We start from the raw sequence: 121,896 nt of genomic DNA on the forward strand, positions 1-121,896 counted from the left end.
AGAAAAACACCCATGTGTTTGCATTTTGTGTCGAGAGACTCTTCTTGTCTATTTCATTTGTCGAGTTTGAATTGTACACGGGCGAACTTCAAAGATGACACATGTAACTGTGAGTATGTTTCAGTCAACTATAGCCAACATTCCACGTTCTCTGTATATGAGCACTATTCCAGCTATAGCTTTTGTTGTCAATTTAGAGGTACAATGAAGTATGCTCCTTCTGTGAAGATTGTAAAGAGTCAAACGTTGTTTGATCGGGGTTACAACGTCTAGGCCCAGTAAAGCCTTCAAAACGTTTTATTATAGACATGTGGTTATTCCAAAATTGACACAAATGACGTTTGATTAGAACTATCTGTTCCCGTGCCATTTGTCACCCATGTCACATGGCCTGACCACCCGACCCTCATTTGTTAGCACGGTTAACAATCAACCATGTCACATGACCTGACCACCCGACCCTCATCTGTTAGCACGGTTAACAATCACCCATGTCACATGGCTTGACCACCTGACCCTCATCAGATGAGGATCGGGTGGTCAGGCCTTATAATACTATGCAGAGGCGAAATCAGGATAGAAGGAAGCCTGTTCAAATTCCGTAATCTTAACACTACAGTGTGTGTGTGTGTGCGTGCGTGTGCGTGTGCGTGCGTGTGTTGTTGCGTGCGTGCGTGTGTGTGTGTGTGTGTGTGTGCATTTGTTTGGTTCTGTACATTATAGAGTTCTTCGCTAATATTTAGCCAAGCTCGCATGTGGTTGATATTTACGTGGCTTATCCCTGTTGTCAGCATCACATACAGAGCGATTTGATAATACCATATTAATAACAACAATAATAGAAATAGAGACATGTCAGATTTATAGATAAGTATATTGTATCCTTCACATATTTCTCCACTCATGCTTGCGATCCTGTCAAAGAAAAGTACAGGAAACCTGAGAAATAAGAATTATGGGTTTTCTTTCCTATTGTTCAAAGTGTTTCAAGTGCTACTTGTAGGTGAGTGAGTATATTACATGGCAATTCATCCTTATTTGAGAGAAACCCCTTGCATGTTGTAGGTTCTTGACATTTACTGCTTTGGTGAAACACATGATCACGGGTATTGTGCTGACAAGTAAAGATTCTGGGAGGCGAGTCAACGATCATTGGATTCTGGCCCGACTAAAGAAGGCAACTCAGCGTTGCGAACTGCGTCGTCTTCGCCGTGCCCCATATGCAGTGTTTAACCAAGTGAGAGTATAATATTGATACAATGTGCTATATCTGTTCACTTATTTGTTGTTTTTCAACGCAAGCACCATTCCAGCTACATCACAGTGGCCTGAGAAATGGACCTTTTTGGCCAGATCCCCATTTTACTGATTCAATCATGGACCCGAACCCCGGTATTACTGTATTGTAAACTTGACACGTGTTGAACGTACTTTCCAAATATTTCGGTGTAATGTATTTAATTTTTCATAGTCATGCTTCATACAAACAGGCCTAGTGGTTAAAGCGTTCGCTCGTCACGCCGAAGACCCGGGTTCGATTCCCGACATGGGTACAATGTGTGAAGCCCATTTATTGTGTCCCCCGCCGTGATATTGCTGGAATATTGCTAAAAGCGGCGTAAAACCATACTCACTCACTCACTCACTCATACAAACAGCAGAGTTCTAATGATTATTATAAGGGTGATGCTGCTTTTATTTTAGTGGATTGTCATTGTAACTGCACCAGTGAGAGGAACAAAACTGCCACAAAATGGACCTGTCTTCTTTCCTTTTTGTTCATCCTGAACATACTCACTGGCGTAGTGGTTGCAGTACTCGTCACACGCCGAACTTCGTCATCGAACCTTGAGAGCCAGAAAGAATGGAAGTCATTATTGGATGAGGTAACTTCTTCTTCTACTACTACTACTACTACTACTACTACTACTACTACTACTACTACTACTACTACTACTACTACTACTACTACTACTAATCAAATAAGGACATTTATCCATATCCATCCACGACGGATGTGATGGGTTTGACAGTCTTCATTCACTTCACTGCCTACTTTTACAACATCACGATCACAACCGCAAACCCAAGATAACATTGTTAACTTTAATGTCCTATTACACAAAATATGTTCGTCAGTGACAGATAGTTTGCTTATGTCTGTTGTTGTCTAGGTCTACGAAAGCATGTTGATGAATGGCGTTTCGACTACACACACGGAGCATGGTGAATACAAACTTAACAATATTGCCTAAAAATATCAACATCTGATGTCTAGTTCACGCCCTTTGACAAATTCGATATATATTCCTCCAAGAATTTAACTTTAATAGAGTATCACAAATTAAATTTATCATAAATATTTTAGAAAGGGCCCAATGCCAACCACGCACGGTCCTTCTTTCTGAAACATTTATCATGGCATCAATGAATTTCCAATTTTTCAAAGCAATAGTGAAACGGACAAGGCGTGGTATGTAACTGTATTAAGCAGGAACACTTACTGTCAGAATCTGTCGAAACTGATGTCTTCCCTAAGTGTGATTAAAGCTTATAGTTTCACTGTTATAAAACCCGATGTAGTGATGTACCATCCTTTACTGCTCACACGTTCTATATTTGAGCGTTGCATAAATTTGAGCGTAAAATGTATGAGGAAATAAATATGAGTATGTCGTTAATAGATCATCATTTGGTATCATTCGCCAACTACAATCCTTTAATAACGTACATCTTCCATCAACCTTCAGATGATGGGGATAATGGGGACGGCCATCCAGATCTGCAGTTTCTCAACCTGCTGAAACCAGTGGCACATATCTCTGGTCTTGACTTTGATATAGTGACTACGGGTATGCTATCTTCTACTATACAATTGATATAACCACTGACATTTTGTAATGCACTGTTTGTTATGTTTCGATGACATACGATTATACGTATGTATAATCTCATAAACGACGCATCTCACGGGGGAGCAAAGGCTAGTATTCTACAAAAAAACATTTTGTCTTACAAAAACGAATTTGATTAATTCAGGTCATTCGGCCAACCCTGATGGGTCAGACAGAAAACTCCTGTACAACGGGATGAGTTACGAGAACGGCTCCATCACAGTACCAGCAGCAGGAGTGTGCCACATCACAAGTCACGTAAAGTTCTACGTCGAGGACAACAGGAAGGATGACAAGCCACTCCAAACATTCCAGCAGCAGGTTGTCCGCTATAGCGCCTCCAGCAAGACACAGATCGTGTTGTTTGAGAATGCCGTGACTGAGTGTAAAGATGGCATCAATGACGGAGCTCACATGGAGTACCCGAGTGATGCTAGTGGACTGGCTCAGTTAGATGCTGGAGATAATGTCATAGTGAGGGTGTCTCATTTCGATCTCCTGCAACATGATAGAGACTGGCACTTTGCTGACATGTATCTTGTTTAACATGTTTATAGACCTTACCTGGGAATGGTTTCTGATTATACATGGTATAAGGATCCTGGACTCATTTCCTTTCGGGAAACCTATGATCTCCTTTCGCCCCGATTATTTTTCTACGTTTTCCAGCACTATGACAATGAGCAATGACAAGCCCATGAGTGCTGCAGCTTGAGGCGCTAGCGCTTGCCTAAGATGGTAAAACGTAGCTGTCGCGTAAAGAGGAAAGGAAAATATTGACAGGGCAGGTCACGATGACAGCATCTCAATTTGACAAACATGGATTTAAAACATGCACCTATATTTAGTTAGTTTGATATCATAAGCCATAGTTTAGTGCGCATGTTTCATTCATCGTAGATTATCCATAAATACCCTCAATTGCTCAATTGGTCGTATTGCAAGTGACGTTATCATTTCTTTTGTTCTATTAGTACAAATACGTTTTTGCGCATGAGAGTAATTTGGGTGTACGACAAATTTCAGGAGTGTCATTCTGATCAGTGAGACAAAATAAGACTTAAAACAAAGCTGTGATTCTGAAGTCTAGGGTAGTTATAGACTAGAGACAAAAGACACTGGATATCATAGTATTTTATACATATGTATGACATTAATATAAGATATGTATTTGTCTGTTATAAATCTGTTTTACTACAATATTTGTCATTTATTGTATTTCTCAAACTACATCTGTCTGACACGGGTGTATTTTATGTTGAAGTATGTTATTTGTACACATTGTATTGTAGTACACTTATTTAAGTAAACTTACGCTGTCTTCGCCTAACCAGACTGATATGTTCGGGTGTTATTTGTTGACACTTTCATCTACTTTATCAGATGTAGTTGTTTTACAAGTTTACAGTTAGAATGTGACCCACTTATGGGCCTCTCGTGACCATCAAACTATTTTGTTTAACAATTTGCTCCATACCTTCAACTACCTGTTCACACTGTTTATATTATGCTGCATATATGGACAAAGATAATATCAAATGCTCTTCTGTTCACAGATTGTTTAAAGAGGTATACCATGTAATAACACGATCATTTGAAATATTGTAACGATCAATCAGCAAATTTGTAGGAACATATCACCCGATTTCAACCAAATCAGACACGCTTTTCTGAGAGAGTACTACATGATTGTGACTAAGGGTTGAACCTGTCATTGTGAGTGATCTGCATGTTTATGCGATCCGGAATAACGTTCATTTATATTTTGTTTTAGAACCCCAACAGAAGTTATTTTTCCAAACTGATAAAATATAAACCTTAATCAAATAATAAGATATCAGAAATAAATGATAAACAACTTTTACCATATTATGATTTCAATAGAAATTATAAATTCACAAAAATATCACAGCCATGTATGAAACCTTTTCAATATACGTTCGGCATTTTAATATTTAAAAAATCATATTATTAATGTACTGCCTTCATATTTACCGTAGACAGGACTCAAACCAGGTATCAATAATTCATAATACTTATAATGCTTATCTGAACATCAGCATAGTCAGCCCAGGAAATACCTTGCTGTAACCTTACACATGCAATACAGGGAAGGTGTATTATAAACCACATATTCAGTTTCCTTGTGGGGCTACATACGTCATCTAACCTAGCAGTGAATTATAGAGATTACACACCACTCTAAACAGTGACAGCTTTACTATTTATATTCAAGATCAACACAATCTCTAAATATTCACTTTACAATTTCCCTACACGTAGGTTACGTATATATTACTTTTAATCCTTTATTTGTGAAACTTGAGAGACAGTGTCCTGCAAAAGAATCCCAAAGTCTCACCACTCACCACTCGCTCAGAAAGTACATACTGCACGGGAGACCCCAGGCGTCCGAATCAGTAGACGCCCCTGTCGGGCCTCGGCTCAATTATTTTTAAGGAATGGAGAGTTACTCGGACAATAACGTAGACACAATTCCACTGATATCGTTGTCACACGGACTCCTGATAGTGAACTGTATTTCACCACGTCATCCTCGTAATTCAAAGTATATTTTTAACTCTGACAGTTTATCTCCGGAACAAGGAAGGTAAACATATACTCCATATACTATGACTGGTGTGTCGGTTGTAGTTCAATGTTTAAGTAAATGGGCGTTTCTTACGTTCCGAGGAAAATCGTACGAATTATGAAATGTACCGATTAAATAATAGGATATGGGTGATGTGTGTTAATTTTTTCACAATGCACGAGCGCTTTTACCACAACTACTCCAGTGACGAAGAGTGAGTGTGAGTTAGTGAGTGAGATGGGTGTGACGCCGCCTTTAACAGTATTCCAGTTATATCACGGCGCGTCAGCTTAATGTGGGAGAACTGAGTGAGTGAGTTTGGTTTTACGCCGCTTTTAGCAATATTCCAGCAATATCACGGCGGGGGACACCAGAAATGGGCTTCACACATTGTACCCATGTCGGGATTCGAACCCGGGTCTTCGGCGTGACGAGCGAACGCTTTAACCACTAGGCTACCCGACCGCCCCTAATTCGGGAGAAAAGCCCCACGTGATACAGGTCCCAGACGTTTACCACTTCGGTGAAACCCACGAGCACGGGCATGGTGCTGACAAACCTAGAAACATAATCGGGGCGAACCGGGATCCGAACCCACAATCATAGGTTTCTGGCTTGCCCAAGGGACGCAACCCTGCACAGCGAATAGCGCCGCCTTAGACGACCGTGCCACCTGTGCCCCCCCCCCCTCCCCCCCCCCCCCCCCCCACTCCCCACGACCACCCCCACACACGGACGTTCTCCAAACCGAAAGGGCTTGCAGTGTTATAGAAGTCAATAAGCAGTGACATGCATGTGGTTAGGATTACATAGTTTGCACTCATACACACACACACACACACGCACGCACACTCACACATGAACTGTCGAATATCATCGATAATTTAAATTACAAATGAATACATGTATCCCACAGTGATATTGCTGGAATATTGCTAAAAGCGGCGTAAACCATACTCACTCACTCAGTACATGACCAACAGAAACTATTTCATCTTGCAAGTAAACTTTCAACTAAAAGTTTAAAAGAAATCGATCATAAAACTCCCCCTTAAGGAAATATTAATACATCAAACCCTAATGAAAGATATTTTTGTTTGATGTGTGGAAATCAATAATGAAAAAACATAACCTAGTGCAACATTATTCCCGATCCCTACGTTTCACTTCGGTGAATGCAAATTCCCAACTAGACTTTGGACAAATTAACTGTTAACTGATCAATTCAATAATCTTACTACATGTTTAATAATTAAACCGGTAGTTAGTTACTCGTGAGATAAATAACCACACTTGTGTTTGTGAAACATGGGCGCAGCAATGTGCATTGAGGATCACTAGGATTGTCGGTGTGGGAGGCCCAACTCAATTCCCGGCTCCAGTCACAGTACTGGAGTGACTTGGGCCTAGGCAGAGATAACTCTTATATCTTTTTTTTTGTGGAAAGTTTATAGATACTTTTATTTATATTATGTATCTACATTGAAATGATTTTGTGATATATGGTATGATATATTCCAGATATCAATATTCTGTTATTGCGGTCTATTATGTACATATACTGAACAACAAAAGTTCCAGTGACATTGAATAAGATTTAATGCAAAGTTATGTTTTTTACCAAATCTGAAACATTTTCGGTTTGTAAAAAATAAAAGACTCCTGTAGGTGTTCAAATGATTTAATATGCCATACTGACTTCAGAAAATGCGTGATTTCATATAAAAAAACATGAACATGCCAAAATGTCAATTTACAAATCAGTAGCGTGTGTGTCCAAGTCTGGTTGCGATGCAAGCAACACATCTTCGTCTCATGGAATGGACCAGGCGTCGCACAAAGTCCTGTGGGATATCTGTCCGTATCTGCTGTGTCATTTTCGAAGTTCCTGGAGTGTCTGTGGAACACGTGGTTGACGTCGTAGCCGCCGATCCATCTCATCCCACATGTGCTCGATTAGTGAGAGATCAGGGGAGCGAGCCTGGAAGGGGATGATATTCACGTTGTTTTGTTGAAGAGAAGTCGAGCAATATATGGCCGGGCGTTGTCATGTTGAAAGGTAATGCCTTGGCCATGACGGCGCAAACACGGTAGAGCAACAGCCGATGATCTCGTCGCGGTAGCGCTGTCCATTGAGATTTCCATCTACCACTATCAAAAGGGTCCTCTGTCTTGCTGTAATCCCACTCCATATCATAACGCTGCCGCCCCCGGAACAGATCTTCTTCCATGACACAATGATTGGCGTAACGTTCACCTCGACGTCGGAACTCTCGAATCCGCCAATCGCTGTGGTTGAGGTGAAAACGAGACTCGTCAGTGAATAGAACTTGTCCCTACTGAATGGCCGCCCAGCGTAGACGCTGTCTGCACCACTGTAGACGTGCTTGACGGTGGTTTCCTGTAAAAATGGGACGTCTGGCGGGTCGTCTGGCGACAATTCCAGCACATCTGAGGCGACGACGTACGGTTTGTGAAGATGTTCTTCGAAGGCCAGGGGTGCTTCTTGCAGTCACTGTTTCTGGCTGGAATCGATTTCGTAGGTGTGTTGTTCGAATCCAGTTGTTTTGTCGATTATTGGTTTCGCGTGGCCTGCCACTCCGAGGATGGTCTCTGACTGCATTCGTCTGTTGCCAACGTTGCCATAAACACCAAATGGTGTTTCTGTGGACGTTAAAATGCATCATCACGTTGACTCCATCGTGCTTTAAGCATACCAATGGCTCGTAGACGCTCATTTTCGGACAGGCGTGGCATTTCGTAATGTTGAATAATTGCGTAATTTTGTTGCTGTTGTCAGCACGATGCTCAACAATGGTATTGAAACTTCACTGGGCTTGCATAAAAGTCAACTTTTGCATGGAATGCATACTTTTCTGTAGCAGTTCTGTAGCAGTTTTCTGTGACTTGATTCCATACATGTACTACAATACTGAAAACCAAACTTTAGTTGTTTGAAACATACACTAAAATATTGGTGTCACAGGAACTTTTGTTGTTGAGTATACATTTTTCACATGGGGAATTGGCAAGGTCCCACTTTGCACTCACGAATTCTAAGAGCTTACGATTTGAGCATAACTGTGTCTATTGGTCTGAGGCAAACACCCTATTAACCTACACTTTGTGCCATCACTGATTTTCACTAATCCTTCATATAGTCTTCAGCGCTGAAAAACATTTTTCGTTCCATGGAATCCGTGTTGTTGGGAAATCAAGCCTTGACTTTTTACCTTTCTTCATCAATGGTTGTTTACGACATAGAATTGGTTGATAACACCAAGAGTAAAGGTTTCCTGCCAAACACGTCATAGATCGACTGTTTAATCCACGAGAACAGAGCGTCATGTCTCTCGTTGACAATAACAGTGGACGAAGACAGCAGCACCAGTCTTAGGCAAGTGATCGTGAATATCACCAGCCAAGTTTATCCCAGAGTCCTTGTCAACAGTGTCATACTTGATAGCTTATGCTGTTACATATCTGTTAGGACCGGCTCCGTGGTCTAGTGGTAGAGCGTCCGCCCGGAGGAGAGGAGAAGGTCCTGGGTTCGATTCCCGGTCGCGTCATACCAAAAGACGTTAAAAGATGGTACTTGTTGTCACCCTGTCTGGCGCTCGGCATTAAGGGGCTTTAACAAGCCGGTCGGCTCGGGGTCAGTATACTGTGTCTGAATGGGATATTCACGTTTAACTGCGGCATGGTATCTCAGTGTGCTAGCACTATAAATCGGCTTCAGTCCGGACTAGTACAAGCAACCACATGCATGCACGTCGCTATATAACTGCAATAATCTTGGACGCGACGTTAAACTCCATTTCATCTCATCTCACATATCTGTTAACCCCTATCCATTAAAAATTGCTTTCAATGGCGCTTCCGTTAATTACTCCCTTCCATAACCTTATAGTGGAACTGGTGAGCAAGTCTCTTAAATTATCATATTCTTAAATGATGGTCTTGTAGAGCTCGTTAACTATCACAAGGATCTGTGGAGGAGGGTTGGGTTAGACCGGATCCGTTGTATGTTGATGTGTACCAGCTGATATCCATTTCTTTCCCATCATGACAATCCTGGCTCCAATCCGCTCCATGATGAATTGGGTATTGAAGGCAAGTCGTCACAGGTTCTTCCACGCCCAATAGACATACAACGAGTCAACGAGCCAAGGGGCCAGATCAGCTTCAGCTTTGGCTAGAAAAATGGATGAAAGTTTGTTCTCGAATATATCACGTCCATGCTTCTGATTTCCATCTAGCCGAGGTTTAAAGTTCACGAAGCAGTAGCCCCATTGCCGATGCTGTGGCAACTGCTCATAGTCTGAGAAAATGGGATGTGTAGCTTAGAGAACACAAGCCAATGAAATTGAGAGCTTTGGCTAAAATTGCCTTGAACCGGGCTCTTGCCACAAGTGATAGTATCGGGCAAATATGTGTGTTTTGATGAGCTTTTAATCCACACAAGAATGTTCTGTACAAGAATAGTAAGCTTTCAAAAACGCATAATCCAGTGAAATATCCCCGCTGTGCATGTCACCTGTAGTGGTGACTTTGTTTTATATCAGTTCACGTATCCTCAAATGTCTCAAGAACGATGATGTATACATACTCCTGAGGAGGGTGGCTTCGCGTGCAGATGTGCTGATGAAATCCAGTGCTAAAACCAGATTTATCAGTATGGAAATGGTTATCTGTCGGCGTGTGTCAGGTTTCTAGAGCTCCCGGTTCATACCATAATGAATCAAGATCTTTTTATGACAAATCTATCTGTGGAATCAGGAAGTGTTTTTAATTCTATGCGATGTTGGTTTTGTTTAACACTGCATTTAGCTATAAGACAGCGATCGGTGTATAGACAATACAACCCAATGATTGACATAATAAGCATTGATCTACGTAACTTGAAGACGAAGGCATGCATGAACCAAGTCAGATAGCCTATACCGTTAGTCGCCTTTTAAGACAAGCATGGGTTGCTGAAGACCAATTGTAACCCAAATCTTTACTGGGGTGCTCTACATATTGCAGAAATGAACGCTCAGCCACTGTTGCTGGGATTCGACCCTCTAACGCCATACTATTTGTAGCTAGTACATGTTTCGGAAACGTAAACGTAATTGCATTGATGCTCCATTGATGGCCTTGATGCATTGATGGCCATTCTAGTCTGTAAGTTTCAGCTTCAATTACTCCACAGTATGGTTGGTTATAGTGCGGCGTAACGTCACGTGGCAGCTGCATGATGCCCGCCCTCATGCTGCATGTGTTGTAACAGACATTTTGAGGCAGTATAACCTTGCTGTACTGCCACGGCCAGCTGTTTCCCAAGACCTCTCCCAACAGAACATGTCTGGGATGAGTCAGCCCGACGCCTACGACAGGAACAGAACCGGTTTGTAACGCTAGCTCAGTTGGACCGATCTTTAGCTGATATTTGGAACAACATAACACAGGCTGTTTTCAGTCATCTGGTGTCTTCAATGCCACCTCAGGCGAATGATGAAAATATTATGTTGTTATTTTCAATATCATAACATTTACACCACTTTATATGCAGCCCAGTTACTTGTCTCCGTTGCTATACTTACTGTCGCCATATTGTCCGAGCTAAATAACACAAATTGAATTTGTTTTTGCGGTATCCCAAATGTGTAATGCCGCCAGTATAAGGAACTTGAAGACCGTTGTGGGTGGCGGGTAGCCTAGTGGTTAAAGCGTTCGCTCGTCACGCTTAAGACCCAGGTTCTATTCCTGACATGGGTACAATGTGTGAGGCCCAATCCTGGTGTCCCCCGCCGTGATATTGCTGTTTCTTGGCCCGTCGTCAAGTAATATGAGGGCATTGTCAAGTTACAGTAGCCCGCTTATTTCTGAGAATATGCGGGCGGTTTAATGATAATTATATCCATTTTCGCTATAAATTAAGATAACTCATTCAAAGAGCATGTCGGGAATTTCCTCATCGTGAATTCATTTCCTCATTGGGTAATCAGGAAGGTTGTATTCATACTACACGACAGAAAAACACCCATGTGTTTGCATTTTGTGTCGAGAGACTCTTCTTGTCTATTTCATTTGTCGAGTTTGAATTGTACACGGGCGAACTTCAAAGATGACACATGTAACTGTGAGTATGTTTCAGTCAACTATAGCCAACATTCCACGTTCTCTGTATATGAGCACCATTCAAGCTATAGCCTTTGTTGTCAATTTAGAGGTACAATGAAGTATGCTCCTTCTGTGAAGATTGTAAAGAGTCAAACGCTGTTTGATCGGGGTTACAACGTCTAGGCCCAGTAAAGCCTTCAAAACGTTTTATTATAGACATGTGGTTATTCCAAAATTGTCACAAATGACGTTTGATGAAATCACCTATATTGATTAGAACTATCTGTTCCCGTGCCATTTGTCACCCATGTCACATGGCCGGGTGGTCAGGCCATGTTTCATGGGTGATTGTTAACCGTGCTAACAGATGAGGGACGTGCGTGCGTGCGTGTGTGTGTGCGCATGTGGTTGATATTTACGTGGCTTATCCATGTTGTCAGCATCACATACAGAGCGATTTGATAATACCATATTAATAACAATAATAATAGAAATAGAGACATGTCAGATTTATATATAAGTATATTGTATCCTTCACATATTTCTCCACTCATGCTTGCGAACCTGTCAAAGAAAAGTACAGGAAACCTGAGAAGTAAGAATTATGGATTTTCTTTCCTATTGTTCAAAGTGTTTCAAGTGCTACTTGTAGGTGAGTGAGTATATTACAAGGCAATTCATCCTTATTTGAGAGAAACCCCTTGCGTGTTGTAGGTTCTTGACATTTACTGCTCTGGTGAAACACATGATCACGGGTATTGTGCTGACAAGTAAAGATTCTGGGAGGCGAGTCAACGATCATTGGATTCTGGCCCGACTAAAGAAGGCAACTCAGCGTTGCGAACTGCGTCGTCTTCGCCGTGCCCCATATGCAGTGTTTAACCAAGTGAGAGTATAATATTGATACAATGTGCTATATCTGTTCACTTATTTGTTGTTTTCTAACGCAAGCCCCATTCCAGCTACATCACAGTGGCCTGGCAAATGGACCTTTTTGGCCAGATCCCCATTTTACTGATTCAATCATGGACCCGAACCCCGGTATTATTGTATTGTAAACTTGACACGTGTTGAACGTACTTTCCAAATATTTCGGTGTAATGTATTTAATTCTTCATAGTCATGCTTCATACAAACATTTTGGGTTACTTTTAGCAGAGTTCTTATAAATATTATAAGGGTGCTGTTGCTTTTATTTTAGTGGATTGTAATTGTCAGTGCACCAGTGAGAGGAACAAAACTGCCACAAAATGGACCTGTCTTCTTTCATGTTTGTTCATCCTGAACATACTCACTGGCGTAGTGGTTGCAGCACTCGTCACACACCGAACTTTGTCATCGAACCTTGAGAGCCAGAATCTCACAGGATCAGAATGGAAGTCATTATTGGATGAGGTAACTACTACTACTACTACTACTACTACTACTACTACTACTGCTGCTACTTCTACTACTACTACTACTACTACTACTACTAATTAAATAAGGACATTTATCCATATCCATCCACGACGGATGTGATTGGTTTGACAGTCTTCATTCACTTCACTGCCTACTTTCACAACATCACGATCACAACCGCACACCCAAGATAACATTGTTAACTTTAATGTCCTTTTACACAAAATATGTTCGTCAGTGACAGATAGTTTGCTTATGTCTGTTGTTGTCTAGGTCTACGAAAGCATGTTGATGAATGGTGTTTCGACTACACACACGGAGCATGGTGAATACAAACTTAACAATATTGCCTGGAAATATCAACATCTGATGTCTAGTTCACGCCCTTTGACAAATTCGATATATATTCCTCCAAGAATTTAACTTTAATAGAGTATCACAAATTAAATTTATCATAAATATTTTAGAAAGGGCCCAATGCCAACCACGCACGGTCCTTCTTTCTGAAACATTTATCATGGCATCAATGAATTTCCAATTTTTCAAAGCAACAGTGAAACGGACAAGGCGTGGTATGTAACTGTATTAAGCAGGAACACTTACTGTCAGAATCTGTCGAAACTGATGTCTTCCTTAAGTGTGATTAAAGCTTATAGTTTCACTGTTATAAAACCCGATGTAGTGATGCACCATCCTTTACTGCTCACACGTTCTATATTTGAGCGTTGCATAAATTTGAGCGTAAAATGTATGAGGAAATAAATATGAGTATGTCGTTAATAGGTCATCATTTGGTACCATTCGCCAACTACAATCCTTTAATAACGTACATCTTCCATCAACCTTCAGATGATGGGGATAATGGGGACGACCATCCAGATCTGCAGTTTCTCAACCTGCTGAAACCAGTGGCACATTTCTCTGGTCTTAAATTTGATATAGTGACTACGGGTATGCTATCTTCTGCTATACAATTGATATAACCACTGACATTTTGTAATGCACTGTTTGTTATGTTTCGATGACACACGATTATACGTATGTATAATCTCATAAACAACGCATCTCACGGGGGAGCAAAAGCTAGTATTCTACAAAAACCCATTTTGTCTTACGAAAGCGATTTTGATTAATTCAGGTCATTGGACTCAGTTAAAAACATTAAGGAATTGGGCCAACCCTGATGGGTCATACAGAAAACTCCTGTACAACGGGATGAGTTACGAGAACGGCTCCATCACAGTACCAGCAGCAGGAGTGTACCATATCACAAGTCACGTCAAGTTCTACGTCGAGGACAACAGGAAGGATGACAAGCCACTCCAAACATTCCAGCACCAGGTTGTCCGCTATAGCGCCTCCAGCCAGACACAGGTCGTGTTGTTTGAGAATGCTGTGTCTGAGTGTAAAGATGGTATCAATGACGGAGCTCACCTGGAGTACCCGAGTGATGCTGGTGGACTGGCTCCGTTAGATGCTGGAGATCATGTGATGGTGAAGGTGTCCCACTTGCAGACGCTGAAGCATGATCGCGACTGGCACTATGTTGATATACATATTGTATACAGAGAAGTTTGAATGAAACCACCATCAGATATGCAGTACTGCACTTTTGAGTGTAAAGCCAGCTTTCCCGATCAATAGTGTGGCAGCTGGAATGTGGAATACATTCTTTGGTAAATAAGAGCAATGACAAGCCCATGAGTGCTGCAGCTGGAGGCGCTAGCGCTTGCCTGAGATGGAAAAACGTAGCTGTCGCGTAAAGAGGAAAGGAAAATATTGACCGTGCAGGTCACGATGACAGCATCTCAATTTGACAAACATGGATTCAAAATACATGCACCTACATTTAGTTAGCTTGATATCATAAGCCATAGTTTAGTGCGCATGTTTCATTTATGGTAGATTATCCATAAATACCCTCATTTGCTCAATTGGTCGTATTACAAGTGACGTTATCATTTCTTTTGTTCTATCATTACAAATACGTTTTCGCGCATGAGAGTAATTTGGGTGTCATTCTGATCAGTGAGACAAAATAAGACTTAAAACAAAGCTGTGATTCTGAAGTCTAGGGTAGTTATAGACTAGAGACAAAAGACACTGGATATCATAGTATTTTATACATATGTATGGCATTAATATAAGATATGTATGTGTCTGTTATAAATCTGTTTTACTGCAATATTTGTCATTTATTGTATGTCTCAAACTACATCTGTCTGACACGGGCGTATTTTATGTTGAAGCATGTTATTTGTACACATTGTATTGTAGTACACTTATTTAAGTAAACTTACGCTGTCTTCGCCTAACTAGATTGATATGTTCGGGTTTTATTTGTTGACACTCTCATCTACTTTATCAGATGTAGTTGTTTTACAAGTTTACAGTTAGAATGTGACCCACTTATGGGCCTCTCATGACCATCAAACTATTTTGTTTAACAATTTGCTCCCTACCTTCAACTACCTGTTCACACTGTTTATATTATGCTGCATATATGGACAAAGATAATATCAAATGCTCTTCTGTTCACAGATTGTTTAAAGAGGTATACCATGTAATAACACGATCATTTGAAATATTGTAACGATCAATCAACAAATTTGTAGGAACATATCACCCGATTTCAACCAAATCAGACACGCTTTTCTGAGAAAGTACTACATGACTGTGACTAAGGGTTGAACCTGTCATTGTGAGTGATCTGCATGTTTATGCGATCCGGAATAACGTTCATTTATATTTTGTTTTAGAACCTCAACAGAAGTTATTTTTCCAAACTGATAAAATATAAACCTTAATCAAATAATAAGATATCAGAAATAAATGATAAACATACTCTTTTATTTTTACCATATCATGATAACAGTGTTTAAATAGAAATTATAAATTCACAAAAATATCACAGCCATGTATGAAACCTTTTCAATATACGTTCGGCATTTTAATATTTAAAAAATCATATTATTAATGTACTGCCTTCATATTTACTGTAGACAGGACTCAAACCAGGTTTGAATAATTCATTATACTTATAATGCTTATCTGAGCATCTGCATAGTCAGCGCAGGAAATACCTTGCTGTAACCTTACACATGCAATACAGGGAAGGTGTATTATAAACCACATATTCAGTTTCCTTGTGGTGCGACATACGTTATCTAACCTAGCAGTGAATTATAGAGATTACACACCACGCTAAACAGCGACAGCTTTACCATTTATATTCAAGTCCAATACATTCTCTAAATATTCACTTTACAATTTCCCTACACGTAGGTTACGTATATATTACTTTTAATCCTTCATTTGTGAAACTTGAGAGACAGTGTCCTGCAAAAGAATCCTAATGTCTCACCACTCACCACTCGCTCAGAAAGTACATACAGCAAAGGTGACCCCAGGCGTCCGAATCAGTAGACGCTCCTGTCGGGCCTCGGCTCAATTATTTTTAAGGAATGGAGAGTTACTCGGACAATAACGTAGACACATTTCCACCGATATCGGTGTCACACGGACTCCTGATAGTGAACTGTATTTCACCACGTCATCCTCGTAATTCAAAGTATATTTTTATCTCTGACAGTTTATCTCCGGAACAAGGAAGGTAAACATATACTCCATATACTATGACTGGCGTGTCGGTTGTAGTTCAATGTTTCAGTAAATGGGCGTTTCTTACGTTCCGAGGAAAATCGTACGAATTATGAAATGTACCGATTAAATAATAGGATATGGGTAATGTGTGTTAATTTTTTCACAATGCACGAGCGCTTTAACCACACCTACTCCAGTGACGAAGAGTGAGTGTGAGTTAGTGAGTGAGATGGGTGTGACGCCACCTTTAACAGTATTCCAGTTATATCACGGCGTGTCAGCTTAATGTGGGAGAATTGAGTGAGTGAGTGAGTTTGGTTTTACGCCGCTTTTAGCAATATTCCAGCAATTTCACGGCGGGGGACACCAGAAATGGGCTTCACACATTGTACCCATGTCGGGATTCGAACCCGGGTCTTCGGCGTGACGAGCGAACGCTTTAACCACTAGGCTACCCGACCGCCCCTAATTCGGGAGAAAGGCCCCAAGTGATGCAGGTCCCAGACGTTTACCACTTCGGTGAAACCCACGAACACGGGTATGGTGCTGACAAACCTAGAAACATAATCGGGGCGAAACGGGACTCGAACCAACAATCATAGGTTTCTGGCGTGCCCAAGGGACGCAACCCTGCACAGCGAATCGCGGCGCCTTAGACAACTGGGCCATATATACATACATATATTAATACATCAAACCCTAATGAAAGATATTTTTGTTTGATGTGTGGAAATCAATAATGAAAAAACATAACCTAGTTCAACATTATTCCCGATCCATACGTTTCACTTCGGTGAATGCACATTCCCATCTCGACTTTGGACAAAGTTACCGTTAACTGATCAATTCAATTATCTTACTACATGCTTAATAATTAAACCGGTAGTTAGTTACTCGTGAGATAAATAACCACACTTGTGTTTGTGAAACATGGGCGCAGCAATGTGCATTGAGGATCACTAGGATTGCCTGTGTGGGAGGCCCAACTCAATTCCCGGCTCCAGTCACAGTACTGGAGTGACTTGGGCCTAGGCAGAGATAACTCTTGTGTGTTTTGAGTCTAGGCTCAGAGCACTCAACCCTCGAAGGCCCAAATGACTCCCCCCGGCTCAAATCCCCCTATGAGTTCAAATGTCCACGTTTGATGGTGTGTTCTGGTATGTTTGTGATTGAATTTAAAAATGTGGGTGGTGGTGTAGGTTTCATGTGTTGCATGAATGTCACATGTGCCCACCCCCAATTTATGAACTGCCCTGTAAATGTTTTCACGACTTAAAGGGTCTGTATCGTAATACATATTCATTTGTCTATTCTTTAAAAACTTACGACGAAAAAACCCGAACATTTTTTCATAAGAAATATCTGATGAAACCTATTTGATAGTGATTCAGAGATACATGTTTGTGATACAGTCGGAATGGAAGAATGGACTCTGCATTAAGGTGAGATTTGTTATGATTATGGAAACGATTTTGTTGTTTATATTTAAGAAATGGTATAAAAAGTTGCTGAACCATAAAAATTTTTGCTTTGTTTTTGGAAAGTTTATAGATACTTTTATTTATATTATGTATCTACATTGAAATGATTTTGTGATATATGGTATGATATATTCCAGATATCAATATTCTGTTATTGCGGTCTATTATGTACATATACTGAACAACAAAAGTTCCAGTGACATTGAATAAGATTTAATGCAAAGTTATGTTTTTTACCAAATCTGAAACATTTTCGGTTTGCAAAAGATAAAAGACTCCTGTAAGTGTTCAAATGGTTTTATTTGCCATACTGACTTCAGAAAATGCCTGATTTCATATAAAAAAACATGAACATGCCAAAATGTCAATTTACAAATCAGTAGCGTGTGTGTCCAAGTCTGGTTGCGATGCAAGCAACACATCTTCGTCTCATGGAATGGACCAGGCGTCGCACAAAGTCCTGTGGGATATCTGTCCGTATCTGCTGGAGCATGTTTCGAAGTTCCTGGAGTGTCTGTGGAAGACGTGGTTGACGTCGTAGCCGCCGATCCATCTCATCCCACATGTGCTCGATTAGTGAGAGATCAGGGGAGCGAGCCGGGAAGGGGATGATATTCACGTTGTTTTGTTGAAGAGAATCCTGAACAAGTCGATCAATATATGGCCGGGCGTTGTCATGTTGAAAGGTAATGCCTTGGCCATGACGGCGCAAACACGGTAGAGCAATAGTCGATGATCTCGTCGCGGTAGCGCTGTCCATTGAGATTTCCATCTACCACTATCAAAAGGGTCCTCTGTCTCGCTGTAATCCCACCCCATATCATAACGCTGCCACCCCCGGAACCGATCTTCTTCCATGACACAATGATTGGCGTAACGTTCACCTCGACGTCGGTACTCTCGAATCCGTCCATCGCTGTGGTTGAGGTGAAAACGAGACTCGTCAGTGAATAGAACTTGTCCCTACTGAATGGCCGTCCAGCGTAGACGCTGTCTGCACCACTGTAGATGTGCTTGACGGTGGTTTCCTGTCAAAATGGGTCGTCTGGCGGGTCGTCTGGCGACAATTCCAGCACATCTGAGGCGACGACGTACGGTTTGTGAAGATATTCTTCGAAGGCCTCGTATACTTCTTGCAGTCACTGTTACTGGCTGGAATCGATTTCGTAGGTGTGTTGTTCGAATCCAGTTGTTTTGTCGATTATTGGTTTCGCGTGGCCTGCCACTCCGAGGATGGTCTCTGACTGCATTCGTCTGTTGCCAACGTTGCCATAAACACCAAATGGTGTTTCTGTGGACGTTAAAATGCATCATCACGTTGACTCCATCCTGCTTTAAGCATACCAATGGCTCGCAGACGTTCATTTTCGGACAGGCGTGGCATTTCGTAATGTTGAATAATTGCGTAATTTTGTTGTTTTTTCTGAGTGGTTGTGGTTTAGCACGATGCTAAACAATGCGTATGGAATCCCGTGAACGCACATGTTTTATACCCGTTCTTGGATATTGAAACTTCATGGGGCTTGCATAAAAGTCAACTTTTGCATGGAATGCATACTTTTCTGTAGCAGTTGTGTTTTTGTGACTTGATTCCATACATGTACTACAATACTGAAAACCAAACTTTAGTTGTTTAAAACATACACTAAAATATTGGTGTCACAGGAACTTTTGTTGTTGAGTATACATTTTTCACATGGGGAATTGGCAAGGTCCCACTTTGCACTCACGAATTCTAAGAGCTTACGATTTGAGCATAACTGTGTCTATTGGTCTGAGGTAAACACCCTATTAACCTACACTTTGTGCCATCACTGATTTTCAGGAATCCTTCATATAGTTTTCAGCGCTGAAAAACATTTTTCGTTCCATGGAATCCGTGTTGTTGGGAAATCAAGCCTCGACTTTTTACCTTTCTTCATCAATGGTTGTTTACGACATAGAATTGGTTGATAACACCAAGAGTAAAGGTTTCTTGCCAAACACGTCATAGATCGACTGTTTTATCCATGAGAACAGAGCGTCATGTCTCTCGTTGACAATAACAGTGGACGAAGACAGCAGCACCAATCTTAGACAAGGGATCGTGAATATCACCAGCCCAGTTTATCCCAGAGTCCTTGTCAACAGTGTCATACTTGATAGCTTATGCTGTTACATATCTGTTGGAGGACCGGCTCCGAGGTTTAGTGGTAGAGCGTCCGCCCGGAGGAGAGCAGAAGGTCCTGGGTTCGATTCCCGGTCGCGTCATACCAAAAGACGTTAAAAGATGGTACTTGTTGTCACCCTGTCTGGCGCTCGGCATTAAGGGGCTTTAACAAGCCGGTCGGCTCGGAGTCAGTATACTGTGTCTAAGTGGGGTATTCACGTTTAACTGCGGCATGGTATCTCAGTGTGCTAGCACTCACGTTTAACTGCGGCATGGTATCTCAGTGTGCTAGCACTATAAATCGGCTTCAGTCCGGACTAGTACAAGCGACCACACATGCATGCACGTCGCTATATAAGTGCAATAATATTGGACGCGAAGTTAAACTCCATTTCACCTCACCTCACATATCTGTTAACCCCTATCCATTAAAAATTGCTTTCAATGGCGCTTCCGTTAATTACTCCCTTCCATAACCATATAGTGGAACTGGTGAGCAAGTCTCTTAAATTATCATATTCTTAAATGATGGTCTTGTAGAGCTCGTTAACTATCACAAGGATCTGTGGAGGAGGGTTGGGGTAGACCAGATCCGTTGTTTGTTGATGTGTACCAGCTGATATCCATTTCTTTCCCATCATGACAATCCTGGCTCCAATCTGCTCCATGATGAATTGGGTATTGGAGGCAAGTCGTCACAGGTTCTTCCACGCCCAATAAACATACAACGAGTCAACGAGCCAAGGGGCCAGATCAGCCTTAGCTTTGGCTAGAAAAATGGATGAAAGTTTGTTCTCGAATATATCACGTCCATGCTTCTGACAAATCTATCTGTGGAATCAGGAAGTGTTTTTAATTCTATGCTATGTTGGGTTTTTTTAACACTGCATTTAGCTATAAGACAGCGATCGGTGTACAGACAAGACAACCCAGTGATTGACATAATTAGCATTGATCTACGTAATTGGGAGACAAAGGCATGCATGAACCAAGTCAGCGAGCCTATCCCGTTAGTCGCCTTTTAAGACAAGCATGGGTTGCTGAAGACCAATTGTAACCCAAATCTTCACAGGGATTTATGTGCTGTACATATTGCAGAAAAGAACGCTCAGCCACTGTTGCTGGGATTCGACCCTCCAACACCATACTATTTGTCGCTTGTAGATGTTTCGGAAACGTAAACGTAATTGCATTGATGCTCCATTGGTGGCCATTCTAGTCTGTAAGTTTCAGCTTCAATTTCTCCACAGTATGGTTGGTTTTAGTGCAGCGTAACGTCACGTGGCAGCTGCATGATGCCCGCCCTCATGCTGCACGTGTTGTTACAGACATTTTGAGGCAGTATAACCTTGCTGTACTGCCACGGCCAGCTGTTTCCCAAGACCTCTCCCAACAGAACATGTCTGGGATGAGTCAGCCCGACGCCTACGACAGGATCAGAACCGGTTTGTAACGCTAGCTCAGTTGGGCCGATCTTTAGCTGATATTTGGAACTACATAAAACAGGCTGTTTTCAGTCATCTGGTGTCTTCAATGCCACCTCAGGCGAATGATGAAACTATTATGTTGTTATTTTCAATATCATTACATTTACACCACTATATATGCAGCCAAGTTACTTGTCTCCGTTGCTATACTTACTGTCGCCATATTGTCCGAGCTAAATAACACAAATTGAATTTGTTTTTGCGGTATCCCAAATGTATAATGCCGCCAGTATAAGGAACTTGAAGACCGTTGTGGGTGGCGGGTAGCCTAGTGGTTAGAGCGTTCGCTCGTCACGCTTAAGACCCAGGTTCTATTCCTGACATGGGTACAATGTGTGAGGCCCAATCCTGGTGTCCCCCGCCGTGATATTGCTGTTTCTTGGCCCGTCGTCAAGTAATATGTGGGCATTGTCAAGTTACAGTATGCGGGCGGTTTAATGATAATTATATCCATTTTCGCTATAAATTAAGATAACTCATTCAAAGAGCATGTCGGGAATTTCCTCATCGTGAATTCATTTCCTCATTGGGTAATCAGGAAGGTTGTATTCATACTACATGACAGAAAAACACCCATGTGTTTGCATTTTGTGTCGAGAGACTCTTCTTGTCTATTTCATTTGTCGAGTTTGAATTGCACACGGGCGAACTTCAAAGATGACACATGTAACTGTGAGTATGTTTCAGTCAACTATAGCCAACATTCCACGTTCTCTGTATATGAGCACTATTCCAGCTATAGCCTTTGTTGTCAATTTAGAGGTACAATGAAGTATGCTCCTTCTGTGAAGATTGTAAAGAGTCAAACGTTGTTTGATCGGGGTTACAACGTCTAGGCCCAGTAAAGCCTTCAAAACGTTTTATTATAGACATGTGGTTATTCCAAAATTGACACAAATGACGTTTGATGAGAACTATCTGTTCCCGTGCCATTTGTCACCCATGTCACATGGCCTGACCACCCGACCCTCATTTGTTAGCACGGTTAACAATCAACCATGTCACATGACCTGACCACCCGACCCTCATCTGTTAGCACGGTTAACAATCACCCATGTCACATGGCCTGACCACCTGACCCTCATCAGATGAGGATCGGGTGGTCAGGCCTTATAATACTATGCAGAGGCGAAATCAGGATAGAAGGAAGCCTGTTCAAAGTCCGTAATCTTAACACTACAGTGTGTGTGTGTGTGTGCGTGTGTGCGTGTGTGCGTGCGTGCGTGTGCGTGCGTGTGTTCGTGCGTGCGTGCGTGCGTGCGTGCGTGTGTGTGTGTGTGTGTGTGTGTGTGTGTGTGTGTGTGTGTGTGTGTGTGTGTGTGTGCATTTGTTTGGTTCTGTACATTATAGAGTTCTTCGCTAATATTTAGCCAAGCTCGCATGTGGTTGATATTTACGTGGCTTATCCCTGTTGTCAGCATCACATACAGAGCGATTTGATAATACCATATTAATAACAATAATAATAGAAATAGAGACATGTCAGATTTATAGATAAGTATATTGTATCCTTCACATATTTCTCCACTCATGCTTGCGATCCTGTCAAAGAAAAGTACAGGAAACCTGAGAAATAAGAATTATGGGTTTTCTTTCCTATTGTTCAAAGTGTTTCAAGTGCTACTTGTAGGTGAGTGAGTATATTACATGTCAATGCATCCTTATTTGAGAGAAACCCCTTGCGTGTTGTAGGTTCTTGACATTAACTGCGTTGGTGAAACACATGATCACGGGTATTGTGCTGACAAGTAAAGATTCTGGGAGGCGAGTCAACGATCATTGGATTCTGGCCCGACTAAAGAAGGCAACTCAGCGTTGCGAACTGCGTCGTCTTCGCCGTGCCCCATATGCAGTGTTTAACCAAGTGAGAGTATAATATTGATACAATGTGCTATATCTGTTCACTTATTTGTTGTTTTTCAACGCAAGCACCATTCCAGCTATATCACAGTGGCCTGAGAAATGGACCTTTTTGGCCAGATCCCCATTTTACTGATTCAATCATGGACCCGAACCCCGGTATTACTGTATTGTAAACTTGACACGTGTTGAACGTACTTTCCAAATATTTCGGTGTAATGTATTTAATTCTTCATAGTCATGCTTCATACAAACAGGCCTAGTGGTTAAAGCGTTCGCTCGTCACGCCGAAGACCCGGGTTCGATTCCCGACATGGGTACAATGTGTGAAGCCCATTTCTGGTGTCCCCCGCCGTGATATTGCTGGAATATTGCTAAAAGCGGCGTAAAACCATACTCACTCACTCACTCACCCACACAAACAGCAGAGTTCTAATGATTATTATAAGGGTGATGCTGCTTTTATTTTAGTGGATTGTAATTGTCAGTGCACCAGTGAGAGGAACAAAACTGCCACAAAATGGACCTGTCTTCTTTCCTTTTTGTTCATCCTGAACATACTCACTGGCGTAGTGGTTGCAGTACTCGTCACACGCCGAACTTCGTCATCGAACCTTGAGAGCCAGAAAGAATGGAAGTCATTATTGGATGAGGTAACTTCTTCTTCTACTACTACTACTACTACTACTACTACTACTACTACTACTACTACTACTACTACTACTACTACTACTTCTACTAATCAAATAAGGACATTTATCCATATCCATCCACGACGGATGTGATGGGTTTGACAGTCTTCATTCACTTCACTGCCTACTTTCACAACATCACGATCACAACCGCAAACCCAAGATAACATTGTTAACTTTAATGTCCTTTTACACAAAATATGTTCGTCAGTGACAGATAGTTTGCTTATGTCTGTTGTTGTCTAGGTCTACGAAAGCATGTTGATGAATGGTGTTTCGACTACACACACGGAGCATGGTGAATACAAACTTAACAATATTGCCTGAAAATATCAACATCTGATGTCTAGTTCACGCCCTTTGACAAATTCGATATATATTCCTCCAAGAATTTAACTTTAATAGAGTATCACAAATTAAATTTATCATAAATATTTTAGAAAGGGCCCAATGCCAACCACGCACGGTCCTTCTTTCTGAAACATTTATCATGGCATCAATGAATTTCCAATTTTTCAAAGCAATAGTGAAACGGACAAGGCGTGGTATGTATCTGTATTAAGCAGGAACACTTACTGTCAGAATCTGTCGAAACTGATGTCTTCCTTAAGTGTGATTAAAGCTTATAGTTTCACTGTTATAAAACCTGATGTAGTGATGCACCATCCTTTACTGCTCACACGTTCTATATTTGAGCGTTGCATAAATTTGAGCGTAAAATGTATGAGGAAATAAATATGAGTATGTCGTTAATAGATTCATCATTTGGTATCATTCGCTAACTACAATCCTTTAATAACGTACATCTTCCATCAACCTTCAGATGATGGGGATAATGGGGACGGCCATCCAGATCTGCAGTTTCTCAACCTGCTGAAACCAGTGGCACATTTCTCTGGTCTTGACTTTGATGTAGCCTGACCACCCGATCCCGTTAGTCGCCTTTTACGACAAGCATTGTCACCTTTTACGGCCAGCATGGGTTGCTGAGGACCTATTCTATCCCGGAATCTTCACGGGTCTTTGAAAGCAATAATTAAACGGACTAGGAATGGAATGTAGCCTAGAATTTGTTTATTTTCGGATTATAGTGTATATTTTCACTGTTATGAAACCTAATGAACTCATTTACCATATTTATCTGCTCACACTTTCTATGTTCCACCCTTGCATATACATGTAATTAATCATACTTATGCAATGGATCATCCTTGGGTGTAATTAGAGAGCTACAAATCTTTTAATATCATTTTCCATCAACCTTTAGATAATGAGGATAATGGGGACGTCCATCCAGATCTGCAGTTTCTCAACCTGCTGAAACCAGTGGTACATTTCTCTGGTCTTGACTTTGATGTAGTGACTACGGGTATGCTATCTTCTACTATACAATTGATATAACCACTGACATTTTGTAATGCACTGTTTGTTATGTTTCGATGACACACGATTATACGTATGTATAATCTCATAAACGACGCATCTCACGGGGGAGCAAAAGCTAGTATTCTACAAAAACCCATTTTGTCTTACAAAAACGAATTTGATTAATTCAGGTCATTGGGCCAACCCTGATGGGTCAGACAGAAAACTCCTGTACAACGGGATGAGTTACGAGAACGGCTCCATCACAGTACCAGCAGCAGGAGTGTACCACATCACAAGTCACGTAAAGTTCAACGTCGAGGACAACAGGAAGGATGACAAGCCACTCCAAACATTCCAGCACCAGGTTGTCCGCTATAGCGCCTCCAGCCAGACACATATCGTGTTGTTTGAGAATGCCGTGACTGAGTGTAAAGATGGCATCAATGACGGAGCTCACCTGGAGTACCCGAGTGATGCTGGTGGACTGGCACAGTTAGATGCTGGAGATCATGTGATGGTGAAGGTGTCCAACTTGCAGACGCTGAAGCATGATCGCGACTGGCACTATGTTGATATACATATTGTATAAAGAGAAGTTTGAATGAAACCACCATTAGATATGCAGTATTGCACTATTGAGTATAAAGCCAGCTTTCCCGATCAATAGTGTGGCAGCTGGAATGTGGAATACATTCTTTGGTAAATAAGAGCAATGACAAGCCCGTGAGTGCTGCAGCTTGAGGCGCTAGCGCTTGCCTGAGATGGAAACACGTAGCTGTCGCGTAAAGAGGAAAGGAAAATATTGACAGTGCAGGTCACGATGACAGCATCTCAATTTGACAAACATGGATTCAAAATACATGCACCTACATTTAGTTAGCTTGATATCATAAGCCATAGTTTAGTGCGCATGTTTCATTCATCGTAGATTATCCATAAATACCCTCATTTGCTCAATTGGTCGTACTGCAAGTGACGTTATCATTTCTTTTGTTCTATCATTACAAATACATCTTCGTGCATGAGAGGAATTTGGGTGTACGACAATGTTCAAGCGTGTCATTCTGATCAGTGAGACAAAATAAGACTTAAAACAAAGCTGTGATTCTGAAGTCTAGGGTAGTTATAGACTAGAGACAAAAGACACTGGATATCATAGTATTTTATACATATGTATGGCATTAATATAAGATATGTATGTGTCTGTTATAAATCTGTTTTACTGCAATATTTGTCATTTATTGTATGTCTCAAACTACATCTGTCTGACACGGGCGTATTTTATGTTGAAGTATGTTATTTGTACACATTGTATTGTAGTACACTTATTTAAGTAAACTTACGCTGTCTTCGCCTAACTAGATTGATATGTTCGGGTGTTATTTGTTGACACTTTCATCTACTTAATCATATCTAGTTGTTTTACAAGTTTACAATCAGAATGTGACCCACTTATGGGCCTCTCATGACCATCAAACTATTTTGTTTAACAATTTGCTCCCTACCTTCAACTACCTGTTCACACTGTTTATATTATGCTGCATATATGGACAAAGATAATATCAAATGCTCTTCTGTTCACAGATTGTTTAAAGAGGTATACCATGTAATAACACGATCATTTGAAATATTGTAACGATCAATCAACAAATTTGTAGGAACATATCACCCGATTTCAACCAAATCAGACACGCTTTTCTGAGAAAGTACTACATGACTGTGACTAAGGGTTGAACCTGTCATTGTGAGTGATCTGCATGTTTATGCGATCCAGAATAACGTTCATTTATATTTTGTTTTAGAACCCAAACAGAAGTTCTTTTCCAAACTGATAAAATATAAACCTTAATCAAATAATAAGATATCAGAAATAAATGATAAACATACTCTTTTTTTTACCATATTATGATAACAGTGTTTAAATAGAAATTAGAAAATTCACAAAAATATCACAGCCATGTATGAAACCTTTTCAATATACGTTCGGCATTTTAATATTTAAAAAATCATATTATTAATGTACTGCCTTCATATTTACCGTAGACAGGACTCAAACCAGGTTTGAATAATTCATTATACTTATACTTATAATGCTTATCTGAACATCAGCATAGTCAGCGCAGGAAATACCTTGCTGTAACCTTACACATGCAATACAGGGAAGGTGTATTATAAACCACATATTCAGTTTCCTTGTGGTGCGACATACGTCATCTAACCTAGAAGTGAATTATAGAGATTACACACCACGCCAAACAGTGACAGCTTTTCTATTTATATTCAAGTCCAATACATTCTCTAAATATTCACTTTACAATTTCCCTACACGTAGGTTACGTATATATTACTTTTAATCCTTCATTTGTGAAACTTGAGAGAAAGTGTCCTGCAAAAGAATCCTAATGTCTCACCACTCACCACTCGCTCAGAAAGTACATACTGCACGGGAGACCCCAGGCGTCCGATTCAGTAGACGCTCCTGTCGGGCCTCGGCTCAATTATTTTTAAGGAATGGAGAGTTACTCGGACAATAACGTAGACACAATTCCACTGATATCGTTGTCACACGGACTCCTGATAGTGAACTGTATTTCACCACGTCATCCTCGTATTCAAAGTCTATTTTTATCTCTGACAGTTTATCTCCGGAACAAGGAAGGTAAACATATACTCCATATACTATGACTGGCGTGTCGGTTGTAGTTCAATGTTTAAGTAAATGGGCGTTTCTTACGTTCCGAGGAAAATCGTACGAATTATGAAATTTACCGATTAAATAATAGGATATGGGTGATGTGTGTTAATTTTTTCACAATGCACGAGCGCTTTAACCACAACTACTCCAGTGACGAAGAGTGAGTGTGAGTTAGTGAGTGAGATGGGTGTGACGCCGCCTTTAACAGTATTCCAGTTATATCACGTCGTGTCAGCTTAATGTGGGAGAATTGAGTGAGTGAGTGAGTTTGGTTTTACGCCGCTTTTAGCAATATTCCAGCAATATCACGGCGGGGGACACAAGAAATTGGCTTCACACATTGTACCCATGTTGGGATTCGAACCCGGTTCTTCGGCGTGACGAGCGAACGCTTTAACCACTAGGCTACCCGACAGCTCTTAATTCGGGAGAAAAGCCCCAAGGGATACAGGTCCCAGACGTTTACCACTTCGGTGAAACCCAAGAACACGGGTATGGTGCTGACAAACCTAGAAACATAATCGGGGCGAACCGGGATCCGAACCCACAATCATAGGTTTCTGGCGTGCCCAAGGGACGCAACCCTGCACAGCGAATAGCGGCGCCTTAGACGACAGGGCCACATGTGCCCCCTCCCCCCACGGACGTTCTCCAAATGCATTCTGCACATTGACCGAAAGGGCTTACAGTATTATAGAAGTCATTTAGCAGTGACATGCACGTGGTTAGGATTACATAGTTTGCACTCATACACACACACGCACGCAAGTACGCACGCACACTTACTCATGAACTGTCGAATATCATCGATAATTTAAATAACAAATGAATACATAATGTTCTTTATGAAAGAGTTGGATTTAACGGTTCGTTGAAAAGCGTTTCACTGATGTCATTGCGGGTGAGTTCAATGTCGGGAAAACCCAATGTAATGCAGCATACATATGCATTACATGAGATAGTATGTATTGTGATATTTAAAACCGCACTGTGTCACAACTCGTACTATTAAGTTTCTAACAGAGGATGTTCCTGTTCCCTAGTATTTATACAATGTGGACTGCAAATATCAAATATCAATGGGTGTCATTACGCTTTATTACTAACGTTCCAGTGTTATGGTGAAACCTATAGTTAGTTGTCTGCGCTGAGACAGACAACAACTGTCCTAGTTATTGATACGGGTTGCGTTGTGTTAATCACAACAGAATCCGGGTTCCACTCCCGACATGGGTACACTGTGTGAAGCCCATTTCTGGTGTCCCCCACAGTGATATTGCTGGAATATTGCTAAAAGCGGCGTAAACCATACTCACTCACTCAGTACATGACCAACAGAAACTATTTCATCTTGCAAGTAAACTTTCAACTATAAGTTTAAAAGAAATCGATCATAAAACTCCCCCTTAAGGAAATATTAATACATCAAACCCTAATGAAAGATATTTTTGTTTGATGTGTGGAAATATATAATGAAAAAACATAACCTAGTGCAACATTATTCCCGATCCATACGTTTCACTTCGGTGAATGCACATTCCCAACTAGACTTTGGACAAATTAACTGTTAACTGATCAATTCAATTATGTTACTACATGCTTAATAATTAAACCGGTAGTTAGTTACTCGTGAGATAAATAACCACACTTGTGTTTGTGAAACATGGGCGCAGCAATGTGCATTGAGGATCACTAGGATTGCCTGTGTGGGAGGCCCAACTCAATTCCCGGCTCCAGTCACACTGGAGTGACTTGGGCCTAGGCAGAGATAACTCTTGCGTGTTTTGAGCCTAGGCTCAGAGCACTCAACCCTCGAAGGCCCAAATGACTCCCCTCGGCTCAAATCCCCCTATGAGTTCAAATGTCCACGTTTGATGGTGTGTTCTGGTATGTTTGTGAATGAATTTATAAATGAAATAGATGCGTATGTGGGTGGTGGTGTAGGTTTCATGTGTTGCTTGAATGTCACATGTGCCCACACCCAATTTGTGAACTGCCCTGTCAATGTTTTCACGACTTCAAGGGTTTGTATCATAATACATATTCATTTGTCTATTCTTTAAAAACTTACGACGAAAAAAACCTAACATTTTTGCATAAGAAATATCTGATGAAACCTATTTGATAGTGATTCAGAGATACATGTTTATGATACAGTCGGAATGGAAGAATGGACTCTGCATTAAGGTGAGATTTGTTATGATTATGGAAACGATTTTGTTGTTTATATTTAAGAAATGGTATAAAAAGTTGCTGAACCATAACATTTTTGCTTTGTTTTTGGAAAGTTTATAGATACTTTTATTTATATTATTTATCTACATTGAAATGATTTTGTGATATATTGTATGATATATTCCAGATATCAATATTCTGTTATTGCGGTCTATTATGTACATATACTGAACAACAAAAGTTCCTGTGACATTGAATAAGATTTAATGCAAAGTTGTTTTTTACCAAATCTGAAACATTTTCGGTTTGCAAAAGATAAAAGACTCCTGTAAGTGTTCAAATGGTTTTATTTGCCATACTGACTTCAGAAAATGCGTGATTTCATATAAAAAAAACATGAACATGCCAAAATGTCCATTTACAAATCAGTAGCGTGTGTGTCCACATCTGGTTGCAATGCAAGCAACACATCTTCGTCTCATGGAATGGACCAGGCGTCGCACAAAGTCCTGTGGGATATCTGTCCGTATCTGTCTGCTGGAGCATGTTTCGAAGTTCCTGGAGTGTCTGTGGAAGACGTGGTTGACGTCGTAGCCGCCGATCCATCTCATCCCACATGTGCTAGATTAGTAAGAGATCAGGGGAGCGAGCCGTGAAGGGGATGATATTCAGGTTGTTTTGTTGAAGAGAATCCTGAACAAGTCGATCAATATATGGCCGGGCGTTGTCATGTTGAAAGGTAATGCCTTGGCCATGACGACGCAAACACGGTAGAGCAACAGTCGATGATCTCGTCGCAGTAGCGCTGTCCATTGAGATTTCCATCTACCACTATCAAAAGGGTCCTCTGTCTTGCTGTAATCCCACTCCATATCATAACGCTGCCGCCCCCGGAACCGATCTTCTTCCATGACACAATGATTGGCGTAACGTTCACCTCGACGTCGGTACTCTCGAATCCGTCCATCGCTGTGGCTGAGGTGAAAACGAGACTCGTCAGTGAATAGAACTTGTCCCTACTGAATGGCCGTCCAGCGTAGACGCTGTCTGCACCACTGTAGACGTGCTTGACGGTGCTTTCCTGTCAAAATGGGACGTCTGGCGGGTCGTCTGGCGACAATTCCAGCACATCTGAGGCGACGACGTACGGTTTGTGAAGATATTCTTCGAAGGCCAGGGATGCTTCTCGCAGTCACTGTTACTGGCTGGAATCGATTTCGTAGGTGTGTTGTTCGAATCCAGTTGTTTTGTCGATTATTAGTTTCGCGTGGCCTGCCACTCCGAGGATGGTCTCTGACTGCATTCGTCTGTTGCCAACGTTGCCATAAACACCAAATGGTGTTTCTGTGGACGTTAAAATGCATCATCACGTTGACTCCATCCTGCTTTAAGCATACCAATGGCTCGCAGACGCTCATTTTCGGACAGGCGTGGCATTTCGTAATGTTGAATAATTGCGTAATTTTGTTGCTGTTGTCAGCACGATGCTAAACAATGGTATTGAAACTTCACGGGGCTTGCATAAAAGTCAACTTTTGCATGGAATGCATACTTTTCTGTAGCAGTTCTGTAGCAGTTTTCTGTGACTTGATTCCATACATGTACTACAATACTGAAAACCAAACTTTAGTTGTTTGAAACATACACTAAAATATTGGTGTCACAGGAACTTTTGTTGTTGAGTATACATTTTTCACATGGGGAATTGGCAAGGTCCCACTTTGCACTCACGAATTCTAAGAGCTTACGATTTGAGCATAACTGTGTCTATTGGTCTGAGGCAAACACCCTATTAACCTACACTTTGTGCCATCACTGATTTTCACTAATCCTTCATATAGTCTTCAGCGCTGAAAAACATTTTTCGTTACATGGAATCCGTGTTGTTGGGAAATCAAGCCTTGACTTTTTACCTTTCTTCATCAGTGGTTGTTTACGACATAGAATTGGTTGATAACACCAAGAGTAAAGGTTTCTTGCCAAACACGTCATAGATCGACTGTTTAATCCACGAGAACAGAGCGTCATGTCTCTCGTTGACAATAACAGTGGACGAAGACAGCAGCACCAATCTTAGACAAGTGATCGTGAATATCACCAGCCAAGTTTATCCCAGAGTCCTTGTCAACAGTGTCATACTTGATAGCTTATGCTGTTACATATCTGTTAGGACCGGCTCCGTGGTCTAGTGGTAGAGCGTCCGCCCGGAGGAGAGCAGAAGGTCCTGGGTTCGATTCCCGGTCGCGTCATACCAAAAGACGTTAAAAGATGGTACTTGTTGTCACCCTGTCTGGCGCTCGGCATTAAGGGGCTTTAACAAGCCGGTCGGCTCGGGGTCAGTATACTGTGTCTGAATGGGATATTCACGTTTAACTGCGGCATGGTATCTCAGTGTGCTAGCACTATAAATCGGCTTCAGTCCGGACTAGTACAAGCAACCACATGCATGCACGTCGCTATATAACTGCAATAATCTTGGACGCGACGTTAAACTCCATTTCATCTCATCTCACATATCTGTTAACCCCTATCCATTAAAAATTGCTTTCAATGGCGCTTCCGTTAATTACTCCCTTCCATAACCTTATAGTGGAACTGGTGAGCAAGTCTCTTAAATTATCATATTCTTAAATGATGGCCTTGTAGAGCTCGTTAACTATCACAAGGATCTGTGGAGGAGGGTTGGGTTAGACCGGATCCGTTGTATGTTGATGTGTACCAGCTGATATCCATTTCTTTCCCATCATGACAATCCTGGCTCCAATCCGCTCCATGATGAATTGGGTATTGGAGGCAAGTCGTCACAGGTTCTTCCACGCCCAATAGACATACAACGAGTCAACGAGCCAAGGGGCCAGATCAGCTTCAGCTTTGGCTAGAAAAATGGATGAAAGTTTGTTCTCGAATATATCACGTCCATGCTTCTGATTTCCATCTAGCCGAGGTTTAAAGTTCACGAAGCAGTAGCCCCATTGCCGATACTGTGGCAACTGCTCATAGTCTGAGAAAATGGGATGTGTAGCTTAGAGAACACAAGCCAATTAAATTGAGAGCTTTGGCTAAAATTGCCTTGAACCGGGCTCTTGCCACAAGTGATAGTATCGGCAAATATGTGTGTTTTGATGAGCTTTTAATCCACACAAGAATGTTCTGTACAAGAATAGTAAGCTTTCAAAAACGCATAATCCAGTGAAATATCCCCGCTGTGCATGTCACCTGTAGTGGTGACTTTGTTTTATATCAGTTCACGTATCCTCAAATGTCTCAAGAACGATGATATATACACACTCCTGAGGAGGGTGGCTTCGCGTGCAGATGTGCTGATGAAATCCAGTGCTAAAACCAGATTTATCAGTATGGAAATGGTTATCTGTCGGCGTGTGTCAGGTTTCTAGAGCTCCCGGTTCATACCATAATGAATCAAGATCTTTCTGACAAATCTATCTGTGGAATCAGGAAGTGTTTTGAATTCTATGCTATGTTGGTTTTGTTTAACACTGCATTTAGCTATAAGACAGCGATCGGTGTATAGACAATACAACCCAATGATTGACATAATAAGCATTGATCTACGTAACTTGAAGACGAAGGCATGCATGAACCAAGTCAGATAGCCTATACCGTTAGTCGCCTTTTAAGACAAGCATGGGTTGCTGAAGACCAATTGTAACCCAAATCTTTACTGGGGTGCTCTACATATTGCAGAAATGAACGCTCAGCCACTGTTGCTGGGATTCGACCCTCTAACGCCATACTATTTGTAGCTTGTACATGTTTCGGAAACGTAAACGTAATTGCATTGATGCTCCATTGATGGCCTTGATGCATTGATGGCCATTCTAGTCTGTAAGTTTCAGCTTCAATTACTCCACAGTATGGTTGGTTATAGTGCAGCGTAACGTCACGTGGCAGCTGCATGATGCCCGCCCTCATGCTGCATGTGTTGTAACAGACATTTTGAGGCAGTATAACCTTGCTGTACTGCCACGGCCAGCTGTTTCCCAAGACCTCTCCCAACAGAACATGTCTGGGATGAGTCAGCCCGACGCCTACGACAGGATCAGAACCGGTTTGTAACGCTAGCTCAGTTGGACCGATCTTTAGCTGATATTTGGAACAACATAACACAGGCTGTTTTCAGTCATCTGGTGTCTTCAATGCCACCTCAGGCGAATGATGAAAATATTATGTTGTTATTTTCAATATCATAACATTTACACCACTTTATATGCAGCCCAGTTACTTGTCTCCGTTGCTATACTTACTGTCGCCATATTGTCCGAGCTAAATAACACAAATTGAATTTGTTTTTGCGGTATCCCAAATGTGTAATGCCGCCAGTATAAGGAACTTGAAGACCGTTGTGGGTGGCGGGTAGCCTAGTGGTTAAAGCGTTCGCTCGTCACGCTTAAGACCCAGGTTCTATTCCTGACATGGGTACAATGTGTGAGGCCCAATCCTGGTGTCCCCCGCCGTGATATTGCTGTTTCTTGGCCCGTCGTCAAGTAATATGAGGGCATTGTCAAGTTACAGTAGCCCGCTTATTTCTGAGAATATGCGGGCGGTTTAATGATAATTATATCCATTTTCGCTATAAATTAAGATAACTCATTCAAAGAGCATGTCGGGTATTTCCTCATCGTGAATTCATTTCCTCATTGGGTAATCAGGAAGGTTGTATTCATACTACATGACAGAAAAACACCCATGTGTTTGCATTTTGTGTCGAGAGACTCTTCTTGTCTATTTCATTTGTCGAGTTTGAATTGTACACGGGTGAACTTCAAAGATGACACATGTAGCTGTGAGTATGTTTCAGTCAACTATAGCCAACATTCCACGTTCTCTGTATATGAGCACTATTCCAGCTATATGCTCCTTCTGTGAAGATTGTAAAGAGTCAAACGCTGTTTGATCGGGGTTACAACGTCTAGGCCCAGTAAAGCCTTCAAAACGTTTTATTATAGACATGTGGTTATTCCAAAATTGTCACAAATGACGTTTGATGAAATCACCTATATTGATTAGAACTATCTGTTCCCGTGCCATTTGTCACCCATGTCACATGGCCGGGTGGTCAGGCCATGTTTCATGGGTGATTGTTAACCGTGCTAACAGATGAGGGACGTGCGTGCGTGCGTGTGTGTGTGCGTGCGTGCGTGCATGCGTGCGTGTGTGTGTGTGTGTGTGTGTGTGTGTGTGTGTGTGTGTGTGTGTGTGTGTGTGTGTGTGTGTGTGTGTGTGTGTGTGTGTGTGTGTGCATTTGTTTGGTTCTGTACATTATAGTGTTCTTAGCTAATATTTAGCCAAGCTCGCATGTGGTTGATATTTACGTGGCTTATCCATGTTGTCAGCATCACATACAGAGCGATTTGATAATACCATATTAATAACAATAATAATAGAAATAGAGACATGTCAGATTTATATATAAGTATATTGTATCCTTCACATATTTCTCCACTCATGCTTGCGAACCTGTCAAAGAAAAGTACAGGAAACCTGAGAAGTAAGAATTATGGATTTTCTTTCCTATTGTTCAAAGTGTTTCAAGTGCTACTTGTAGGTGAGTGAGTATATTACATGGCAATTCATCCTTATTTGAGAGAAACCCCTTGCGTGTTGTAGGTTCTTGACATTTACTGCTCTGGTGAAACACATGATCACGGGTATTGTGCTGACAAGTAAAGATTCTGGGAGGCGAGTCAACGATCATTGGATTCTGGCCCGACTAAAGAAGGCAACTCAGCGCTGCGAACTGCGTCGTCTTCGCCGTGCCCCATATGCAGTGTTTAACCAAGTGAGAGTATAATATTGATACAATGTGCTATATCTGTTCACTTATTTGTTGTTTTCTAACGCAAGCACCATTCCAGCTACATCACAGTGGCCTGGCAAATGGACATTTTTGGCCAGATCCCCATTTTACTGATTCAATCATGGACCCGAACCCCGGTATTATTGTATTGTAAACTTGACACGTGTTGAACGTACTTTCCAAATATTTAGGTGTAATGTATTTAATTCTTCATAGTCATGCTTCATACAAACATTTTGGGTTACTTTTAGAAGAGTTCTTATAATTATTATAAGGGTGCTGTTGCTTTTATTTTAGTGGATTGTGATTGTCAGTGCACCAGTGAGAGGAACAAAACTGCCACAAAATGGACCTGTCTTCTTTCCTTTTTGTTCATCCTGAACATACTCACTGGCGTAGTGGTTGCAGCACTCGTCACACACCGAACTTTGTCATCAAACCTTGAGAGCCAGAATCTCACAGGATCAGAATGGAAGTCATTATTGCATGAGGTAACTACTACTACTACTACTACTACTACTACTACTACTACTACTACTACTACTACTACTACTGCTGCTGCTACTTCTACTACTACTACTACTACTACTACTACAACTACTACTTCTACTACTAATTAAATAAGGACATTTATCCATATCCATCCACGACGGATGTGATTGGTTTGACAGTCTTCATTCACTTCACTGCCTACTTTCACAACATCACGATCACAACCGCAAACCCAAGATAACATTGTTAACTTTAATGTCCTTTTACACAAAATATGTTCGTCAGTGACAGATAGTTTGCTTATGTCTGTTGTTGTCTAGGTCTACGAAAGCATGTTGATGAATGGTGTTTCGACTACACACACGGAGCATGGTGAATACAAACTTAACAATATTGCCTGAAAATATCAACATCTGATGTCTTGTTCATGATCACGCCCTTTGACAAATTCGATGTATATTCCTCCAAGAATTTAACTTTAATAGAGTATCACAAATTAAATTTATCATAAATATTTTAGAAAGGGCCCAATGCCAACCACGCACGGTCCTTCTTTCTGAAACATTTATCATGGCATCAATGAATTTCCAATTTTTCAAAGCAATAGTGAAACGGACAAGGCGTGGTATGTAACTGTATTAAGCAGGAACACTTACTGTCAGAATCTGTCGAAACTGATGTCTTCCTTAAGTGTGATTAAAGCTTATAGTTTCACTGTTATAAAACCCGATGTAGTGATGTACCATCCTTTACTGCTCACACGTTCTATATTTGAGCGTTGCATAAATTTGAGCGTAAAATGTATGAGGAAATAAATATGAGTATGTCGTTAATAGATCATCATTTGGTACCATTCGCCAACTACAATCCTTTAATAATGTACATCTTCCATCAACCTTCAGATGATGGGGATAATGGGGACGGCCATCCAGATCTGCAGTTTCTCAACCTGCTGAAACCAGTGGCACATTTCTCTGGTCTTGACTTTGATGTAGTGACTACGGGTATGCTATCTTCTGCTATACAATTGATATAACCACTGACATTTTGTAATGCACTGTTTGTTATGTTTCGATGACACACGATTATACGTATGTATAATCTCATAAACAACGCATCTCACGGGGGAGCAAAAGCTAGTATTCTACAAAAACCCATTTTGTCTTACGAAAGCGATTTTGATTAATTCAGGTCATTGGACTCAGTTAAAAACATTAAGGAATTGGGCCAACCCTGATGGGTCAGACAGAAAACTCCTGTACAACGGGATGAGTTACGAGAACGGCTCCATCACAGTACCAGCAGCAGGAGTGTACCATATCACAAGTCACGTCAAGTTCTACGTCGAGGACAACAGGAAGGATGACAAGCCACTCCAAACATTCCAGCACCAGGTTGTCCGCTATAGCGCCTCCAGCCAGACACAGGTCGTGTTGTTTGAGAATGCTGTGACTGAGTGTAAAGAGGGTATCAACGACGGAGCTCACCTGGAGTACCCGAGTGATGCTGGTGGACTGGCTCAGTTATATGCTGGAGATCATGTGATGGTGAAGGTGTCCAACTTGCAGACGCTGAAGCATGATCGCGACTGGCACTATGTTGATATACATATTGTATAAAGAGAAGTTTGAATGAAACCACCATTAGATATGCAGTACTGCACTATTGAGTGTAAAGCCAGCTTTCCCGATCAATACTGTGGCAGCTGGAATGTGGAATACATTCTTTGGTAAATAAGAGCAATGACAAGCCCATGAGTGCTGCAGCTTGAGGCGCTAGCGCTTGCCTGAGATGGAAACACGTAGCTGTCGCGTAAAGAGGAAAGGAAAATATTGACAGTGCAGGTCACGATGACAGCATCTCAATTTGACAAACATGGATTCAAAATACATGCACCTACATTTAGTTAGCTTGATATCATAAGCCATAGTTTAGTGCGCATGTTTCATTCATCGTAGATTATCCATAAATACCCTCATTTGCTCAATTGGTCGTATTGCAAGTGACGTTATCATTTCTTTTGTTCTATCAGTACAAATACGTTTTCGCGCATGAGAGTAATTTGGGTGTACGACAAATTTCAAGAGTGTCATTCTGATCAGTGAGACAAAATAAGACTTAAAACAAAGCTGTGATTCTGAAGTCTAGGGTAGTTATAGACTAGAGACAAAAGACACTGGATATCATAGTATTTTATACATATGTATGACATTAATATAAGATATGTATTTGTCTGTTATAAATCTGTTTTACTGATAAAACTGATAAAATATAAACCTTAATCAAATAATAAGATATCAGAAATAAATGATATACCATATTATATATTTTACCATATTATGATTTCAATAGAAATGATAAATTCACAAAAATATCACAGCCATGTATGAAACCTTTTCAATATACGTTCGGCATTTTAATATTTAAAAAATCATATTATTAATGTACTGCCTTCATATTTACCGTAGACAGGACTCAAACCAGGTATGAATAATTCATAATACTTATAATGCTTATCTGAGCATCAGCATAGTCAGCGCAGGAAATACCTTGCTGTAACCTTACACATGCAATACAGGGAAGGTGTATTATAGACCACATATTCAGTTTCCTTGTGGGGCTACATACGTCATCTAACCCAGAAGTGAATTATAGAGATTACACACCACGCTAAACATTGACAGCTTTACTATTTATATTCAAGTCCAATACATTCTCTAAATATTCACTTTACAATTTCCCTACACGTAGGTTACGTATATATTACTTCCAAACTTCATTTGTGAAACTTGAGAGAAAGTGTCCTGCAAAAGAATCCTAATGTCTCACCACTCACCACTCGCTCAGAAAGTACATACAGCAAAGGTGACCCCAGGCGTCCGAATCAGTAGACGCTCCTGTCGGGCCTCGGCTCAATTATTTTTAAGGAATGGAGAGTTACTCGGACAATAACGTAGACACAATTCCACTGATATCGTTGTCACACGGACTCCTGATAGTGAACTGTATTTCACCACGTCATCCTCGTAATTCAATGTATATTTTTATCTCTGACAGTTTATCTCCGGAACAAGGAAGGTAAACATATACTCCATATACTATGACTGGCGTGTCGGTTGTAGTTCAATGTTTAAGTAAATGGGCGTTTCTTACGTTCCGAGGAAAATCGTACGAATTATGAAATTTACCGATTAAATAATAGGATATGGGTGATATGTGTTAATTTTTTCACAATGCACGAGCGCTTTAACCACAACTTCTCCAGTGACGAAGAGTGAGTGTGAGTTAGTGAGTGAGATGGGTGTGACGCCGCCTTTAACAGTATTCCAGTTATATCACGGCGTGTCAGCTTAATGTGGGAGAATTGAGTGAGTGAGTGAGTATGGTTTTACGCCGCTTTTAGCAATATTCCAGCAATATCACGGCGGGGGACACCAGAAATGGGCTTCAAAAATTGTACTCATGTCGGGATTCGAACCCGGGTCTTCGGCGTGACGAGCGAACGCTTTAACCACTTACCTACCCGACCGCCCCTAATTCAGGAGAAAAGCCCCAAGTGATGCAGGTCCCAGACGTTTACCACTTCGGTGAAACCCACGAGCACGGGTATGGTGCTGACAAACCTAGAAACATAATCGGGGCGAACCGGGATCCGAACCCACAATCATAGGTTTCTGGCTTGCCCAAGGGACGCAACCCTGCACAGCGAATAGCGGCACCTTAGACGACTGGGCCACCTGTGCCCCCTCCCCCCACGGACGTTTTCCAAAGCATTCTGCACAATGACCGAAAGGGCTTACAGTGTTATAGAAGTCAATAAGCAGTGACATGCATGTGGTTAGGATTACATAGTTTGCACTCATACACACACGCACGCACACGCACACTTACTCATGAACTGTCGAATATCATCGATAATTTAAATTACAAATGAATAATACATGTCCCCCACAGTGATATTGCTGGAATATTGCTAAAAGCGGCGTAAACCATACTCACTCACTCAGTACATGACCAACAGAAACTATTTCATCTTGCAAGCAAGCTTTCAACTAAAAGTTTAAAAGAAATCGATCATAAAACTCCTCCTTAAGGAAATATTAATACATCAAACCCTAATGAAAGATATTTTTGTTTGATGTGTGGAAATCAATAATGAAAAAACATAACCTAGTGCAACATTATTCCCGATCCATACGTTTCACTTCGGTGAATGCACATTCCCAACTAGACTTTGGACAAATTAACTGTTAACTGATCAATTTAATTATGTTACTACATGCTTAATGATTAAACCGGTAGTTAGTTACTCGTGAGATAAATAACCACACTTGTGTTTGTGAACACGGACGCAGTTGTTTTAGCGTAACCGAATAGCGGTACCCCGAAGGCGACAGCAATGTGCATTGAGGAGCTTCATAGGATTGCCGGTGTGGGAGGCCCAACTCAATTCCCGGCTCCAGTCACATTGGGCAGAGATAACTCTTGAGTGTTTTGAGCCTAGGCTCAGGGCACTCAGCCCTCGAAGGCCCAAATGACTCCCCTCGGCTCAAATCCCCTTATGGGTTCAAATGCCCACGTTTGATGGTGTGTTCTGGTATGTTTGTGAATACATTTATAAATGAAATAGATGCGTATGTGGGTGGTGGTGTAGGTTTCATGTGTTGCTTGAATGCCACATGGGCCCACCCCCAATTTATGAACTGCCCTGTCAATGTTTTCACGACTTCAAGGGTCTGTATCATTATACATATTCATTTGTCTATTCTTTAAAAACTTACGACGTAAAAACCCTAACATTTTTGCAAAAGAAATATCTCAATTCGGACTGATGAAACCTATTTGATAGTGATTCAGAGATACATGTTTGTGATACAGTCGGAATGGAAGAATGGACTCTGCATTTAGGAGAGATTTGTTATGATTATGGAAACGATTTTGTTGTTTATATTTAAGAAATGGTATAAAAAATTGCAGAACCATAATATTTTGGGGTTTTTTTTGGAATGTTTATAGATACTTTTATTTATATTATGTATCTACATTGAAATGATTTTGTGATATATGGCTCTGTTCTTATAGCGTATGTCGATAAAAGTTTATGCTGCCTTGAAACAAACACAGGTAAACTTTAAACATGAAACACCTTCGTGTGCATAATTGGAATTCCAAATTTCTGTGTGCAGAAATCATTCCAGATATCAATGTTCTGTTAATGCGTTCTATTATGTACATATACTGAACAACAAAAGTTCCTGTGACATTGAATAAGATTTAATGCAAAGTTATGTTTTTACCAAATCTGAAACAATTTCGGTTTGTAACAGATAAAAGACTCCTGTAAGTGTTCAAATGGTTTAATTTGCCATACTGAGTTCAGAAAATGCGTGATTTCATAAAAAAAAATCATGAACATGCCAAAATGTCAATTTACAAATCAATAGCGTGTGTGTCCACCTCTGGTTGCGATGCAAGCAACACACACGAATTCTAAGAGCTTACGATTTGAGCATAACTGTGTCTATTGGTCTGAGGCAAACACCCTATTAACCTACACTTTGTGCCATCACTGATTTTCAGGAATCCTTTCATATAGTTTTCAGCGCTAAAAACATTTTTCGTTCCATGGAATCCGTGTTGTTAGCAAATCAAGCCTTTCTACATCAATGGTTGTTTACGATAACACCAAGAGTAAAGGTTTCCTGCCAAACACGTCATAGGTCGACTGTTTTATCCATGAGAACAGAGCGTCGTATATCTCGTTGACAATAACAGTGGACGAAGACAGCTGCACCAATCTCAGACAAGTGATCGTGAATATCACCAGCCCAGTATAGCCCAGAGTCCTTGTCAACAGTGTCATACTTGATAGCTTATGCTGTTACATATCTGTTAGGACCGGAATCCCTGGTCTAGTGGTAGAGCGTCCGCCCGGAGAGCGGAAGGTCCTGGGTTCGATTCCCGGCCGTGTCATACCAAAAGACGTTAAAAGATGGTACTTGTTGTTTCCTTGTCTGGCGCTCGGCAGTAAGGGGCTTTAACAAGCTGGTCGGCTCGGAGTCAGTATACTGTGTCTGAGTGGGGTATTCATGTTAAACTGCGGCATGGTATCTCAGTGTGCTAGCACAATAAATTGGCATCAGTCCGGACTAGTACAAGCCAGCACACATGCATGCACGTCGCATTATAAGTGCAATAATTTTGGACGCGACGTTAAACTTTTCACCTCACCTCACCTCACATATCTGTTAACCCCTATCCATAAAAATTGCTTTCAATGGCGGTTCCGTTAATGACTCCCTCCTATACCCATATAGTGGGACCGGTGAGCAAGTCTCTTAAATTATCATATTCTTAAATGATGGTCTTGTAGAGCTCGTTAACTATCACAAGGATCTGTGGAGGAGAGTTGGAGTAGTCCGGATCCGTTGTTTGTTGATGTGTACCAGCTGATATCCATTTCTTTCCTCATGTTCCCATCCTGACAATCCTGGCTCCAATCTGCCCCATGATGAATTGGGTATTGGAGGCAAGTCGTCACAGGTTCTTCCACGCCCAATAGACATACAACGAGTCAACGAGCCAAGGGGCCAGATTAGCTTCAGCTTTGGTTAGAAAAATGGATGAAAGTTTGTTCTCGAATATATCACGTCCATGCTTCTGATTTCCATCTAGCCGAGGTTTAAATTTCACGAAGCAGTAGCCCCATTGCCGATGCTGTGGCAACTGCTCATAGTCTGAGAAAATGGGATGTGTAGCTTAGAGAACACAAGCCAATTAAATTGAGAGCTTTGGCTAAAATTGCCTTGAACCGGGCTCTTGCCACAAGTGATAGTATCGGGCAAATATGTGTGTTTTGATGAGCTTTTAATCCACACAAGAATGTTCTGTACAAGAATAGTAAGCTTTCAAAAACACATAATCCAGTGAAATATCCCCGCTGTGCAAGTCACCTGTTGTGGTGACTTTGTTTCATATCAGTTCACGTATCCTAAAATATCTCAAGAACGATAATGTATACATACTCCTGAGGAGGGTGGCTTCGCGTGCAGATGTGCTGATGAAATCCAGTGCTAAAACCAGATTTATCAGTTTGGGAATGGTTATCGCTCGGCGTGTGTCAGGTTTCTAGAGCTCCCGGTTCATACCATAATGAATCAAGATCTTTCTGACAAATCTATCTGTGGAATCAGGAAGTGTTTTGAATTCTATGGTATGTTGGTTTTGTTTAACACTGCATTTAGCTATAAGACAGCGATCGGTGTATAGACACGACAACCCAATGATTGACATAATAAGCATTGATCTACGTAACTTGAAGACGAAAGCATGCATGAACCATGTCAGCGAGCCTATACAGTTAGTCGCCTATTCAGTCGCAGCTGCATGATGCCCGCCCTCATGCTGCATGTGTTGTAACAGACATTTTGAGGCAGTATAACCTTGCTGTACTGCCACGGCCAGCTGTTTCCCAAGACCTCTCCCAACAGAACATGTCTGGGATGAGTCAGCCCGACGCCTACGACAGGATCAGAACCGGTTTGTAACGCTAGCTCAGTTGGACCGATCTTTAGCTGATATTGGAACAACATAACACAGGCTGTTTTCAGTCATCTGGTGTCTTCAATGCCACCTCAGGCGAATGATGAAACTATTATGTTGTTATTTTCAATATCATAACATTTACACCACTTTATATGCAGCCAAGTTACTTGTCTCCGTTGCTATACTTACTGTCGCCATATTGTCCGAGCTAAATAACACAAATTGAATTTGTTTTTGCGGTATCCCTAATGTGGCTGGTAGCCTAGTGGTTAGAGCGTTCGCTCGTCACGCTTAAGACCCAGGTTCTATTCCCGACATGGGTACAAAAAAACAAGGCCTGACCACCCGACCCTCATCTGGGTGATTGTTAACCGTGCTAACAGATGAGGGACGTGCGTGCGTGCGTGCGTGCGTGTGTGTGTGCGTGCGTGCGTGCGTGCGTGCGCGTGCGTGTGTGTGCGTGTGTGTGTGTGTGTGTGTGTGTGTGTGTGTGTGTGCATTTGTTTGGTTCTGTACATTATAGTGTTCTTCGCTAATATTTAGCCAAGCTCGCATGTGGTTGATATTTACGTGGCTTATCCATGTTGTCAGCATCACATACAGAGCGATTTGATAATACCATATTAATAAGAATAGAAATAGAGACATGTCAGATTTATATATAAGTATATTGTATCCTTCACATATTTCTCCACTCATGCTTGCGAACCTGTCAAAGTACAGGAAACCTGAGAAGTAAGAATTATGGATTTTCTTTCCTATTGTTCAAAGTATTTCAAGTGCTACTTGTAGGTGAGTGAGTATATTACAAGGCAATACATCCTTAATTGAGAGAAACCCCTTGCGTGACATTTACTGCTCTGGTGAAACACACGATCACGGGTATTGTGCTGACAAGTAAAGATTCTGGGAGGCGAGTCAACGATCATTGGATTCTGGCCCGACTAAAGAAGGCAACTCAGCGTTGCGAACTGCGTCGTCTTCGCCGTGCCCCATATGCAGTGTTTAACCAAGTGAGAGTATAATATTGATACAATGTGCTATATCTGTTCACGTATTTGTTGTTTTTTAACGCAAGCACCATTCCAGCTACATCACAGTGGCCTGAGAAATGGACCTTTTTGGCCAGATCCCCATTTTACTGATTCAGTCATGGACCCGAACCCCGGTATTATTGTATTGTAAACTTGACACGTGTTGAACGTACTTTCCAAATATTTCGGTGTAATGTATTTAATTCTTCATAGTCATGCTTCATACAAACATTTTGGGTTACTTTTAGCAGAGTTCTTATAATCATTATAAGGGTGCTGTTGCTTTTATTTTAGTGGATTGTCATTGCAACTGCACCAGTGAGAGGAACAAAACTGCCACACAATGGACCTGTCTTCTCTCATGTTTGTTCATCCTGAACATACTCACTGGCGTAGTGGTTGCAGCACTCGTCACACACCGAACTTCGTCATCGAACCTTGAGAGCCAGAAACTCACAGGATCAGAATGGAAGTCATTATTGGATGAGGTTACTACTACTACTACTACTACTACTACTACTACTACTACTACTACTACTTCTACTACTACTACTACTACTACTACTACTAATTAAATAAGGACATTTATCCATATCCATCCACGACGGATGTGATGGGTTTGACAGTCTTCATTCACTTCACTGACTACTTTCACAACATCACGATCACAGCCGCACACCCAAGATAACATTGTTAACTTTAATGTCCTTTCACACAAAATATGTTCGTCAGTAACAGATAGTTTGCTTATGTCTGTTGTTGTCTAGGTCTACGAAAGCATGTTGATGAATGGTGTTTCGACTACACACACGGAGCATGGTGAATACAAACTTAACAATATTGCCTGGAAATATCAACATCTGATGTCTAGTTCACGCCCTTTGACAAATTCGATATATATTCCTCCAAGAATTTAACTTTAATAGAGTATCACAAATTAAATTTATCATAAATATTTTAGAAAGGGCCCAATGCCAACCACGCACGGTCCTTCTTTCTGAAACATTTATCATGGCATCAATGAATTTCCAATTTTTCAAAGCAATAGTGAAACGGACAAGGCGTGGTATGTAACTGTATTAAGCAGGAACACTTACTGTCAGAATCTGTCGAAACTGATGTCTTCCCTAAGTGTGATTAACGCTTATAGTTTCACTGTTATAAAACCCGATGTACTGATGTACCATCCTTTACTGCTCACACGTTCTATATTTGAGCGTTGCATACATTTGAGCGTAAAATGTATGAGGAAATAAATATGAGTATGTCGTTAATAGATCATCATTTGGTATCATTCGCCAACTACAATCCTTTAATAACGTACATCTTCCATCAACCTTCAGATGATGGGGATAATGGGGACGGCCATCCAGATCTGCAGTTTCTCAACCTGCTGAAACCAGTGGCACATTTCTCTGGTCTTGACTTTGATGTAGTGACTACGGGTATGCTATCTTCTACTATACAATTGATATAACCACTGACATTTTGTAATGCACTGTTTGTTATGTTTCGATGACACACGATTATACGTATGTATAATCTCATAAACGACGCATCTCGCGGGGGAGCAAAAGCTAGTATTCTACAAAAACCCATTTTGTCTTACGAAAGCGATTTTGATTAATTCAGGTCATTGGACTCAGTTAAAAACATTAAGGAATTGGGCCAACCCTGATGGGTCAGACAGAAAACTCCTGTACAACAGGATGAGTTACGAGAACGGCTCCATCACAGTACCAGCAGCAGGAGTGTACCACATCACAAGTCACGTCAAGTTCTACGTCGAGGACAACAGGAAGGATGACAAGCCACTCCAAACATTCCAGCACCAGGTTGTCCGCTATAGCGCATCCAGCCAGACACAGGTCGTGTTGTTTGAGAATGCCGTGACTGAGTGTAAAGAGGGTATTAACGACGGAGCTCACCTGGAGTACCCGAGTGATGCTGGTGGACTGGCTCAGTTAGATGCTGGAGATCAGGTGATGGTGAAGGTGTCCCACTTACAGACGCTGAAGCATGATCGCGACTGGCACTGTTTTGATATACATATTGTATAGATAAATAGATATTGTTATAAGGTTAAAATGCGTCTCCAAATACAATAGAAAATGGTTACAAATATAACCGTTATAGCTGCAATGAGGAGTGGCATTGTTTATAGTTTGTGACAGAGAACTTTTAGTTCGAAAGGAATCAATAGATAAAAGACGTTTCCATTTATCACAAGTGTATTCTTGACATTTCATATTTATCATTGTATTGGTTCCAGGTAATCGTCAATTAGTTAAGCAGAGAATTTCAAGATATATTTCATTGGAGCATCCGGGGAGAGTCACAAAATCAATAGTGAGGTGAGCAATCTGGCACGTAGGCTGCTGTATTTTTCCGATTACGACAAACATGAGTTCATGGTCAGATCGAACTTTTAACGAATCAAAATGAGGTATTGTGACATGTGACAAGGACAGGCCAGGCTCGAACACTATAAAATGATACTTTCAACATTAGGAGAGGAGAGCGCGGTTTGCAATCGATCGAGTCGAATCCCGATCGTTTTCCCCATTTAGTGACGAGTTTGGTCGGTCTGATCATGTCCTGTGTTGTTAGATGGGCTGGGAGTGAGTAAAACTATGTGAGTATAAGGCTGGTGTTGTGTTTCTTTATTATGCGAGTATGACTGCTGATACAGACAACTTGGAGTAAGCGTCGTTAGACCAATCACTCCTTGACGGAGCCGAGCCGATGCGGACAAGGCGAGTGGAAAAGTCATGGCGTAATTGACCATGATGATCAGGAACGGCAATACATTTAGTAACTGTAGTAGGGTCGCACTTAACGCCCGAAAGCAGTCACGACAATATGCAATGCTGTCACTTTTAGCCTTATTCGTGGAACACCAAATACGTTTAAAGTTTATGCACGACGTACTAATACCCTTATACTGAAGAAACAATTTTAATTGGATATGGTGTAATTTGTTGTTTATAACGAAGGGAACACTCAGCGTTGGATTTAATTTCGAGATGTATTTGTCCATATTTCGGATGCATTGTGCCATAAAATATTTATTTTCACAGAGGATTCGTATGACTTGTTTTTTCACCCATGAAGAATTTCAGAAACAATGTCACATAACATGCTTCAGTGGAAACAATGATGACATTCTCAATGTCTCAAGTGGTGACATTAGCATACGCCTTGGATCTGGAAGTTGATATGTACATAGGCATATGGATATATCTGATTCGATTTTATTATGTCTGTACTGGATGTTTGCGGAGACATAACACATTTACAATGAAATAGGTAATGTAGTTTTCATATACACCTGTGGGTAAGAACTCCATTGGTATCATATGTGTGGATTCGAATTCCAGGTCCGTGACTGGCAACTCCATTCTGATGACCTTAGATCAGATTATGACCGAATTCTTTCTTGATTTAATTCGCTGATACGTGTCCTTTGCTTCAGTCGCACTCACCCCCGTCCGTGTGGACATTCGTGGTTTTAGAGTGTTACAGATGTTATTTGATCTTATCTAGTTCCCATTATCATTTCCGCCTTGATAATCCACGATAATTATGTATCGTAACAGTTTAAGCACGGATGTTGTAGATGTATAGCGTTAGGGCGACTATGACCAAACAAGAAGGTCCAATGCGTCCAATAGATCACATAACGTTTGCGAATGATAAAGACAAGTAGATTTACTGAACCAAAGGAATTAAATATAACTACAAATATATGACTTTGTAAACAGGTATTATGTACATTAGCATGTTAGACTAACCTCCCTTGATAATCAGCAGTAAAACGAAACCCTCTTCCACTCGAGCAGTCATTTCCTTTATTAAGAGTGAGTGAGTGAGTGGGTTGGGTTTAACGCCGCTTTTAACAGTATTCCAGTCATATCGCGGCGTCCTTTATTAAGAGACAGAGGGCTCGTCATTCTAACAGTATGAGTTACACCATGCGGTGGTGATCCGCGTATTGACCCGAAACAAAAGAAAGACAGTAACCAAGTAAAGGCAAATAACCATACTTTACGCGGATATTTTTACAAAAAGCTACACTTCCTTGTATGTTTTCGAATACAGATCACAACACTGATACATCCTCCATATCCCAACTCAAACTGCTTCCTCAATTTTCATATTTACAAATAATCGGATTCAGTTAAAGTTAAAATAAATATTAACGTTGTGCGTTATTGGCACCCGACAGTAGGAAGCTCTGTAGCGTCTAACTAAGAGGATCAGATTTCAACACTCATACAATACACGTTGTGTTGATATAGTTATATTTGTCATTCGTCGTGGCAGTTATCGGAGTATAAGGAAAAGTATGGTTTATTTCGGGGTCAAGGCATTGACCTAATGTGTGATACCGCGCACGGGTTTTCCTTATGACGAGGAAAAAGCCTGAACGGATGTAAAATGTACTTCCAAAACCTTTAGATTTTGCGAAAAAGTAAAAGATAACTCGTTGTGTGTCCCATATTTACGCACGTTGACAAGCACTGTTGTGATTGGGTTTTCCGGAGTATTTTACCAATCGTTGATGCATTTGTAAACTTGTTTTTTGGAAAGTAGATATAGGCTTGATTTACTTACTGTTCCATTTAAACTGAGGGGCAAAGAAAGTATACCGAATTTGTTAATTGTAATTGATAAATGAGAGAAGTGTTGTTTAATTTGATTATGTCTATTTAACTGCTGGCGATCCCTAGCCCCGTTTTTATAATGTATTGTTATTTGTCGTGATATCTTTTTATGGTTCCATACTAGTCTTAACTATACATCTGTGAAACTCTAGTTAGTTTACTGTTTTTTGACGACGGGTTTTATAATAACATTGAATGTATTATTACTGTCGAACTTCAGTCACGATATGGCTGAAATATTGCCGATGTGACTATAAATATTCACTCACTCACTCACTATTTAAACATTACTCGTTCCAGCTACAGCGTGTATGTAATCTGTGGCTGGATAAACGTGTATGGAAATAACTGGCATCAACGAATAAAGGAGTAAGAAATGAATTTACAACCACATGACCCTGATCATGTTTGAAATGTAGATTTGTGCCGAAATGATAAAATTTATTGATATTCAAGATAAAAAGGTATCTTAGATACCCATCAGCAGCTGTGTATTTATCAACTTTTTTTTAAATTTAAAAAGTCGTAAATCAAATTATATTTTAATAAACATACAAGCATGTAAAGCTATTCTTTGAGTGCTGCCTATGAGTTCATATTTTGGATATTATATCGCTAACTAGATATTTTCAATTGAAACTCAAACATATGATAAAGCAACTGCGAGGTATAGTTTCTTTTGCTCATCAGTTATTCTGTTAAACCTATCCCGGTGTTGAACATGAACAGCTTTACTAATAACATGTCTGAAGGTGAGTTAGAAGGCATGGGTTTACAAACTTTCAAGCAATATGCCAGAGATAGGAAGGCGGGGGAAAACACACTTCGTACCGACGTGGGAATTCGAAAATGACGAGCGAATGCTTTAATCGCTGTGCTACTTACCAATTAATTATAATAAAGGGCTCTTGTTATGTATATATATTTATCGATATTAAGAGGTGAGGTGAAAGGGAGTTTAACGTCGCATTCAAGATTATTGCACCTGTGATATGTACGTATAATGCGTCCGTGCTTGCGTGCGTGTTAGATTGTACCAATCCGGACTTACGCGGGTTTTATAGTGCTAGCTCACTGAAATACCATGCCGTAGTTTAACATGAATACCCCACAGACTCGGAGCCGACACTCATTGTTATCCCCTTAATGCCGAGCGCCAGGCAAGGTAACAAAAAGCTCCATCTTGTGACGTATTTTGGAATGACGCGGCAGGCATCAAACCACCGATATTCAGCTCTTCGCGCAGACGCTCTATCTACTAAACCACGGAGGCAGTCTGATACTTAAAGTTGATACGCTCACGATGTATAAAAGACAGTCATTTGGCCCCAAATACCTGCGGGTAGTGTCCATCTGTCTGTAACATACTGTTCACCACTTGGTCCCAGTTTTTACTTATGCTCAAACAGACAAGAAATATCTTGGAAAGGAATCACTTTTTTTGATATACAACAAATACGAATGATCATTATATTTAGCAGGGCGATTCAAAGGTACCGTATGATTTGGCAATGTCTTAATGTTTTATGTGCTTCACGGTAAATACAAGCCAAAAAACCCTTTCCATAAGCAATCTGAAAGCTGAGTCGATTGTACCATTTCGACTATATGTGTAAGTATGTGTTTATGAATCAGTATCAAATAGTGATGATACCAAGTGTTACTCTGTGCGAAGCCATGGGCAGAAAGACCCGCGAAGATCCGGGGTAGAACAGGTCTTCAGCAACCATGCTTGTCGTAAAAGGTGACTTTGCTTGTCGTAAGAGGCGACTAACGGGACCGGCTCGCTGCTGCATGTGACCGTTTCCCAATTGCGTAGATCGATGCTCATGATATCAATCACTGATTGTCTGGACTCGATTTTTTACAGACCGCCGTCATATAGCTGGAATATTGCAGAGTGCGGCTTTAAACAACAAACAAACCATGGACAGAACAGATTACTATTATATGATGCTTATATGAGTTAACAAAATGTCTTGTACACTGCTGAGTGTGTCATCGTGCCCGTGAAGGCGTTAGTCGATGCTCATGCTATCACCTGGTTTGTGTAGTCCAGGTTTGTTTACTGACCCAAACCTTGCAAATACATGTTGGGGGTTTGTTGTTAGGATTACAGACAATAAATTCCATTGCTTGAATAAATATACATGGAGTTTATTTGGTAACGAAATAGTCATACATGTCCATATTGAGATAAATCTTCACAAATATATACAGAAAAATGTAATGGGATATTTATTTCTCCTGGAGATTCCTACCAAAAGAAGCTATATCCCAGGTACGAATTTCCAATGGAAAGGTTTTGCCAAGGATATAACTTCCACGGCCAGCTTCTTACAAACAAGGGAATATTGTCCCATATGAATAGTAAATTACTCTTTCCTCCCGAAACGTTTGACCCGGAAACATTGATCGTTTACATAAACACTCCCTTCACTGGTATGGAGGCATATCCAGTCACAGTTTACACTTTGGAATATGACTGCTACTTAATTAAACATCATACATTTTACAACCTGGCAAACAGCTAGACTAGACATTATAGTATACATGTCATACATTATATTACCCAACGTCATTTACAACGTCAATACAACGTCAATTCTACGTCATTTACAACGTCCGTTTTTCATCATAGGGAGCAGAGTTGCAGTATGATTACATATGCGTGTGCATAATATAATGCTGCCTTGCACCTTTGGTAGCACGTGGTTGGAGCACGTTTGTTGATTTCATGGCTCTTTGGTGGTTGTATATCGACGATTGGTTCCAGATTAGTATTGGAAACAGAATGAAGGTGTTTCCCTTACAAATCAAGTCGGTAATATTTCATATACTTTCACTGCAAATATCTCACGTGTTGATCTGTGATTCGAAGTCATTAAGTCGGAGCGTTTAATATGTTAAGTTTTCAAGAAGGGTGCTATGAGAGTTTTGTCAGTCAGTACAATAGTTTGATTAGATAAGTGATGACCGTATGGCAGTAATATTTCCGTATGATTTAGTTTGAAAACAACATTTTGAAGATTGACCATCCATTGCGATCGCTGCTCTATTGTTCCTGAAATACAAAAAACAACAACAGGTAAATACATAAGAAAGATTATTAGTGAGAACAGAATTCATTGAACTTCTTAATTTTCCCTTCAATTAAATTTCCCTTACAAATAATATGTACCTAATGGTAATGATTGCGGCCCAAGATGCTCAGCAAATGCCGACCCGTAAACTTAATTTTACGCCGGATTAGACAATATTTCAGCAACATCCTGGCGGGGGACATCAGAAATAGGCTGTTGTGTTATGGTCACTGATATGTCAGTGTTGGAAATGTACATGTCATGATAGATTGACCATGGCAATATGAAAGAATCAGAGGGTCCTTTTGTTTATAGTAGCATAGTTAACGTGTATATCAGTGATTAAGTGAGGTTTTACGAACTACGCTTTTAGCAATATTCCAGCAATAACACGGCGGGGGACACCAGAAATGGGCTTCACACATTGTATCCATGTCGGGAATCGAACCCGGGTCTTCGGCGTGACGAGCGAACACGATAACCACAAGGCTACCCAAACATCACGAAAACATGTGTTTTATAGCTGTGTTTTTTTGCGATCATATGCTATGTCATTTACTGTACTGAAGATTTTGTTTCTTCGTTGTTTAACGCCGCACTCAGCAATATTCCAGCTATTTGACGGCGGTCTGTAAATAATCAAGTCTGGACCAGACAATCCAGTGATTGACAACATGAGCATCGATCTAAGCAACTGGGATACGATGACATGCATCAACCAAGGCAGCGAGACTGACCACCCGATCCCGTTAGTTGCCTCTTACGACAAGCATAGTGGCCTTTACGGCAAGCATGGGTTGCTGAAGACCTACTGTATCCCGGATCTTCACGGGTTCTGTACTGAAGAGTAAAAAGTAACACCCGTGCATTGCCACGTGAAATGACTACCGTACGGTAAACCTTTAAAACTGATACATAGAATAGCATGTACTTACACCTTTCACACGAAATACGTCATCGACAGACTGGGGTCGCTCAAACAGGTTAGGGAGAGGAGACACTGAAACCAACCACGAAATTGTACAAGAAGGACTGATTCCAACTATGCATTGCGACGTAGCCGTGACGTACAATACTCTCGTTTGCGATGCCTTTGGCTTTATTGTTTAACGCCGCACTCGGCCATATTCTAGCTATTTAACGGCGGTCTGTCAATAATAGGGCTAGGCCAGGCAAGGCAGACATTAATTCATTCAGGACAGATAATTCATTTTTTCTCGTATTTCCCTTTATGTATTAATTAATAACTATGTTTGTTACTTCTACTACTATGGTGATTGAAAACGTGTAAAATATTGAGTGAGTTCGACATTGTATAAGAATCTATACGTACCTGGTTTCCTAATCAGCCTGCAAATAAAAAGACGATGTAATAGATGTACAGTTTACAATTTGGACAAAAGATGTAAAAAGCATGAACTTCAGTGTATCAAAGTCTATTTTAAAAACAGTTAATACTATTTTCGAAATACAGTAAACTACGTTTATAACGAACACGCTTATAACGAAGTGACGGATATGACGAACTGTGTTGTTTTTAGTCCGAGCCTTTTGCGGTATCCTTAAGTTGAAACGCTTATAACGAACTACGGTTATAACGAACAAAATGGATTGGTCCCTTTGAGTTCGTTATAACCGAAGTTTATTGTAGTTGATAACAAGCACGAATTATACAGATAATGTGTCTATGAGTATCCCCGTTTTGGTAAAATGATACTTGCATTGAACTATTTTTATCCTTCGAAGGTCAACTAACTGATTAATTGAATGTTAAACCCGGGTGAAAATATGATCCACCTGAAGCTCTCATAAAATAGCCATCATCATCATCATAATCATCATTATCACCATCGTCATTGTATGGTGTTCTGTTAGTGTGACCAAAATTAACTTCATAAATACTTCGGAAATATTAAGGTAAGTGATATATCCTCCAAATAAACTGAAAATTTTGGACCTAGATCAACACCTTGTGACGACTCATTGTCGATAAAATCAGACATTCAACATAACAGATGTATTGGTGTGTGTCTCCTAACTCCATCATCTTTAAGCCGACAAAAAACATTTCAATAATCATAAAAAAACCTGCTAAAAAACATTGTACGATTTGTTATAAGCATGTGTACATAAATCACTATCATATCGTGATAATACCAGGTGTTTGCGAATAGGTGGCACATGTCACAAACACAGTTGACCTCCTCCGTGGTCTAGTGGTGGAGCGTCCGCCCGGAGAGCGGAAGCTCCGGGGAAGGGGCTAAAACAAGGACTGGTCGGCTCGGAGTCAGTATACTGTGTCTGAGTGGGGTATTCATGTTAAACTGCGGCATGGTATCTCAGTGTGCTAGCACTATAAATCGGCATCAGTCTGGTCTAGTACAAGCAGCCACACACACACACACACACACACACACACACACACACACACACACACGTGCATGCACGTCGCTGTATAAGTGCAATGATCCTTGACGCGACGTTAATTTCACCTCACCTCACCTTACCTCACCTCACCTCACCTCACCTCACAAACACAGTCATGCAAACGCAACTGTTCACATGAACATACACGTAACCATATGCTACTAGTATAGGATAAAGACCGCCTCAGAGCTTTTGATTGAAAATATAAAACCAAGGGCAAGGACTTTTCCCGAGGTCAAGGTTTTACATTTTTAACAAAAACCGAGGAGGCATGCTTTATCCAACTTATCCAACCGTCTAAATGCAAAAAATACAAGAACAAATAAGAAAACATCGACATACCTTGTAGTGAAAACATACAGTGTATCGCGGTATAAAAAGAATTCGCTCAAAGCGTAGAGAGAAAAACAACGTGCAGCATGGATAAGCTGGAGTCATGGCAAGATAAACTGAACAACTTCTCACCACCTGCCCCGGTAGCTCACAATCTAAACTTAACACGCTACGTGAGTTCGATTCACGACACGAATTTTCATGGTAAAAAACTTTTGAGACAAGTGTAAAAAAAACCCTTTAATTGTAACACCTAGGTATTACATGTATCACTCAGGTCCCGGGGCATCCCACCGGAACGACCCGGGCATTGTTGATATTACCGGCCACGGAAGTTCACCAACATTTAGAAGAACCTTCTGTTACTGTAGTGTGACGTCCTCAGAGGTTTATAAGTCAAAATATAGCATAGGACACATGTTTGGTCACTGATCATGACGTCAGTTTTGGAAACGTCCTCCACACTCGTCTTACATGTCTTGAAAGCTAAAACTCTGATCAATCCAAAACTTGTATGTCGTTTTACATATAAGCAGTGTTGGTGTGATGCTTACTTCTTGATAATTATCCTTGCAAACAGCACGGCCAGTACTCCTAGCCCTGCACCCGTTGCCATCAATGCTCCCCGCAGTGCCCATTTCTCTGTGGAATTGGTTCCCGTCGCCGAGGTATCAACAGTAACTACATAGAAACAAGGCGAAGTTAGCTTTAATGCCAAACATTTTTATAGTGTATTGTGTTTTCAGATTTACGTATCCTCTTGAATATTTAGTATCAGAACTTTTCTTGATCGGAGGACATAGAAAATTCAAGATCAACTACTATATAACAAAAATGTGTGAAAAAAAGCCTTTTTGGAAGAATATAGATATTAATTTGCTACGATTTGTCCTGAAGATTTCACAGCCCTCGAATGTCATTTAACCATTTTTCTCACAATTCTCGCGCGCTTTTACATTTGATGTGATTAATATTTCCAACTCTGGGAAATGTTTTAGTAGCAGATATGAAGGATTGTAATTAAAACAATGACACGCGAAATAATGAAATCCATTTTTGTGAAATCGACGGATACTGTGATGATCAAAAAGAATCATAAACATGGGACATCTGGGATTCAAACCCAGACCACATGATTCTGGCACGACTATGCGACACATCGACTTGCATCACCTTTGACTACTAGGTTAAATGTATCCGGGATTAAACAATCTGTTCGTGAATGTACATTGTAGAACAACAGTAAAGTATTGCTACTATTCATGTTGCAATAGGTTTTCAAACATAAAATATATCAATACAAACTGTACCATTAAGATTAGCACCACACACACATATATATAATGAACGATTACAACTTGTGTTAATTTTGGTCATACTTGGATCGTCTTCGTTTGTCAGGGATATGGTGACCGTTCCGGTGACAGTTCTGATTTCGTCACCGAGATCTGAAGCGCCGATGACGACGATGTAGTAGTCAACTCCCCCTGACGCACTGTCTGCATCCAACGCCGACGACACAACTAGCGTACCCACACCATCGGAAGTAATCATTGTGAACTCAGAAGAGAACTCTCGGTCATCACCTTAAAAATAATTCTTTTATTGTAAACATAATAAACTAACTGTTTCGATACTAACACCTAGTGATAAACCACAGTGGCTAGATTGAGGCCATTGCCAAAACGAATTTCGTCCAAAAAGTCTTGGAAACAGATTTTCATACAATAATATTTGTTACATAACCATGTATGACATAATTAACTGATAGTGTTTTACGCCTCAGCGTCCTTTAAATAACTGAATCTGAATCAGACAAAGCACTGATAATACAATGGCACGCCATCAACCAAGTGACCGAGCCTGGGTATCTGATCCATTTAGTTACCCACGGGTTATGGTCGGGTAACCCAGTGGTTAAAGTGTTCGGTCGTCACGACCCGGGTTCGATTCCCGATATGGGTACAATGTGTTCAGCCCATTTCTGGTGACCCCCGCCGTGATATTGCTTGAATATTGCTAAAAACGAAATCACACACTCATTCTAACCGGTGTCCCCACAAGGATGCGTCACATAAATGTTAATATTTAAAAAGATTCCGGGATAGAATTGGTCTTCAGCAACCCATGCTTGTCGTAAGAGGCGACTAACGGAATCGGGTGGTCAGGCTCGCTGATTTGTTTGATGCATGTCATCGTATCCTAATTGTGTAGATCGATGCGCATGATGTCAATCCCTGGTTTGTATGGTCCAGACTCTATTTTGTACAGACCGCCGTCATATAGCTGGGATATTGCTGAGTGCGGCGTTAAACAACAAACAAACAAACCAGCTGAAAGTATTCTTATTTTATGAACATGACTACCAGACACTATTGCTGGTGAAGAGAGATGTACATGTAAGGTTTGGAGCCACCACAAATCGTATCAGTCTCAAATATTCAGCAGTATTTGATACTCTGAGGCGTGGTTGGTTGCACAGCAAATATATTATAGAATGTCAACGCCAGAGAATAGTCTGCCAAAACAGATTCCATTGAGCGAAAAGGCACAATAGCGTTGAAAATTAAATGAATGAAGTAATGAAAAATCAGTGATGACACGAGGTGTTCGCGTAATTGGCAAGCTTGACTTTATTATTATTGTCCTGCCCTACCGTTATCACGTTATTCACACAATTTGCATATATAGTAAGTGTTTGTTGGCTGCCCGATGCCACACAGCAGCAATCCTGCGACAGCATTTATTAACAAGAAAATTTTGACATTCACAATGTGTGTCTTGTTAGGACAAGTTCCATGAAACGGGACATTGTCCAACGCATACCTGTGGGGGAATCGTCACACGTGAGTAGATATCACCTGTAGTTTTAGTTTGACTGGGACACTCACTTCCAGTGATAGATAGCACCTCGTAATCCAGACGTCCATCATCCCCTTCGTCGGCGTCTGTAGCAGTGTAGTTGCCGATGTCGCTGCCTATTGGCAAGGTCTCCGGCAAGGTAATGGCAGGGAAGACGTCACCGAGCTCAAAAGCCGGACTTTCCCATTCCGGGGTAAATTCATTTTTCGATGTTACCTATTAATGGCAGATTAACAGACAGTTATATTCTACTCACAAGAAGTTAAGGACGAACGATTCTTTCATATTACTCTTGTTAATATGTCTTGCCATGGACCTTAACTTCTTTTGAGTAGTCCAAGTCGTCTAAGGCGCCGCGATTCGCTGTGCAGAGTTGCGTCCCTTGGGCACGCCAGAAACCTGTGATTGTGGGTTGGAATCCCGGTTCGCCTCGTTTAGGTTTCTGGGTTTGTCAGCACCATACCCGTGCCCGTGGGTTTCACCGAAGTGGTAAACGTCTGAGACCTGCATCACTTCGGGCTTCCCAACCACATTAAGCTGAAACGCCGTGATATAACTGGAATAATGTTAAAAGCGGCGTTAAACCCAACTCACTCTCTCTTTTGAGTAGTAAAAGCCTCCGTGTCAGTCTCACATAAAGATAAAGATGATCTAGTGGAATATACATATTGTTTTGATGCGTATTGTCTAGGAATTTGATAAAAGATAAAACTGGTATTCGTTAATAATGCTAGCATAAAACTGCAGACCAAAAACATCCATATGACAACAATCAGCTGGATGTCCATTCAACTCCATTCAAACATATCCAAACAACATCTCAACATTATTCAACAAATTAAAAAACCCATAAAATGTCAATGCAAGAGAATAATCAGTCTGGATTATCCGACGAAATTTACATTTTCTAAGTTATCTCTGCACGTGGTAAATAGAATCAACAAGATAACACAACAAGCATGTTTCCAGTTTCTCAACAGACAGAACAACAACAGAACAGAACTGCATACCGTAACGGTAACCATAGTAACCCCAGTCAACGGCTGTCCCTCCACTGGCTTGTCGATGGCCGTCACAGTGAGTGTGTACTTGAAGTTGACGTCAACCATGTCCTCGTAGTTGATGTTGGACGAGTCAACGTAAAGGGTTGTCCCTGTAATGCTGAACTTCGGGTCAATATCGTCGCCTGCATAGACGGCGAGGTCAAAGTCGGCGTTGACACCTATGTCGGCGTCAGTGACCAAGAAATCCATCAAGGATAGGGCTATGAATGAACAGAATTGAGACATAAATAGTTTCAAGAAAAGACATATACTGTGTGAACAACACGCCAGTTGACCCCTAAGACGGTTGACGCGAGTAGAAAGGTTACTGAGTTAATTTGATTTAATCTTCACTGAGTCTGGAGTGAGTGAGTTGGGTTTAACGCCGCTTTTAACAGTATTCCAGTTATATCACAGTGTGTCAGCCTAATGTGGGAGGAAAGCCCGACGTGATGCAGGTCTCAGACGTTTACCACTTCGGTGAAACCCACGAGCACGGATATGGTGCTGACAAACCCAGAAACATAATCGGGGCGAACCGGGATTCGAACCAACAATCATAGGTTTCTGGCGTGCCCAAGGGACGCAACTCTGCACAGCGAATCGCGGCGCCTTAGACGACTGGGCCACCCGTTCCCCCCATTGAGTCTGGAATACGAAAGGGCACTTATATATTTTTTTCTACAGGCCATGAAATGAGTTCTTAAAGCAATACCTTGAGAATGTAGTATACCATTTGTATACTGTTTTACTCCTCCACCACACCGTAGGAATAATAGGAATACATGTTTGACATATCAATGCAACCATACCGTTAGCACCAGCTTCTTGAGCAGTTGCCATGTATGACGCTGTGCTAAATGTCGGTGGGTTGTCGTTGATGTCAAGGATGTTGAAACTCAGCTCAACGCTTGACACCTGTGCCCCGTTATCTGTGACGGTCAAGATCAGCTGATCCAGGGTGTGAATTCCAGCATCATTGTCCACCCGATCCTTCAACGACAGCGTCCCCGTTGTGTCATTGATGGCAAATATATCCGCATTTGCGCCTTCAACGAAAACATGTGCAATTGAGCGATAACATTATATGAGTGATACCGTCAATGCTAAACTGTATTTTAATAATGCATTGCTAGAACGACTGGAACAGAGAAACTGTTGAACATTTAGTGACATGAAGCTGAAAACACACATCTTTGTTCATTTACTTTTGTTTTTGGTTCACCAGTATTCGTACATAACATCCACTAACGGGGGCGGTCGGGTAGCCTAGTGGTTAAAGCGTTCGCTCGTCACGCAGAAGACCCGGGTTCGATTCCCGACATGGGTACAATGTGTGAAGCCCATTTCTGGTGTCCCCCGCCGTGATATTGCTGGAATATTGCTAAAAGCGGCGTAAAACCATACTCACTCACTCATCCACTAACGCATACTTCAGAAAGAGGTAGGTGTACGTTTCCATGCCCTCGTGACGTATCATCTACAGATCAGATACGCATTGTACATCTTTCTGCACTTGCGCTGTACCCGCGACTGATTCTATCCATGTACATGCATCTTAAGGCAACGTTAGTTGAAAACCCGATGGGTACATGCTATCCAATGACAAAGGCAAAACCATTTTTATGAAGATCACCCTAGACTCGTGATAAATAATCTTTACGTCAAATGCATCTTTCTAAACTAAAGCTGTCCCCTGCGGTATTTGAATAAACGAGTGAGTGATTTTTTTTGTAAAAGCTTGAGAAACAATATTTATTTTAACAGATTTGTGAGTGAGTGAGTTGGGTTAAACGCCGCTTTTAACAGTATTCCAGTTATATCACGGCCTGTCAGCTTAATGTGGAGGAAAGTCCGAAGTGATGCAGGTCTCAGACGTTTACCTCGTTGGTGCAAGCAACAAGCATGGGTATGCGACAAACGTAGAAACATAATCTGGGCGAACCGGTATTCGAACCCACAATCATTGGTTTCTAGCTTGTCCAAGGGACGCAACTCAGCCAAGTCACTTGCGGCGCCTTAGACGACTCGGCCGACCGTTATATGAATAACTAAATATTTGTTTTCATGTATATCTAAGCATTCAACAGTCATTAGAAACAGAAGGGAAACACATGCGTTTGATAATCCTGACAATATTTTGACTAAAACTAAAACTAACCAGAGAGTTCATATAGGAACACATCTCCAACGTCGAGGTCAGTTACAGTAAAGACGTTGCCGATGACGGTACCGGACACCTGCTCCTCCGCAATGGAGTAATCCGCTACAATAATTGTAGGAGGTTCATCGATGACGTCCATGACGCTGACGATGAAGGAGACGAAGACTGTGTGCTTGCCATCCGAGGCGCTGATGGTCATAAAGCAGAGATTGTTTGTTAAAGCTACATGCATGGAGGCACGAATAGAAGGGGTGAGATGACGTGAAGTGAGGAGAGGTGCAGTTTAACGTCGCGTTTAACGAGGTGCAGTTTAACGACTACTTCATTTATATAGGGACGTGCGTGCACTGCACTGGGTCTTGACATAACCATTTACGAGATATTGACAAACCTGCCTAATCAAACTGAAAGCTTACTCATCGAGTTGGAAAGCACGACATGGTCCAAAGGAGAAGTCCCAAAAGCATGGAAACATGCTGCAGTTGTCTCGCTTCGAAAGCAAGGGAAAGACGAAGCCCTACCAAAGTCACTTCAAACATGTGCAAAGCTATTGGAGCCATGGTTACTAAAAGGCTCATGTATTACATTAAAACTGGCAACCACTTCAAAACTGATCAAAGCGGCTCCAGGAAGAGACACTCACAGCTACCTGCAAGACAGTTCACTATAAGTTAAAATAGGGAACAATCAATCTGATCTCATGTCACTGGACAACGGCATATATATTTCACAAATCCGAACAAAACTCCAATCTGCCCTTGCCGGAGTTCATCAAAGGTACAATGATTGGGACTTTACCCTTTCAAGTAAGAAAAACTGTGGGAGTTCTGTTCGAACGGAGGGGGAAAGATGCTATGATACCCCGTCTCACCAAAAAGGCAAACCAATCAAATATGAAAATCCGCCAAAAAATTATAGTCGTGATCCTAGGTCAACACCTGACTTGGAGCAAACATGTATAATATGTTGAAAACAGATGCCAAAAAGACCTGAACGTATTGCGGGCGATTCTTGGGGTATCTTGGGGCACCTTTGGGGACTCTCTGCTGCATCTCTACAAAACACTAATCAGATCAACAACAGACTATGGTTGTGCGGCCTTTCAGACTATGGTTGTGCGGCCTTTCACTCAGAATCAAATACTGTTTGAGCCGCCTCGATAAAATACAATACAAAGCCCTAATGCTAGCCAAAGATTCAGCAACATGTCCTTCACTGGAAGAACTACAAGTAGAAACAGGAGAACTCCCATTTAAACTAAGAAGAGTGCAGGCAATAATATCGTTGAAGACGAATATCAAACCCTTTGATATGGATATGGAAAAGGATACAGCAAGACAAAAAACACCCGAGATGAAGCTCTAACTCGGAAAAATCCCCCACTTATATCATTTGGGATATTCGTGAACTCATCCGAAGTCACAATTGTGATGACTTTCAGCCACAAGAAAGCCAATCCAAAAGGGTTACACCCTCCTGGACTTTTAAAACTCCCAAAATTGACACTGCTTTAACTTCTGAAGTCACTAAAAACGGAAAATCCAACCCGACTACGATCAGTACCAATCACTAATATTCAAACTAACTGCGAAAAGCTGGGCCCATATATACACCGACAGATCCAAAAATCCAATCAACACTGCCGGTTACGGGATCCATACCCATAGCTCCAAACTCCAAGCACATTCGGTCCGCCTAACGGTCAGTCAGTATTCACTGCTGAATTGGAAGCAATTCATCATGCACTCAAACTCATACCGGAACTACCGGAAGCAAAGGCGGTCATTCTATCAGACTCGCTAAGTGCACTACAAACGATTAGCGGCATTAATTCAAAATCCAAACCAAACACAGTCAATAATATTCGATACAAATATGCTACGCTATCGGACCAAAGGCAACATGAGGAGCTGTGTTTGATCCCGTCACACAGACATTCATGGAAATGAAAAAGCAGATACAGTGGCGAAGCTATCTCTAGACAAAGCTGAGATACAGTCGATTCCCTTCAGCAAACTAGAGATAAAAAGCAAGTCAAAGCCTCCATAGCTCACAAATGGCAAGCCAAATGGGGCGCAAGTATGATCGGCATATGGCTATACAAAATTCAACCCGTGATCCACAAAAAGCCATGCTCATACTCAAATGATCATGAAAGGAAAGTTGAAGAAGCCATCTCATGCCTTAGACTCGGTCACAAAAAGCACTATGACAAGGTACGTCCATCTTGCAATCAACCTGAAACCATTGCTCACTTGTTACTGGGATGTCAAGACCATGCCCCAACCCGTCTCGGTTAAAATGAGAATTGCAGTTAGATCTTCTTTCTGTCGTAGATCTCCTGAAGCCATGAACTAACTAAATTTCTGAGAGATGGTAAGCTAATCGATACAAAACAGCAGCCAAAGAAATTCTATCAATTTCTAAAACATTAATCAAAATAAGAGAAAAGAAATCTTATCAATACAAAAACAGAAATTGTATCAATACTAAAACTCGGTCGGAGGAAGGGTAGTCTGCCTCATAGTTTATATTTCACCATTGCTCAGCTTGGTGTCAGTCATTAGAAGTGTATACAATTTAATAATGTTAAACGACAAAGCTGGAGAGGTATGTCGTGAATCATTAACCATCTCTGAATGTTTCTCCACATATTGATATAAATACACGTCTTTACATTAGAAAACGGCTAAAATGCATTGTAGTTTGGCCTAATCACTGTATCTTTCAAAACTATATGTTAGTATACCTGACAATAACAGAATGATATCTGCTGGTTTCAAAATCCAGTTTTTTCAGCAACTTTATTTCATCTCCATCACATACGAAAACGTCGCTGCTGTCAGCGTCAACGTTGTATATCACTTCGTCCCCGTCAGGATCGGTCGCCTCAAACGTGAAGATGGCGGAACCAACAGTGACGTTCTCAAATACGTCCGTCTGGTACATTGTCTCGGCAAACACTGGCGGAAGATCGTTGGCGTTGTTGACGAAGACCTTGATGGAAGCAGTGGCTTCACGTGGCGTACTGCCGCCGTCGACAGCGCGGAGGGCAATGTCGTAAAAGCTAATACCACCCTCGGCGTCCAACTCTGACTTCACAAGAAGGTTCCCTGTTCGTGCACCGATAACGAACGTTCCTGCTGCGTCGGTACCGTCGTCTGTGCAAGAAAAATTAATTTAATATAATATTGCATTAAACTAATAGATCACAGAGAGAACAGTCGATTCCTTGTTATGACCATGAGGACGGAGCGAAACGTATTTACTTGTCAATAATTCTTGCCCAACACGGATAATTCCAACTATTTCAACCTAAGCAACATGTCAGTCATTTGCACATAAATATTTCAATGGGGTTAAATGCACCCAAAACACCCTTAATCAACAATTCCTTTATCGTTGTATACTAGTATATATTGTGTACAACAATCAAGCAATTAAGCACTGGAGCAAGTTCTTCCTCCACATCGGAGAACATACCTAATTTAATTGATGTAATTTCATAGGTGATCTTTCCGTCATCGGCCTGGTCGTCATCTGTCGCCGTAACTGTCGTTATTGCCGTCCCGGGTGCAGCGTCTTCGTCCACTGTGACATCATTTAGGTAACCATTGACGTCAGGTACCGGGTCACTCCATACCGGGTCGAATTCGTTCACTGGTAGGACCGTCACCTTTACTATCGCTGTCCCCGTGTTGGCCTCCCCCTGGTCTGGTGTGTCCACTGCTGTGATTATCAGGGTGTACATGTAACCTTCATCCTTCAGCGACTCGTAGTTAAGTGGGTTCGAATTTGTTAGAAGTTCCAAACCTGACATTTTGAATTTAGGACTGGAGGCATCGTCACCGCTCCCAATGCTGACACTGAACAAAGCATTGTTGCCGTCGTCGGCGTCGAGACAGGTGAGGGTGACCAGGCCAAGATCTGGAAAAGGGCAAAAGGTATGTGTAGGCTTCACATATAACACTTTGAGGCAAACATTCGTGGTCTATGTCGTCTGTAGGTTATTCCAAAACCCATTCCATGGCGCTGTTCCTCAACTAGGTGATGCCATTGGGAATATATTCCCTATTTCTATGCCTATGTTTGGGTATTTAAGTGGTATTGTATAATTTCACCTGTGCAAAGTAGAAGACACTTCAGATATTTCATATTTATATCATAAACAATTTATTAGTACTTCAGGTAATCAATCCTCTAGCGACAGATGTGCATATGTTTTAGTTTGTTTGTGTGTGGTTTAACGCCGCACTCAGCAATATGCCAGCAAAATGGCAGCAGTCTGTAAATAATCGAGTCTGAACAAGACAATCCAGTGGTTGACATCATGAGCATCGATCTACGCAATTGGGATACGATGACATGCATGAACCAAGTCAGCGAGCCGGACCACCTGATCCCGTTAGTCGCCTCTTATGACAAGCATTGGTTGCTGAAGACCAATTCTAACCCGGATCTTCACGGGACGTGCATATGTTCTAAGGTGTTATGCATATACGTGCACACATCAGGACATGGTTCCTAAACTAGCTACACGACATTGTACAAACCTTCAATGGAGTTTTCCGTCACTTCAGCGCTGAATACAGCAGGGGAACAGGTGGGTGGGGAATCATTGACGTCCTCGACTGTGATGGTGAAATCGTCGGTGGCCTGGAGTCCAGCCTGGTCAGTGACGGTCAGTGTGAGGGACAGCTGAACAGTCCCTGCCTCCCTGTCAATGTCCTGTGCCACGGACAACTCGCCAGTAACAGAATCTATAGCCAGGTAGCCACTATCAGCTCCTGTAGATAGAAATACTATCTTGACGCCATACTCAGTTAAAACGTACACGAGGCCACTTGATGTCATGATGGCATCTGCAATGTTTCTGACATGTCTGCCACACCAATAACCTAGGATCCTATTATCAACTTTAACCAGATGTGAATTGTAATGGCATTCGTCATCATTCGCCCCTTTCCGTAACCTGCATCGTCCCCTTATCGATGAATGTTATGTGCGAAAATACGACAAACCAATCAGAATGCGCGTATGATTTCAAGTTCTTCATCAAAGAATCCCTCAGAAATAATTTTTGATTTTATATATGTCCTGCATCTAGAAATATACCTAAGACACAGCTAAGTGTGTTCAATCACAGTGTATAATTCCGCACGTCCCGATGTGCTTTAAATTGCATCTGAAATATATATAATATACGGGGAAATATGTGTGAACCATTACGCAACGAGTTGACAATTGTTTAAGGTATCCCCGTTTTCGCTAAGACGGAACCCGGTCGCAAAAAATGGCCAGGAGAGGGGCACGAGTCGCTATTCGGCTTGTCCCGGAATAACACGAGTTGGTCACGAATGTTGTAAAGGCTATGCACTGGGGACAAAGGCCTTTGAGTACCATTGAATGTTCTGGACACAATGATGGTCTCGCGCCAATCACAGTCACCATTGACAGTGATGCACCAGCGGTTCAGTGTCGGCAGTGGCGATACCATGTTAGCATAGTTAGCGTGTGGTGAAAGTGGACACGTATATGCTGTTATATTTCGTCAAACGTCTGAAGCAAATGCAAATGGGTTTATGTACGTTTATATGTATTTATCTTAAAGAGTTTTATGATACTCGACATAATTTCTTATGATATTAACTCGGGTTAAAAATGCTTATTCTAGACATCCTTAAAACATGTGGCTGCCCAAACCTAAAAACAGATTTCTAGTTTCAATCATAATCCACATGACAATCCCTGCTCTTTCAAAGTGTGTGATACGTGTGAGTAAATTTGATTAAATGTTATTTTCTATTTCCTCATGTCAGATAGAAAACCCACTCAAAACATTGTACTCAATTAATAGCGTCGCTGACACCAAAGAATTTACGTTTATTTTTTCAAGGTAAACTGCGCTTGGTTTCAAATTAAGAAAAGAAGTATCTAATCCACAATGAACCTACCTAAAACTTTTTAAAAAGATTGATTTGAATAGTTTAATGAAATAGGCAAACATGTTCATTTCACCTGATAAGCTATAATTGAAAACATCGTGTCCGTCCGCATCTGTAACATGGTAACCTCCGTTTACACCAGTGCCAATAGTTTGGCCCTCAGCCATGGATGCTGTGGTCACCATGGTGATAACTGGTGTTTCATCAATGACGTCAACAATGTTGATTAAAAGTGAGACCTCGGCTTCAAATGTGCCGTCGTTTGCCCTGAAACGAAATATAAGTTATAATATGTTAATGATCACGTCAGAGGCATTGACTGTAACTATTTTTCTCATACTGAAAAGGAAAGGATGTTAAAAAAACCACTTACTTTATCTAAAGGCTTCATTGTTAGTGACGAGATAACGGTTCATCTGTTTGTGCGTATATTTATTATTTCGAGAGGGATATTTTGTGTAACTATTAACAGCAAAGAAGTTGCCATCTGTAAAACTCGGTTCCCGGAAATAATGTGAATCAAAAGTGATAAATTCGTATTTTAGCCAACATAGTTCCTGATCTAAAACTAATACCAGAAATATTATAGAAACAATGTTGGGGACTTATACACCACACACAACACAAATAACTTGTACCCAAGTCCAGCTAAACAAAACTTAGAAAGTTTACTTGATCACGAGAACATGGTGACTGACATCCTCGAAATCTACAGCAGCCTTGACCTTGACGTCATTCCCGTCACAGAGAAATAGATCATCCCGTCCGCTGATGATGGACAGCGTCACAGCATCCCCATCATAATCCTCAGAATTTAGCGTAATGACAACTGTGTCCACAGCACTGTCTTCGCTGAGGTCTGCCTGGTACTCTGTCTGACCAAACACAGGGGCGTTGTCGTTGACGTTGTCCGGAGTGACAGTGATGGTTCCTTCTACAGAGCGTGCCGTGGCTCCGTTGTCCGATGCCTTCACGACAATGGTGTAACTCGCCTCGCCGTTTGTTCCTGAGTCAGCGTCCAGGTCGCTTGCTACTATCAAGTCTCCTGCTGATGCATCAATGGAAAATGTACCCGGAGCTCTCGTCCCAGAAGCTGAAATAATAGTAATAGTAATAATAATAATAATAATAATAATAATAATAATAATAATAATAATGATGATGATGGTTCTGTATTACTGGACGATACAGAAATGAGTGTCAACCAAGCGAAGTGCCATATCAAGTCGGTCCAGAGAGGCTATCTGAACGACCACTGCATCGAATGTATATGCAGTGTGTTTAGCATAACATTTAACTTTGTTCAATGTGAGACAATAACATCTCATAGCGCAGACGCTTTGTTAGCACTGTTCAAACAGTCCTTCCTGGATAAGTTGTTATGTGGCAATATATATATATAATATATATATTATAAACCTATTTCAGATGATTGTTGGCGGCAACAACACTCTAGATCTAGAATGTCGTTACCTGTTTAGTGGCATGCTCAGGGCAGTCTGTAACATAGAGTGACTTCCCTTAGTAATTCATAGTCCAAACTCCATCCCAGCGCTTGACATCTTAAATACCCACCTGGTGTAACGAGGCTCCGCCGTAAGGAGCGCGTTTATTTGTTTGTTTACTGGTATCACTTCTTGGTTGACTACACGGTTTAATATGTGTTAATATAAGGTTGGCTGCTCCTATATGAGAGCGAGACGAGGGCGACTCATGTGTTTCGTCTAAAACCTGGATTGCAACATATGCTTGCCCTACTGCGGACGGGATACATATCGGAAAACATTGATATATTGTCTGCTTCCTGCGGGAACACCGTTCCTGGAATCAAGAACAGTTGTGTGCCTCATTCAGTAGCTACACCCAACTATGAGTGTATAACCTTTGGTGTTTACATTTCACAACTTTTGAGATACAATCGAACATGATCTTTCTTTCAAGATTTCAAAGAGAGTCATACGATTCCTGCTTATAAGTTATTTGATCAAGGTTACAACATTCAAAGCCTCAGTAAAGCTTTCAAAAAGTGGAGGACATTTCTAAATTTGACGCATCAGAGACAAAATGATGTCATATGCAATTCTCTATTTTGACTTGTACCATTTATTCTCGTTTTTTTTTTTTCAGGGGAACAATTGACTTGGCTTTGCGTGTGTTTTTGACGGGTGCCACCGGTGGGACAGCTTACGCTCACCTTATCGCGAACTGGTATCATTACTATTTGATAGTGATTCGTAAACACGATATAGTCGGCATCGTACAATCTACTATGCTTTTTGCAGAGATTTATATTGGATATGGAAAGTGTTTTATCGTTATATATATATAATAATCATCTATTGCTGCTCCTGCATATCTGACCCAATGTATTGATTTCAGGATTGTAAATAAAACTGATCCCGTGTGTTTGGATATACTTTCAACATAGTTATTTATTTATCTTCTGTGGTTATTTACTGATTTACAATTTGGTTTTGTACGTACTCATTTTAGGGTTAGCCTTCACATTTCAACTTTGGAATCGACACGTAACATAGTATTTGAATAAGTGCTTTCAAATACATGTAAGGTTCGGTCGGTGTGACGCGGCCATCAGCAGATTCATGGTCTAACGTTGATTCAGTACCCTGGCGGACCAGCAAGAACGCAGCAAACTTTCATCTTCTGATATAAAATATATAGTTCATGTGAGATGTTGAATAATGGAAAGTCAGAGGTGATTGGAGAACGATGTATATCAAGAACACGGAATTCTTACCCCCTGTGATTGAAACGATACTGAAGGTCACTCTTCCATCCTCTCCAAGGTCGTCATCGGTTGCAGCAAACGTTGTAATCACATGCCCTAGAGACGCGTCTTCGCCAACGCTCTCTCCAGTAAATGTTCCACTTCCATCTGAAGCAGGTCCTGTCCACACAGGGTCGAACTCGTTCTCTGGTTTGACCGTCACCTTCACTATGGCTGTCCCCGTGTTGGCCTCCCCCTGGTCTGGTGTGTCCACTGCTGTGATGACCAGGGTGTACATGTAGCCTGACGCTTCTAAAGTCGCAGCTTCGTAGTCCAAGATGTTGGCGGCAGTTAGAAGCTGAGTTCCTGATACTGTGAATTTGGCATCGGTGTCGTCCCCGCTACTTAGTGCAAGGCTGAAGACGGCATTGTTGCCACTGTCATCGTCCTTACAATTAAAGTCAAGCACAACGGTACCTGTAAGATATTAACGTTATTCAGTTCATTAACAGACATTGCCTTATTACATAAGCTAGTCCAGTACATGCAAGATGGCCTTTTTTGTTCACCTTTTCCAAAGTAGAATGCAAATTACTACGTGCGTTTGCTTATTAAAATTTCAGCGACCTGATTCAACCGAGGTTAATCCAGGGTGGACTAGACTCAAACAGTGTTACAATCAAGGATAACATAGGACAGTACCCGAAATATAGCGCATCAAATGCAACATTACGTGTGGCTATAATACAAAGGGCAGCCAGGAGAGGTTGTATACATGTGTATGGATGTAACATACAACAATGGGAGGTTGACATGTGTCCAATAGCTAGGCAAAGCTGCCATTGTCCCTTTACCATTTAATGCATGTAAAACGACAAGAAACTTCACCATAACGCGTCCAAATGAGTTATCAAGGTTGTATTATTGTTTCTAAAGTAAATATATATATACATGTACATACAGTAAACTACGGTTATAACGAACTCAAAAGTTATGAGATGCGTATCAGAAATAAATACATATTATCAATATCTGGTTAATTATATTAATTTAAATGTTATTATTCATGATTGTATCAATAAATGAAACTAATTGGCTTTAATGATTACGTCAATCGAAGACTGCTAACAAGTACCGCCCTAAAGTGGTTCAAGTGTGACGTAAATCATTGAACAGGTGCTAACATTGGTCAGACCTTGGTCATCCCTGGTTCATCGAGGTGAGGTGAGGTGAGGTGAGGTGAGGTGAGGTGAAATTGGGTTTAACGTCGCGTCCAACATTATTGCGCTCATATAGCGACGTCCTTGTTTTAGCCCTTTAATGCTGAGCGCCAGACAGGGTAACAACAAATGCTATCTTTAAACGTCTTTTGGTATGACGCGGCCGGGGATCGAACCACGGACGTTCCGCTCTCCAGGCGGACGCTCTACCACTAGACCATGGAGGCGGTTCATGGTCGTCCACAGTTTGGAAATTGAACGCAAACATTGAATGAATGTCATGTTTTGCTTATATTTGTACGTCATAAATCAGAAAGTGAGTGATTATTGCTTAATGCCGCATCATCAATCTTGCAGCTATTTGCGGCGAACAAAGCAGAAATGCTGCGTTTATACTAGTATCATGATAGTGTGTACGTCATCCAGTCTGTGTTAACTGGGCAAGTATGTGCTTGATAGCAAGAACATGATGACAAGGTCTACGCTGTCCTGGACAACAGTTATCCAAGCTGTCATAATATGTGCTTCATGTCGACAGCGCGGTGTAGAGGCATTTTACCAGCTCAATGGACTATAGACCACATGGCCTTACACTCCGCTAATGACATTTCTAAATGAAGTATCTATCCTTGAGAGTTCACAGGCTACACAGAAATATTTTATGTGAAATATTTGTGTGTGACGAAAAATCTTTCTTTTGACGACCGTCCAACTCTCGGGATGGTAATATAAAGTGCGGACACAACTGAGACGTAGCAAGCAAGTGACGTCACACATCAAACATGACATCATGATATTCGTACAGTCCGACCAGTCAACTTGTATGTGTTTCAGAAGACGGCAACTGGCTAATCAGATGACCAGAAGTTTTAACGAGTAATAAAAATCAAACATACGTACATGTATGTATTGGTGTTCACATGACTGTGTTTACTTGTACCATGTCTTTCCGTGTTTTTGTCTTGGGTGAACAAGTGACTTGCCTGTGCATGTGTTTGTGAGGGGTGCCCTCACCTTTTAGCGAAAACCTGGTATCATCATTGGTTGAAGGTGATTCAGAAACAGATGCTCATAATAGAGTCGGATTCGTACAATGGACCATTGAATATGGAAAAGGTTTTATTTGTATTTTGAGTGTAAAAATGTGTGACATGGAGTTATATACATGTACTAAGGATTCAACGCAAGGGACAACGCTGAATCCATGTATGTCTCAACGATGTAAGCATTCTTACGCTATATCAATAATATATTAAAAAAGTGAATACCTATAATGTACGTTTCCATGCCTTAATACACGACCGTGGAGATATACACATTTATATATCAATGTGCACTGAAATTACATTCTTAGCTCCCAGGGGAGTATACAACCTAAGCTACCTGACTTGCCAGATGATTTGCATTCATGTAATCATCTTATCCCACGGGTACCATTGGCTCCGACATTGAAGCTAGGCACACACATCAGATACGATGTACAAAACACACACTCACACACACAGGGATGCAGGTTGAATTGCCACTTACCGGCAGCAGCATTTTCTGTTACCTCGGCTGTCATGACATCTGGGGCAAAATTGGGCGTGACGTCATTTATGTCCTTGATTGTGATAGTGAAAGCCTCATTGGCCTGGAGTCCAGCCTGGTCAGTGACAGTCAGTAACAGACCGGTCAACTCGGTGCGGCCACTGGTCCCGTCTCTGTTCACGTTCTCCGCCACTGATAGGTCGCCTGTAGCTGAGTCAATGCTGAGATAGTGACTGTCTGCACCTAGAAGAGTATTTATAGAAAGAAATGAATCTTGGCCTGTTGTCATGTCAGGTCCAACAAACCCCGCTGGCCACAGGTGAGGTGAGGTGAAATGGGGTTAAACGTCGCGACCAAGATTATTGCACTTATATAGCGACGTGCATGTACGTATGTGTGTTTGTGTGGCTGCTTGTACTAGTCCGGACTGATGCCGATTAAAAGTGCTAGCTCACTGAGATACCATGCAGCAGTTTAACATAAATACCCCACTCAGACACAGTATACTGACTCCGAGCCGACCAGTCCTTGTTTTAGCCCCTTATTGCCGAGCGCCAGACAGGATAACAACAAGTACCATCTTTTATCGTCTTTTGGTATGACGCGGCCGGGGATCGAACCCCGGGCCTTCCGCTCTCCGGGTGGACGCTCTACCACTAGACCACCGAGGCGGTCCGCTGGCCACAGAATGACATAATAACCCTTGTTACCGCCAATCCCTGCCGAGGGGAATAATTCGTTCCCAGTAACCAATGCATGTATAAAGAGTTAACAAAAGGGAGACCGTCTCCGTGATGTGGTGGTAGAGCGTCCACCCGGAAAGCGGAAGGTCCGGGCTTCGATCCATGGCCGCGTCATATGAAAAGAACGTTAACAGATGTTACTTCTTGTTACTTTGCTTGGCGCTCGTCATTAAGTGGCAAAGACAAGGACTCATGGTAAACTGCGGCATGGTATCTCAGTGGGCTAGCACTATAAAATGGGCATTAGTCGGGACTAGTTCAAGCACACACACACACACACACACACACGCGCGCGCGCACGCCCGCACGCACGCACGCACACACACTTGCATACACGTCGCCCGCTATATGAGTGCAACAATCCAGCAACAAACGCGACGTTTAACCCCATTTCACCTCACCTAACAAAAGAGAATCGGGTTGTCAGGCTCAATGACTTGGCAGGGGCGCGGATGGTCCAGTCTTCCAAGAGGTCGCAGTTCGCTCTGTAACCTGCGTCCAATGGGCGTGGGTTCGAATCGCCCCGATTGTGTTTCTGTGTTTGTCAGCACCATACCCGTGCTCGTGGGTTTCACCAAAGTCGTAACATTAAACAAACATTACTATAATTATGTAAACAACAATCGTACATCATATTGCTAACTACAAAAGGGTTTAATTACCAGTGAGGGAATATGTCAATGTATCTCCAGCATCAGCTTCAGTGACGACATATCCTCCAAGGACTCCAGTTCCAACGGCTTCTTCTTCTGACATGGAGCTTGTTGACGTCAGCGTGATGACTGGGGCTTCGTCAATGGCGTCCAGCACAGTAACTTGTAGAGTGACGCTCGTGTCATGTTTCCCATCAGTAGCGCTGGAATCGAGGGGTGAGTGGCCTTATTTGGTTATATCGCAACGTAGCCTGGCTCCAGGAAACCGATTCATCTGTCACCCATGTACAAGAATGGTGATTAACCCATCTCAATATTCAGCAAAGAAAACGCAATATGCAATCTGTAGACCCCGTTTGGAATTTTCGAACAGAAATATTTTTTCGAGCAGTGACCTTTTTTTGTCGCAATACATTTGCTATCATTTGGATACTGATAAACACAGATGATGAGGCTGCTTTGTGACCTCAATGATTATGGGTGAGTGATACAGGACATTAAAAAGTGTAGTACTCGGAACTTGTAGCTGTGTAGTGCCCCTTATCAGGAAGAAAAAAATACCTTTAAAAAATAATCGGATTTTCACTCGGATGCTTTGCTTCTAGTGCACATAAAACATGTCTGTGTGCAATCATGTTTTTACATTAAGGTCGACACAGATGATTGTATGTCTTCATAAACCGAACGTGTGGATCGATGGCTTAATGCACTTTCGATTAATTCATCAAAAGGCGGATCGTCAAGCGTTAACATGTCATCACTTACTTGATGATCAACACATGCGAGTTATCGGTCTCAAAGTCTAAAGCCGACTTTATCTTCACATCATTTCCGTCAACTTCAAACAAGTCCACGTTTCCGTTAACTATTGACAACGACACAACATCGTTATCGTCATTATCATGAGTGTTCATCGTAAGAACAACAGCCCCTGTGTCCTTGTCTTCATCAGCGTCAGCCTTGTACTCGGTGAGGTCGAAGGATGGGGCGTTGTCGTTGGCGTCATCCAGGGACACAGTGATTGTTCCTTCCACTGAGCGGGGGGATGTCCCACCATCCGTAGCTCGCACTACAACAACGTAGCTTCCTTCTCCCCCTGTTTCCGAGTCTGTGTCCAGTGTATGGGCTACAGTGAACTCACCAGAGTGTTCGCCAATTGCGAACAGATCGGAAGCAGTTGCGCCAGAGGCTGTTGGATAAAATAAATCATTGATATTATCGCTAATTTACTTGTATTGCACGTAAACTCGACAAAAATCATTCCCATAGTTGTAATAAAAAGAAACTGACAAAAAATAATATTTTTGTTTTAGTCATAACGATTCCGACAATATCAAAACATGAATCACTATCAAATAGTGATGATACCGGTGTCGTCCATCATAAACACATGCAAAGGCAAGTCAATTGTTCGTCTGACAAAACAAAACACGAGACACAAGTCCAAAAACGGAATTGCATCCGACATCACTGATGCGTCAAATTTAGCTTTACTGAAGCCTTGCATGCTGTAACCCTCATTAAACGATCATGACGCTCTCTGAAATCTTCGCATAAACATTCTTTTTTTGTGATTCGAATTTGTGCAAATTGTAGACACTTATGGCTGAATCTGTTGGAAGATATTTCGACACAAAGGGAAAGTTGATTATTGTTAATGAGAATAATGATCATACATTGACCACGCCACTGGCCATCTCCAGTAGAAAACAAATTAGCTTCCAACGAAGGCGGCAAAACCTACCTCTTCCGTTACTGCTCTAGCAATCCTACCACAGTGATATGAATGGAATATTGCTACAACTCACTCACTCTCTCTAGCAAGTATTCTATATTAACCATCTAATTAATATCTGAGACGGGGTATTTCCGGATATTACCAAAGCTGTAAATAATCCTAAAACAATTCGCTCAATTGGCATCATGAGACGTACTTGTTCCACGTTTTATTGACTGACAGAATCAAACCTATTTCAGCAGATGCCTAAGTGTCAGATATGTATTTATGGAATACGTCGAACCTGTAATGCAATATCTGACGATGCCTCATCTTGAATTCAGATTAATAACGGCCCACAACATATATGAAAGAACTCTACGTTGTAACAGCAGGAATAAAATGTGATGGACTCCAGAAACATTATAGATTATTCATGAAGTCATTTGGGAACTATAAGGAAAGAGTCAGGAAGCAAAAACAAAAGATACCACATCTCTAATTGCATATGAATATTACGTTTCAGAATCTCAGTTCCAACAAGACTTGATGTTGGCTTGTCAGCACCTATCCTGGGTTTCGCTTAACTTTACAATATACGTCGCTTTGGAACGTTCTTATTTGAGCCGTGATATCCACGACAGTATGTCCTTTAACGTCAGTCCCACTCCATTTACTCACAAAATTATTAATTCATTATTTTCTTGAATATTCCCAATTGTCATCTTCTACCAGAAAGACAGTATTTCAAGTCAAATACTAGTCAAACCTAGGCATGTAATCATTGTTCATCCATACGCTCTGGATATTACATACCTGCTGTGATGGACACAATGCTGTAGGTAAGCATCCCATCTTCTCCACTGTCATCATCTGTAGCCACAAATGTTGTTGCCACATAACCTGGTGCCTCGGCCTCGCTTATACTCAGTCCAACGAATGTTCCACTTCCATCTGAAGCAGGTCCTGTCCACACAGGGTCGAACTCGTTCTCTGGTTTGACCGTCACCTTCACTATAGCTGTCCCCGTGTTGGCCTCCCCCTGATCTGGTGTGTCCACTGCTGTGATGACCAGGGTGTACATGTAGCCTGATGCCGCTACAGCCTCATAGTCAGCAGGGGTGGAGTCTGTGAGGAGTTGAAGTCCGGACATCTTGAAGATACCTGCTCCACCATCTCCACTGGCAACCGTTACATCAAACAAGGCGTTGTTACCCGTATCTCCATCAGAGCAGGTCAGATCAGCCAGCGATGTATCTAATATCAAAAGAAATAATTCAAATCAACCAAGAAAGAAACACAGAAATAGTTATTGAATGACTGAATGAGTAAACAAACCTGTGGAGTGGTTGACCAGACAGATTGAATTTTGTAAGAGCGTCATCTCCAACTGCGACAGCGACAACAAACACGGCATTGTTGCCGTCGTCATCGTCAGTACATATAAAGTCCAATAAGGAGGTGTCTGCAAGAGTTTATTTGTATTTAGTTTTATCCATGTAATAGATTCGTTTGAACACGAACCCAATTGCAACTATCAATTAATAACAATAATCTAGCGAGGATGCCCAAGTATGTTAAAGACTAATTGTATCGACAAACATTGCCAAGAGATTAAACTGACATGTGTATATGAATCACAGCTAGCCTTTATTCTTTCTACCATTTGCAAGTTTTAGACTTATGGCATGAAAAAACACAGATATAGTGAAAATGCGTGAAAAGACCAATAATACCCATTTTAGCCCAAATCAAATAATCCTTGTTATCTTCCTAATACCATTCATCTTTTACAACTAGATTCTTCGTGGATAACATATTCCGATTTCTGTGAATTCTTGGAGTGAGTGAGTGAGTAAGTGAGTGAGTTGTGTTTAACGCCGCTTTTATCAGTATTCCAGTCATATCACGGCGAGTCAGCTTAATGTGGGAGGAAAGTCCGAATTGATGCGTATATCACTTCGTGAAACCCACGAGCACCGGTATGGTGCTGACAAACCGAGAAACATAATTTAGGCGAATCGGGATTCGATCCACCAATCATAGGTTTCTGGCGTGCCCACGGGACGCGATTCTGCACAGTTAATCGCAGCGCCTTAGACGACCGGGCCACCCGTGCCCCCATGAATTCTTGGAGGAGTGTATCAAAGGAACACCATAGAGACCATACAACTGTTGAAAGCACTCTCAGTCTAGTGAACTCTTCTTATAACCTGCATAATGAATGTCTAAATGTAATGCTTGTTTCTTGCTACTAGTTTATGAGTACTGGTAAATGTCAAAACCTTCTGAAAAAGGAGTATGTTATATTACCAACGACAGTGTTTTCCGTGACCTCTATCTCGTACAGAGATGGGTTGAATACTGGCGGGAGATCGTTGATGTCCTCAACTGTGATGGTGAAGTCCTGGGTGGCCTGGAGTCCAGCCTGGTCAGTGACGGTCAGTGTGAGGGACAGGGCTGACTTAGCACTGGTCCCTTCCCTGTTGATATGCTGGGCTACTGTCAGCTCGCCTGTGGCTGAATCAATGCTGAGATAGGCGCTGTCAGCTCCTGTGGTGAACAGGTTAAAAATCAGATGTTTAGGAGGTACTTGTTGTATCCCCGCCTGGCGTCTCGGCATTAAGGGGATAAACGCCATTTCAGCCCACCTCACTTTCTGTGCTGATAACATATATTTTTACACTTATTGATTGAAAGAACAAACCACTGATGCGTCTCAGAGGACATTTGTGTTTTTTATCCTAATAACACTTATAATGGCTTTAATCAAGGAACACAACAAATTGGATTTTTACAGTACCAATCAGGGACTAGAACCTGGCTTGACGAACGAAAGCGTTAACTACAGGGCTACCCCATCGCCTCCCATTATATGATATATACATTTAGAGTGATTAACTCTTTAAATTCACCAACCAGTAAGAGTGTAGACGAGGACATCTTGTTTATCAGCATCCGTGACGATGTATCCTCCATACACTCCAGTTCCTGTTGTTTGTTCCTCAGCGACCGAACTAGTGGTTGCCATGGTGATAACAGGTGCCTCGTCAATGACGTCAATGAGGTCTATTTGCAATGTAACCTCTGTTTGGAACTTTCCATCCGTTGCACTGCAATGAAGGTACGTGTTGTAAGAGATATACGCCATCAGTCATAATCTGGTCAAAGTTATGCAGCATATAATGAACTGGTCTTAAAAAGTGGATTTTATCAAATCAAAACGATACTGTACCGAAAACAGTCCCCAAAAATATAAACTTAAGGTCCAAAACATAACTATCACCATCGAATTATTATTTCTTGTTTGTTTCATTTTTAGCATCCATCAAACCTGGAGGTACACTTTCTTTCGCCCAGGAGTTTATATAAAAACATTGTGTTTAGATTTTGATTACGTCATATGTACTTCGTATGATGTGCAGGTAAAGTCTCACTGACATGCTGGCAATTGTATTAACCAAAGCGGCATATAAGCTCTGTCTCCATAAAACATTTCACAGAACTTATTTTCTAATTGTGTATCGCCTGATTTATCGTAAAACATGATTCGCTCAAAACGCCCAAAAAGCAGAGCCGATTGTACAATTCCGACTATATCATGAACATGTGTTTATGAATCACTATCAAATGGTAATGATACCAGGAGTTCGCGAAAAGGCCATCCGTCACAAACACATGCAAAGGCAAGTCAATTGTTCACCTGAAAAAACATTGGAACATATGGTACCAGTCAAAATTGAGAATTGCATCGGACATCAGTTTTGTCACTGATGCGTCAAATTTGGAAATGTCCCCACTCAGCCCCTGAGGCTTCCGCAAAAATGAAAGTCCAACATCTGGTTGTCTAGATCACGTACTTTGGTGTACCCCTCTGACCAGCGTAAATTGGCACGGCCCCCATGGCCGAAATCATTGTTTGTTCATACTGTAAATAGCCGTTATTCTTACTTGATAATGACAACAAAGACACCCTCGTCTTCAAAATCCAGACCAGCCTTGACCTTGACGTCATTTCCGTCACACGTGAACAGATCACTCCTTCCATTGACAACAGACAACGTCACAGCGTCACCGTCATGGTCGACGGTGTTGAGCGTTATGACAACTGTGTCAACTGCACTGTCCTCGCTGATATCTGTCTGGTAAGTAGGCTGGTCGAAAACAGGGGGGTTGTCGTTGACATTTGAGAGAGAAATGGCGATAGTGCCGTCAACAGATCGGGGGGTTTGTCCGTTGTCGGACGCTGTTACGACAACCGTGTAGCTGTCTACACCGTTGGTACCGACGTCAACATCCAGAGCTCCGGCGACCATTACGCTCCCTGTCCGGGTGTTTATTGAGAACATGTCGTTCGCCGCTGCCCCCGATGCTAAAATAAAGCGTAGTTTGCAATACAAATTTGCCAATGTAAACCAAAGCAGAATTTCTGCGTTCAAAGGACATGTTAAGTGTAAAGAAATGATTGCGATTTTGTTGCGAATATCAATTGTACTCGGTATATAAAGTCAATCCCCGAGAGACTCAATATCATAATATTCGTAACGTGAAAGTGCTGGAATTATACGCTCCTTTATTGGATTCTAAAACAAAACTATTTGGGGGCGTTGCCTAAAGCTTCCGGCGCAACGGTCCAGCCATGCGTGACAAATGTTTTCATTGGCTGATATATATAGATTTGTGATGATTAGCTAAAAGTGTTGCTATTCTGCTATTCCTACAAAAATAACACTGCACACATTGCTGAGTGTGTTAAAAGACCTTTGATCTTGACATTGTGAAGAATTCAAATAACAATTAATGTCGCTAACGAGCCTTTTACGACTAACATCCTGTTTAGGTTTCCATAAACGGTGACTTCCGTTCTTGTCAAGTGTTTGTTTTAGCAATATACATCCGTACATCCAGCATTCGTTTACTTTAAAATAAAAAAATAAACAGTTGATAAAAAGAATTAACACTTCATAACATATTGTCTTATCTGTCCATTTTCAAACTCAATATTTCCATTTACATCTTATTGAATTTGTACATATTCTACACCACCCCTCGAGATGATATGTGGCGTCCTCCCACTGCTCAGACATATAATTGTGCTTCGTGACAAAGTCATCTTTGGTGTTACTGATGGTTGGGCATCATCTTTGGGAACATTTCCAATGAAAGGAAGTTTGACGACTGGTCTTATTCCTGAACTTGTATCCGGCAAAAACCCACGTGCCGATCCCTCTTAGAATTGGGACATGTAAATCAACCCACGCATTTGTCACAGTGGAATACGGTTTCTTGTTTGTATTTCCTTTTATAGTCCAAATACATATTAATATGTTCACTCACTCAATGAATTTGAGTGTGAATACAGTTCACCAAGTAGTTGTGTCGCTATATTTTTGTGAGATATTCACCAAATATTTGTCTTATGTGAGATGCCCCCTTAATCCCTTATTATTTGTACCCATAACAAAAGATGCTGGACAAGTGGGTAGAACTCACTCAATGAATTTGAGTGTGAATACAGTTCACCAAGTAGTTGTGTCGCTATATTTTTGTGAGATATTCACCAAATATTTGTCTTATGTGAGATGCCCCCTTAATCCCTTATTATTTGTACCAATAACAAAAGATGCTGGACAAGTGGGTAGAACCGTAAGAAACCACCAGGCCAGACTGGGCGCCGGCCCGATCGGTAAAATTGCGCAGCGCATCAAACACCGATAACCTGTTTTAACATCCACGAAGGGGATTCCCCTCAGTGAAGGATTTTTTTGTTTGGAGGACGATTTTGCCTGTCGTTTTTTACCCTCCGTTTTCCGATTTTTCCCTTTTTCAAATTTCATTTTGGTCAATCATTTGTCATTTGGTATCCTCTAAAGTATTTAATTCTGCAAAGTTGCTATGTTGCCCTCTCAGGGGCTTTAAGTGATGTAGTAAAACTCGCTGATCCCTGTCTTCCGAAAGGGTCTTTAGTACGTGATTATAATTCGGAATATTTTTCACCACTACGTATCTCATTTGCATCGGCACCATCCATGGCGTTTCAAGAAGCAGTGACGGGAAGAATTTGCGTATCGCGAAACATTCACTTTTTTAATTTCATCAAATCACGAACGTAGATTGTGATGAACAATTTTATTTTAGGGCTTCATATTGTTGAACTCACGTGCCTATTGTACCAACTATTCCCAACTATTGTAACCACTTAAAGAGGAACAGTTGGAGATGTACCTGCAGTGACATCTGTAATGCTGTAACTGACGTCGCCGTCAGCGCCGCTGTCATCATCTGTTGCAACCACTGATGCCACGACAGTTCCAAGCGCTGTGTCCTCACTGATGGTAATAGCGTCGAAGTTACTACTAGCGTCTATGGCAGGTGACGTCCACACAGGGTCGAACTCGTTCTCTGGTTTGACCGTCACCTTCACTATCGCTGTCCCCGTGTTGGCCTCCCCCTGGTCTGGTGTGTCCACTGCTGTGATGACCAGGGTGTACATGTAGCCTGATGCTTCTAGGCTATCGTAGTCAACGAGGTTAACGTCCGTCTTGAGTTGTTGGCCAGACAGCTTGAATTTTGTTAAAGTGTCATCTCCATCTGCGACAGTGACGATAAATACGGCGTTGTTGCCGTCGTCATCGTCGGAGCATGTAAGATCCAGCAAAGATGTGTCTACAAGGACGAAAATATAAGGTTGGATCTAGAACTTAAATGTGATGTTCTATAAGTGTATTCAATAATGTGTGGGGAGGTCGGGTAGCCTAGTGGTTAAAGCGTTAGCTCGACACCCCGAAGACCCGGGTTCGATTCCCTACATGGGTACAATGTGTGAAGCCCATTTCTGGTGTCTCCCGCCGTGATATTGCTGAAATATTGCTAAAAGCGGCGTAAAACCAAACTCACTCACTCGTTTCATATTAAATAAAGTTCTATCCTTTGATGTATATGTTGAAGCTTAACTTGGTGAAACACTGATGATTCTATTCTGATGTTTCTTAACAACAAGACATTGCGTCTGCCAAAGATGCCGTGTGAGTAACCTAACCATTGTTGCAAGTGAAGAGACAAAACCACCCTGGCCACCAAATTGGAACAGATTGTTTACAATCTTGACTCTTTCAGGAAATTCAAGGGTCGAGTCTTGGTCTGCAACATGCATTTCACAAGCACATTTATGTACACAATGAAGAGGCCCAAACACGATCAGGGTATAAACACCCAGGGATACACAGCCGGCTGGTGTCTACATGTTCTGGACAATCTTTAGTTATCGAGTTACCTACCTGCTGGGGTGTTTTCTGTCACCTCTACAGCATACATAGATGGACTGAATGTTGGAGGAAGATCGTTGATGTCCTCCACTGAGATGGTGAAATCCTGGGTGGCCTGGAGTCCAGCCTGGTCAGTGACGGTCAAGGTCAGGGACAATTGCTGTTTACCAGACGCACCTTCTCTGTTGACATTCTGGGTCACTATTAACTGTCCGGTACTTGGGTCGATGTTTAGGAAGCCACTATCCACACCTACACGTTGAAATCAATTACCTGTCTATCATTTTATCACATGTAGAAAACACATATATTTTAGGGATGACCAGTTTAGCGTGGCGTCTTAACAGGGCAACCAATTTCCATCAAAGGTCTGACGCTTGAAATTACAGCTTATCAAGAGAAAACCGATCACATAAATACGAACAGGAAGTAATTGGAAGACAAGAACGCATGTGAAGGATATGACGTGAATACGTCACGGGTCTGTATACACTATGATCTTCCATCGCCCGTGAATACAACCGGACGCCTTGTAGGCGGGGTGTAGTCGCTATTATATACCAACGAATAAGCCATAGGCTGATATCAGCGATAGGGGGTGGAGGGAGCTTGGGTGGCCCAGTCGTCGAAGGCGCCGCAATTCGCTGTACAGATCTTGGGCTAACCCGAAATCTATTACAGTAGGCTCGAATCCTTAATTGGCATTAATACTGTTTCTAAGTTTGTCAGCACCATGCCCGTGCTCGTGTGTTTCACCAAAGTGGTAAAAGTCTAATACCTGCATCACTTCGGGCTTTTCTCCCACATCCAGCTGATACACTGTCATATGACAGGAATACTGTTCAAAGCGGCGTTAAAGCCAACTTCCTCACTCACTCACTCACTCACTCACCCACTCACTCAACAGTCTACCCTATTCACTGGTGCCTAAGTACCAATTTTAAGAAATTCAGATATGTACCAGAAAGAGCATATGTGAGAACATCCTTCTCATCAGCATCTGTAACGACGTATCCTCCTTCTACAGGAGTCCCAACTGTCTGCTCCTCCGCCATGGAAGTTGTGGATGCCATGGTGATGACGGGATTCTCATCTATAACATCGCTTACGTTCACCTGGAGGGATACATCTGTGTCGAATTTGCCGTCTGATGCTCTGTATTGATATGGATTATATAGTGGAAAATAATGCAACAAACAAGAACCCATACGTGGGCAGCAATATGACAAAATGTAAAATAGAATACAAGTATATGACGTTTCTAATCACATACAATCGGGCGTTCGAGTGACAACTATTCAGAGTATGAAAGTATTAACAGTCCCAATAATACTGAAATCAATGACTGAAAAATTACCTCACTACTAAAACATAAAACTTGTCTGTTTCATAATCCAACGCAGCCTTGACCTTGACGTCATATCCGTCACACGTGAAAAGATCATCGCGTCCACTTGCGATAGACAACGTCACGGCGTCACCGTCATGGTCCTGGACGTTGAAGGTGATGGCAACCGTGTGCACAGCGCTGTCTTCGTTGAAGGCTGTCTGGTACGCCGTCTGGTCAAACACAGGGGCGTTGTCGTTGACGTTGGTGAGTGTCACCACGATCCCAGCGTTTACAGTACGTGGAGTCTGCCCTTTGTCCGTCGCTCGAACGGTAAGGGTGTAACTGCCTTCTCCATTAGTGTTCGTGTCTGCATCTAGTTCTCCTGCCACCCTCACCTCCCCGGTTTGTTCATCAATGGAAAACATGTTGTCTGCTGAGGACCCTGAGGCTGAAATGAAACAATGAGACCCCAAATATTGTGTTACATTCAGTGTCTGAACTGTCAATATAAAACCGGCTAGGCACTGATTGATGTTGGACGATGATTTTCAGCAATAATACGATAACAGCGGACGTTCAAAAAATATTTTTAAATTATTGAAAAATGTTGGACCATAACCAGTAAGCACTTTAACAACTGGCTACCTTATAATCTCTACTCAAGACAATGGATTCAAATGATTGTCAGTATGTTCCTTTTAAACCCACAAAGCATCATCATGAAGGTCACACATTCTGGTGTTCACGAAAACAAACTACACTGAAACCACTTCATCCCGCCATCCGAGCTTCTACATGTATCCATTTCCATATCGGGAACTCGCTAACCCGGCAACTATTTCCACCACGGTGAAATTATTTCCACCGCGGTGATAATATTAATACCACGGTGAAAACTATTTACACCGCGGTGGAAATAGTTTTCTGCATTTTCATTTTAGTTTTCGACATTTTCGCTTGTGTTTTTGACATTTTCGTTTTTGTTTTTGACATTTTCGTTTTATTTTTAACCTTTTCGTTTTTGTTTTTGACATTTACATTTTAGTTTTTGACATTTTCGCTTCATTTTTCAGCGATTCAATAGCTTCTTTATACATGATTTATCACATATTTGTATGACAAATCGTGTTCATTTGCGAAAGGTTACAGTAAGTGAAATATCAAAATATTGAAAAACAGACTCCATGTCCCTAATGGGCCACCGTAGGTTTCACATATTTCTGTCCTTAAGGCTGGTTTTAGAGTAAACCATTTTACAATTAATCATGCAATCCTGTCAATATTTCTGTTTGTTTTTTTCAAACTGAGGAACAGTCTAGATGAGAATATATCTGGCTAAAATGATTAGTTGTGGATCTACCAAATGTATACATGTACCTGCAGTGACTGTCACAATGCTGTAACTGAGATCCCCGTCTGTCCCACCGTCGTCATCTGTTGCCGCTAGCGACACCACGACAGTTCCCGACGTTGTGTCCTCGTCGATAGTTACACCGTCAAAGTTACCACTCCCGTCAATAGCTGGTGAAGACCATGCAGGGTCGAACTCATTCTCTGGCTTGACCGTGACCTTGACAACGGCTGTTCCTGTCAGGGGTGCGCCTTCGTCTGGTGTGTCCACTGCCATGATGGTCAACGTGTACATCTCACCAGACTCGTAATCGATTCCATTGGCATCTGTCTGAAGCTGAAGACCGTCCATCTTGAATTTAGTGACGGTGTCGTCTCCTCCTATAGAGGCAATTGTAAAGATGGCATTGTTCCCACTGTCGCCATCAGAACATGTGAGGTCCAGTAGAGATGTATCTGAAAGCAAACGGTAAAACAGTTAATGAAGTTGGCTTAACGCCGCGTGGAATACAGTAAACTACGGATATAACGAACTAATTTTAGTTTGTTATAACCGTAGTTCGTTATAAGCATATATACAGCATAACTACAGCAAATAGTAAAAAACAAAAAAGTAAGTTCGCTATATCCGTCAGTTCGTTCTAAGCGTGTTCGTTATACACGTAGTTTACTGTAGTATGTCAGTTATATCAGGGCGTGTCAGGTTAATATGGGATGAAAGCCCGAATTGATGCAGGTCCAAGATATTTTAACACATATAGTTATAGTGCTGGTAAACCTAGAAACATATTCAGGGCAAACAGGGATACGTACCCACCGCGAATTGCAGCGACCCACACCACTGGGCCACATGTGCCCCCAAACAGTAACTATAGTAGGACAATATCATAATGTGGTAAGTATAATTATTGAGGAATTAGATTGTTCCTGAATTCTGTTTTGGTCTGTGATACAATTCAGGAACTTTATCAGATAAAGATAACTTGGGTTCATGAAGCCGTTTCTTTTGGTGTATCATGTAATGAGTGAGTTAGTGAGTGAGTGAGTGGGTTGGGTTTAACGCCGCTTTTAACAGTATTCCAGTTATATCGCGACGTGTCAGCTTAATGTGGGAGGAAAGCCCGAAGTGACGCAGGTCTCAGACGTTTACCACTTCGGTGGAACCGACGAGCACGGGTATGGTGCTGACAAACCTAGAAACATAATCGGGGCGAACCGGGATTCGAACCCACAATCATAAGTTTCTGGCGTGCCCAAGGGACGACTGGGCCACCCGGGCCCCCTAATAGGTTAAAGCAATCGTAGGATCATAAAGTACATTAGTCAGTGTTTAACCTACCAACTGCAGTATTTTCAGTTACTTCGACCTCGTATATAGATTGACTAAATGTTGGAGGAAGATCGTTGATGTCCTCAACTACGATGGTGAAGTCCTGGGTGGCCTGGAGTCCAGCCTGGTCAGTGACGGTCACGGTCAAATGCAGTTCCGTTGTCCCTCCATCCCTGTCCACATTCTGACCCACTGTTAGATCCCCCGTGGGAGAGTCGACACTGATATACGCGCTGTCAGCACCTCGGATTGACATGTGAAATCTTTAATCACTGTATCTTGGTAAAACAAGTAATGATAAAATCATTCATCTTTATACAATATGAGACTATGAAATCATTAATCATTGCATCCTAATACAATATGAACACATGACATTATTGATCATTGAGCATTTTCCAATATTAAGTCAACGGAATGAAATAATATTATTAAATTGGAACGTCACACCCTTATGACCATGCAATGCATAGTCCTTGACCTATTCTTGTTCAGATGTGGGGTATGTATTATTACTGTTATATAACAGAAATGCAAGGGTAAAGTGATTGTTATTTCTGGGATAAACAGGCAGCTGTCCATTACTAGTTTCGGTACATTAGTTTTTGTACCTTTTGTGAAATTGAAACTTTGTGAATATCTCACCAGAATGGCTTGTTACTGTTACTTGTTACTGGATCGAACCAAACTGAGTGACCTGAATGTTATTGACCCTAATTGAATTGGTCAGTAGAATTGCAGGGACCTGGCATGTATTCATAGCAGTTTATTGCCTGTGACATATCGAGAAAGTCATGTTCCATGCCGTAAAGTTGGCTTTAAGTTTAATGCATGCCTTATTATGCGCGTCAGTCTTATTTAGGAGGAAGGCACAAAGTGGTTCTGGTTTACAACAAAGGTGCAACCCACGAACACGCAGCCAATTATCACACTCAACGTGAATATGAGGTTCGAACCCACCATAGCGGATCCTTTCACGACAAAGGGACGTAACTGACTCACCACTGACAGTGTATGTGAGATTGTCTGAAGCATCAGCATCAGTGACCACATATCCTCCATACACTCCTGTTCCTATTGCCTGTTCTTCCGCCATCGAGCTGTTGGTTATCTTGGTTATCATTGGAACCTCGTCGATGACGTCGACAACATTTACTTGAAGAGAGACGTCGGTCTCAAACACTCCATCAGTTGCCCTACAAAGATTCCGAAAGTAAAATATTTCAAGTCATCCGCAACAAGATATGCGGGTTTGTTAAGAACTTGCTGCTTTCCCTTCAGTAGGGACCTGTGATAGTACTAAAGGTGTGTTTGGGCCCATTACCAGTCGGTTAAAGTAGTGCATGTGATAAAAAAAGAACTTAATATTCCAACTATTCTCCATTCCACGATAAGGGGAGCCGGGTTAAGGGGTCGAAATCCGCTGTGCCTAGGTTCGTCTCTATGTAGGCCCAAACATTTTAATTCGGTTCGGATCCTTGCATCGCCCTGATTATGTTTCTAGGTTTGTCAGCACCATTACCTGCATCACTTCTGGTATTGCCCCCTCATCAAGTTGACACGCCATTAAAAACCTGAAATACTGTTCAGGGCGGCGTTAAACCAAACTCACTCTCTCACTTCTCTAAAATGAAGGGAACATTTATGGTATAGTTATCAAACGTAGATTGATATTACAACCACAAGAACGTCGCTGGTCGACTGTACATATTGGATGAGTCATGGATGAGAGTAAGTATACTATATTTTCTATACATCACATCCATCTTTTGTTTCACCCATTGTTTATGTAGACATTGGCTATTACATTAAATACTAGATCAATGTTGAAATTTATGGAAACACCCATAGTCCACAATACTCAATTCTCACTCCCAGTTTCGGTGCCTGTGATGCATTCGTTTACCGTTGAATATTGTCTAGATGTCAATATACAGTGAAAACAAGTACATGTTTTACCTTTATGAAGGATTTCTTATGTACACTGCATATATACAAATGCGTCCGTTATAAAGATGCATTAATTAGGTAAATTTTAATTGATAATTGGGGTTTCATTGTAAATGTACACAAGTGATAAAGCCATAACGCTTAAAGTCAACTAACAGTAATGCTTAATGCATACCCACCTCATAATCAGGACATATGTTGTTTCATTCTCATAATTCAGCGTTCCCATCACTTTAATATCATGTCCATCACACCAGAACAGGTCATCGCGGCCACTGACAATAGACAGAGTCACGGCATCGCCGTCATGGTCAACGGGCGTGAAGTGTACCACGACTGTGTCCACGGTACTGTCTTCGTTGACATTGGCCTGGTAATCAGTCTGATCAAACACAGGGGCGTTGTCGTTGACGTTCGTCAGAGATATGACGATTGTTCCGTCAACTGAGCGAGGGGATGTTCCACTGTCTGATGCCCTGATTACAATGGTGTAGCTTGATTCTCCGTTGGTACCAGTATCTCCGTCAAGTCTTGTGGCTATTTTTAATTCCCCTGTCGTGGTGTCTATAGTAAACTTGTCTGACGATGTTGCCCCGGAAACTGACAAAAATAAAAATTGAACACACAAATATGTACCGTGAAGCGGATGAGTGACTTTCATCCCACTACTCTAGCAGCTACATAGAGTTAGTCACCAAGTAGGAATTCACTGATTTTGGGGGATCGAACGTCCTTCGATGTGGCAAGGGAATGTCATAACCACAAGGCTAGTCTGCGCCCCGTTTTGCTTAAAGTAAAATGTATCAACTGAATATATCTGTCACCATACATCCTGGTTGTCCACAGGTGGAAGCACACATTAATGAATTCTTTGCCTTTGCATGTGTTTGTAACGGTTGGGCAGGATACGCTCATCTTTTCGCGAACACTTGGTATCACCACTATTTGATAGTGATTCACAAACATGTATTCGAGACAAATTATACTATGTGACGTTGACATTTGAATACTAGTATATATATCTAGTGTTCATACTATGACGAAATGACGACAATATGAGACCGACAATATAAATTGAAGCAGGATCACGAGGGGTACATGGTATTTATTCTGCCTCTCAGAAATCCACGTGCAGCCTTACTTGCTCGTGGCGGTGTATAAGAGATTTTTCCCCCGCTGAGAAATTCATTCCCCTCCTTGGCGGGATACACAGTATTCTATCAAGATCACGTGGACAAATCAGATCTCATCATTCCGACATGGAGGAAACTGACCAGTCTGAGTGAGTGTAAGTGAGTGAGTATGGTTTTACGCCGCGTTTACCAATATTCCAGCAATATCACGGCGGGGGACACCAGAAATGGGCTTCACACATTGTACTCATGTCGGGAATCGAACCCGGGTCTTCGGCGTGACGAGCGAACGCTTTAACCACCAGGCTACCCAACCGCCCCTGACCAGTTTCAGACAATCGATTGCGTGATGTTCTACTTCTATTAACAATGCACCAGTTTGGCGTCCTATTGCATAAAGAGGCCAATCAGCTTAGGAACTCGTTATAATGTTCATGTGCAAAATGTAGGCAAGTTACTTTACAATTTCTTTTAAACCAAACCTGAAAGGTAATAATCAGACTCACCTCCAGTGACCGAAACGATACTGTATGCAATTGTCCCGTCAATCCCAGTATCATCATCACTTGCACCGAAAGTCGTGATCACAAATCCAGGTTCTCTATCCTCCCCGACACTCACACCAGCAAAGGCTCCACTTCCGCTTCCAGGTGTTGTCCAAACAGGATCGAACTCATTCTCTGGCTTCACGGTCACCTTGACAACAGCTGTCCCCGTGAGAGCCTCTCCCTCATCCGGCGTATCCGCAGCTGTGATGACAAGGGTATATACAAAGCCTGCCGCTTCCATAGCCTCGTAGTCAGCGGTAGTAGCAGCTGTTTGAAGCTGTTGCCCGGACATCTTGAAGATGCCTGCTCCGCCATCTCCACTTGTAACACTCAGGGTGAACGCAGCGTTGTTACCGTCGTCCCCGTCAGACAGCGTCAGATCAAGGAGGGATGTATCTGGACCACAACATCAACAGTGACTATACATCGTTATGGAAACATAACAGCTCTGTCATGATATTCGCTGAGTCAAGAGATTAATAGTGAGTGAGTTGGTAGTGATATCATGGCGGTTCAGTGAATATAAGAGGAGAGTCATTAGTATCATAATCGAGGTGATTCTTGGATTCGAATCTGCATCTATCAAATCGTGTTAGCTATGGATACCATTCTCTTAAGCCCTCTAGGCCATTCTGACCAACATTAAGGATTCAGATTCAGTACACATAACATCCTTGGAACCTTAAATCAATACAGACGAACTGTATATATCCATTAATGTGCCTGCACTCAACATAAAACTAAAATCAAAATGGAGTTATAGTTTAAAGGAGTTTGAAAGTTTATCCATTTTGTCCTTGTTAACGAATCTAAGCTTGATTCACGATGCAAAACTAGATGCTAAGTTCACACAAGCCCGTATTTTAATTTTTTTAAAATATTTTGGCATATCATATGTGTGAATAAGTATGTTTTGAGCCGCTTTTAGCAATATTCCAGCAATTATCCCAGCGGGTGACAACATAAATGGGCTTGTACGCACGTGGGGAATCTAACCCGGCTACCACGCCGTCCCCAAATATTGAAGTAACGAATAAAAGAAATATCCTATGCAATATTTGAGTAGGAAAGTATAAGAATAGCACGTCTCATGACATGCCTGCAGCCATGTTTTCCGTGACCTCTGCTGTATATTCAGAAGGGTTGAACGTTGGCGGGAGATCGTTGATGTCCTCCACTGTGATGGTGAAATCCTGGGTGGCCTGGAGTCCAGCCTGGTCAGTGACGGTCAGTGTGAGGGACAGATGGGGCATCCCAGATTCTCTGTCAACGTTCTGAGCGATGGACAGCTCTCCCGAAGATGAGTCTATCGTCAAGTAGCCGCTATCAACACCTGCAGAGAGAGAGAGAGAGAGTGGGGGCTTTCATTCAGCTTGGTCAGGTGGAGGACACTAGTCTTTACCATGAGTGAGTGAGTGAGTGTGGTTTTACGCCGCGTTTACCAATATTCCAGCAATATCACGGCGGGGGACAATGATATGGGCTTCACACATCCCATCTCGGGAGTTCGGCGTGACGAGCGAACGCTTTAACCACTAGGTTACCCGACCGCCCCGTCTTTACCATGAACCATTTCAGACCAGTTGAACAGAATCATGTAAAGGACAATTATCATTTTGTTTTCTCACCGCTTTACAAGCGAAAACGTGAGTTTAATGTTGTGAAGCAGTATTTCAGCGTTCCAGCTGAGTATTGAGGGAGAACAATTACTGACGGGTCGAAGAAGGAAAACCTAAGAGCACTTGAACGTTGGTAACGCAGCATAATTAAACGTGTTATGTCTGACATTTAGAGGTAGCATACTGAATCAGAATCAAGCATTCTTCATAGTAGAATGCCTCTTAATACATTTATTAATCACCCTTAATAGAAAGCAAAAGAATACCATATACGCCTTCAGAAGACCTAACAATTATATTACATATCTAGATACCTGAAATACAATAATTGAAATGTTATTCTGCGTTTGGTCTTAACGTGTCTTTTACATTTTTTTACATTTGTGTGTCGATATTAGTTCAGGTAAATATATATCTTTTGAACATAAGGCCTTCCTACCACTAACAGAGTACGAGAGGGTGTCTCCATCGTCACCATCAGTAACGACATATCCACCATACACTCCTGTTCCAAATGCCTGTTCTTCTGACATGGTGGCCGCTGTAACCATGGTGATGACGGGAACCTCATCACTGGCGTCTTGGACGTTGACTTGCACGGGAACATCGGTCTCAAAGACGCCATCACTCGCTCTATACAAAAACACATGTTACAAATTGGACATAAAATATGATCCATGAAAGATAATCCGTGATTAATTTCATTCTTAATATTATAAAACTGTCGCAAATGCGACCACAACACTTTTAGCTATTTTATTGTTTGAAAGGATTTGTGGGTATTGCATATATTAGTTACCTGTTAATAATTGTTTCAAACATTCAAAATACATTTCACTGAAAACAGTCACGTGAAGATCTGGGTCTGCAGCAACCCATGCTTGATGTAAAGGGTGACTAACGGGAACAGGTGGTCAGGCTAGCTGACTTGGCTGATGCGTGTCATCGTATCCCAATTGCTTAGATCGCTGCAGATAATGTCTGCACTCGATTGTCTGGTCCAGACTCGATTATTTACAGACCGCAGTCATGTAGCTGGAATATTGCTGAGTGCGGCGTTTAACAACAAACAAACAATCATTGAAAATAATAGTTATATATACACATTCCATTCATGAAGCATTTGTATATTTATATTAATTTCAGAATAAGGCACCTTAGTTCCACATTTATGTACTAACCTTATAATGAGCACATGGAATGTGTTCGACTCATAATCCAATCCATTTTTAATCCTGACCTCATTTCCCACACACTCAAACAGGTCATCCCGTCCGCTGGCTACAGAAAGAGTTACTGCATCCCCATCAAAGTCATCAGTGATGAGGGTGATCACCCCTGTCCCAGCAACAATAGCCTCACTCACACTAGCTGTGTAGTCAGTCTGGTCAAAGGTCGGGGCGTTGTCGTTGACGTTTGTCAATGTAACAACAATGTTACCATCCATGGTCCTGGCTGTTGCTCCGTTGTCTGATGCCCTGACTACAATAGTGTAGCTACTCTCTCCGTTTGTCCCTACGTCCACATCCAACACTCCTGCCACCATCAATTCTCCTGTTGTGGGGGCTATGGAGAATGTGTCTGGTGATGAAGCTCCTGATGCTGTTAGAACACAATATAATGTATTTATACCAGGAAAGGTGTTGGGTACACTGATTACTATATAACCCAACTAGCTTATGATAACTACATTACAATCCAACATTATTCGCAGAATTGATTACATATAGATAATGTTGGATTGTAATGTAATTATCATAAGTTAGTTGGGCGTTCAACTGCTTTAAACAGTATTTATGTTCTATCGCGGCGATATGGAAGTAAGGTCCCGAATTGATGCACATTTTAGACGTTTACCACTTTGGCGAAACCCACCAGCACGGGTATGGTGTTGACATACCTAGAAGCATAATCTGGTGGAACCGGAATTCGAACCAACGAGAAGAACATGCCTTAAACGACTATAGTTCCATAAGTAAAACATTAGTTACTATCCGTATATCTACCACAATGCACATGATTGACTGTAGAAGTTATAGAATGTAAGTTACGCCATTGTAATATGAGAACAAAGGACAAGGAAACTGGTCTCCTATATTTATATAAACAGCTTTTTCGTACATAGACATGCAACTTGCATCAGATCGGTTTGACTGTAGATATCCAATACTAAATACAAATCCCTTTGTGGTATTTGATAGACAGAAATATGTTTGTAGTGTATAGAGACACAGAGAGTATGCTTTTCAACTTCTGCAATCGGTGTATACAACGTTTTGAGTGAGTGAGTTGGGTTTAAAGCCGCTTTTAACAGTATTCCAGTTATATCACGGTGTGTCAGTTTAATGTGGGAGGAAAGCCCGATGTGATGCAGGTCTCAGACGTTTACCGCTTCGATGAAACCCACGAGCACTGATATGGTGCTGACAAACCTGGAAATATAGTCTGGGCGAACCGGGATTCGAACCCACAATCATAGGTTTCTGGCGTGCCCAAGGGAACGCAACACTGCACAGCGGATCTGTGCCACTAGGCCACCGGTGCCCCTACAACGTTTCGAGGGTACTTGTTGATCCTTCCTTGATAACAATGTGTGTGTGCGAAAATTCGTGCATGTATGTTTGAGTACTTATATGCACGACATATGTCATCAGTGGTTGTTTCCCATGTACCTGCAGTCACGGACACAATGGTGTATGTGATCTCCCCATCCACTCCAAGATCAGCATCAGTCGCCTGGAACGTTGTGATCACGTATCCCGGAGCTTCTCCTTCACTGACTGTAGTTCCTGTAAATGTTCCACTTCCATCTGAAGCAGGTCCTGTCCACACAGGGTCGAACTCGTTCTCATGTGTTACTGTTACCCTCACGATTGCTGTTCCTGTGTTAGGTACAGCATCGGCCGGCTTGTCCACTGCTGTGATGACCAGGGTGTACATGTAGCCTGATGCCGCTACAGCCTCGTAGTCAGCAGGGGTGGAGTCCGTGAGGAGCTGAAGTCCGGACATCTTGAAGATACCTGCTCCACCATCTCCACTAGCAACCGTTACGTCATACAGAGCGTTGGTGCCCAAATCTCCATCAGAGCATGTGAGATCCAATAGCGACACATCTGTGATGATGATTAATGGATATGAGGAAGGTATTAGAATCAGACAGGTTACCCCAGAGGGATTATTATCTACAACAGCTGTTAATTAAAGAGGACATGGGGTATTGACCCTATTTCGTTAACCTGCTTGCACAAATCGGAATTATCATTCACTCGAAGTGAAGCTTCGAGGATCACCACATATGTGTTTGATAAATTGTAACCATGTAGGGAATGGAACCCGGGTCGTCGGAGTGACAACGGACGTTTTAACCACTGGGATATCTAAACCCCCTCTTAAAAATGAATAATGTTTTCTGGCTTGTTTGGTATCCTGACTGTATGAAAGGCTGCATACCTGCTGCTGAATTCTCAGTAATTTCAGCAGTGAACTCTGAAGGATTAAAGACCGGTGGCAAATCATTGATGTCCTCTACTGTGATGGAGAAAGCCTGAGTGGCCTGTTGACCGCCCTGGTCAGTGACGGTCAAAGTGAGGTCCAGTTGTGTCTTGCCACTGCTTCCTTCTCGGTTGACATTCTGGGCTACTGACAACGCCCCAGTGGCAGAATTAATACTAAGGTAACCGCTGTCAGCTCCTGTTATAAAGAGTGAAGGATTAAAGTGAGTCCCATTATATCATATTTAGCATACACGTTCCCTCGAGGACCGACAACTATACATTAATCATATGTTCTTGAAAATACTGGACAAGTCTCAGGTTTTACACATACAAAATTGTTCGATGGAATTTCGAATAACAATGTGTTGATGGGTACACATTACACCCTCCAACAAATTGCTTGGTTCTTCCGTTCATAGACGAAACCAACGGTCACCAAAGGTTCCAATTAACATGTATCGGTTTGATACGTTTGTTGTGTGTGTCACTGTACAGTTTATAAATACTGCACGGATATAATGACCATACTAGCTGGCATGTATTGTAGTGCAATAAATGAAAGCGACTAAGTCGTTTCCATAATCATAAGAAATCTCTACTTAAAGCAGAATCCACTGTACAATTCCGATTATATCATGATCATGTGCTCTATGAATCGTTCTTCATACCAGAGAGAACATATGTCAGATTGTCTCCAGCATCAGGGTCAGTGACAAGATATCCACCATACACTCCGGTTCCTGGTGCCTGTTCTTCTGCCATGGTGGCAGTTGTTACCATGGTGATGACAGGATCTTCATCACTGACGTCCTGTACGTTAACTTGGACAGGAACATCCGTCTCAAAGACACCGTCACTGGCTCTGAAGGTGGATGGTATGTTTCAGGTTAAATTTTCAAAAAAATGTCATTATCAAATCCTTTTAGGTCTTGCATATCCAATGACACCAACCAAGATAAAATTAATTGGATTTCAATTTCCAAAAGAACAGGTGGAACCATTATGAACGACTAACCTTATAATTATGGTATGGTACGAGTCAGTTTCGTAGTCTAAAGGGGCCTTGACCTTGACCTCATTTCCCACACACTCAAACAGGTCATCCCGTCCTCTGGCTATAGTCAGAGTCACTGCATCCCCATCATAGTCATCAGTGATGAGGGTGATCACTCCTGTCCCAGCAACACTAGCTTCACTCACACTAGCTGTGTAGTCAGTCTGGTCAAAGGTCGGGGCGTTGTCGTTGACGTTTGTCAATGTAACAACAATGTTACCATCCACGGTCCGGGCTGTTGCTCCGTTGTCTGATGCCCTGATTACAATAGTGTAGCTACTTTCTCCGTTTGTCCCCACGTCCACATCCAACACTCCTGCCACCATCAATTCTCCTGTTGTTGTGGTTATGGCGAATTTGTCTGAGCCTGAAGCTCCCGATGCTGTCAAATTACAAGACATGATTTATCAATATTATTACAAATACCTGATCTAGAACGTGACAACGTGATTCACTCTCATTTTGCACACAATTATTTGATGAAATAACGAGCAACAGAAAAAGGGTACACATTATGTTAATAGTTCATGAGTTTAGTTAATTTTAGTAGATAATTGCGGACGCGTGACACTTTGTCAATGGATGTAGCAAGTGTTTCTCGCTCCACGTTAAGAGTACACCTTTGGATTCTGAGGGCTCTACAAATATATTTCGATGACCTTTTTAAACCGTTCCCAATGATGATGTCGTTATCGAGGTAGTAACGTAATCTCATATTTTGATTAGAAATGTATCACATTCTACTCACCAGCAGTGACAGACACTATGTTGTAGCTGACATCACCGTCATCGCCGAGATCAGCATCAGTTGCAGTGAAGGATGTGACGACAGTCCCTAGAGCATCACCTTCACTGACTGTAGTTCCTGCAAAGTTACCGCCGCTATCAGGAACTGGACTACTCCACACAGGGTCGAACTCGTTCTCTGGTTTGACCGTCACCTTCACTATCGCTGTCCCCGTGTTGGCCTCCCCCTGGTCTGGTGTGTCCACTGCTGTGATGACCAGGGTGTACATGTAGCCTGATGCTGCTACAGCCTCGTAGTCAGCAGGGGTGGAGTCTGTGAGGAGCTGAAGTCCGGACATCTTGAAGATACCTGCTCCACCATCTCCACTGGCAACCGTGACATCAAACAGGGCGTTGTTACCCGTATCTCCATCAGAGCAGGTCAGATCAGCCAGCGATGTATCTAATATTAAAAGGAATAATTCAAATCAGCACACATAGTAACACAGAGGTGAGTGAGTGAGTTGGGTAAACGCCGCTTTTAACAGTATTCCAGTTATATCACGGCGAGTCAGCTTAATGTGGGAGGAAAGCCCGAAGTGATGCAGGTCTCAGACGTTTACCACTTCGGTGAAACCCACGAGCACGGGTATGGTGCTGACAAAACTAGAAACATAATCGGGGCGAACCAGGATTCGAACCAACAATCATAGGTTTCTGGCGTGCCCAAGGGACGCAACTCTGCACAACGAATAGCGGCGCCTTAGACGACTGGGCCATCTGTGCCCCCGTAACACAGAAGTAGTTATTAAATGAGTGAATCTTGTTGCACAGGGCAGTCAGTGGCAGTTCAGCTATACCATGTGTAGCAGGGCGTGGAGTCATCCCACAGATGACATCCTTACCTTGTCAGCTTGCTGACGGGGTTAACCTCTTTGGTCATGTGGACAAGGCGTCCGACCTCCGATCAGAAGGTCCGTGGTTCGAATCCCATCACGGGACTCGGACATTTTATGGCCGCTACATTGGCGCCCAACGTGGGGCTGAGCACGTTCATATCAAATTTGAGCAAAATAAGCCTCAGTACCCTACTATGCGGCCCGGGACGTGCCTTCTGTTGACGGGGGAGTATGTAGCAGGGCGTGGAGTCATCCCACAGATGACATCCTTACCTTGTCAGCTTGCTGACGGGGTTAACCTCTTTGGTCATGTGGACAAGGCGTCCGACCTCCGATCAGAAGGTCCGTGGTTCGAATCCCATCACGGGACTCGGACATTTTATGGCCGCTACACATGGGAAACGATGATACGCAAGTCACCGAGACTGATCACAAGCATCGGATACTGGGGAACTCTTATTTGACGGAATCCCCACGTGGTTGATGAAACATACATCTTCAAACAGTAAAACGATGGTAAAAATGTGTTGTTATTTATCTGCAGTACCGTAAGTATTATAATACATTTAGCGATAACTCACCATAACATGACTTATAAACTTCTTGGGACCTCATCTTATTGTTTTAAGGGCCTTCTGTTAGAAGAATACCATTTCAGCAGGGGCCCAGGTATAATCTACGGTCCTGTTATTGAGTTGTATTTGACCACAAACAATATAACACGCATTACAATTCATTCTTAAGGAAATGTGAGGAATGGTACAAAATCATACGACAAATGGTACTTATATGTCATATGGATCGAACCTGCAACCTTCGTATTTGTAGCTTTGTGGGTGAACTATACTGATACACTTTCAAAACGCATATTCTAATTTTTGTACTATTTGACTAAAAGGCCACAAAATCAAGAAAAGATTGTTCTGGATATTTTGGCATGAGGTAATTAAACGCAACAATGTTCCCTTGCGAATCTCATTTGATGTGTTTTGAGATGGACTTGAGCACAATACACAACATGTCTGATGTTTGAAAAATTATGCATTTCCATTGTGTGTCTGTACATCAGGATACAGAGGCGCTTATAAAACGCAATGCTTTTAAGAATGTATTTCCCCCCAAAGTACATCCAGGGATATTTTACATCCGTTTCCAAAGGTTAATGGAAAGGGTGTTGGAAACATACCATTGTTAATAAACCTTTCAGATTTTTCTTTCGTTTTATAAGTTGGATAAAAAAAACGTCTTCTGTCGTTACTGAGAATGTAAGCATTAGGCCATTCCCTATTTCCAGAATCCCTGGGCTTACATTTTCAGTTAAGACGTCAGAGTCGGTTTTCATCCTCTACAACATGACTGAAGAACCTACGATACCTCCTGCCGTATTTTCTGTAATTTCAACCGAATATAGGGAGGTGCCGAAGACTGGAGGCAGGTCGTTGATGTCCTCAACTGTGATGGAGAAGGCTTGTGTTGCCGAGAGTCCTGATAAATCAGTGACTGTCACAGCCAGGTCAAGTTGAGTCAGTCCACTCTCCAGGTCAATGTTCTTGGAAACTGTTAGTTCACCAGTACCAGAGTCTATACTGATGTACGAGGCATGGGTCCCTGCAAAATATAACCTCAGGAAATATTCAGGTGATATATTAATACGTTACCATTCGTATAATGTGCATGAAAGATTAAACAAATAGAAAGATAAGACATTAAAAACATAGTCATATGCATTATTTTCACGTTTTTCTCTCACTGTAGATACAATGTAGCTATGATGTCTGATTACTGTGTCCATTGTTGGTAATTAAATGTTGTCAGTATCGTAATTACACAGCCTTTGCTGACGCACATAAACTGCCGGTGATAGAAAAAATATGCACTTGAAAATTGGATTTGACCAACATATTACAAACATTATCAATACGTTACAAGGTTGACCTGTTGTGAGTGAGTATGGTTTTACGCCGCTTTTAGCAAAATACCAGCAATAACACATCGGGAGACACCAGAAATGGGCTCCACACATTGTATCCATGTCGGTAATCGCTACCCGATCGCCCCTGAACTGTTGCGAGATACTCATTGGTATGATGCATGTTTTATCGCCTATGGTACCCGCATCGAATACACAACCATCGAATAACCATTTCTTGTATGTTTCCTTATTGGTCACCATGAAACATGGATGTATAATTTCTATCGCTCCTTTGTAAAAATCATTTCACATTGGTTGCATTCAGCGATATCTACAAGTGTATGAATGTTGTTTTACGCAACATTCAGCAATATGAAAGCTATCAGCGCTGTCTTTACATAATTATGTCAGGGCCAGACAAACAAATGACTCGTAGCATGAACAACGCTCCGCACACGATGGCCATCCGATCCTCATTTCAACCATGTGAGAATAGAACCCAGATCCTCGGCGTGACGAGTCAACGCACCAACAATTCAGCTACTATATCCTACATTAAGGCTTACCACTCAGAGCATATGAGAGCGTGTCTCCTTGGTCGGGGTCCGTGACGACATATCCTCCATGCACGGCTGACCGCACAGCCTGTTCCTCTGCCATGGTGCTGCTGGACACAACGGAGATGACCGGAGGCTCGTCCACGACATCCACAACGTTGACCTCAACCGATGCATAGCTTTCATGTGCTCCATCTGCAGCCCTGAGACACGAGAATAATACTCTAAAGGATGTCACTCTTCATCCAATAGGGAGGGTGAGGGTAGAGATAGAGGCTGTTATATTATCTTTATGTTATCGGGGACCCGGAAGTGACAATCACGTTAATTATTCAGGTGATAGTGTATAGTGCAGATAACATGGCAATTGCAATTTAACAGTACTTACAAAAGTCAAGCAGGATTTCTAATTTGGAATGGAATGAATATTTGGAATCTTAAGCTGAAACGATAATACACTGCTCAAAACATATCAAAGAACATCCGATTCTTCCTAAGAACTAAATTTTATTGTTTACCTTATGTCATGACGGATTAACTTTTTGTGAGTAGTATATATCAAATATAAATGTATACTTTTCTAGATACAGGATCACTTGGGGCCCACCGACATTGTGATTTACGGCTTCTGAGCACCGTAAGGTGCTCTTGGTTTCATAAAGGTTGAGAGATACGTCAGAGACCCGCATCATTTCAACATAAGCAGGATGGTAGGGTAGCCTTGTGGTTAAAGCGTTCGCTCGTCAAGCCGAAGTTCAGATTCCATTCCCCATATGGATACAAAGCCCGTTTCTGGTGATCACCGTCGTGGCTTTGCTTGAATATTACTTAAAGGGGCCAAAATCCCCCACCAGTCCAACATAAAGCTGGCATTTTTTCATTTATCTGAAAAACTGCTCATTGATGCTTCAACTTCATTCATGCACTCTTGGTTGTTTTCTAAAATTCAACTGATCATTCACAATACACATATGAGATGACAAAATCGATACTAAGATTGGGAAATTAAATTCGCATTACTTTATTACGAGCAGGTGCGTGTCCTTGGTCTCATAGTCGACGGCCGATGTTAACTTCAAGGCATCCCCATCTATCGTGAAATGACCGTCCCCGCCACTGTCTATAGAAAGTGTGACGGAGTCGCCGTCGTGGTCGTTGACGATGATCTGCGTGACGACGGAGTTCAAGGTACTGTCCTCGGGCAGGGATGCTTGGATGACGGTGTTGTCGAAATGGGGAGCATTGTCGTTGGCCCCCGTCAGCGTCACACTGACGCTACCGTCGACGTATTTTGGACTGGCTCCCTTGTCCCAGGCCCTGACACTGATGGAGAAGCTGCTCACCCCGCCGGTGCCGACGTCCGCGTCAAGCACTCCCCCAACTTTCACGTCACCAGTTGTTGAATCGACCGTAAAAAGACCTGTTCCCGAAGCTGTTTTTAACAAAAGAAAATGAAAACTCAATCTTATTATTTTTTTATCCCTTCAAATCAATTTCAGAAAATTGAATACATTATTTGATTTCGGACCAACAATTAAGATGTCTGGGGGTAGGGTGGGATTTTGTTAGAGAGATGATATGTTCTGGATCACGGCTTCAAAATACGCCAAACAATTAATTGACAACGTAGTTTTATTGAAACCACCAGCATGTAAAAAAATATTTGTGGTAAAAATCCGAGGACAAATTATTTTTTTGCATTTTTTTCTGAAACATTATTCACAAAATCCCAAGCCCACCCATCCCCTGAATATAAAATGTATCGCTCCCTTATTTCTTATATTTATATCCTGCTAAATTTTTGTTTATGACATTATATACATTCTTTACAAAAATCACTATTTGATAGACTTAGGTGATTCATAAACACATGGTTCAGGTACTTTCGGAAGCGTACAGTGAACTCTATTAAAGTTCTTATGAAAATGGAAACGTTTTTATTATTTTATTTACACTCTATTAACTTACAATCATTTACGTACATCACCAAATATGAGATATTACACGCACATGGACTACACTTCTGCTTGTGTATACATTAGCCGATGATACCATAAATAAGGAGTTGCGTCCCTTGGGCACGCCAGAAACCTATGATTGTTGGTTCGAATCCTGGTTCGCCCCGATTATGTTTCTAGGTTTGTCAGCACCATATCCGTGCTCGTGTGTTTCACGGAAGTGGTAAACGTCTGAGACCTGCATGACTTCGTGCTTTCCTCCCACATCAAGCTGACACGCCGTGATGTAACTGGAATACTGTTAAAAGCGGCGTTAAACCCAACTTACTCACTAAATTATGATGATGTATAGTTATTACGTTACCAAAGAACCGTTTTGTATTCTCACCAGTCATGTAAAATGTAAATTATTATATTAAATTATTAATGAGGATCGTTAGATATGAAAGAAAACAACAGATCGTTAGTAGTTTTGAAACTTCGAAAAGATTTGAAAAGTGGATAACAAAACAGGGCAACTGGTTCTGGTTCAAATATACTTGCACAGTAAACCAGAACGTTAAGCAAACAGCAACCAAGTAGCAATTCTGAGCAGTTGGCTTACCTTGGAGTTGAACAGTTTTATACAAATATCAAGCATTAAACACGCCTTGTTGTTATTTTTAATCTTCACCAGAAACACAAAAGAGTGCATAACCAAACTTCTTTGTTTTCTTATAGACTTGTGAAGATTCCGGGTTAGACTTGGTCTTCAGCAACCCATGCTTGCCGTAAAAGGCGACAAACAGGATCGGGTGGTCAGGCTCGCTGATTTGGTTTGTGTATATCATTGTATCCCAATTGCGTGGATCGATGCTCATGATGTCAATCACTGGATTGTCTGGTCTCGTCATATAGCTGGAATATTGCTGAGTGTGGTGTCAAACAACAACAAAAGATTTCATACACCTGAGATCAGTTTTGCCGGGTTCATTATGGATTAAATTACACGCACACGCACATATATACATGTATACAGTAACACAAAATTCGTTTGAAACCTGAAGTGCACAACACGCCAATCTTACACGGTGCAACGCCTGTTATCGCGTAAGTCACTTCTCCGTCCGGCCCCAGGTCGCTGTCGGAGGCTTGCAGTGTTGTGAGGACCGTGGTCACGGCGGTGTCCTCTGGGACTGTGGCGGAATAAGACCCTGTGCCGCTCCAGGCCGGGGAGTTGTCATTTACTGGATTGATCTGATGAACAGAAACATTGTCATTATATATATATATGACGAGCGAGCACTTTAGCCACAAGGCTACCCCATCGCCCCTCACACAATTAGAATATATATATACTTACTTACTTACTTACTTATATATGTATATATTCTAATTGTGAGAGGGGTGGTGGGTTAGCATTGTGGCTAAAGTGTCCGCTCGTCACGCCGAATGCCGTCATGTTGCTGGAATAATGCGTAAAACCTCACTCGCTCACTCTTCTTCGGCCAGTTGTTTAGTAAAAATGAACAGACAAATACAGAAAACGTCCTTGTGCTAACCTACATGTATATTAGTATATGTAAAGTGCTTTTACCAAGCTGTACTACTCAAAAGAAGTTAAGGAGTTCATATTTCATGGCAGGACATAGAACTCAGTTCACAAGTTCCAGTTGTTATAAATCTTGCAGAATTGTGTCAAATATGTTTCATTGTTCAACTACCAACGCGTCAAACAATATCAGCTTTACCAGCAACAACATTATATGAACTGTCTATACAAGAAACTTGGCATTGATGAGATATCTGCTGATCCAACATGCCCAGTCCAAAGCAAATGTGTGACAATCATGAATTATTTTTACGTACACGTAGAATTTCTATAACATCTTAGAATAAATCCATTCCAGTTTTTCATGCAGAAAATACTGATTTATAAGAATCTCTATAAAGATAGATCTATTGTAGTGAGCAGCAAATGTACCACTAAAGCCTTGTCGAAACTACGGACAATCATTCTCACAATAAAGACCTAACTAATACTGTCACAGATTATGTGAAAGGTAATCACATATTGGTCAAAGAAATTTTACTTCATTAACTTATACAATCTCAGACCAGGACAAAACAAATAAGCTGAAACACTTTTGATTTTTCCAACCTTTATACAACTATCCCTGAACATAATGAACATATACTTGTTGTCGACTTCAATTATCAATTCATTATTACGAAAGAAAGTGATGCCCAAAGTAAAAATTTGTACAGAACAGGAATACTCAAAATACTCTTGATTTTCTCGAGTTATGTATTATAACCAATAAACGTGATAAGGAACGATTATCAGACATCTGTTTTTTTTAATGTCGGCTTGTTTATTTAAAGTGTGTATATCGATGTACCAGGCGTTGTTAATCTGTTACAGGGACAAGACAGGTCATAATAGAGAGGAAAATTTAACTAGTACTTACTTAAACCTGAAGCCAGTTTTATAAGTTTCTAAATAGCATGTAAAAGTTGAAATCCAAACTGGAGACACGGTTAACACACACGTCTAAGATGCCGCGATACGCTTAGCAGAGTTGCGTCCCTTAGGCGTGCCAGAAACCTGATATCATGGTTCACCCTGATTATGTTTCTAGGTATTTCAGTACCATATCAGTACTCGTGGCTTCCCCAAGCTAGTAAACATCTAATACCTTTATCACTACGGGCTTTCCCGTCACACTCTGTGATATAACTAAAACTGTTGAAAGCGGTGTTAAAACACATTACTCACTCCTTGAAATACATATATAGCATACTGTAGACAATGGTGCTATTCCTCACCGTGATGCGGACGACGGCAGTTCCAGTGAGGGGGTCACCTATTGAAGGACTGTCCACTACCAACAGCACCAGGACATACTGGAAGTTTACATCTTCCAGAGCTTCGTAGTCCATGGCGTTGGAAGTGTTGATGTCGTTGCCACTCATGGTGAAGTCAAAACCAGACGTAGCTCCATTCTGGGATAGGATTGATGTTGTCAGACCAGCGTTGGAGATGTCGGCATCGTCGACAGCCACATTGACGACTGTTTGACCTGGAAATTAGAATAACCATCTATAAACATTTCTTAATAACACAATGGAGACTTCCACGCCATACCAAAATAATGGGTCGGCTCGGAGAATAAACTGTGAAGAGGGCTACTAAATCTCGAAAACCTTAAACTTTAACAGTGATATCTTCATGGCTTTATCGATAACACAATTTTAATCGTTTGTGCGGCACACTTTGACTCGTTGAAATGAAGAAGTCTGACTTTTCAGAAGTGCCTAATTAATGATGAAATACACCAATCAGTGAAATCATTTCCCCAGTAACCTGTTTGTCTAACCACTCACCTGAACCAGTGTCATCGTCAACCACAGCGGTATAGTAATCAGATGTGAACGTCGGTGCGTTGTCGTTGATGTCGATGATGGTGATGTCTAAAACTTTGGTGTCATAGTTGGAGGCAGAGTCCATCACCACTATGTTGAGGCCGCTGAAGTCAACAGACGTCGTGTCGATGTCAAGAACCTGCTTCATTGTGACAACGGACGCACTATCCACACTCAGATATTCTGCATTTGTTCCTGGAAGGTAGAGGTCATTGTTTTAATCTTTGACAGCGAAAGAAATCTTCTTACATGATATTGATATTATGACAGTCGTGAACATCCTATTGTATCTTATACGGACTGAAGCGTGACTCCCGGGAACTTCTAGGCCTTCGGTCTTTACCCACACTGAAGCACATGCACAATTCTGAGGTTAGCACTTTTTGTTCAGCATGCACTTTTTCGGCGCAAGAATCTTGTAGTATTGTAAAGTCACTTTGTAAAGTAATTGTGTACACCCACTTTGTAACATTGTCTCCACATATGTATTGTATACAGCACATCCCTTCAGCTGTGTTGTTCTCACGGCTATTATCTCTTGTACTCGTGTTTTGCATATGGGCCGGAGGCCTAAAGTACAATAAAACCTCTTGAACTTGAACGTGCATCACATGTGGTGTCGGGCAAGTCACTTTGTACGCAATGTGCCGCTGATCACTCAACAATATATACCCGGTATGATTAGAATAGCTTGTGAATGTTAACCTTCTAGGGCCTCACAGTGGTGAGAATGAAAGTCGAGTGTACACTGATATTCTATTGACCGAGATAATAATGTAACGCTTTGGGTACAATTTAGTTCGTTGATTTGTCGCATTATGACTAATTTATGATTAAGATAATCTCAATATTATCAAACTATCTACAAACGATTCCAATATTGAAATAACAAAAAAAATGTTTTGACTTTACAATTTAGGTTGGCAATCTATTTAAAAGTCTTGACATTCGATCCTTATTTTTAATTGTCTTGATTGTTAAAAAAACAATACATTGACATTTAGGCATGATGATGACAAACCATTAATTGTTAGATCTGCACTTACCAGAAAAGGACAAGGTCCACGAATCATCCTCCTCGTTGTCTGTGAACGAGAAGGCTTTGCCGATGTCTGTCCCTACGGGTAACTCTTCTGGGATGGAGATTGCATGAATGGTAACTACTGGAGCGACGTCAATGACGTTTGTCACCTTGAAGATCATGGACGTCTTTTCCTTGTTCCTTCCATCATCAGCTCTAGTAACAATGAAACACAATATAATAATACATTTCAACAGGCGTTCTGCTGACTTCTCAAAATGCAAGGAATGGAATGGGAGGTAACCCCGCCGAGATAATTTGACAGTTATTATGTCCTCTGTTCATACATGTACACTTGAAACTTAAGCACAAACAGCGGTTTTAGAATATGAGGACAGAGCAGCTGATGGTTCCTTTGTCGGCTCGGAGTCATTATAATGTGTCTGAGTGGGGTGTCCATGTTAAACTGCGGCATGGTATCTCAGAGGCCTAGCATTATAAAACATGCATTTGTCTCGGCTTGCACATACACGCACGCGCGCGCATGCATGTCACTATATAAGTGCAATAATCTTGAACGCGCCGTTAAATCCCATCAATTAGGAAACTCATATAATTTTATCTAATGTGAGAATCCGAACTGAATTTTGTCGCCGACATACGAAAACAGGTACATTTACACCTCAAAAACTCGTCGTTATACGGAAATAGGATATCATTGGAGGAAATAAGTACCATAAAGGAGGATATAATGATAATAAAGGAGGACATAAGGATCATAAAGAAAGGTACATGTATGTGGACAATGATCATAATCGAGGACAAGGACAATTAAGGAGGAAATAAGGAGCATAAAAGGGGACAAGGATCATTAAAGAAGACATAATAACGGAGGACAAGTATCATTTAACAGGGAATAAAGAGCATAAAGGTGGATATAAGGATTATAAAGAGTGACAAGGATCATAAAGGTGGATATAAGGATTATAAAAAGTGACAAGGATCATAAAGGTGGATATAAAGATTATAAAGAGTGACAAGGATCATAAAGGTGGATATAAGGATTATAAAGAGTGACAAAGATCATAAAGGTGGATATAAGGATTATAAAGGGTGACAAGGATCATAAAGGTGGATATAAGGATTATAAAGAGTGATAAGGATAATAAAGGTGGATATAAGGATAATAAAGGGTGCCAAGAATCATAAAGGTGGATATAAGGATTATAAAGAGTGACAAGGATCATAACGGTGAATATAAGGATTATAAAGAGTGACAAGAATCATAAAGGTGGATATAAAGATTATAAAGAGTGACAAGGATCATAAAGATGGATATAAGGATTATAAAGGTTGACAAGGATTATAAAGGTGGATATAAAGATTACAAAGGGTGACAAGGATTATAAAGGTGGATATAAAGATTATAAAGGGTGACAAGTATCATAAAGGTGGATATAAAGATTATAAAGAGTGATTAGGATCATAAAGGTGGATAAAAGGATTATAAAGAGTGATAAGGATCATAAATGTGGATAACAGGATTATAAAGAGTGACAAGGATCATAAAGGCGGATATAAGGATAATAAAGGGTGACAAGGATCATAAAGGTGGGTATAAAGATTATTAAAAGTGACAAGGATTATAAAGGTGGATATAAGGATTATAAAGAGTGACAAGAATCATAAAGGTGGATATAAAGATTATAAAGAGTGACAAGGATCATAAAGGTGGCTATAAAGATTATAAAGAGTGATAAGGATAATAAAGGTGGATATAAGGATTATAAAGGTTGACAAGGATTATAAAGGTGGATATAAAGATTACAAAGGGTGACAAGGATTATAAAGGTGGATATAAAGATTATAAAGGGTGACAAGTATCATAAAGGTGGATTTAAAGATTATAAAGAGTGATTAGGATCATAAAGGTGGATAAAAGGATTATAAAGAGTGATAAGGATCATAAAGTTGGATAACAGGATTATAAAGAGTGACAAGGATCATAAAGGTGGATATAAGGATAATAAAGGGTGACAAGGATCATAAAGGTGGGTATGAGGATTATAAAGAGTCATAAAGATCATAAATATGGACACAAAGAGCATAAAGCATCATAAAGGAGGACATACTGATTAGGAAATTATGAGGACCATGAACATAAAGAAGGTCATAAGAATCATAAAGGGGAACAATGATCATGAAGGTGGACATAAGGAGCGTAAAAGATAACATAAGGATCACAATCAGCGGACAATCAACATTAAGGTGGACGTAAAGGTTATGCAGGAGGACAAACATTTTAAAAGACTTAGGAATCCTTAAAGAGAATGAGGATAATTAAGAAGGACATAAAGATCATAAAAAGGGACAAGGATAATTAAGGAGGACAAGGATCATTAAGGAGGACATATGGATAAAAAATGAGAAGGTAAGAAGCGTAAAGGAGGACATGAAGAGCATAAAGGAGGACATGAGGAGTATGAAGAAGGGCATGAGGATCATAAAGAAGGACATACAGATCCTAAATGAAGACATAAGTATCATAAAGGGGGACAAGGATCATAAAGGTGGACATACAGAGCGTAAATAGAGGACATTTCAAAGGGATCATTCTTATTTTTAGATACAGAAAGCTATGTGGATACGTTTGGGGCTATTTTCGCAAAATGCAAGGAATGGAATGGGAGGTAACTCCCGAGATACTTTTACAGTTATTCTTCTTATGTTCATACATGTACACTTGTAACTTGAAACAAAAAGCGGTCTTAGAATATGTAGACAGAGCAGCTGATGTTTCCTGTGTGCACTATGATGTTTTATTGTATCCCTGACTTCATAGTGAGTGTGTGAGTGATTGAACGAGTATGATCGTACTCCAATGTGACCGCCTCCGTGGTCTGGTGGATAGAGCGTCTGCCCGATGAGCGGAAGGTCGGTGGCTCGATCCCTGGCCGCGACATACCTGAAGACGTTTACAGATAATAATGTTTGTTACCCTCCCTGGCGTTCTGCATGTATAAAACAAGGATTGGTCGGCTCGGATGGCTCAGTACAATATGGGATATCCATGTTAAACTGCGGTATGGTATCTCAGGAGGCTAGCACTATAAACAATGCATAACGGAGGACTTAACGAACATGAAGGTGGACATAAAGATTATAAAGCAGGATAAGCATCATAAAAGGCTTAAGAATCCTAAAAGAGGATGAGGAAAATAAAGGGGGACATAAGGAGCATAAAGGAGACAGGGAGCACAGAGGAGGACAGAGATAATAAAGAAGGACATAAGGATAATATAGAAGGACATAAGGATCCTAGGGACCGTAAAAGAGAACAGGGATAATAAAGAAGGACAAGGAACATAAAGAAAGACAAAGACCATGACAAAGTACACAAGGCACAGAGAGGAGGACATAAGGATAATATAGAAGGGTTATAACGATCATTAAGGAGACATGGGTAATTTAAAGGAATGCAAGGACAAAATGAGCATTAATAAGAACAAAAAGTAGATGCACGACATACATTTCAGACATACAAAATAAGAATCTGCAGGAAATCAATCCTGCAGGAGTCCAATCTTCGGCTGCAGTTCAGCACAATAAAAATGTTTAGAAAAGGTATTTATAATGCCTTTAAAATGACTATGCGTATACAACTGTCTTACGTACTGAAATGTGACGACATAGAAGTTTTCTGTTTCGTAGTCCAAGGGCTGCATTGTGTACACATATCCACTATAAATCTCAAACATGTTTATATTGTCGCCTGCAGAGGACAGGGTAACTGTATCTCCCTCTGGATCTGTTGCTACGGGGTTGTAGACTGCTGTGTATTGGGCGGTATTCTCAGGTATCTCGAGGATCTGATATCCGCCAGGTGCAGGTGTGTTGAACAGGGGAGGTTCGTCTGGAACCACACAAAATAGTATTCTATCGGAAACCGGAGTGAATGTTGTTTTACGTCGCACGTTGTGATATATTTGTCACTAATTTGACTATCAACAATCAATGATTAGAGGTCCCATCAAGCGAAGACAATGTGGGGTGCATCATATGTCTACCAAATGGATCACTGCCCATCCAAATCAATATTTCCGCTTCTCGTGGAGACTACAGGAATCGTTGTACATGATCTAAATTACTTAGTGGATATAGTGACAGAACGGTGGCTATTGTAACACAGAGACAGAAAGAGGGGCTGAGGAGCGAGTGCGTGAATAAATGTATGGTCGCTTTGGGCAGTGGTTTAGTGATACCGCGGCGTGAGCTTCATGTTAGACGAAAGCTCGAGGTGATTAACGTCTCAGACATTTACCACCTTGGTGAAAACCACTATCACGACAATGATGATGAATATGCTATACACATAATCAGGGCGAATCTGAAATTCGAACAATCATCATAGGTTTCTTGCAGACCTAAGAGACGCAGCGCTGCATAGGTAATTGCAACAACTTTGGCGAATGGGCGACTCGGCCACCGGTGTCCCCGAGGAGTAGAAGAGGCTAAATTGATGGCATTACTTACCGGTCAAAATTATACGAAATCAACATTTTGTAAACCATGGTTACACGATTCTAGGTCTACAAACATACCATCGAGCATACACAGCTGTGTGTCAGGGACTTGCTAAAAGCTGTTCTCTGAAGTTCCTCGGACATGTATCAATGGTCATGTTTGGCATGTAAGAAGATTGGTAGATGAATGGGTGGTCGAACAAAATTTAATGAATTAAGGTTATACATAAAAAAACAATAAACATACCGGTCAGCCATCTCCATTCCCAATCAGAGTACTGGCGACTCGGCCACCGTGTCCCCCAGGAGAAGAGGAGGCTAAATTGATGGCATTACTTACCGGTCAGCCATCTCCATTCCCCAGTCACATAATCCTGTCCTGTGGCCAGTTGCACCATGTTGATGGAGAACGTCCTCCCAAGGTCATACGTCAGAAAGGTATCAACCCCTGGCTCCAGACCAAACCCCATGCTATGGACATTCCCTTCCCACGAAAACCAAAAGGGTTTCCAGGTATTGCAGTCCAAAAGCGTGCCATAGTCCCACGTGGCATAGGAACTTCCATCCAACATGGCTGTGTAGGAATAGGAGTAGTAAATCTGGTAGAGGACATAGTTGTTTTTGTCAGAATCCTCATTGAGATAAACCTCCAGACTTTCACAAGCCTTCACTTCTCCTCTGATGTACGACTTGTCGATGGGACCAAGGCCTTTGTTGTATGCCTCCAAGTAGTCATATTCCACATCCATATACGTCCATTTACCTGTTATGAAGATGAAAATAATATTGCTGATAACTTTATTGCCTATGACACTTCTACTTAGTGGATATTAACGCCGCCACAGGACTGGGAACTCCGTGCATATCTCTAAAAACACACCATTTAACCACATTCCTTAGCATACTCTCAATATGTCGTCATCAATTATGGTCGAATATATCTTTCTTGGCCAAGTTGTGTTGTGAGTGTGGTACGTCTTCATCCTATTCACGAATATCTCTTGGAATTTACAGTTATCTGTTTCTGTATATTCTTGAAATGTTTTTCGATTTGTCATATGACAGAGCTACTTTTCGAGAAAACCTGGTGTGATCTGTTATTTTCAGTGATACTTAATTTTCACAGATATTTTGCCTATTAATGGATACTGTTTCGGTGGATTATCGAGACTGGTTCTTCTCTGGCGTTGACGTTTTATATTTACTTACTACCGTCTAGTCAGTATCGTTTTTTTTATTATTGACATACACGTTCATAAGGGTCTTACCAGCAAATACTACGGGTAGGAGTATCAGCCAGGTCAGGATATCACTGAGACCCATTGCGGGTTGTTTTGGTCTGCAGACAGTCTCTGCAACAGCATAACGTCCGAGTTAGTCTAACAAAGACAACATCAGAAACACAAACCAGTTTAGTCTCTTAAAGTAATTATTCTCATTTGTAAAGTCACATTTCATCAATAGCATGCAGAGGATAATTACCGAGTAATTCCGAGCACGACCCACCCCCTCCAGAAAGTCCTTGTTTTATAATCAATCATTTCGTTTCATTTGACACCAACGTAAATGAAGACACTATGTACATAGTAAAACCTATATCTTCATACATTTCAAAGGATTCCTTAATTCAGTAAAAGTGCTATAATACTGCCATGATTTAATCCTATCCTTATACACTACCTGTAAGGAGTTCATTATATAAGGGGGCGGTCGGGTAGCCTAGTGGTTAAAGCGTTCGCTCGTCGCACCGAAGACCCGGGTTCGAATCCCGACATGGTTACAATGTGTGAAGCCCATTTCTGGTGTCCCCCGCCGTGATATTGCTGGAATATTGCTAAAAGCGGCGTTAAACCATACTCACTCACACTCATTATATCAATCGTGCGGACACTCTCGATTATCCAGGGTTTATTTCTCCATTCTATTCTTATAAAATTTAATGTTCTAGCCCATTAGCAGCAATGGCTTCCTTTTTGCGATTCGAAATACGCGATGCTAAAATAACCCCCCAATCACAATATACCATCAGCGAGAGAAATACGTGGGAATTTCCTGATTGAAAAGATTGCGATGGTGCCCTGTTATCATGAAATTACGCGATAAATCAAGCGTGGTTTATTTCACGATAGTCATTTCTGGAGATCCAGATATGCACACGCAACTTAATGACGTCATTCATTTGACGACGTTATTTTTGAGAGGGAAGTGTCTAGTAAGTTGCACCCCATTAATGTAGCTGGGCTTCGCAAATAAGCGCAGTTGATGAAGGATTGCATCCAAAAGTGGGCGAGATATAAAAATCGGTATTAGGAGACAAGACTGCGTCACTCGTGGTTTATTCTCCCTGGAGTGTTTTGTTGTACGATAAACAACTCCCATTCGTCACTTATTTCTTCACTGAACTGAACTGAAATGTCATACCCTGCACGATGGAGGATGGTGCGCAGCGGAATATATTACTTCTCACACACTTGATGTGTCCCCAAGTTAAGTGTTCACCTGAAACAGACACGGAAACATATCAATCTCTTTAAAATCATATCTTAGTTTTCGCTACCGCTAAACAAAGATCTGAGGACACCCCATTATGGGTCACGTCAGAACGACCTTTCGCGAATTTTGACCGACCAATGACATGACCGACAAGAAATCGACATTTGCCAGTCAGAAGGCAGCTTTTTTGAGCTTTACGACACTAGTTTCAATCTGGCGACTACGCTTCGAAACATATTTTGAAGTATTCTCGATTTAAAAAATTAAAAGTGATAAGAATATTCTGGAATGGCTTATAGATGGCCTAGATTGTATGGATATAATCATAAAACCCGTAACTGTCGTTCGGAATACCCAGTGTTAAATATTTCGTGGGTGCATGATTAGAAAACACATTCCGACTGTCACTTTCATGATCTGGTAAGCGAAGCTCTGATTGGTTGGATGAAAGGTCGTTCTGACGTGACCCTTAATGGGATGTCCTCATATCTTTGTTTAGCGACAGCGAGAACTAAGATTTGATTTTAATGAGATTGGGAAACATATCGTACAAGTCACAAATTGCATCGGACATACTTTTTGTCACAGATGCGTCAAATTTGGAAATGTCCCCCACATTTTGAAAGCTTTACTGAAACCTTGAACGTTGTAACTCTAATCAAACAACTTTTGAGCAAGAGTCGTATGAAACCAAAGAAAGAGATTCTTATCTTGTTGATTAATGTCCTACCTTGATGTAGTTTGCAGCTTTCCCTGCCGTCCACTTTTAACGGGTCTCACCCTTCGAAGGCTGCAAACAGAACACTTTAAAATTGTAAGTAGAAACAGCGGACCCCATGTTCACCGATGGTATCGAGTGTACCAACACATGATCATTCTCTCATGTTAAGGGCAATGGACACGATACCAGGAGGTACACATGTATACGTAGCTAGTCCTCGTGACATTTCTGTGATGGCAATCTGAGGACGAGCTTTATGCATCTTTGTGCGAGCCATGTCGGTCCGATCGATGTTCTGCATCGATGAATGGGAACATTCACATGCTTCTCGTTATCGGGATATGTAGATTAACATTGGTTATATCAGCAGCGCCTTTGTGCGTAGTGGCTGAGGGCACGCACATACCAGCTTGGCTAAGTGCGAAATTCAATGTACATTCAGTTGGATGTATATCATAAATTGGAACCGCCTCCCTTTTGTGGTAGATAAATAGTGTTTGGGAGAGCAGAAGGTCCGTGGTTCGAGCCCCAGGCCGCGTCATGCCAAAAGCCGTTAATAATGGTGCTTGTTGTTACTCTGCTTGGCGTTCGGCATTAAGGCGACAAAAAAGGACTGGTCATCTCGGAATCGATACAATGTATCTGAATAGAGTACCTATATTAAAACTTGGAATCTGGAAGGTTTACCAATTAACCTGCACAAGTCCGAAATAGTACAAGCACCTCACACACACACGTGCAAGCCCAACGCTAAACGAGTGACAAAATTCTTGCAAGGTTACCAGAACCCATATGAGGAATCGAACCCGGGCCTTCGTGTGATCAGCGAACGCTTTAACCACAAGGCTACCCCGCCGCCCCTGGGATATAAGCCAAAATGTGTTGTTCACGTCTAATACATCCATTTCTCACCAGAAAGAAATCTGTGCGCTACGACAACCGCCAACCGCCACACACACTCATCTATAAGCGAAATTTTTGTAATGCGAAATAAAACCCAGTTTCACCCCCTCAGCTTTTACACATGCTTATTTGATTCTATATATTTATTTTTTTTCTCACTAAACTACATTATCAAACTATCATTTGATTATACGTGAGACACATCTGACCAATAAACAAGAATGAGTAAGTGAGTGAGTTGGGTTTAACGCCGCTTTGTTCACTATTGTAGTCACAGCATGGCGTGTCTGCTTAATTTGGGAGAAAAGACTGTGATGCAGGTCTCAGACGTTTACCACGACACCAGGGACAGCGAATTACGACACCTTAGACGACTGGGCCACCCGTGATCCCAGGTGATTAAGAAACACCTGTCAAACTTACAAAATGCTGTGAGTAAAATATCATCATTCGATCATGGCAATACTGTTTTTTAGTATTTTATGACAATACGTGTTTTGTTTTGTTTTGCAAGATAGTTTGCTACGTTAACAAAACAAATGTACTGCTTGGTCTGATAAGAAGTAGATAACTGTCGTTCATAATCCTAAATCACTGTACTTTGTACAACCGTAACTGTGGCCAACATTTCCTACTGATATCATTACGTCACTGGCATAATCCACTCAAACATCTGCCAATGCCGTTGAATAGATAACGAGTCATGTGCACATTAAACAATGACCAAACTGCCTATGCTATCACCATGAAGATAACATGGAAGTATGGCATATATAAGAACCCTGCTGTTTTGTTAACGTATAATACAAATCCCTCTTGCATGGATTCAACATATACGGATCGTGTCTTTTCTTTTCTTTGGGTCCAGGAAATGCACCACCATGACCCTATCACAAAGATTAACCATGATCCTTAATACAATCAAGGAAGGACTTGCTTGTACATGTATTCACAAAATGTATTTGAGACAAGTCCATTCTGTCAAAAAGGTTTGATTTTTTAAATTTTTATGTTCACTATTTTCCGTAATGACAAACTTATAGAGAAACCCGCATTGATCCATGGACCTTTTGTTAGAAAACGTGGAGACCACAGATACATTAACAGTTCTATCTTCAGAGGTTCAGGACAATTTGTCAAAAATGAAAACAGAAGTCATCTGAAGTTTACCGAGAAGACAACAGAGGAAATACTCGCCTTCCTCATTGGTAACATTTTAAAATTTTGGGGTAAGACATTTAGGCAAGATGTAGGTATCCCCATAGGCACCAATGGTGCACTCCTTCTGGATCTGTGTCTTTATACTTATGATTCGGACTTTCTGCACGGGTTGGCAAAGTCACAACAAAATATAGACTATAGCTTTAGGTATATCGAAGATCTGACATCGACGAATAACAGCCAAATAGCTAATTCCCTTCCACTGATTAATTAGGGACACGAAGGGGGCTTGCCTCGAACAGAAAATGTCCAAGGTCATAATGAATCATCAAAAATAAGAACGCCAAGGAACAAGTGAGCTACAATGATTAAGATAAACCTACTAATACCTCTTTTGCTACTTTCTGGGGGACCCATGTGGGAGAGGAAGGCACTGTGTTTTCAAGCTGCGCATTCGGTTCCAAATTCAAGTTAGTGCTAGTACCCTAGCTCTAAATTGAAAACACAGCTACACAATCCAAAGTGACTTCTTTGGATTTAGCGAAGATAAGTGAGTGAAGCGGCATGGGTTGAATCCATTGTTTGGGTGAATTGTCGATTTTAATTCAGGAAAATTGATAACAGCCTTTAAACAGATAATGACGCTTAATGTGCTTGAGCATATTTCTTTACATGGATATGCCTTTAATGTATATAGGACAGGCATAGAAAGTGTGCATTAAACGTCACTCTTGTGACGTCACAGTGCTCATTGTCATGCAAAACATAAGACGTCACAGTCAATAAGATAAAAGAAAACGCCAGGTTTCAAACTCTCTGATTTCTCCAAACTTTTATTACACTCTCATTTGATTTATATCGTGCTTTCTGCACAATATGTATTTCCACAAAGACTTTGATTTTTTAAATTACCGCAAATCTTCATTTGATAATTTTACATCTAATTATTATATTAAAATGCCTGATTGGTAAAAATGGAAAACATCTGAGACAAGGGTCATTTAGGACATTCCTCCAACATCAAGCTGACACACAGTGATGTAACTAAAATGTACCCAGAAACTGGTCATCGAGCTCAGATCGGCTTCAAACCCTCCCCATTCACTTACTACATGTACAGTCTCCCTGTTTCTTGGTGATCTTCGTACATACTTGGGGTTGTGTCCTGAACGAGGTTTATACATCTCACTACCAAAGCCAGTGCATTTACAACAAATGTACTTACTGTATCAGTATGTTTATGAAGTGTAATGTATATCTGTGTTTACTATATATTGTTTCATAACTGTCATATTGTAGAACTGATTGTTTCAGGGTGTACTTTCATACCATCTGGAATAAAGATATTGGCCATCGACGAACACAGTAGCGTTTGTTGTCTGTGCGCGGCTCACGCAGTCCTGTTATGTATATGTTGTTAAATTTCAAATTTTATATACAGCTATAATCGCTTCTTGGGTTTGATTTGTTTGTTTTGTTGTTTAACCCGTACTGTTATTCCAGCTATATTACGATCTGTACATAATCGAGTCTGGACAGACAATCCAGTGATTGACATCATGAGCATCAATCCCCGCAATTGGGATACGATGACATGAATCAATCAAGTGAGCGACCCTGACCACCCAAATCCCGTTAGTCGCCTCTTACGACAAGCACAGTCGCCTTTTACGGCAAGCATGGATTGCGAAGACCTATTCTAACCCGGATCTTCATGATATGCGTCTGGGTTGACCACTTCTTGAATATTCCATGAGATACCTGTAGAGGCCGTTCCAGCCACCTCCTGCCTGCATGCATTGAAGACCTATTCTAACCCGGATCATCACTGTTTGACTACCGCTTCATACAAAATCGTCGACTACTTAATATATAAGTCTTTGGTAGAGGCATTGTAAAAGTTTTGATCTATTTTGTAAAACGTGAACACGTTCATTTTAAAAATACCATTTGTATCTAATTCTATAATTAGTTGTATCACCTCAGACAATACAACGCGTGTCAGTATTTTTTATCTCCGCCATCTTCAGAACATAAGTAAGGTATAGATACCAGTGCGGAGTTAGTGTTATATATAACACATCGGATGATCGGGCCTGAACAAAGCTGCTTGTTTGTTACAGTCAGGGGATCTCGTGACGCCGACTAGCACATTTGGCAACGTCTTATCGTCACCCTTCCGAAGCCATAGTAGACAATAGTATTAAGAAGCATTACACATTATATAGCCTATTCAGTTCTTGTGACAATGGTATTGTCAGTATTCATAAATATATTGAGATGAATGCCAAAAGATACAGCATATGAATTTTAATTCATATACTTTATTTTAACGTTAACATTCGTGTCTTGTACAAGTACATTTCAAGAGGAAAATGTACAAATGTTTTACCATGCAAAAGTGAGTGAATGAGATAGGTTTAACGCCGCTTTTAACAGTATTCCAGTTTTATCGCGGCGTGTCAGCTTAATGCGGGAGGAAAGCCCGAAGTGATGCAGGTGTCCGATGTTGACCACTTCGGTGAAACCCACGCTGACAAACCTGACAAACCTGGAAACATAATCGGGTCGAACCGGGATTCGAAGCCACAATCATAAGTTTCTGACGTGCCCAAGGGACGCAACTGTGCACAGTGAAGCGCGGCGCCTTAGACGACTGGGCCACCCGCGCCCCCTACCATGCAAGAATAATTGGACATGCAACAATAATGATTGGATGTTTCTACCTTCTTGCAAATGATCAAAGCGGCTTTAGATACACCTCGCGGTCTTACTGTAAAAACGTATTGTAACGTTTTGATGTTAGACTTTAAAAAACGAAACAGTCAGTCTTATTCTACTGATAGTAGTACCAGATAGTTTACTCGCTACTGAATCTTGGAACTATGGATGTCACCTCAAGACTCAAAGTGACATTTATATCCAGAAAGAAACTACCAGAAATCGTGGCATTAACTCTGCAGCTCGATACTGTTTTAGGTTGAACACATCACTGGCCGTGCTGTAATATCGGGATTAAAAAATGAATAAAAATAAATTCTGCTGACATTGGTGGAGATCTCTTACTGTCAGAAGATTGTTCTTATAGAAAGTATTTGTCTACCCGATTTCATTCCAGAACTTGTTTAATTAATTATTGAAACATGTCTTGCGTGCTTAACTATTTTTCAGGTGTTTATACCCTTTGCATTTACATGGATTGTATTCGACTTTCACACATGTCTGAGGCGTAGCATTCGCAGCACGGAGTGACATCCCTTTGTTGTGCCAGGATCTGATGATCGTGGATCTGAATTCAAGATTAGCTTTATAACGAACCTTACAGCTACAGCTTGGAAACATTTATTGTTATAGCTTGCTACTTAAAATTATCAAAGTAAACATCGCAATTTGGGCGGGGTGGGGTTGTACATGTACATGTATACTACCGACAAAACAAAGGGATCTGATGAACAGTGAAGGTGTAAAGACGATACATGTCTGTAAAATGTGTGTAGATCAATATCACAACACAACACTTTGATGGTACATTGTTGATGAATCTGCGAATGGATGCCCTTGGTATTGCCCGCCATTCCTCGAATGAATAGCTACCCCAAGCTGGGCCACGTTGGCGTCTGCCCGAGAACATCCCAGAGATGGGGACATTGGGGGCATGTCATGGGACATATCAGACCAGTCCAATGTCCGTTTGCCTTCTCTTCGACGATAATTGGTGACCACCTTGGCGCGATGTGATCTGGCATTGTCATCCGATAATTCTAGCGAATGGAACAACAGCAGGACGCAATATTTCGTCAACATATCGCTGGTCAGTCAAATGTCCATTCGGGGGCACGGGTGGCCCAGTCGTCTAAGGCGTGCGTCGCGATTCGCTGTGCAGAGTTGCGTCCCCTGGACACACCAGAAACCTATGATTGTGGGTTCAAATCCCGGTTCACCCCGATTATGTTTCTAGGCTTGTCAGCACCATACCCGTGCTCGTAGGTTTCACCGAAGTGGTGAACGTCTGAGACCTGATCACTTCGGCCTTT

At 41.4% G+C, this 121,896-nt stretch overlaps 5 protein-coding genes and 3 pseudogenes across 5 annotated transcripts; 5 read left to right on the forward strand and 3 right to left on the reverse strand.

Annotated features, from left to right (window-relative positions):
- Positions 1 to 1,183: 1,183 nt before the first annotated feature.
- On the forward strand, positions 1,184 to 3,556 carry LOC139462078 (uncharacterized). Its single transcript, XM_071243579.1, has 5 exons — positions 1,184 to 1,237; positions 1,705 to 1,886; positions 2,175 to 2,226; positions 2,751 to 2,852; positions 3,040 to 3,556. Coding segments are annotated over exons 1-5 (738 nt in total). The 5' UTR covers positions 1,184 to 1,236; the 3' UTR covers positions 3,441 to 3,556.
- Positions 3,557 to 12,171: 8,615 nt separating this feature from the next.
- On the forward strand, positions 12,172 to 14,574 carry LOC139461654 (uncharacterized; annotated as a pseudogene).
- A 7,054-nt stretch (positions 14,575 to 21,628) lies between these two features.
- Positions 21,629 to 26,347, forward strand: LOC139461655 (uncharacterized). The gene is made up of 5 exons (XM_071243115.1): positions 21,629 to 21,674; positions 24,048 to 24,229; positions 24,515 to 24,566; positions 25,536 to 25,637; positions 25,825 to 26,347. The coding sequence occupies exons 1-5, from the start codon at positions 21,629 to 21,631 to the stop codon at positions 26,223 to 26,225; spliced, it is 783 nt and encodes a 260-aa protein (XP_071099216.1). The 3' UTR covers positions 26,226 to 26,347.
- An 8,877-nt stretch (positions 26,348 to 35,224) lies between these two features.
- Positions 35,225 to 38,466, forward strand: LOC139461656 (uncharacterized; annotated as a pseudogene).
- Positions 38,467 to 44,309: 5,843 nt separating this feature from the next.
- LOC139461657 (uncharacterized) lies at positions 44,310 to 48,389 on the forward strand (annotated as a pseudogene).
- An 8,066-nt stretch (positions 48,390 to 56,455) lies between these two features.
- On the reverse strand, positions 56,456 to 74,896 carry LOC139461658 (cadherin-23-like). Its single transcript, XM_071243117.1, has 14 exons — positions 74,803 to 74,896; positions 73,398 to 73,640; positions 70,678 to 71,124; positions 68,592 to 69,012; positions 68,047 to 68,186; positions 66,528 to 66,761; positions 65,458 to 65,901; positions 64,724 to 65,135; positions 61,972 to 62,162; positions 60,623 to 60,859; positions 59,778 to 60,031; positions 58,797 to 58,983; positions 57,285 to 57,491; positions 56,456 to 56,586 (listed from the first exon to the last, which is right to left on the reverse strand). The coding sequence occupies exons 1-14, from the start codon at positions 74,894 to 74,896 to the stop codon at positions 56,456 to 56,458; spliced, it is 3,642 nt and encodes a 1,213-aa protein (XP_071099218.1).
- Positions 74,897 to 75,554: 658 nt separating this feature from the next.
- LOC139461659 (protocadherin gamma-A4-like) lies at positions 75,555 to 80,826 on the reverse strand. The gene is made up of 5 exons (XM_071243118.1): positions 80,462 to 80,826; positions 79,430 to 79,623; positions 78,824 to 79,063; positions 77,327 to 77,767; positions 75,555 to 75,982 (listed from the first exon to the last, which is right to left on the reverse strand). The coding sequence occupies exons 1-5, from the start codon at positions 80,824 to 80,826 to the stop codon at positions 75,555 to 75,557; spliced, it is 1,668 nt and encodes a 555-aa protein (XP_071099219.1).
- A 1,883-nt stretch (positions 80,827 to 82,709) lies between these two features.
- Positions 82,710 to 121,666, reverse strand: LOC139461660 (protocadherin-16-like). Its single transcript, XM_071243119.1, has 30 exons — positions 121,457 to 121,666; positions 115,858 to 115,867; positions 115,006 to 115,083; positions 113,853 to 113,936; positions 112,925 to 113,347; positions 111,737 to 111,974; positions 108,087 to 108,277; positions 107,002 to 107,235; positions 106,444 to 106,697; positions 104,703 to 104,871; positions 102,698 to 103,109; positions 101,687 to 101,880; positions 100,583 to 100,816; positions 98,332 to 98,772; positions 97,545 to 97,965; positions 97,198 to 97,391; positions 96,486 to 96,725; positions 95,708 to 96,148; positions 94,217 to 94,637; positions 93,475 to 93,668; positions 92,516 to 92,749; positions 91,375 to 91,812; positions 89,915 to 90,335; positions 88,788 to 88,981; positions 87,795 to 88,028; positions 86,483 to 86,911; positions 85,133 to 85,553; positions 84,737 to 84,930; positions 83,788 to 84,027; positions 82,710 to 83,176 (listed from the first exon to the last, which is right to left on the reverse strand). The coding sequence occupies exons 1-30, from the start codon at positions 121,664 to 121,666 to the stop codon at positions 82,710 to 82,712; spliced, it is 8,355 nt and encodes a 2,784-aa protein (XP_071099220.1).
- Between the last annotated feature and the right edge of the window lie 230 nt (positions 121,667 to 121,896).

Source organism: Haliotis cracherodii, unplaced genomic scaffold (genome assembly GCF_022045235.1).
Source record: "Haliotis cracherodii isolate W230 unplaced genomic scaffold, xgHalCrac1.p SCAF_15, whole genome shotgun sequence".
NCBI classification, from domain to species: Eukaryota; Metazoa; Mollusca; class Gastropoda; order Lepetellida; family Haliotidae; genus Haliotis; species Haliotis cracherodii.

Excerpts from the sequence above, each read along its gene's own strand:
- LOC139462078 (XM_071243579.1), top strand. Across the intron at positions 2,227-2,750 it reads GACTACACACACGGAGCATG|ATGATGGGGATAATGGGGAC; the intron begins GTGAATACAAAC and ends ATCAACCTTCAG. Across the intron at positions 2,853-3,039 it reads CTTTGATATAGTGACTACGG|GTCATTCGGCCAACCCTGAT; the intron begins GTATGCTATCTT and ends TGATTAATTCAG.
- LOC139461655 (XM_071243115.1), top strand. The coding sequence starts at position 21,629 with ATGTCTGGGATGAGTCAGCCCGACGCCTACGACAGGATCAGAACCG. Across the intron at positions 24,230-24,514 it reads GGAAGTCATTATTGGATGAG|GTCTACGAAAGCATGTTGAT; the intron begins GTAACTTCTTCT and ends GTTGTTGTCTAG. Across the intron at positions 24,567-25,535 it reads GACTACACACACGGAGCATG|ATAATGAGGATAATGGGGAC; the intron begins GTGAATACAAAC and ends ATCAACCTTTAG.
- LOC139461658 (XM_071243117.1), bottom strand. The coding sequence starts at position 74,896 with ATGTCAGAAGAAGAAGCCGTTGGAACTGGAGTCCTTGGAGGATATGTC. Across the intron at positions 62,163-64,723 it reads TATCATTCTGTTATTGTCAG|CGCCTCGGATGGCAAGCACA; the intron begins GTATACTAACAT and ends TATGACCATCAG. Across the intron at positions 60,032-60,622 it reads TCAAGAAGCTGGTGCTAACG|CCCTATCCTTGATGGATTTC; the intron begins GTATGGTTGCAT and ends GTTCATTCATAG.
- LOC139461659 (XM_071243118.1), bottom strand. The coding sequence starts at position 80,826 with ATGGTCGCCGGAGCTCTGGATGTTGACGTCGGTACCAACGGTGTAGAC. Across the intron at positions 79,064-79,429 it reads CCTCGTCTACACTCTTACTG|GAGCTGACAGCGCCTATCTC; the intron begins GTTGGTGAATTT and ends TGTTCACCACAG. Across the intron at positions 75,983-77,326 it reads CATTGTGTCCATCACAGCAG|CCTCTGGCGCAACTGCTTCC; the intron begins GTATGTAATATC and ends TTTATCCAACAG.
- LOC139461660 (XM_071243119.1), bottom strand. The coding sequence starts at position 121,666 with ATGTTGACGAAATATTGCGTCCTGCTGTTGTTCCATTCGCTAGAATTA. Across the intron at positions 101,881-102,697 it reads ACGCACCTGCTCGTAATAAA|GGCTGCAGATGGAGCACATG; the intron begins GTAATGCGAATT and ends CTCGTGTCTCAG. Across the intron at positions 83,177-83,787 it reads GACAGAAAACACCCCAGCAG|ACACATCTTTGCTGGATCTT; the intron begins GTAGGTAACTCG and ends TCGTCCTTGTAG.